At 39.1% G+C, this 119,699-nt stretch overlaps 4 protein-coding genes across 5 annotated transcripts; 2 read left to right on the top strand and 2 right to left on the bottom strand.

The window, feature by feature from the left end:
- Positions 1 to 11,383: 11,383 nt before the first annotated feature.
- LOC139741418 (sialate:O-sulfotransferase 1-like) lies at positions 11,384 to 17,180 on the bottom strand. Its single transcript, XM_071652003.1, has 4 exons — positions 16,871 to 17,180; positions 15,364 to 15,528; positions 13,840 to 14,043; positions 11,384 to 12,520 (listed from the first exon to the last, which is right to left on the bottom strand). The coding sequence occupies exons 1-4, from the start codon at positions 17,112 to 17,114 to the stop codon at positions 12,165 to 12,167; spliced, it is 969 nt and encodes a 322-aa protein (XP_071508104.1). The 5' UTR covers positions 17,115 to 17,180; the 3' UTR covers positions 11,384 to 12,164.
- Positions 17,181 to 25,709: 8,529 nt separating this feature from the next.
- LOC139741417 (GPN-loop GTPase 3-like) lies at positions 25,710 to 36,726 on the top strand. The gene is made up of 9 exons (XM_071652002.1): positions 25,710 to 25,797; positions 27,817 to 27,920; positions 29,462 to 29,570; positions 30,305 to 30,392; positions 31,184 to 31,263; positions 32,166 to 32,300; positions 33,055 to 33,160; positions 33,911 to 34,001; positions 35,722 to 36,726. The coding sequence occupies exons 2-9, from the start codon at positions 27,873 to 27,875 to the stop codon at positions 35,893 to 35,895; spliced, it is 831 nt and encodes a 276-aa protein (XP_071508103.1). The 5' UTR covers positions 25,710 to 25,797; positions 27,817 to 27,872; the 3' UTR covers positions 35,896 to 36,726.
- A 4,754-nt stretch (positions 36,727 to 41,480) lies between these two features.
- On the bottom strand, positions 41,481 to 59,010 carry LOC139741403 (eukaryotic translation initiation factor 4H-like). 2 transcript variants are annotated; one of them, XM_071651988.1, is made up of 8 exons: positions 58,937 to 59,010; positions 53,910 to 54,114; positions 53,089 to 53,137; positions 52,115 to 52,179; positions 51,365 to 51,437; positions 50,567 to 50,629; positions 49,020 to 49,316; positions 41,481 to 44,430 (listed from the first exon to the last, which is right to left on the bottom strand). In XM_071651988.1, exons 1-8 carry the CDS (start codon positions 59,008 to 59,010, stop codon positions 44,264 to 44,266), a joined length of 993 nt encoding a protein of 330 aa, XP_071508089.1. In that variant the 3' UTR covers positions 41,481 to 44,263. The 2 variants fall into 2 exon arrangements, with proteins under 2 accessions (XP_071508089.1, XP_071508090.1); XM_071651989.1 differs by lacking the exon at positions 50,567 to 50,629.
- A 234-nt stretch (positions 59,011 to 59,244) lies between these two features.
- Positions 59,245 to 102,315, top strand: LOC139741396 (myb-binding protein 1A-like protein). Its single transcript, XM_071651978.1, has 33 exons — positions 59,245 to 59,424; positions 64,769 to 64,873; positions 65,533 to 65,616; positions 71,117 to 71,188; positions 71,577 to 71,687; positions 72,359 to 72,481; positions 73,171 to 73,263; positions 73,925 to 74,036; positions 74,778 to 74,956; positions 76,014 to 76,157; positions 76,784 to 76,857; positions 78,181 to 78,235; positions 79,112 to 79,234; positions 80,618 to 80,726; positions 81,791 to 81,891; positions 82,717 to 82,767; positions 84,023 to 84,184; positions 84,804 to 84,870; positions 85,293 to 85,435; positions 86,584 to 86,629; positions 88,116 to 88,219; positions 92,083 to 92,220; positions 92,654 to 92,854; positions 93,423 to 93,539; positions 94,055 to 94,130; positions 95,884 to 95,933; positions 96,329 to 96,561; positions 97,984 to 98,035; positions 98,688 to 98,756; positions 99,375 to 99,425; positions 99,870 to 100,034; positions 101,286 to 101,404; positions 102,147 to 102,315. Exons 1-33 carry the CDS (start codon positions 59,245 to 59,247, stop codon positions 102,229 to 102,231), a joined length of 3,594 nt encoding a protein of 1,197 aa, XP_071508079.1. The 3' UTR covers positions 102,232 to 102,315.
- Positions 102,316 to 119,699: the final 17,384 nt, after the last annotated feature.

Here is a 119,699-nt window from a genome sequence, read left to right as displayed (position 1 = left end):
TATGAAGATACATTTATTTCAAATATAGATCAGGGATCGGGTATGTTTTGCTTGTATATTAATACAATTATGACACTTCACATATATGATACAGCATGAAACAAAGGTCAGTCTCGTCCAAAAATATGAGAAAGTGTAAATCTGAACTCTATGTTGTGAAAGTGTTTGAAATATCGTACCCTCCTATAGCTGGAAAGTCGATTTAATCACTTTTCTGATTATTTCCGACAAGCAAAACTGATATGGTATCTTGGGATACTATACATGCAGTTTTATTATGTCAGATTGATGTCCAGAGGGATATGACAGTCGAGTAATTCTGATTTTTTTTTCTTTTAATATCAGCAGCATTTGCGCAGTTCCTATAGTCGTGCATCCCCGTGTCTTACCATTGTCTAATAACCGCTCGTCTTTTATGAGTAGGGCCTATGATATAGGGATGACGAAAAAGTACCATCATAAAGACATAATTGTCTTCCTTAGAGCATGCATATGCTAGAGAGGAGGTTGTTATGCAATGAAACGGGAATCGGTTTTCTTCCTATCTGTGTAGTGCATGGGCAGAGCAGGGTTTGGCACAATACATAGGCCTATACTTCAAATATTCTTGAATGGTGGCATCGCCAATGAGATCAAAACACTCCATCTCTTGAAACCTCCTTTATGAAATTAGGTCCAAATATGGTGATACCTCCTCAATCCTTGCCACGAGTAATGTAGAGGAGGTTCGCTGCGAAGATCACAAATCGCCTGTTATTTTACACGTCGTGTGGCGGGGCGTGTATATGGTGACGGAATCTAAATCATCAAATCGCTACTAATCTCGTCTGTTTTTAGAAGTACCAAGGAGGTTCGAGAGATGGAGTTACAACTGACTATAATAATTCAATCAGCTGTCAGTTTTCTATTTGATGGACAAAAGAATTCCACAGGTGCATTTATTTTGTGCCTTTGATGTTCGATGCTTGAAGCCGCCATCTTTCTGAGCAATCTGAAGATTCATTTTTAACGCTAACATGATATCGGGTATATGCTGCTCGTTTATATATCAAATGCAATGAAATTTCACATAATGATAAAGCATATAAAACAAAAGTCAAATCCGTTCGAAAATATGTGCAAAAGTGTAAATCTGAGCTGTATTTTGTGAAAGTGTTTGAAAGCCGGTTTTATCACTTTTCTCCTTATTTCCGCCAAATGAAACTAATATGGTATCATCTTCAAGTATAGTTCTTTATAAATTAATATGTCAGATTAGCGTACAGACACGTAACAGTCGAGTAATTTTGATATCTATTTCAGCAATATTTGAGCAATTTCTATTCGCGCACCCCCGTGCCTTTACCATTGTCTACCGCCTATCGTCTGTAAGTAGGGATAGCGAAAAGTAATTACCATCACAAAGACATATCTTCCTTGGAAAGTGGCTGGTGGTTATGCAATGAGACACGGTCTGAGCGGCAGATCCAGTTTGACACATACTTCAAATATTTTTGAGTGGCGGCTTCGAGCATGGGATCAAAGCGAATAAGACTGTTGTGACTCCATTTCTCTAACCTCCTTGGAAGTACTGTAGTTGCAAAGTTGTATGATGTCATAAAGCGTTGGTGCAAACTAACAATAGACTGCTATACGATAAAAAATACCTCTCGAAATTATTTGTCAACATGCTGGGAAACAAGATATTGATTATAATGTATAGTGTTCGAATGTTGATGGCACATTTTGCTCGTGGCGACAGTTGCTCCGGTCTTATTTTCTCCATGGACTTAAGGTTAGAATATTAGGGCGTAACAGGGGTTTAGGTTTAGTTTGATATATGAGGATGGTATAAGGGTTCGGGTTATGTTATGGATAAGTTTTATGTTTGGCTTAGCGTGTAGATATTTTATATGAGCAATAATTGTCGCCGGAGCAGATGGCATGCATGGAACCGTTAAGGCGGAAACCTTTCCAAATCTCTGTTTATAACATTGCCAAATACTGCAAAATTCACAGAAAAACCACACTATTAACAATGAGGAATATGTCACCGGCACATTAAGTAGAACATACCTAAAGTTTTATGTCGGGTATGTGCAAAAATAATGTATCGCTGAGTAATAATCAAATTCTCCCTATTGTATTCCTGTCGTACTATGGTGTAATGGATACGTCACAATACAATAACGCTTATTTTTCATTGTGACGTAGGAGCACTTATAAATTACTAGTATCTGCAACCTTATAAAATCTCTTTGTCTGCACTACTGTGACGTAGACATCTCAACGGCGCATAATTGCCATAATGCGCCTAAACATTGTTACCAACGATACAAAAAATGAATAATGAAGATATAACAAGTCACGGATCACCTAGCTAGATCAACACATAAAAACATATTAACAGTCAATCGAATCTGCAAGACGTACGAGAACAAAACTTTGGCAACTTTGAGAGCATAATTAATTATTGTAATTTATTATAACAATCGGTCATCTTGATTCGACGTTCTTATTTGTTTAGACCCTAAAAAAAACGTTGTACACATCATCAGTAAGCTGCCTGGAATCCATCGGTGTCTCATCATCCTGCACAGATGGTTGTTCTTGAAGATGTCAACTGATGTCTAGTGCATCCTACCTGAACATTACTTTCTTTCATCGCATGTTCGACAGGTGAGCACAACATCCCATCCCTTGCCGCAGTCCCACAAATATTAATGATCTATGAACATCTATTGCTTAGACTTCTCACTGGTTTCAGTCACCTCCCTGGTCAAACTAAGTCCAACGATTACCTCCTCAAATTCCTTTAAGAAATCACTGAGACGAGATGGGTCGCCCCTTTCCTCTATATTTCGACAGTAGCCCAGGTGGAATTACACTGCCGAATCCCATCACTTTGTGAAAATGCTCTCGCCAGTGTATCCTCATTGGATAGCAACTGATAATCACCCTCTTCCGTGGAATTGTGATGCATGTAGGCCTATACTGTGATATTACAAACTCTCACATCACTTAATACTTGTAATAAAGTTCAAGAGCGAGGTAAAATAGACTAAGTTAATGTTACGCGAGAGATTAATGTAATGTAACGTGTTAGATTGTCAAACAATTCGATAGAATGTTCAGACATACACCCAAAGCACAAAATAGATCAGGGGTCTCTTTAAGTTATAATGTCATTATGCGATCTTAATTACAATCCTTTCCTTGCTTTGCATTTGGGATTGTTTTAGTTCTGTCAAGATCTATCCATGGCCACATACACACCCGCTTGCAGGCGAGGCTATCGATCGCGCCGTGTACAATGTTTTTAATACTAGATAATACCTAACAGTATAATTTCAATAATGAAAGTAACATGAATGTAAATCAGATTATTACGTTGGAATTTCGTACCTGTACAAAATTGATTGATTTCAGGTTGATTTCTTTCGTAAACGTGTTGAAACAAGTCTAAATAGTCAGAAATGTATATAAGACCTATACAATTTGAGATTTAAAAAAAAATTGGTACATGCATGCTACATAATACTCAATTACAGTGATTATAATATGAGGAATATTTTGACACGGAAATGAGTGGAATATATGGTAACATACCTTGATGTTTAAAGGAAATGTATTAGTTACAAGTTGAACAATGTGATTACGTTTATACTGCATTGCATTTGAAATCATACTCCGCCATAACATCATTACGTGCTGTACAAGATATGACACATTAAGTGAGAAAACAATGGTACTTTTTGCATTTGGAATATGCGTGTGTGTGTATGTGTATAGAATATGGCTGATACATGTATGATCAAGCGGCAAAACTTCCTATATGCTTTTCATGATTTTTTTTTTCTGTGACTTCACTATTTCGAACATGTTTAGTTTTCGCAATAATTTCACTAGGGGCTCACTGTGCAAATCCATTGATCGTCAACGATGCTCACTTTATTTCTGTGATTCGATATTTAAGTAAAACATTGTTATTCATATTGTCGAATATACTGAAAATTCTGACACTGTTTACGACGGCGTATAATTATTGAAACTATTACAATTTGTTGGTCGAATCAACTCATGTGCGGCTTATTTCCCGGCGTGTTTTTTTTTAGACGGCACAGATTGGGGAAACTAAAAGCTATCGGGGACCCTATCCCTAAACCTAACCCTAATCCTAATCCTAACCCTAACCATCAAACCCTAACCCTAACCCTAACCCTAACCCTAACCCTAACCCCAACCCTAACCCTAACCCTAACCATAACCATAACCAAAAACCCTAACCCAACGTTTTTCCCATAGGTTTAACACGCGCCATGCCCCAATCTGTGCCGTCTTAAAAAAAAACGCTGCCCGCTTGGTATTCATCTCATCTGATAGTTTGATTCCATGCGCGCATCCATACCATGCATAATATCTCTTGCCCCCACTGAGAGATTTTATAGTGTAATCAAAGATCCAGACCTCTTTGTGCCCCCATCATGATGCGCTCGCTACCAAGTACATAACTCGGAGATGATGCGCGTTGCCAAAGGTAACCTGATAACCTTACTACATCGTTGGGAAGACGTCACAATACAACATCTCTTATTTCATATTGTGACGTAGGCGCAATTTTCTGTACTCGTGTACTGTGACGTGGGCGCAGAACTATAATGCCGCGCCTCTGTAGGCCTATGTACATTATGCTGTTACCAACGATACAACAAATAAGTCACTGAAAGATAAACTAGAGACCCAGATCAACTGATAAAAAGAATATGTCGAATCTGCGAGACTTAAGAGAACAACATCTTGACAACTTTGAGACATTATCTATCATTTATCTTGATTCGGCGTTGGTATTTGATCACACAGAGTATCAATTAAAGCCGTTGTACGAATCATCAGTGAATTGCCTCTATGGTAAGTGTGGTGACCCTTCATTATGATCAATTTACAAAGACGAGAGAAATGTTTGAGCATGTGCGTGAGCTCTGTATGTGTGTTCCTCTTCAACCGAGCAGGACCTAAATGACACACAGGTTTTCGTCTCCCTTGACTAGGCTCTGCTCTGGCTTTGATCATGAGGGTACTTGTACCTCCATGCAAAGTACATTGTACTGAACTGTATTTTTGGTACTTTACACTCATGCATAATACACACACTCAAACAAACGCACACACACAATGTCTGTATAATTATCTTGCTCTTTATACAACAGGCAAGGAACTTAAATCTGCCCTCCACACACACACACACACACACAACCCAGTGTCATAGATTGATGTCAAACACTAGCAACAATGACTATTTAAAAAACTGATTCAGCAATCAAAGAACTGCGCAGTTGCACATAAATTGTGTAAAATAGAGTTCTCAGCTTATGCCTTTTATTTCCCATCCCTTGTGACCTAAGTGCATGTTAATTTCACTGATAACATAATTATAAGTGCTGGGGTTTACAAAGCATGTGAATCAGGTACTCTGATTTCATCCTGTTTTAGGTACTACATGCCAAGTCATCACATCAATCAAGTTACAATCGCCACATACAGAGATGTAATACAGGGCAAGTAAAAGCATATTGGTGCCTCCATGACGTTCATATACAGTTGTACATACAATTGTAGCTGCTAGCTGGGACAAGTTTACACGTTCAAAAAATTTAACTCAAACTACATGTATGTTGCATAATATGTCACATTCACTTGAACCAGGGAAAGTACATTCATATCACACAAACTGAATATACACAATGAGGAAAATTATTCCCATTTCTTTCAGGTCAGGACATTAAATCTTCATGGAGCACAGGTTCAGTAGGTGTGTGATTTGATTTGTATGGGTTGACGTTGGCAAAACTGACTGCAGTAATATGATCTTATTTTGTTCATTATGTAGGCAAGAGAATACAGACTCAGTCAACGTCGGGAAAAAAAAATACATAAAAGAATGGAATTCAAAATATCACTTTGACACACTGACTGTATGAATTTTACTGCTTGATCAGAAATGTATTTCAGGTAAAAGTCATGATTATACCTGAAGTAAATCAAATCATGCTTTTTAAATCCAATAATGCATCTAAACACATTTTGCTTGTCCAAGCTGTACATTTTACTCCCCATACTTCATGCCAGCAATTGTAATTCTCACTCACATATTTATAGAGCAAGAAATTACAGGGTGCTCTGAGAATGGTGCTAACTTGTGTACTCCTTAAACAGGAAATGCTGAGAGTATTAAAATGGACAAGCATTTTCCATGTGATTGAGTGACAAAATAAAGAGACACATAATACACAGCTAGTAACAGGGTGAAGTTGAGCCTTTCAGGAAGAAACATAGAGCATCATCATACATGGAGCAAAAATTACTTGACATAGAGTTTGGTGAAAGGGAACAGAAAAAGTTTGCTATTAAAGATGCTGGGAGATATCTTCTACTCTTGCACCTGCTGAATGTTAGCCTTCACTACAGGAAGTTGACCTTCGTACAGTACTTAAACAAAGTGGAAGTAGTTTTGGCAGACCTGCCAATATAACAAATATCAAGTTTTGGCAAGGATGCTTATTGGATAAGAAGAAATGGTACACAACTCTCTTTGCTGCAGTCTTGTAACTAAGTCTTGTGACCCCAGGCTACTGTCCTACAGTCACTTAGAATCAAGTGTGCAGAAGTTTGGTACGAGTTCATAAGTGTACACACTATACAATCGGTTATTTCACTCCTGTTATCGTAACGAGATTGGTAAACTGTAATTCACATAACAGAGTCCATGTGAATATACTGTAGTAGATTTCAAGAGGAATGACCTAGAAAGGTCTCATTTTCATACACTTTGAACATACGGTTTATGCTTGTTAATTTTCTGAAAATAAGCTAAGCACTGCTAAACCATGGTACAACCCTAGCAGATACATTTGGAGTTTGAGTTATTGTACATAGTCATCTGCCAAATTTTCTTAATTTGCTCTGTTAAGTTCTGTGGTCAAGACATCAACTGAAATTTTTGACAAGCAGCTTAAAAAACCATGCATTATCTGCCATTTTACCCTGTTAGTAACATAGGTATTAAATACATGTATAAAGTCAACAGACAAAATATAAAGAATAGCAAAATATGCATAACAATACATGTATATTGCATACACGTCCAAGCAAGGATGTTGTATCTCAAATAACAGAGCATTACAAACAATATGTGCACAAAAATAACACACTTACCAGGTGGAGAGCCTACAGCAATAGTACTTCAAGAACGACGACAGAGTCAATCACAGCTACATGTATAACATAGTACATGTAATTAATCTCTGATACTTATACCGCAACAGACATGAAGTATCAACTCGATGAATGATACTGAATGAAAATGATACTTGTGGGTAATGCAAGGAGAGAGGGAAATATACCCTGCACGAAAACAATTCATATTGCATAAATGCAGGAAATATATAGATTTGAAACCAGAATGAATGAAACCAGATTTGAGTCAGGAAAGTTTAGACATTTTTACTGTAAGTTAGCCTCTAACATGCTGACTGTCTTAGTGACTTTCTTATCATACCTCCACTTGTTTTGTGCTTGAGATTTTGCTAATTCAGACTCTGCCATACAATAGAAAAAATCAGAAGAAACAAAAAATTACAATTTGCCTTTTCTGTGCAGAGTTAAATAGGGTTTCAAAGGAAAGTGATGCCATAATAACACAACAGACTCGCGAGGCAGTTTTTTTTTTTCTCTTCCCATGACAAGACAATGTAAGATGACTTTGAAACATTCAAATTGTCACAGTTTTCATAGCCTTTTTTTTCTAAGGCAGTTGATTTAAATCCATATACTTCTGGGAGAAATCCCTTTCAATCACACCAAAAAGTATGATATACTCTAAATTCAGCCTCTCATACCCTTATGCCATTCTACTAGTAATATTATGTCAGCACGTAAATAGAAGCATAAATATACAGAAATTACTTTGTCAACTCATATGCTGAAAAATGACATCCAACAGTGAACTGACCTTTGGCCTACTGATGACTGTGAATTATTTAATCGTTGCTGTTTCATAAATGAAAGGGCTGTGAGTATTTCTAACCACACTAATCATCTTCCAATTTGATGGGATTGAATGGAATACTAGAATATAGATTACGGTGTATTGCACAAGCTAGGGCTTGATATGGCATGAGTCACAGACAAGTGTATTAGTTGATCCTAGCTGAATATTATCTATTCAAAAACAAAACAAAGAAGAGTGGGATCTTGAAGCACTATGGTGCATGTTCCATAGAGGTGTACACGGAAACTCCTTCAAGAAGCAATACTAGTAATCAGGGGAAATGGTTCATGACTTAAGATATCACTGAACTGAAAATACCAGCACTCTTTTTATCTTACACTGCATTGTACCTCTACAGCAAAAGATGCCTTTCTCCAACACACATTGCCCAAACATGCTATACAGTTCAATCCATAGTCAAATGGATGCATAGTACCCAAAGTTATAGCCCTTAATCATACACAAAATGGGAGTAAATGCCTGCACAGTGACAGGACAAAGAACTATTTCAACAATTCTGTGCTTCTTTCAATATGACAATATACAATATAATTCATTGGTCCCAGCATTTTAAATCTCTGTTCACATGTTTTCTTCCTGTCCTAATCTATGCCAGTATTTGCAATGGGAGAAAATAGGAGAAAGGGCATTCTACCCACACTAAATTTCAATATTCAATCTTATCTGTCATATATAAGAAAACCTGACTTTAAAGGGCTAGATTTGCTCACCTTTAATTTCCTTGGGATATGGAGACATCTGAAATCAAAGATAACAAGTTTATGCATGTAATAATTACTATCATGAATCATGTTAACTTATTTTCCTTTGACACATTTGTAACTGTTGATTTGAAAGCAACATTTTGTATTGCCCTAATTGCTAGTGGGATGACTTCAAAACCTGCTGAAACACACAAAAATACAAAGCAACCTGACCACATTGTCCTACTGAAAGAACAGAAACTCAACTACTGGTAGTTGGAAATATTGGAGTACAAGAAATTATGAATTCTGTAGAAAAAATACTGGTAGCTTTTGCTATTTTGTTTTGCTTTAATATAGTACTATCCAACATCAAATGCCATGGTTAAAAAACATAACAACAACAACAAAACATGTATATACTGTATGACGGGATATCATCATTCAGGGTGATAACACAAAGGAAAAATTCAATTACTGTAAAATATAATATATTCACAGCATGAAATTTTCTCGAAATGAAGCTAATGGCCTTTTTTGCGGCATGAAATTTTCATGAAGTGCCACTGGCATTCAATGCATAGAGTGTAGACAAGAACTTTTGTGTACATTTTAATTTCGCGAATCTTGGCTCTCGCAAAATTCGCGAACTTAAAATGAACATGAACATTCCTCGTTTTACAGTAAGGGCAAGGGCAAGCAATCAAGTGATATCTTAGACACTGCGAAAATATCAAATTTACTTTTTATGGAGGGAGGCTCAATGATAATTTGGGTATATAATAGCAGATGGTGCTCTCATAATCATTCATTTACAAGCCCTTTGATCCATACATACATATTTTTGTGTCAAATAGACAAAACTGACATCAAGGTGTTGAGAAAAAATGCCTCCACACATCCCTAATCTGTTTCAGCCACACACTGTGAAATTTGCCCTAACCACACTGGCATGCACCATAATTTCTATGAAGTCAAGCGTAACTTTGACTACGGCACAAACAGCAACAACAAAAATCTTTATACAGTCTGACCTCTCCCTTCCGCACATGTCGGGACCAGCGCTCATCCGGATAAGGGATTTGGCCAGATATGGGAGACTCAATGTTTCAATGTTCAATACACACAGCTGCCTATCCAATGGTACACTTTACATGCACTGAAACTCTTTCTTTGCCATCAGTGCAAAATTGTACGCAGTTGTTTTGGGTTTTTTAATAACCAAAATGGAATCAATTTGTTGTCAAATATATGCATCTGCTTGAACATTGAGGAATGTATTAAGCAGTCTTGGAAGAAACAGAGTGAGATGACGAAACCAAATTTAAAAATTAAATAATCATGGCTAAGTGAAGTCGACCATTATTTGGAATTGTTTGAAATCCCCCTTTTCCCCATAATCATAACACTGGAAAAAAAAAAAGAAATCCCGCAGAGATCACACCCGGATAATAGACAGATACGGATAAAGGGACGCCGGATAGGAGAGGTGGCACTGTATTGTGAAGAGCTGACTTCTATTTTGGCCTTACCTTGTCAAGGATTTAACCATTTGCCATGCTGCACATAAACACTGAACATAATATTAAACTGTCTGACTTTTGCACAACATAACCAGGGAAGTTCCAGAGAGCAATCAGGAATATACTTGTGTATCACCATGCACTCAATGGGCAAATTCCCAAATAAGGAAGACCTTTATATTCCCTTGTTCAGACATGACAGGATATAACAGTTTTCAGACAGCCTATTGCAGAATCAGCGAGACTTGTAAAGTCTGTAAATTGTATCTTACATTGATTATATTACATTACATCTTACATTAATTGCTGCTTAAATTTTTTGTTACAACCATGTACACATGGTTAATAAGTATCAAACAGCTGTTACCATGCAGAATGTATACTAAAATCACTAGAGCACCTGTTAAGTCATTGTGTAAAATAGCAGTGACATAAATTTCCCTGCCATTAATACCTACCAAGTTTCAATACTACATCTGAGAAACACTTAGAGTTAAGAAAAAAGAAACAAGACAAAACTGACAACCTGATACATGGAGTGCAAACAGAGTGTGATAACTCAAGTAGCCTTGGTGTCTAAGCAGAACAGGAAATGAGGTTTACTTGTACACGGTGATCGATATAAAAAGTACTGATATTAGAAATTAAGTTACTCTAGGAGCAGAATGGTAATGCAGTCTATCTCACAAAATTGATCCCCCACGGAACAAATGCTCAGCTATGTGGGAGCTCCATAAACATTTCAACATAGGTCTAGAATGGAGATGGCAGAAAATCATTTTCTTACATCTCAGTGACTTCAATTCTTGTGAGTTGACTATGTGGATATCATTTATTTGTCATTCCAACTATCAGTTTAACTGAATGGGATTAAGTTGAGCTGTGTTATAACATACACAATTGTCTTACAAATACTGAATCTTTTTCCCACTATTTTTGTACCTCAAAACCATAATTTCCCACATTTTTTGAAACATTTTCGTTTTGAAATGAGAGATGAAATAATGGTTTCTTAAAAAAAAGAAAAACAGAAGAAGAAGAAGAAGAAGAAGAGGAATCTCATAAAATTCCTGGATGTTTTTAGTTTACCAGGATGCACATTCAGTCAGTATCGACAACCAGACCTCAAATTGGAACGTAATATCAAATTTTCGGATTTTACCGCTGAATCGTAAACATACAAACCACAATGAATTTCAATGTGATTACAGAAACTGACTGTGACTCTTCTGTGACCTTGGAACTTTGTGACTCCAAACTTGAACACACCATGCTTGAAGTTTGAAATTGTCTGCTATGGCTTAAGCCTTCAAACATTAATTCACTTGCTGCAAATGGTGTGGCAAGACAAACTTTTTGAAACGGGCTAATCGCACTCCAGCAATGCCCTGTCTACAGTCTAGACAATTTTTGTACGAAGCATGATCAATTTCATCAAATAACTCTCAGATTTTTGCTTGAAACAATACATTTTGTAGTAGCCTCCAACAGGTAACTGTTAGTTTTTACCACATTTCTCAAATTTCAGCATGATCATCGAGCTATGAACATGTACATGAAGTATCGGTAAGAGTGCTGAAGTCATTTTCATGCTCTTAAAAAGCATGAAACAAAAAAAAAGAGAAAATGACACAGACAAATAAACAGAAAACATTAGTACCAATGCCCTTGAAAGAAAAAAAAATAGGGAAAAAGTTCCAGTGGCTTTGAAAATACAATACGTGCCAATATGATGTGCCAGAGAAGTGCATGATCATTAGAACAAGTTTGAGTTGTTGATTTTCAGCATGGGTTGCGGGATGCGCAAGTCTTTTTCCAGAAGTTGATGTCATGCCACGTGGAACCAGGAGATATATCCACTGGAATCTTTAACCCTCATGTCCAATGTCCGTGACCCTTTTTTTTCTTTTGCTATGACTTTACTGGTCTCTTATAATCCTCTGGAAACTCCAACTCCACTAGGCTCTTCAGTGTCGCTGCGGCATTTTGTATTCTTTGGTTGACTGCTACCACCATCTCTGGGGTGAAGGGATCAAAGTCGAGCGAGTTGGAGCGATGGAATTTGCCTTCGGCATTCTCAATCGTGCATCTCAATCGATCGATGTTGACTGGCTTCTTGAAGAACTCCATGAGGCGCGCGAGTTCGATCAACAGGTTGGTCTGGAGGTTCTCGTAGAAGACGACGAGGCGGCGTCCGTTGTTTTTCAAACAGTTCCGCATCATTTTCTCCCAGTGAATGCTTTCCTCCTCCACAAATTCTTCCCACTCTGCACAAGAAGCACAGATATATGAACGTTAATGAAAATTAAGACAAAAGTGCATTCAGTCTTCACAGATTTCAGTCAAAGGCAGCAGTTTAGAGAAACAAATAAGAAATGTGACTACCACATTATATCTAATAGTCAAAGCATCAAATAATGGTTTTCTGTGGCATGTTGTATTGCTGCAATGGTTCATCAAACCAAATTTGACTTGTAAAATATGGCATGTATATTACACACCTTTTATGCCATTCTGGAAAATATACTACTATTGACACAGTCATAACTCTCCTATCATTTGTCCAATTACACTAAGATTTTAACCCATCTGCTAATATACTTGCTAGCACTACTCTCACAGAGAACAAGTTTTTCCTATTACGTAAACTTCACCATCAATATCTGAACAGGATTACTTTTCAATTACATTTCACTTCTCAGACTGAAACTCATCGCAGGATAAAATCACCACATTGATATCTAGTATCAGACTTGGTTATTTTCACATGAAAATAGCTATCATCAAAAAACAACAACAAAAACAACACAAAGTGCTAAGAACAACAAGCAAGCCACTGTGCCCAGAGTGTATGTTTGGTCCACTCTGAAGCATTTGTTGTTGGAACAAAAAGGAACACAAAATTAAATGGGTTGGATCATGGGATTAGATATAGGCACTGTGTGCTATAGAAAGAGAGATTATGTGTGACAACATATCACAAAACCAATCCAAAATCTCAAAGGTTGATTTTCCAGTAGTTTAACAAATAATGTGTTCTTGGTCAAAAAGGGTCTCTAAAGTTTTTCAGTGCAATCTTCAAGAGTAAGCCTTCCAATATATACATCTGCAAGTAATACTTGCTTCAAGCTTTTTGGTAATAACCATGGTTCAACTTTGGTTTCTCCCCATGTGGTGTATGTAAGCATGCATGAACTCCTGCACTTCTACACAAAGCAAAGTAATTACACTTTGACATACCATAATCGCACATTATAATGGGCTACGAAATGATCATGCCCAGTTTAGAGATAATCTAATCACCCCTTTATAGCATAATATATTAAAGTTTTAAATAGTTTATCACTACAGAAAACAAGAATGAGTGAATAAATATACATAGAATATTTACTTCGATAGTCATGTTTTCTAAATAGTAATTTCTCCTTACTCCCTCTTCTTTCAAGGATTTAGGAAAATCCAATCAGGATAAGTATAATATCATTCTCTAACTGAGAATCTCTTCTACCAATATCTGATCAAAACAAAATAAATTCTTGGGCGACTTTGTTGTTGGTTTTGTGATGCAATCAGCCATAAGTCATACCTTTGCTCTTAAAGGTGTCCAGGTCCACTGTGCCAGTGTGTTGGGAAGAATGGTATCTGTGCCATTCGGAGACCATGGCATTGTATGGGTTTCTCACCAGGAACACAACAGCATCAAACTTCTTCAACTCTCTTTTGCTGCAGCGATGCATTTTCACTCCTAAAACTGACCTTTCCATAAAGTCCCTCTCTTCACCATGAAAACCTGGTCATTCATACACAAAAGAAGGCAACCAAGAAATTGCATTAAATAGACCAAGAAACTCTAACATTACATGTGAGAAGTCTTTGATATATATTGTATTTGTGAGACACTAACACATAAATCAATGGAACTTCTTGTCATCCAATTACAGTTGATGTAGCCACAAAGAATCATTCATACCTTTCACACTGTCACGCACAAGAGTCGACGCATAGTTCTCATCATTATCACAATTACAAATTAGAAAGCAAAACACAAAACACAACACACTTATCTGCATTCATCATACAAGAAAATGGGGCATCATATAATTATATGGGTTAATCAAATATAAGTCTGGAGATAGACTAACATGATCAATTGATACTGAACCTTTTGTAACATTTCACAAAAATAACCAGTTTGGGATGCTCTCCCATGGAAGATTGTTTTCATGTTAACATAAATGGTAAATGATAATAAACAAAAGAACAATGATATATTTTTTTTAATATTCCAGCGTGACTTTGGGAAACAGAGCATGAAGTACACTGTATTGGGTAAGAACTGTACATTATGTGCATTACAAATTTACTGTATTATGAGGTGCACAAGCTGTTCTGAGCACATTGTGGGCTTGACGGTACATAATATAACACTGCAAAAATGGTTACAACAGAAAATCTCTGTAGAAATACATTGTACATGCAAGAAACAATGACCTTTGTCAGGAGTGTACAGAAGATCTACAGCCTTGGGTTAGAAATGCTCTTTCAGGAGGGCAACAAGTAACCTTTGACCTGGGACTTTTTGATCTTGACCTCAAGAGTGTTTCAAGATTCTTTGGATGGAACATTCTGTATGCTCCATCTACTGCCACTCATCATCAATAAATACAACGTGCTCCACTTATAGCAAACATAATAACAACAAAGAAAAAATGTTCATGTCCCCAAATTACCATCTATACCATATTATTTGTTAGGCTATAAGAAAGTTTTGATTATATAACAAAAGAATACTTCCAGTCCTGAGGACTTTCTTTTAAGGGGAGTTGCACATTTATAAAACATGGACTACTATTTGGGCACCCATGTCTCTATGGATTGACTACTGTAAAAGCGGATATTTTCGCACGACTAATTTTTCACGTTCAGCTGGTTAAGAAGAGTTTTGCATGGTTTTAATTTTGCGGAATCAAGACAGTAACTACTGGAACATTATGACAAGCAAAAATATTCACATGCTTTTCGCGCAAGCTTCTGGTTGCACGAAATGTGCGAAAATTTCAACACCGTGAAAATTTCCACTTTTACAGTATTATTCAAAGCAAGGACCCACCACCTGACAGCAGCTTCTTGTCAGTATACACACTGCCTGTGTATATGCCGGTGGAGTGTTCTACCAGATGCCGTAACCACGTATTCCCTGACCCAGGGTAGCTTGCCAGTGCCACTAGCTCCTGGCTTCCTTCTTTTGCAAAATCCACCGTCAGACAGGATGCAGCTGAGGGAAAAAAAAGATCCAGAGGGTGCATATTATTGTCTTGATAAAAAATAGGCAGCATTTGGATACTTGGCTACAGTGTGCGATAAAACATGCTATAACAGAGAGGGGCACATTTGTGGAATATTACACCTTGCTGATGTTGATTGTGGTGAGGAAAGAAGAAAAAACCAATGTGGAGTTTAAATCTATGTGACAAATATAGCTAATTGTTCACAGATACAAGTAGTAATGTTCCACTCACTCTGTAGCATGTATTAGATTCCCCAAATTAGACCATGACTTGAGGAGCAAGCATTTATAGAGCTAATCAGTGAAGAGCATTAGATCATTCAGTGGGTACTACAGTGTAGTTACAGGCAAAGTCAGTAAATTTTAAATAACACACTCAAATTTCATGGTACTTTTTCAAATCTCTAACAGATGGCACTCACAGTTGAATTCAAGCAAGTTTGAGACAGACTCATATTACCATTAAAAAAATCCACAGACACTGCAGAATGCTCTTAAAAGACAGGTTCATCTAATATACAGTGCATAAGGATTGAAAAAATACAGCAGTTTTAGTACACATCAGTGAAACTTTGAGGAAGATGAGACAATCTGTTCAAAAAGGTTATGAATTTTTGAAGTTTCAATGCCGTCATCGCTTGATGAAAGGACTACTATGTACAGCTTATGATGTCCAGATCAACCAAGTCTCATGGCTACGGCGTGAGTCTCACTCCCCATCTCACTCTTACCTGCCTAGTTATCATTTTCTCACAACTCCCAGAAAGAAGAAGAAAATATGCCGCACACCACAGGTACACCGTGGATCAATAATAAACATTGGACGAGAAGCCCACTTGCTACACTGAGTAAGGTAAACCTCTTCCTTATTCTTTTTGTTGGCTAGAGGCTACATGGCTGTATCTTATGCTACAGCTAACAGTGATATAATCCAAAGAGGCCTCTAAACTTTCTGGCATCTGCTATAAGTCATGTCAGTCATACATTCTATACTCATTCACCCATATACTATAACAATTTTTTTCCTTTTAATGGGGGAGTTGGGGATGCTCAAAATAATGTCTTGCAGGTCCATCTTGCAAATAAAAGGGAATTATGCAAGAAAAATTGTATTTACATGCAGTATGCATCCACTTCACATCAACCCCTTCAGTTGTTTAACACTAAATGACAGTTTCTCACTCCTAGCCAGTTGACAGACTTGGCATCTATGGATGTCAAATGTGTAGAACAATTTACAGATTTGTTCTTTTCGCTTTTCTCACATAATAATACAGCACTTGACTTGCCTCTTTCACAAGGCAGGGGGAATATTACCCTTACAACTTACATGAATTTGACACTGCTCTTACAGCTTCCTGCTGTGGTGATGTTGGGACTGATTTTCTTGCCAGCTTGTCCTCCAATTCACACTGTTCACAGAATTCCTCCACAACTCCCTTGAGAATGAATCCTGTTAACATCAGAAAGGTCATGACCCACAGAATGGTGACACGAGCCGCATACAGGCGTGACATCAGCCAGAAGGGTAAACTGTTTGAGCCATGCTGAGTGCTTTTCCCAGTCCCAGCCATTGTGAAATGATGCTGGTACAGTTAGTTGACCCTGATCTTCCTTACTAGCTGCTTACTAGTATCACAGGACAGCCGATGCACTAGGATTATTCCTTTTAAAGTACTCAAAGTGCATAGAGTATTATTACGCTAGCATTCCTGGTGTAGAAATCAGGATTACAGATGCAGACATCATCCAAGCATGCCATCTGTATAAGCAGGAATCTGTAAATTATTGACAAAATACAAAACAGACAAGACTAAGTAATGCAATAATTAAGTGTGTAACATAACAAACTTTATGTACAATCAATAATTAAGTGTGTAACATAACAAATTTTATGTACAATCAAGAATAAGCGACTTTAATACTTTAAATGCATCCCATTATTGTTATTGTCATAATCATTATTACCACACAGTAGGGCCTATAGTTACTAAAAAAATATATAAATGGTTCTCTTAAAGGGACTACGCAGTGCATATGCATGTTACGTTGTATTCCTTCAAGTTAGGTTCTTGGTCTCAAGCAGTTTTCACCCCACCTTGCCATGTGTACATGTCCCAGAGATTTCAGAACATCACTTTAAGATACATATTTAAATAGATAAATATCAGCCCAAGCTATACACATGTATTGGAAGGATAAAGAGCAGCAGAGGATACAATACGGATCAATGAAAAGGCTCTGACCACCATTATTCCAGAAAAGTACAAGTAAAGTAAGGACCGGTAATGTAAAGTACATGTAGGTTTCTCTGATCACCACATGCGCCACATACTTTATAATAATTTTCTTCTATTTTTTTCCTCAGATTATTTGAATACATCCACAAAATACAGCCACCTTTCAAACCAAGATTAAGTCATGTACCTGTTATCAGTGACAGCAGCTGTCGATTACTGGTCAAGTACTTCTACTAGAGTAAATACTCCCATTTGCGGCAGGGGCGATATAATTCATAAAACAGCTGGATCTAGAGCTAATAAACATTATGTGTGCTCAGTCCCACCAGAGATCCTACACTCCATAAGATGATCAACTCTACCGATTTTACACGGCCGCTGGTGAAACGGAAGTGGCTGCCGCCTCCTGCTAGCTTTGAGCAGGTATACGTGTAGCTCGAACAAGCGTTAGCCTTTTGCAAAGGCAGCTAGCAATAATTCGTGCACGTGCACAGTCACAGTGACTGCAGCGACCTGCAAGCGGAGCTGAGCGTGCTGTGTGCAAGTCTACTGCTCGCTGTGACCAGGGAGGTGAGACAAAAACTCCCTGAGCACAGTCTTTTGGAAATTGAGATAAACCTGCTGATGGTTTGGTGTAGCTATAGATGCAGTTTAATGCACTGCACCAATTCTTAGGTTTACTCATAATTCTTTACAGAAAATTCCTTCTTTCTTTTCGTAGCCTGTCTTGGTCCTACACAAACATATCAGGAAAGTACAGCTCATACCTCAGTGGCGGATCCAGAGTAGAGGGGGGCGCAAGAGGTGCACAACCCACCCCCCTTATTTATTGTTAAAAACAAAATGAAAAAGAATTTTAAAAAATGAAATGAAACCTGGAAGTGGCACCAGAAATATTAGTTGCACCCCCCCCCCCCTTTACAGAATTCCTGGAACCGCCCCTGTACTACCTGACATGGAAACTGTAATAAAAATCCCAAAATTCCACCAAGCGGCAGCGTTTCACTTTTCAACTGAGAACTGACCATCTTATGGAGTATAACTATAGGATCTTTGGTCCCACTCTTATAAAAACACAAGCAAGCAGGAGTTACAAGTGTGAATATGGGAAGCGACACCTGATTGGGCCTTTTAGTTTTAATCAATGAATGAAACATCCTCTTTCTACTTGTGAGCATCCTCCCTGTTTGACCGAAAGATCGGTCTGTATCTGTCCGTCAGGGAATGTTCCGCGGAGACTGCGTCTGGCTTCAAGGATCCCCTCGGAGGACAGCGTTAATGGCAAAATATAAAAGAGTCCTCCGGACAGACGGATCTTTCTGTCTACCTCCCTGTGTACAACAAGGGCCATGCCTGCCAACAGGGACACAGGGTTGTTTACTCAACGTGCTCAACTTTTAGTTAATTCACAAATGCACCTTCTCCTGCCATGCCCTGGGCCTGAAGCATTAAAAAAAAAAAAAAAAAAATGGCCTTGAAAGTGTTGTGCACGCAAGTAAAATCGGCCGTAAAATCAAGCTGGACGTCCAGTCGTCAGGCTCAGCAATTTTCACCCTGCTGCACATACATGTATCCACATAATACCGTGTCCATACAAATTATTGTGCTCGCTAAGTACATACAGTATTACATGTAATACCAGTTGCAATGCCAAACAGCAGTCGAACCTGGCATCATCACGCATCCATTGGGCATTGACCAGTTCATGATGACTGATACTAAGTACTCGACAAGTGATATCCATTGATTGCTACCGAGGCGGGAGGAACTGTAGTGTATATATGCGTACCGTACACATAACACTACAGACAGGTGCATCTCACCTCGTCATACTCACTCACTCCAGCAGCTCACTCAGCTCAACAAGAGGGAGTCAAGGTCAAGCGCTCTACATTCAAATACTGCCTCAAAAAAATACATTTGTACAGTAGCTAAAGATTCCGAACAAATTTACCGGTTACAGTTCGTGTCTCATCGCGCCCTGCACTTCTTTCAGGCGTGGGTTGACCTTTTCTAGAATTCTTCCGCCAGCTCGCCTGTACCTGAACCTGCCTTCACAACAAGTCAACGCCACACATCTCTTTGAGATGAATGCTTTTTGCGCTTACAGTACAATCTATGTTAGTTCGGTGCACGTACTGCAATGTATGTAGTCTGCTACACGACGCGCGTACGGGTACGCTATTTTACATGGTGCATCAACAATGCATATCGGGTCAGGAAGTTGCGTGTGCTAAATATCACGTACAACGTACTTTTTTATACAGTGTTTCGTTTTGTACTTTGTTTCGTACTGTACACTAGCGAGAATCGAAATCGGAGATTCAATTCAATTCAATGGAACATTTATTTCCAGATCAATTCGTGTAAAAAACAGTAACAATTCAGTAATGATAAACTAGAAGTGACAACTCAAGTAAGCACAGCTTGAAGTGAGTGCACCTTTAACATTTGAAAACGTAGTTGAATCTGATTGAAACATACTAAGTACCGGTAGCTAAAAAGACATTAATATACATTTACAAGACGAAGTACAGATACACAAGAGACTAAAGCTAAGGATGCAGGGGGAAAACAGACAGGAAGAAGGAAAAAGAGAAAGAAAAGAAAAGAGAAGAAAGAAATAATAAGGAGAGGTAAAGAGAACCCAAAAATATATAATACTAAAACAAACCAAGGCAAAATTGTACATACATGTACTTGTATATGCATTTTAGTGAATCAAGAGAAATTTAGCAGCCATCATCACTATAAACTACCTTATATGGATGAATACAACTTTTTCTTGAGTCTTATCTTAAAACAATTTTGAGATGGTGCATTTCTTATGTCTTTAGATAAATTGTTCCATTTCTTAGGGCCCATAAACGAATATTATGTTGGTAAGACAAGGTTCTGGGTCTGGGCAAATGCATTCAATGACGAGGAGCGTGTATTGTAATCAGGGCCGGCGCACTGTTTTCAAAAGTGTGGGGGCCCACTTCCGGGTTTCATGAGCTAACAAGCAAAAAAAAAAAAAAAAAAAAAAAAAAAGGTCCTCAGCTCATTCTCTCCCCTCCCATTTTAGTGCCACTTACGTACTTCCGGGTTGAAAAAAGTGTTGGGGCCCAAAGTGATGACACCTTATGTATTCCTTTGTATGGTGCACAAAAAGTGTGGGGGCCCGAGCCCCCACGGCCCCCACGGCTACGCCCCTGGTAATTATGCACATTCTGATTGATATCAAACAATTAAACAAAATGGTCAGGCATAAGTTTGTTCACACACTGATATACAAAAATACATTGCTGGTAGGTGGTGATATTTTTCAAAGTAAGCAATTTTAATTTTGAGTACAACGGGCCTACTTTAGATTTCGGGTTCGCTCCATGTATGACTCTTACCAGGAACGGCGCAGTGTTTTCAAAAGTGTGGGGGCCCACTTCCGGGTGTCATGAGCTAACAAAGTGATGACACCTTAATATGTATTCCTTTGTATGGTGCACAAAAAGTGTGGGGGCCCGAGCCCCCACGGCCCCCACGGCTGCATCGGCCCTGTCTTACTATGTATTTTGCTTGAAGTCAATTTCTTTAGACTGGACTGAAAAGTACTTCCCCACACCATGTTGCAATAAGACAAATAGGGCAAAACAAGAGTGGAGTATAACATCCGTAATACATAGTAGGTAACATGTAGCTTAGTCTGGATATAATAACAATGTTACAGACAGGGCGCCACGTACACAGGCTCGCTTCATGGTCAAGCAAGCACCACTTGTTTTTCAATTACAGTACTTTTAGTAGGCACCTACAACTCCTAATAAAGGTAGCACGACGGTTCAGTGAGCCATGCGGCGCGTCTCGGATCGTGGCGTCTAGATCTCGGTCATGATTACTATAGTAAAACTGTTTTAGCTTTTCTTTATGCGACATCTGTCACTGGTAATGTCTTCTACTTCTTCTTTGGTATACTCAGGGAGATGGGAAGGTATACTCCAACACCCCTCCCCCATTCCTATCTATCTATTAAAAGTTACCGTATAGTCCTTGGAGTACTCCTAATCAGGGGCGGATCCAGGAATTCCGTAAAAAGGGAGCGCCTTTACAATATTAAAGGGGGCGCACGCACCCCACCCCCAATTTATCTTTCTATTTCTTTTGTGTCTGTGTTCTTTTTTTTTCTTCAAACAATAAGGGGGGGGGGGCGTGCGCCCGGTGCACCCCACCTGGATCAGCCACTGCTAATGCCTCGAGCCAATCTCGGACATAAGGAATAAGAGATATGAAACTTGTCTTGATTACGGAAGTATAGGCCCACAAAATGTACATGGTAAGAAAATTTAATAGGAATAATGTAAGGGCAGGGTATATGGTAAGGCGAGGAAGGATGCGTAAGAACAGTAATCAGCATGCAGTCAGAAACTCAGCATAGATAAACTGGTCGATGTGAATCTAAACGGTAACAACTAGTAAACTGACTTATTGGATGTAGTGTTAACTAATCCACCTAATTATGAAATTATTCGTTTTTGTTTTTACTTTTTACATTCTTTGTGCCATTGGACACTGTGATTGTAGGCCTCCCCCATTATGTGTATAACTGTGTGTTTTGCGCCGTTCTTATATTGTTGTAATAAACTGCTGCCACTCACAGAGGTGGAGGAGGGTGATGCCAACTTGATATCAAATACCTATACAAATACTAACTTTATGTGCAGTGATTATTCAATATCATGGAGCTACAACTCTTATCTCATAGCTCAGTGGTTCATCTATTATGATAGTTTAGAGAGATTGTTTAGCATGTAAATGGATTGGTATATTCAAAGATATAGGCCTAATATGGACGTCCTTGATATGAGTCGGAACGCCTTTGAGCGTATGATTAATAGCATTACAACTCTTCACAAGACTTGGAGTATGATCAACGGTGAAGATCTCTGTCCGATAATTATACAAGTACATGATTATATAGAGGTCAGTATCGTGTTCTCAGAAAGGTCTTCCAATCCCTTGAAAACCCGTTCACTGCACAAACAATGATATAACTGTCAATCCAACTAAGGGAGGTGATGGGAATGTCTCTCCATCAGATCCTTCCTCGCTGGTCCAACCGAGTGTAGAAAAATAATAGCCAATCATGAATGAAACAGATTCTCAACACTGACATAGACACGACAAAAACTTACATTGGCGTTATTGAAACAAACTTTGGGGATAAAGTTCATGCACAACACTATCAGCATTCTACCCTAGCACGTTGACCGACTGCATGTAATAATCAGTAAATTGCAAAACTTATCAGATTGCATGGCACGATTCGATTTGCTTTTAGTTTGAGGAGCCTGTGTATCATCATCAGGGACCAACTTTTAACACGTCTGTGACCAATAAGAGAAAAGGAAAAAGAGAGAAAATCGAACCTCCTGCATGACTGTGTCAGTGAACTTAACTCTTTCTTTTCAGATCTTTTCTTTTTAAATATAACAGGGTTTTTCCATAATTTTCACGACAGAATAAATCATACACGCTGACTGTTATCTGTTCACCCAATGAAATTATTGAAGCAGGGAGGTGGAAAGTGTCTCTTTCCACCTCCCTGCTTGGAGGGTGGCAGCAGTATAGGTTACCGATAAGCGGCATAGAAGCGGAGTTCCCTATTAAATCCAGGGGCGGATCCAGGAATTCCGTTAAGAGGGGGCACCTTTACAAAATTAAAAGGGGGCGAACGCACCCCTCCCCTCATTTTTTTCTTTTTATTTATTTTGTTTTAACAAAAAATAAAGGGGTGGTGGATATCCGGTGCGGTCCCCACCCCCACTCCGGATCCTCCACTGAGAGTATAAGAGCTCTGTGATTATTATGAAGTGCATTATTTCTACTAGTTTCAGGGTGTCCCTTTTGTGCAGAGTATAGTCAAAAATCATTACGGCCGAAAGGTTTCACGAGGAGTTGGCTTTATTGATATCCCTGATGAAAAAAAAAGAGAAATAAATTTAAGTTTGTGCACTTTCACACTTTTTTACTCGATAAACAGGTAAACCGAAAACTGGAATTACAGTGTTGTCAACCGAACCAAACCGAGTGTTGATGCACTCGAAATAGATACGAAAAAGATACATATTTAACGATGATCATCTTTAAAAGACGCCAATTTAAACATTTCGATCATCTTCAAAAACAACGACAACAACAACAACAACAACAACAACAACAACAACAACAACAACAACAAGTGAATAACGAATCGCCGATATTAGTGGTGACAGAAACCTGGTGCCCATAGTGTTATGCTGGTTGATTCTAACGTGTATGGACTCTCACGTGAACAACAGTATCCATCTCATTGGATTCAGTTCTCTTTTTTTTTCTTCTTCTTCTTTATTGTCGGCTTCTTAGATTAACATCCCTCAATTGGTCATTCATTCCCGGAGATTAGTGAAATTGTCCAGTGGTCGTGTTTGTTACAAGAATTTAGCCAGAGTGTATGAGCCGCCACGCGGTCTTCGATGGTGTCTCATTGTCTCATGGTGCGGAATTTCGCCGATTGTCAGAGGATTTAATCCTGTGTTCATCCCTTATTGAAGGATCTACCCGTTCCTCGAGGACAAAACCTGAGGCTTTCCACCTATAGAGACCGCCTGCATATAAACTATACTTCCGTGCATCATCAATGTGAATAATGAAGAAAGTCGTTCAACCATTTTCTATGACTGAAGTCATCATAATCATAGGGATAAGTAAATGCAATGACGTAAAGAATGTCATATTACATAAGAAAGACCCCAGAAATCATGTGTAAATATACTATTCAATACAAGAAACTGGAAATGAAGCATTAACTTTATAGCTAAACAATGTTGTGCAGCATGACAGTGTCCAATAACCCTATCATGTGTTTCATCAAAATGAACCCCACGGAGTGTCCCCGGCCTGCCCCCTTTTTAGGAAAAAAAAAAGTAATTCATAATAGGCCTATAAGCTTCACTGATGCTAATGATTATTTTGTATACCTAGAATATATAAGTTACATTTTGCAACTGAATGGGAGAACATATTTTTACTTCTGTATACTAGTCACAAATAAAAGAAACCAAGTGAAAACATAACACCATTCATGGTAGTAGACATAATAATGATCGCATCATTCATCTCTGTAATTCGACGAAAAGACACAACACAGACATCTTACCCCTCTCCCCACTCAAGTGATCATTACTTTTAATTGTACTGCATGCGCGTTCCAGCCCGGTTTCTCGGGAAAAGAGCATGTTTCAGGGGCTCATTTTGGGAGAAAAATCGTTGGAAAGTGAGTTATTTTTCAGTGCATTTGTCTGACAAATCTCTGATTAAACTGGGGTATATAGTTTTCAAATCGTATCCCCAACAATCCTGAAGGGAGTAGGGTCTGTAAAGAAGTATATAGTTTTCAAATCGTATCCCCAACAATCCTGAAGTATAGGGTCCCGAATGAGGTTAGTTTCAAACCCCGAAAAAAAGATCAGAATTAGGGGTACAGTATTGCGACTTCTTGACGAATTTTTCCCTATTTCGCTGCAAAGCATACCGAGCTGGCCTTCTTTTCTCTGTACACTTCACCGGGGTTGGCAATCTTTCTTGGGGGTATGTCTAGCGAGCAATTCCCTTCCGAAAACCTGTGCAGGGGGAGGGGGGGGGGGGATAATTTTGATTGCTCCCCTTTGAAAAGCCCGTGGCAGGGGATCAAAATTGTACCCAATTTCCATCATTAAAGTTGGTATCTTTTGTTTCATTTTGTTTTGTTTTGGGGTTTGTTTGTTTGTTTGTTTTTTTTTTGTTATTGCACTCACAGAACTTGTCACGACGAGTGACAAAAAAAAACTGCAGTCAAAAAAAGATCAAAAAAATAAAAAAATAGCGCCCTCATACGCTACTTCTCTGTACTGTGACTACTACTACTACTACTACTCTCTAGTACTAGAACTTCGAATATTATCGTCGCCAAACTTCAAGAAAAGGGAATCTACATTGGTTATATCAAGATTATTCTTTTGATAAGGTAAACTCAAGTATTTGTAACTATCTATTAAAGCAACTGAAATTATCTATGTTCCCTTAGTTCCTAATAAGATCGACAACGTATTGTCTGTGAGTCACAGTTCGGGGCAATGTGTTTAGAGTAGTCCCATATATGTAATCTGACGTGGGTAATTTTATGAATTCCCATCAATTGCATCCATGACCATGTGTAGTGTAGGTAGGCCTACTGTAAACATGGTAAAAGTGGTTTCTTTCGCGTAGGCCTACAGATACTTTCCGCGGTTTCCATCGGTGCCGACTTTTTCGTGTGTGTTTAAATTCGCGGTTGGCAAAAACTGTTTTATTTTGCACATGAAAACCCAAACTATTATCCAATTATTCTTTTATTGATTTATTAAATAGAAAATGGAAATTAAAGATAGAATTAAAGGCAGGCTTAATACCTGAGACTGGTGAGAGTGAAATCCTGTCGATTCTCTTGGAAGTTGTACCTACATTGCGCGGTATCGCTGTGTGTGTGTTGACCATCAATACATTCAATGTCTATGCGCGGAATCTTCGTGTGTGCATGTGATGTGCGCAATAGCGTTATAACAAGCGGCGAGTTCAAAACATTTTCGCGTGATGTTAAACTTAAATTCGCGGTTCAACCTCAAAGTGCGAAAAGTGTGAAAATAAAACCACCGCGAAGAAACCACTTTTACAGTATGTGGCATGGCATGTCAACACACTACGTCATTATCATCAACATACTCACACTCAATCATGTCAATTAAGCTTGAAAGGAAACCAAAATCTAAAGTCTCAATGAGAAATGTGGATTGAGTCAAAGCAGCAACATCATTACTATAATAGAGCACATCAGTGAAAGTTTGAGGAAAATCAGACGATCAATACAAAACTAAAGTTAGGAATTTTAAAAGTTTTGATGTTGGAACCTCTGAATGATGAGGAGACTAACGTTAGAATCCCTACTTTTTGAGTTTATGACATCATGAACTCATCCATGTGTAGACAGCAGTATAAAGAAAATGCAAAGAAAATTCAATGTGCTTTTACTTTTCTACTAGCGTAAAGAAAGAGCACTTCACTATCGACCGCTTTTAGAAAGCGGGGTGGGGGAATAATTACGATCCTTGACGTAGAATTATCTATGTCACTATCAAGTTGATGGAATGTGTAACTTTTATGAAAAATCAATTTTTGTGGAATTCTCTGTAATATTTTCTGTATATTGTTGTTCACACATGACATCATGAAGTCTAGTAGTCTCCTTATCCAGTCATTACAACAGCAAAACTTTACAGATTAATGACTTTTGCACCGATTGTCTGATTTTCCTCTAAACTTTTACCTATGTGTCTACTAATGCAATGTTGCTGCTTTCACTCAATCCACATTGCTCTTTGAGTTTTGGTTTCCTTTTGAATTAGCTATAGTGTGTCTATTCTGACATTTGTGTCTCTGTGGGACTTCATGACTGTGATCTGAGCCTACATCTATGAGTCATGACTGTATGTAAGCATGACTATGAGACTGCATGCTGCAATTATTGATACTTCATAACTTTACTTGCTTTAGCCTGCAATTTGGGGTTCTAGGCCAGCTATTTTAGTTCCAAAAGTTTGAAGTTTAACTTGATTATTTAGACTCACAAAGACTGTTTACTTTTTTGTTGACAGCATTGAGTTTAAACTAAATAATAAACTTACATTTCAATGATGAGACATATTTACAGGTAAATTTTATTGAAGACAGCTGAAGAAAGTGATAACTGAATCAATATCAATTTAGGGAAAAGTGAGTACCGGTGGAACGTCTAAATAACCATCGGCAGTAAACTACCAGTAGCTGTATTTACATTGTAGAGAATACAAGCAATGGAATACAATGAAAGTAGTACTTCCAGTGTATTCTCATTGTAGAGTTTTTAATTTTCACCAAATTCTAAGCAAAATGGAGGCTATATTGTACATGTTTTCTTATGTGGTTCACATCTAAAAGCTTTTCAAACATCATTTCACACATCTCGGACCAGACTATCAAGGCCCCTCTGAATACAGAGACAGGTGTGATCAAGAGTGTGGAATCAGGATGCCTCGGTATGCTCAGATAGTCATGGGACCTGCAGGGAGTGGCAAGGTGAGTTATCTGCAGTGCATACATGCCGCTGTAATATTAAAAGTTGGAAAACAATGATACTAAAAAGCCTTTAGTTTAATCTAAAATTAGTGGTCGATTTGGGAAGAAGTGACATCACAGAATAGTGCCAATTCAGTGACCTATTTGACAGAGGTAACGATGGGCGAAGTCAGACGTCTATTACGTGTAATAAATTGTCCAAATTGCAAGTACCGATACTAGGGAGTGATGGATTAGCTTCAATGTGTCAGAGCATTGTGACTCATATTTACCAGTGGTACCCGATCTCACTTGAAATTACAGCATATAATGAGCATCAAATGATCCCCCCCTATTGGTTCTGGATGTTTTATTATAATACAGTCAAACCTGTCTATAGAAGCCACCCAAGGGATACGGAAAAAGTGGCGGTTATAGACAGGTGGCCGCTATAGACAGGTAGTCCAACTTTGTGTGCATTGCCTACATGTACATGTATCATCGTTGTATACATATACATGTACGTCATGTATGTGTGTACGTATGCACGTGTGTATCATGCATAGAATAATGCTGGTGTTTATGAAATTTTTGCACAGTACATGTAGCATGTGAACAGTCATGAAGAAAGCTTAACACTAGTGCATTATTGTGACTGAATAAGTGATGAATGCAACGGTGGCGATCACTGAACGTTGCCCAGAAATGACTGGCACGGCTAAAAAGCAGAAAAACATGCTGAATTATCGGCTCGGCTACGGCTCCATCAGGTTTTTGGCTGCTATAAACAGGTCAAAATCTACCGCGGGAAACAAAATTTGTGGCTGCTGGCCGCGTTAGACAGGTGGCCGCTACACACAGGAACTTTAACATGGCTTTTCTCTCGGGGGGATTTTTCAGTGGCCGCTATAGAGAGATGACCGCTAAGGCAGGTTTGACTGTACTGTATAATTACATAAGTAGGGCCTTTTGATAGTGAATATTGTGAACGGTTGAAAGTGATAAGTACAGGCCTATGTGTTTCTAGCAGCCTATCCACACTAAAGCTGACCGTTAGAAATATGGTTCTTGTATTTGTAGCCCTGACATGAGAAGTTGAAATAATTGGGCACTTTGTAAAATCAGGTACCCAACATGTGACCTCAGTCCCTTTCCACTTTGGTTGACTTCCATGAGGACATTATACTTATAAAACTGTTTTCTGTATGGCTTTTTCCCACAAATCCCATACAGGAGTCTGCAATCAGTGTTAGCATCAATTCTTATGGAACCCCATGATGCACCTAAAGAAAAGACAGTACTTGATGTGGACAAATGTATACAAAGAGGGCCCTATCTCATATAAAGTTGCTATATTAGCTGAACTCTTGCTGCAATGGCAAGTGTCATGGTAATAGCATGAACCCTGCTTCCTGATTGGCTGTTGCTATGAGAAGTTGCTATTCTAGTAAGAGGTGCTATTACAACACTTTACAACACAATGAAATGAGATCCAGATTGCCACTGGTAATGAAAGACAGAAATTAACCATATGCTTTCTTGCGTTTTTTGTTCCCATTTAGTCCACTTACTGCAGCAATGTCCAGAAACATTGTGAGACCATCGGGAGACAGGCCCATGTTGTGAACTTGGATCCGGCAGCAGAATTCTTTGACTATCAGCCAGTTGCTGGTAATTCTAGTTCAAATCTTTATCTGGACACAAGATCATTTTCTATGACTTACTTATCTCTGTTAATCCTTTAAATCTGTGCCACAGACTTTAGACAGTGTACACAATGCCATGGGGTTTTCAGTGCCAGTCAACACTTAAAACACACAGTGTTAATACAATAGTGAGGTGATGTGCAGATTGAGTTTTAGATATTTGTGAGCTATTTTTGTTCATCTTGGAATGGAGTGTTTGAGTGATGCATAAATGCTCTAATTCAGGCAGTTTTAGTGCAATTTTAAGTAAATCACATTTCATTTCAAATAGCGTTGCTCACTGCTTTCTCATATTGTGAAATTCACAATCATCACTGGTTATGTATATGGCTAATGCTGATCAATCAGAAGAAGCCGGCAAAATTAAGCCTCCATGTCCAAATAAGTATGATTTATTTGATACAGTAAATTTTCACGATTTCAGACTTTGCAATGTATAAAGAATCCATTTTTATTGTTGTGGCTTTTAGAATCTGCATTTTGATTGGCCAGAAAATCTTCTTGTTTTTAAAGGCCTCTGGATGAAAGATCAATGAAAATCATTTTTTTTTTTTTACATGTTATATTAATGTACCCCCCCCCCCCCCCCCACCACCACCACCACCACCCCCACACCTCTTCCCCACACACTGTAATGGATGTGAAGTATTATTGCTGTCCGTGCTACAACCCCTGAAGCTGGTTTTGCATTATTTTTAGATATCCGGGAATTGATTGAAGTTGGTGATGTCATGGAGGATGAGAGTCTAAGGCTGGGACCCAATGGGGGACTCATATTTTGCATGGAGTAAGTGTTCAAAAATCTCACCATCATTGCTTGCATTGCAGAGGCCAATATATATTCAACTTGATTTCATGAGTGTAGGACAGTAGGAGTTAATTGAGAAAATTGTCATACAGGAAATGGAGTTGCAAAATGTTTGATAATGGTGGTGAGTAATGATAGAAACAACTAGAGAAGCACTTTGCGAGTGCAGACCTCCACTGAGCAGCTCGTTTTCACCACTGATCTTGTTCTTCCATAGAGATCAGTGATTTCCATCCATACGTGTGCTTACTAAAAATCGCCTGATTTCCCAGTATCAAAACCTTTTGCAACGTTATCAACTTCCAGCTGTGCATTGTACCTCGCTGTAGCTGAAACTAGAGCATATAAGTGCATGTATGCAAACCTCAAGTTCATTGACCCTACCTGCCAAAATATCAAAAATCCTTCGTAACATCCCTTAAAATTCCCTGAACACTAACAAAATTTAAACATCTGTTCCTTGTGCCATTCTCAACCTTTTCTGTAAGTTTCATCTAAATTCGTTGACAACTTTTTGAGTTATTTTGCACTCAGATAAAAAAACCAACCAACAAACAAACCAATGCTGATGAAACATAACCTCCTCCCTTGGCAGGAGTACTAATGTTGATCATAATGGCATGAAATATGCCCTGTCTTAATGAGTGAGTTGACATAAATGTGTACCGGTATGTTGTAATTCTGCTCGACATGATGATTTGTCAATGAAAAATCAATCGCACTGGTTGCTGTGTGTATTTTGACATGGTGCTCATTTTACTCTCTTGTAGATACTTTGCCCAAAACTTTGACTGGCTGCAGGAACAACTCGGAGAAGTTGATGGCGATTACATTATCATTGACTGCCCAGGTAAAGAGATTGATTTCTCTTTCCAGCTTCTACTTTCTTTTGAAGCTACATCTGTTTGTATGTATGTGTGTGGTTTTTTTTTCTGTTTTTTTTTTAAAGTCAATATTCAGTTTTGGGATATGACAGAGATTACAGATCTGTAGAAACCAATAAACTGTATTGTACTTCAAGTTCAAGTTCAAGTTGATTTATTTCACTTCCAACAAACAAATAATAAGAAATACAAAGAAATGTTCATATACACAGACGTCATGAAATCAGTACCACAATGCGATGAACAGAATAACATTGTAAAAGAGATACAGGTAAATTATCAACAGAGATACAAATAACTGTTACGTCACTGTGGTAAATGCATAAACAATACTGCTGGAAATGGAGGGGACTGCTAAAAAGCAGAGCTTGTATAATGCAGTCCCCTCATAGAGAAAAAAAATATAATTGAAAAAAAAAACAACAACAACAACAACAATTTCCCTAAGTGGTAGCAAAAAAAAAAAAGTTGTATCAATAACATTGTATTTTACAAGATGATGTTACTTCTAAAATTTTCAAGATTATCTTTTGGCTTCTAAACCATAGACATGCGTACATTAGCACTGACTGAATCTTTCCATTAGAAGTAAGGTAAGATATGAACAACAATAGCAAAAAATGCAGAGCAAGAAAGATGCAAGTTTTTCTTGGCATTTCCTCCATGCAATCTGATTCTAGAATACTGAAAGTTTGATCACAGGAATGAATTATTTCAAGTGTTCTTTCATCACTTTTAACTTTCTGTGTGCCACTTTTATCTCCTGTCCTTAGATATATGCATGAAATTTGTACACTTTTAACTTGTTGGCACAGAAAGGGTTGAAAAAAAGGAGATGTACTCATGTATTTCTCATTGAACCTTTCAGGTCAGATCGAGCTCTACACTCACATTCCAGTCATGAGGCAGCTGGTTGACACTCTTCGCTCCTGGGACTTCCGCATCTGTGGTGTCTTCCTCATTGATGCCCAGTTTATGGTGGACACCGCCAAGTTCTTTTCAGGTCAGTGTTGCAATCAATTAATTGTGAATAACCTGTGTGATAATATTTGCTTGTTTCATCACACCTTCCAGTGAAGATATGCTTAGTTTTTAACCCTGCAAGGCAGCCAAGCTAGCTATTAAAGTCATTGGCATGTCTAGTTTTCAATGAACAGGTCTATGGTTTAAACTACTGTGACGTTATAGTGTATGCCATCAAGCACTTACTTGTGTTTGTAGGCAAAAGTGCATTGTCCCCGAGATAGGGCAAAGTATGGAAGTCCTACATGTGGGAGAGTCACAACCAGTCCTGTGTGTGATTAAAGTCCCTCTGTACTTCTTGCAAAGAGCAGAGTAAGGTAAAAACTCAGGGAAGTGGACACTTTCATGCAATTTCAGGCAAGTTTTTGAAAAATACTGACCCCTGTGTGTGGTTTATCCAAGATGACTCAGTATTCCACATCAACCTTGTACAACTGTATTATAGAAGAAGAAACAATAGTTCACTTGGCCAGCTGCAAGGCTGCAAGATGCCCCATTGGCCCTTATATATCTTTCGAGTGTGAAATGAGATGAAACTTGTGTATTTGTGTATTTGTGTGTGAGCTAGACGAACCTTCTGCAAACTAGAGCTACTTTTCATTCTCCGGGAAATTTCATACTGTACAAGTTATTGCTCATTTATTTGGTACTCCTTTTCTTTCCTTGTTTGTTCAAAACTCATATAAGCAGTGTGCCATACCAATAATAATATGGACTGTTCCATTTGTATGTAGGGATGCTGTCTGCTCTTTCCACCATGGTCAATCTGGAGATTCCTCACATCAACATCATGAGCAAGATGGACCTCCTCAATGCTGCATCCAAAAAGAATATAGAAAGGTATTCTATTTGTTTATTCCCATCCCTTGTCCCTTGAATGCATTTAAGATAACGACAAGAAGTCTGATTTTTGTGATGAATTCCTTTAACATCACAGGTATGAACAGATGCAGACATACACAATGATGTGTTTGTATCTGATAGTTTTTGTGATGAATTCCTTTCACAACACAGGCAAGGGCAAATACAAAGATACAAAATGATTCCAAGCTACGTTCGGCAAAAAAAAAAAAAAAAAAAAAAAAACAGAAAAGAAAAAAACTACACGAATGGCGAAATGAGTGAAGAAACAGTCGAGAGCACATTTGCATGTTATTTCCATCAAGGAGAATACAACTATATTCCACTTACATCCAGAATTACTCCTTAGAGGTATGTAGATGGTAGTCTACACTAGGTTTTGACGTATCATGCACCTTTACTGAACAAGATGTGAAGGTATTGGTATGTCCTTTGCCAGAATTAGAGCTACATTGTGTTCTGTGTGTGTGAATCCCCTATTAGATGAACCCTGAGTCAGATAACATAATCTGCAATGTGCTCAGAAGTAATTTCAAAGTTGTGTCGAAGTGACAAACTAGCATTGGTCTTTTTTGTCATGAACATATTTGGCCTTTGTCAGATTGACTCCATTAGTATTACTCAGTTTACTCCCATTTACCTAGATTTTGCACTTGCATGCAATGAAGTCATACTCTTTCAGTTGCCTTGGCAACCTTTTGTCTCATTTTATTTTTAATTGTTACATAGGTTTCTAGATCCTGACCCCAAGGAGCTAGTGATGGAAGAGGAGCACATGTCAGAAAAATTCCAGAAACTCAACATGTCCATTGCAAACTTGGTATGTAATTAACTGCTGTTTGTCAGTCTTTTTGGCAAGTGAGGGATGATACATAAAATCTGTTTTGATGTTTGTTAGGAAAGAGATTACTTTATTTTAATGTAGTTGTTTGAAAAGTAGTTAGAGTATAGTTGTGGGATTCTTGTGATGCATAATCTCCATTACATTTGTAAGTTTAAAGTAGAATAATGTGTATGTCAGATAATTTGGAAGCCTGTGAAGTGATTGAAAGATTTAAAAATTTCTTGTCAATTTTTATGAGTGTTCTGACCGGAAAGGGGGCAGCTTGTACAATTTGTGCAGATGAGCAAAGATGAGGTTACGTAGCTTCCATTCTTTGAAGCGAAGCATAGGCCATTTGCATGAATACTTTGTCTTCATGTTGCTGTGGTGCATCAACTTAACGCATTGCCATCATGACTCTTTGTCTTGACACCTTGACACACAAATTGACATCATGTATTTACATTATGTCCTGGCACCATGCCCTACAGGCAAAGTCCAGACCAGATGAAAGTTAGTCTGATAAGAAAAAACATCATTTTATGAGCGAAGCAGTGAAAATTTGATCAAAATCGATGAAAATTAAGAAAGTTTTTTAATTGGAGTCAAAAGGGGCCTGAGCTTACGATCCTAGCAGAATCTTCGTCAGAGGCAAAATGACAAACAAGCAGGGAAAGCAATCACATATAAGGACTTCACACAAGAACAGACAGGTACAGGCTGGGTACACAGAACAAAGAAAACAAAGGAGAGGGTGGGAGTTCGTGGGCAAGGAGCCCAACAGGTAAAGAGAGGGGGATTAGAGCAGGAGGGTGGACAGACAAAGGGCAGAGGAGAGTGGACAGACAAAAGGCAGAGGAGGGTCAGTGGTGATCAAGAGGATCAAGGGGGCAACCAATGTAGGAAAAGGATGAATAGGGAGGCAACATCAAAGAAGATAAGGAACACCAGAGGGATAAAGAAAGGGAAAGAGTGAAAAAGCCAACAGCAAGGGGAAGGGGGGGGGGGGGGGGGGGGGCTGAGCAAACAGTGAACCCTGAAAGGAGTACCAGGAGGAGGCAGCAAAAGGAAGTAATCAAATAAATCAAAGTATATATACACACAGTAATGATAATGATAATTGAAGTAACAATAATGAAAAAGATATTGATAAAAGAAATGAAATAAAATACATATGAAAAAACTGGGGGAAAGAAGATTGTATACAATGTACACTGTGTGTGGATAGGCAGGCAGGCAGGGCATAGTAAGCACAATAAGTATAAACCAACAAAACCAAGTGCGTGTATGTTTAGGTAGAAAAGGGCTGTATAAAAGAGACTCGGACTAGAGGAAGGGATTAATTGGGAATAAACAGGTCTGCAGATGGAAAAAGCGCAAAGAAAGAACAAAATGAAATTCAAAAGTTTTTTAATTGTGACATTTTGCTAATATGCATATGCAATTTGAATCAAATTTTCACTGTTGTACTTATAGATTTACTTTTTATTTTGGGGCTAATTTTTATCTGGTCTTGATTTCCCCTTTAACACATTTTCTTTACACTGTGTTTTGACACCTAGACATATATTTGACACTACATCTTGACACCGTTCAATAACACCTTGTCTTAAAAACCGTGGCTTACATTCGACGCTGACACTGCATTTTGACACTGTACTCTGACACACTGCCTTATAACCACATCTGAACACTATGTCCAATGATTTCCACCCAGATCGATGACTACAGCCTGGTAAGATTCATGCCGTTGGATCCGTCAGAGGAAGACTCAATGAGCGACATCCTCTTCAGCATCGACAGCAACCTCCAGTTCGACGAGGACCAGGATGTCAGGATACCAAGGGATGAGGAGGGTGATGATGAGGATGGAGACGGAGGTGACTGGTGAAACTTGAGGGACAGAACTCGAGAACTTACCTAGACTGTCAGGTCCTAGGTCCCAAGTCAGGTCCCAAGTGTCTGCACTCAAGCGTGCGCCTGTGTCAGCTGGACTGGTAGATCTAGACCTGGTTTTGAAAAGGCTCTGAATGTTGATGGCTTCACACTCTATCATAGCTCTGGCTTTTGAAGGAGATGGTCTGCGAGATACGGGGGATCTTGTAGTCACCAGTTTGCTGTAGTCCCATGGACTCTGTGCATATTGATGGTGCACCATCGTGACTATGTCAGAACAAGAGTCGCTGCGTAAAGAAAGATGTTGAGGTGGCCTACGCAGCCTATCACAGGTGATCAGTCTGCGAGATTCTGCCAATAAGTTTGCCACTGTGGCCTGCAGCCACAGTTCATGAGTGATGTAATAAGGGAAGATGGAGTTTCAGTGTCACAAAATCATGTATTTTTCAATTTGTCCCAACTTTTATAGCTGCAGCTAAACAGTTGTTGTCACCGGCTTCAGAGATACAGTGACTTTTTTTTTTTTACTCCTTATAAAACAGGGACAAGAAATGATACTTAAGTGAAATGCATTCTAAACATTTCATGCTAAGTTAATGGGCAGGTTTCTGTATTTTCTGCAATTATGCCTGCGACAGAAAGGGACAGGGTAGATAAAGTGGAAACTGGAAAATAAACATTACCAAGAAAGTAACAAAATACATCTATCTACCGATGCACCTAAAGTTAGGTACCCCAACTGGACAGATGATCATGCTACTACCAAATGAGAGTACCGATAACAGTCTATGTAATTCATTTTATTTCATAATCCATTATATTCTGATCATGCCACAGTCACTTTCAACAAAGATTGACCGCCTTATTTTATTAAAGTCATTTAATCAATAACTGCGTAAGTTATATGTTGAATTGTTCTCAACCAAAATCTTTGAAAGTGATAATTGTAAATCGTGAATGTCTCATATCCAATCTGAAATAACCTGCAAATATATAGGACTTTTGGATGCGTGCATTGATGTTGTAGATATCACGTGAGGCGCTATTTTGAAGCTCTAGTATGATATTCACACATCACATTGTCTGACCTGTTCTCTGCTTACAGTGAGAAAAGGTCCATCCTGATTTGCTGGTTTCCCAGCTCTAGCTCTAAAATGTTTGTGAAGTCTTGGCAGCCTCCTACTACTGTATGTTCACTCAGCTTGTTAATCTCATCGACTGGAGTTAAAAAGTTCCTTTTTTTTAATTCCTCTTAAGTAAAGCTGTCCAAGTATAAATTGGATGTCAAATACATCTGCTACCATGAACATGATTCTATTCACTCAAGCAAATTGTGTAAATTCTTGTGCAGGATTGGATATCTTATGCTGTGTCAAGTCTCTGATGTTTAAAAATAAAACTTGGTTCTAAGAAGGGCTCAAAATTTATCTTCCACCATTTTGAATCTGCTTGCCATATACCGGGTACTGTATCGAAATCAAAAGGGTCTACCAAGAAACTTTTGTGGCTGACATGATCTGCCAGAATATAAGTCGTTTTGGAGGATTTTGAAATCATAAGTGTGAAACAGTTTTGATCGCATGCACACAACTCTTAATTTCTTGGAGGGGCCTCCCTCTTCAGTAGATGGTACCATTAGATATGTTACACGATGATCAATCTTTCTCGAGCAGTACTGCTTCCCAACAAGCTGCATGTGATTCACTCATGTGGAAATCAATGCATACTGCTTCGGGATGAAAAATTATGTAGCAACCACGATCAGAGGTGCTCTGAGATTGCTAAACACTGTCCGTTTACCCAGCTGATATTCTGTTATCACAGTGTTACTGTAAAATGAGGAATGTTTGCGTTAATTTTAATTTTGTAAATTTCGCTAGAACCAAGATTCGCGAAATTAAAATGCATGTGAAAGTTCTTGTCTAAACTATATGCAGTGAATGTTAGAGGCAACTCGTGAAAATTTCATGCCGCAAAAAAGGCCGTTGGCTCCGGTTCGCAAAAATTTCATACCGCGAAAATAAATATCGTGTTTGACAGTATTTCACTCATAATATGCCTGTATGTGTTCAGTTTAGAGCATAAATTGACAGTTTCTGCAGCCATACGAAAACTATGTTTCACCCTTAACGTGGATGAATGAGTATGTTACGCACAAGTCTCTTATCAGCAAGAGTGTGTACATATTCTGTACACTGTATAAGCAATGATTCGATTGTGTGTCTTTGTTGTGTGAAAGACATCCCTGTTCACTTATACAGTGGATCTTTGACATCGATTAAATGATCCAAGTATGTGAATTGTGCTCTCCAGAAATAAGTCCTTTATGGTTGGAAATTGATCAGTGTATACTTCAGGAGTGGCAAACACACACATAGATATAGACACACACACACACACACACAACACAGACACAAGCATGAACACCAGATATTGCTGATTAGCTAGTGTATAACAATACACTCCACTGTGTTTAAATTTGAATTTGTTGAATAGAGTAAAATCAAACATAATGTGGGGCAAGTTTCATCATAATTGGACCTTAAGGAAGTTAAAGGGATTTTAAATTTCAGAAGTTATGAAACAGTAGTATTGGTGGTACACGTAACTATGTAGGCTAATCTGATGGGGTGAAATTTTCTTCTTGAGTCTCCTAATGACCTGCATTTCACAGATTCCTTTTGAAATGAAATGAAAACAAAAATAGCAAAGTACAGTACTGTAGTGTTGAAATCATATGGCAATGATATACATTTTTTTCCAACAGGGAATGGTAATTGCTATATCATCTACCACAAACATGATTTTTACAGGTACAGTGTATATTTCTGAATACAAACCAATACCAAGAGACACAAGGTGACATAATCCCATCTCATTCACACATTTGGTTTCTACCAGTATCACCCTCATGTGGAAAATGTTGAAATTCCAGAATCCCACTGCTTTCCTACCTTATGTCTCGTTTCAATTAAACCTTTTCTGTTGTGTTTGATTTCCCTACTTTTATCCACGTTTACTGGGAATGAATGTCATTTCATCTCCAACGTTGTTCCATTAGATGTGTTCTTACCAGCGTCTAATAAAGATTGTGTGATACAACCTTTCAAGCACAGGTCAGAAAGAGGATGCATGCTGTGATTTAACCCTAAAAAGACTGGGCTATTTTGGTAGCTCGAAAGACTGGGGGGGCCTAAAGGGCCCCCCTTAAGATCTCGGCCGTGGATCGCGCGATCGCCGTGGAAATTTGCACAATGGTAGTGTGCGATGTAATCTACAAGATCGTATATTTAAATTTTCCAAAATAGTCTTCTTTTAGTTTATTTTGATTAATTATGCTAATTTATGCGAGAAATCAGACTCTTTGATATAACTCAGTAAACAAGAGACCCGCGGGTCTAGCGCTCACCTGAGTATCGCAAGTTCACCTTTCACGCAGTCACTAATCTAAATTATTCACAGCTCTACCAAAATTTGACGAGGCATTCTCAAGTGGAAGATGAAAATGTACAATAAGGGCCCAATTTTTCAAGATTCCTTAATTTGGGGGAATTGGGGCCCCCTGGGGCCCTCTGGGTGGGGCATGGTGCCCAGTTTGATAAATTGAGATCCTGACCACCTAGGGATGCTACCTGCCAAGTTTGACAAAAATCCATCATGAGGTTTTCAGGAAGAAGATGAAAATGTACAATTCAGGCCCCCATTTGGACCCTTCCAACCACCTCCCCCCCCCCCCCCTACCCCCAAGAGGGGCACCCCTGGATCTCCTATGAACAAACTTGAAACTACAGTCATTAATGTACTCACTCATAGTACTATCTCAGCTCTATAACTTCTGATTCTAGAGAAGATTTTTAAAGATTCCTTCATTTGGGGGGTTTGGGCCCCCTGGGGGCCCCCTGGGCGGGGCATGGTGCCCATTTTAACAAATTGAGATCCTAACCCCCTAGGGATGCTACCTGCCAAGTTTGGTGAAAATGGGTCATGGGGTTCTCAAGAAGAAGATAAAAATGTACAATTTAGGCCCCATTAGGACCCCTCCTCACCCCCCCCCCCCCCCCCCCCCCCGGGTCCCAAGGGGGGCACCCCTGGTTCTGCCATGAACAAACTTGAAACTACAGTCATCAATGTGCTAACTCATAGTATTAACCTAGCTCTATCACTTCTGGTTCTAGAGAAGAAGATTTTTGCGGATTCCTTAATTTTGGGGGGTTTGGGCCCCCTGGGGGCCCCCTGGGTGGGTCATGGTGCCCATTTTAACAAATGGAGTTCCTAACCCCCTAGGGATGCTACCTGCCAAGTTTGGTGAAAATGGGTCATGGAGTTCTCAAGAAGAAGATGAAAATGTACAATTTAGGCCCCATTAGAACCCTTCCCCACCCCCCTCCCCTGGGTCCCAAGGGGGGCACCCCTGATTCTGCCATGAACAAACTTGAAACTACAGTCATCAATGTACTAACTCATAGTATTAACTTAGCTCTATCACTTCTGGTTCTAGAGAAGAAGATTTTTACAGATTCCTTAATTTTGGGGGGTTTGGGCCCCCTGGGGGCCCCCTGGGTGGGGCATGGTGCCCATTTTAACAAATTGAGTTCCTAACCCCCTAGGGATGCTACCTGCCAAGTTTGATGAAAATCGGTCAAGGGGTTTTCAAGAAGAAGATGAAAATGTAAAAAGTTTACGCACGACGCACGACGGACGACGGACGACGCACGACGGACGCCGGACGAAGGGCGATCGCAATAGCTCACTTGAGCCTTTGGCTCAGGTGAGCTAATAAAGCTCCAAAAGTGCTCATTTTTGGTCTAATTATTCTTTGTGGCATTCTTAGCAAATGTACTTGAAAAAAAAATCGGTATCAAAATTAATTTCTTATTTATTTTATTGTTTTATGAATTTCTTATGTATTTCTTTGTTTTTTCGACCTTTTGTTTTTGCTGCTTTTTTTAACCAAATTTGTGGCAGACACTTTTGGAAGCATAATACTCCTAAAACAAATTAATTTTAGCCATTGAGAGTAAAAATAAGCATCTTTATATGAACCATGTGAAAAAACTAAATTTGCATTGACTTTGTACACAAAATCACATTTTTTGAGCCATTTTCGGCCTCACGTGCATGTACAAAAAGTTATGTAACTTCAGAACCGTACCCCCGGGCGTCACAAATTTGGTGTCAAAATGTGCGGGAAACTCGAAAGAAAAAAGTCATAGAGCATCGCGGCGAGAGCATTGCGTGTTGCAGAGTAATCGCGCGAAATGTCGAGGGGGGGCCTTTTAGGCCCCCCCCCCCAGTCTTTTTAGGGTTAAAGTACAGTGCACTCCCGTTATAACGAACACGGTTATAACGAAGTAAAAATTTGGGCTGCAATGTCATCCACTCTATGTATTTCTATTGTTTATTTGTTTGGTTATAACGAAATTCCGATATAACGAAAGAAAACTGCCGGTCCCGAGGACTTCGTTATAGCGGGAGTCCACTGTACATGTATTATAATTTTGTTCATCATGTGATTGTCCCAACAGACACAGACACATACACACACAGACTGACAAAGATACATAATGCTGTGGGTGACGAGTCGTTTCTTTTATTTTACATTCCTATAATAATACAATACTCGTGGGCAAAGGATATTATGCATGCTCCTTCGTGTCGTGGCGTGTGCTGCCCTCAAATAATAGCATCATATCATGCTTGTTAACATGTCCACCGTTCAAGGTGGAACTTGTCTTGCATGATATATATCTATGATACAAATGGAAAAACAGACCATGCTACACTTGGCGTCAAGTTACAGAGTACCTGTTCTATGTACACGCTGCTGTAGGCACCCTGTAATTTGGCAACACTCACTGAACTGTGTTTTGACTTTTTTTCTTTAAATATTAAAAAAAAGCATTCACAAAAGTCCATGTACATACTTCACAGCCTTTTGAAGACTGCAAAGTTTCTGCAACGATTCTTCACAGTTTCAGAATTCCAATATGGGCCTTCCCTCCCTGGCACAACACGCCAACTAGTTAATGATTTAACACAAGCATTCCGACGTCTATCCTACTTGCACACAAATATGATCTTGCCCACCCGAGCTTCAGAACTCCTACTGTTGTATGAAACACGGCAAAGTCTGTCACAAGTAACAGGAACCGACACTCGACGAGGGACACGAGGAAGGTGCCGCCTGTCCGAACTGGCATCCAACTCAAGAAACAAGAAACCTGTCCCTCACTGTTTCTTTTCGTATAAACATCACTTCATGAAAGTTTTTAGAAACGAGACAACCAATCAAACAATGTTAATGCACAGTCCTCTGTATTGGACGTATGTCTTGCATGCATTTACTACCAAGTACTTCCCACTACCCAGCAAGTCTGATAAACAGCAAACATATCATTCTGACATGAACTAGACCATTCACCAAAGCAGCACATGCTGCTCCAGGAAGCATATTTTGGAATAATGATGTCAAATTCAATCTATTTTTTTTTTTTTTTTACTTTTTTTCTTCTTCTACAGAATTAGTCACCAATACCAAAAATGCTTTCTGCTTCAATAATCTATACAGAAATGGAAATATGTAATATATTTCCACATTTCTTTATAAGCAGATACACAAATATCAATACAATTGCAATATACATACATGCACCAATATATAAGTGGAAATGCATGTACATTTACTGTCTTACCTACTGAAGAGAAAAAACAAAACAAAACCTGAATAGCTATAAACCTGCCAAGTTATATGGCATTACCTATGATTAAATGCAGTTAGACCAAAATTACTAGCAATCTAGGATCTCCTGATGTGTAAAAAAAACCAACCAAGATATTCCTAGCTTGAAATGCGCAAAAGAAGAAGCATAATTACAGAGCAGCATACATACTGGACATCAATGCACTCAATTTATATATTTACAAGACATAAATCCACCATTTTTCAGAAGGAAAACATTACTTTTGTTACCTCGAAATCTTTCGCCCACACGATGGCGAGAAATCGAAGTGCCTAGATTGAGTAACCTTGGCTCTTCTCACTCAATGTATTCACCCACAGGCTCCTAAAGCAAGCTGAGCAACATTCAGCTAACGTAAGAAGAGCCTCGAACAGGAGTTGATGTCAATGTACTTAATTTCATTTGGCAAAATGAAAAAAAAAGACAAAAGATTACACACTGATATAAACTTGACTCGACTGTTGAGTCACCTTCAAAGTTCAGCGAGCTTCCATCACGATTTGTATGACAATTTCCAAATTGTGGGCAATGAAAATGGAGTGACCGCTATCAATATCATTCCCTACGTCTATTAAACATCCCGGCTTGAGAAGCATGGAATGCCTTAAATTTTAGAAGATTTCTAGATTTCTCGTATCTTGTGCGCAAACCACCAAAAACAGTACATCACAGGTAACTTTTGCCAGTCGTGTATTGTTACAGGAGGATAATAGAAGATCAAACTCGTAACAAAGCATGGCACAGTGAAATACAAAAGTGACTTCCAACACTAGCATGCTAACTTTACTTTAGAGATGCATGCTGATGCTATGCTGCTTCTATCATTGTAACACACTGTAGATGTAAACTATACTTTCTAGATGGAGTATAATCAATAAGAGTTCAAGTGCTACCCACGGCTCTGAAGTCATCTGCACCACAGAATGTAATTTAGGCTTGTACGATGGTCTTGCTGCATTTCCCCACCCTGCACTAACCACACCAAATATCATTCATAGAAAAATATCTCTTAATACCTTCAACAACATCCTCCATTCATAAAATCAAGAATCTCTAATTATTTCTAATGATCCGTCTCGTGCCTACTCTCCATGAGTTACAATTCATGAACTGGAAAAGCCCTCAAATCTGTAAGAAATGCTCTCATAATGATGAATGATATCTTAGCAAGGAAGATAGATAAAGATTTCTAAAGGGTACAATCATTTCAACATTTCTTTTAGAACAAATATTTACACATTGTTTCATTTTGCTATCTTCATCGCAAGTAAATGCATTTTTTTTTTCTTTCATAAGCACCTCATATGAAGTTGACTTCATTTTCATCCTTGACCCCTCTTCCCTCAATAACAGTTCGAGATTAATGTTGCTTGTTTAAATGCAAGAATCACCAACTATTAAACTTGTCCTTACACACACAATACAGTTTGGGGATATTTCTCTGCTGAGCCACTAGTGCCCAATGACTGATGTGATGCCTGATGCCTTCTGCACAGTGTCTAATATCCCGTGGTGTGATGCCTGGGTTACTTGAACTCCACAGATAATCAACCCCATTGGGAGAACTACAACGCAAAACAAACTGTACACTTTTGCATTGAAAACAACAATTGGTGCTTACAGCTATGATGATGATGATGACGCTTCATGCTTCATGTCTGAGAGCTTCTCTTCTCTAGGCTTGCCAGTGCCAAAAATGGCGGACCTTTTGCTGGAATCCACCTCCTGACCTACGGGATCCTTTACAGTGCGGGGGGCCAGCTTGAGCTTTGGTCTTTGGGCTACATCCTCTGTAAGAAGAAATAAAAGGATGTGGTTAATACATACAATAGTTTGATTAAGATTGTATAACAGTATACACAATGGTTTGCCCCTGAACTACAGCTGCCTACGAAAATATCTGAACAGCGCACAGGCACCAAAGCTTGCAGTGTGTGTATGCACGTGTGAGCATAATAGGTGTGGAGTGCGATATGTGAAAATGTGTGTTGCCTGGTTTATATCGACCCTTTACAAACCTACTTTGTGCAATCCATTCAAAATTAATTCATCTAAATGCATCAAGCAACATGGAGGTGAAATCTATTGCTTTCTCTGGTGAGTAGAGATGTACTTTTTAGTGATATCAATTAGGCATCAGCTTTACGGCCAAGCATACAAAGCCATCAGCTGATAGTAGCCTTCACCATTCTCATTTTGTCGTTTGAGTGCACGTGCCTCTGTGATCTGCTCTAGATAACTTTCCAGACGAGACTGTGATGTTCAAGGTGTCTTCTCTCGAGCTTTCAAGTCTCAGCCATATCTCAGGTGAAGTTTTAGCCACAGCTACCACGATTATGGCCAAGTCACAAAACATGATTTCCATCAAGATGAAAGAGGAAGTCACAGGGATACACGATGAGCATGGGAAGAGCTTTGATCAATCACGGAAAAGCTTGGAATCCACATTGAGAGATGTGGGAAAACCAAAAATCCATGACATCATTGCAAGGAAGAGGGAGTGGATTAACAGTGAGAACAAGAGCAATGTTCTGCTTGACGAGAAAGAAGACCCCACAGATGGGGTATGAGGAGCTCAACTGCATGCCATACTGTACGAGCTGAAATTTACGCGTACAGATCATTTTGCGAATTGCTACATGGAGGACATTTTCATGTGTTGTTAATTTCGCGGTTGCGAGGGTCTAACTGAACTTGGCTATCCGCGCGTTGTTATTTTCGCGTGTTGTTATTTTCGTGGTTCAAAGGCGATTCGCGAAATTCGCGAAAATAAAACCACCGCGAAAATTTCAGGTCGTACAGTATGAAGGGTATAGGGATGCAATGACATGAATGATTCCCATATCACACCCTGCTCTTCAAATGAAAGCTCTTAACTTCACCAAACAGTTGGCGCTGTACAAATCTAAGGCATCAAAGTAGATGGTTAAAGGCTTTCCATAAGAAAACACTGCCTTATCTACGGGCAGGTGAATGAAGAGAAAGGTGGTGAGGTCACCAAAACAGTAGACGAATGGTTCCAAGAACTACCTGGCGTTTGTCCTGGCTAAGACCTGTGACACATCTTTAACCCTAATCAGGCTGGGCTTTTTTGGCTATGCTATATCTGGGGGGGGGGGGGGGGGGGGGGGGGCGGATTCCGCCCCCCCTTCAGATCTCGCCTATGGAACGCGTGATCGCGCCGAAAATCGGCACACGCGACGCCCGCGACATATACTATCAAAATGTATGGTTGCTTTCTCCGAAAAATTTTTCTTATATTTCATATTAATTAATTATTGTAATTTATGCATAAAATCAGTTTGGGGCTCTAAATCACTTATTAATGCTTTAATCAAGCTAATTTCTTTTAAAAAATGTTTCTTGTATCATTCTCCTGAGAAATAGGATAAAAAAAAATCTGTATCGAAATTAATTTCTTATGTATTTGATTGTTTTTTGAATTTCTTATGTATTTCTTTGTTTTTCGACCTTTTGTTTTTGTTTGTTTTTTGGCCAAAATCTGTCACAGACATTTTTCGAAGCTTTATTATGCTAAAATGAATTAATTTCGTCCATTCTAAGTCAAGATATGAATTTTTATGTGAATTAATTGAAAAAACACAATTTGCATTGGATTTGTACACAAAATCACATTTTGGAGCAATTTTGGGGTTGACAAATTTTTTTCGAACGGGCGTCGCGTCAAAACGGTATGCGCGGGCGCAACAATTTTGGTCTCAAAAGTTGCGCGATACTTGAAAGAAAAAAGTCATGAAACATAGCGGCGGGAGCTTATCGCGCTGCGAAGATATTGCGCAAAACGTCGAGGGGGGGCGGAATCGCCCCCCCAGCCTGATTAGGGTTAACTCAGATGAGACATGTTTCCATGTCTGTCCAACTCAATCTTCATATCAACGGGGAGGACCGATCTGGCAGAAAGCCCTCAATAGATCACATCACTGTGACACTTAACACCAATACTTTTTTTTTTTTTTGGGGGGGGGGGGGAGGTGGGGAGAAAACGCCACTACCATGGGGGAGAGCATCAAGCGAAGATGCTTTGTACCACTAGACAAACAAGAGACCTGGGGGTCTCGCGCTCACCTGAGTATCGTAAGTTCACCTTCCATGCATTCTTGCAGACTCTTACCTGAGAACATTGGAAACTTGTGGTGGGGGCAGCTTTGAGAATAGGGGCATGGTGTCCATTCACATATTCCATCACACTGGTAAAAATACCTGCCAAGCACACTGTACTTTATAGAATGTTGGATTATGCAGCCTGGGAAAAAAGACTTAAAGCCCTATCACTTTTGATTAGAACTAGAGAAAAATATTATTTAATATTCATTAATTTATGAGGTTTGGACCCCTGGGGCCCCCAAGGAAAGCATGGTGCCCATTCAAACACTTTGAGATTATCCCAATGGGAATGCAACTTGACAAGTTTGGTGAAAATCCATTATGTTGTTTTCAGCAAGAAGACAAAAATTTAGGCCTGCATTTGGACACCCCCCATCCCATCCTGCTTCCTTGGGTCCAAAGGGGGGGGGGGGGGCACCCCTGATTCTCCCATGAACAAACTTGAAACAACAGTCATCAATACACTGACTCACTGTATTAACTTAGCTCAATCACTTCCAGTTCTAGAGAAAATCTGTAAAGATTCCTTACAAGAGGGGGGTGGGTGGGACCCCTGGGGCCCCCAGGAGGGGCATGGTGCCCATTTGATGGAATTGAGATTCTATCCCCCTAGGGATGCTGCCTGCCAAGTTTGGTGAAAATTGGTGATAGGGTTTTCGAGAAAAAGATGAAAATTTACAATTTCGGTCCAAATTTAGGCCCCCTGGTGTCCCCCAGGTGGGGCATGGTGCCCATTCGATGGGAATGAGATTCTTTCCCCCTAGGGATGCTACCTGCCAACTTTGGTGAAAATTTATAATGGCATTTCCACGAAAGAGATGAAAATGTACAATTTGGGCCCAATTAGGACCCCTCCCCACCCCCCTCCCCTGGGTCTCAAGGGGGGCACCCATGATTCTGCCATGAACAAACTTGAAACTACAGTCATCTATGTACTAATTCATAATATCAACTCAGCTCTATCACTTCTGGTTCTAGAGAAGAAGATTTTTTAAGATTCCTTAATTTTGGGAGGTTTGGGCCCCTCTGGGGGCCCCCCAGGTGGAGTATGGTGCCCACTTGAACAAATTGAGATCCTATCCCCCTAGGGATGCTACCTGCCAAGTCTGGTGAAAATCGGTCATGGGGTTCTCAAGAAGAAGATGAAAATGTAAAAGTTTACGCACGACGGACGACGCACGATGGACGACGCACGCCGGACGAAGGGCGATCGCAATAGCTCACTTGAGCCTTCGGCTCAGGTGAGCTACAAAGGACATGCATACATGTCAATTACAATGCAAATACCGAAGCATGCTCAATGAGCAATGTCTTTGATGCGCAAGTGGATACGAGATTGGAATCATCATGCTGAACATGTCTCCATCCTCACATCCAGCTGAGGAACACTGAAGGAGAATGAAACCCAAGTATTTATGTGAATTGAGGGATTGCAGCAATATTACTAGAACATATCGGTGAAAGTTTGAGGAATATCGGAAAATCTGTTATAAATTTATGTATTTCTTTAAATGGTGGTGCTGCCATCGCTAGATGAGAAAACTACAATATTCTGTGACATCATGAATGGAAAACGATATAAAAAATATTCAACATATTTTCACTTTTCTAAAATGATGGAAGAGCACTGGAGCTGCCTCTTTCAGAAAACATTACCCTGGACATGTACAAGATGAACATTATATCTGTAACAAGTCAAAGGAACATGTAATTTTCATTTTTTTATAAATGAAATATTGTAGAATTTTTTTTATATTTTCTTTTCTTCATATTTTTAGTTTTCTTTATATTAATAGTTTTCCGTACATGATGTCATGAAACCGTAGTAGTCTTCTCATCCAGCAATAGCTGCTTGAAAAATTCATAACTTTTGAATGGACTGTTTGATTCTCCTCAAACTTCGCTGTTGTGTTCTTCTTATATTGCTGCATTCACTCAATCCACGCATGTAGTATGGTTTTTTCGCCTTTAAGATATTCTTACGAGTGGTAAATCGCAAACTGAAGAGAGCGATAAAAGAAGTCAGTATAAGACAATATCCTGCACCTTGCACATGCACTGTGTACGCCAAGTTGCATTCATGTGTTGGGATGGAAAGTAAATATTTGTTTACGTGCTGTTAATTTCCATGAGTGGCACCTGACTTGCAAAATTTGCGAAAACAAAATATTAATGACACAATCCTATGCCATATACAGCATTTGCACGGGATGGCAATCATAACATATGGAAAAAGTTTGACTGCTGCACAAACCTGCTGTGGGTTCCCTAAATTCCTCCCTTTGCCTGGGTGGACGGTTGAAGTCGCCATCACGTCTTCCTCTTCCGCCTCCGTAACCTCTGTCACGCCCGCCATCAAAGCCACCACGCCCGCCATCAAAGCCACCACGCCCCCCGTCGTAGCCGCCTCCTCCCCCACCGTATCCCCTGTCTCGCCTTCCTCCGCCTCCTCCATAGCCACCATAGCCTCCTCTCCTGTCATCCCAGCCGCCACCACCACCACCACTGTTCTCGAAGCCCCCGCCTCCACCACCTCTGTAACCACCGCGTTCTGGGAGGATGTATAAAAGACAAATCAGAGAATTCACACAGAATCCAACTTCTGCATTTCTTGATATTACCACTTTGAAATTTGATGTGTCTACGACAGACCTTACAAAATTTGGCAGATACCGTACACTTATGTATTTGTACGTTCTCTTCTTTACTGTCACTGTCATGCTTATTACTGTCATCATACAGCACACCTTAATACCCTTGGCTTGGTCTCTCATCTGTGCTATTCATGAAGACATGTAAAACCTTGAACATGCTCATTTATGAAGAAATTGTAGCAAATGCTCGTTTCGTTATACAGTATTACATCGAAACAATATATTACTTTCATTACTATCTGAAAATGGAAAACTTGTCTCCAAAATCTCTTCAGAGACACAAATGCTTGTATGCCATCATTACAGTTGTATGTCTTTTAATGGCAAATGATGCTGATATGATGCAACAAATAATTTTGCTACATACAACTTTCGCATACCAGTACAATACACAAATAAAAACTCAAGAAAGGCAAGACCATGTACAACAATAATATCAACAACTTTTCATGTTATACAACAACTAATTAGAATGTACTATCCAATTGGTCGATTGCCCATCACATGACATTTAGTTAAAAGTTCCATCGCACGCTGTGGCTGTCAGCTGTGCAATTTTGTTTGAGCAAAAATGGATAGCGCATGGCTGATGTCAGGCCATTTCCACTGACTCCTGTGTTAAACTCACGATTGACCCCCAAGTTTTTGTTCCATAGCACGGCTCTGATGTCACAATAAACAAACATTTGCCGTGCGCTCAACATTTACAAGCGCGCTTACAAGTGCCTATTTTTGTCACTCATTTTTGTAAACAACTTAAACTGATCGGCTTCGCGTACGTACGTACACGGTGACTGTGACTGTGCGGCTACTCATTCATCTTTCATGGAAAATGGTTGCCATTTCTGTGCTAAATTCAAGAATCTGTGCGGACCACATCTGTTGACGTTTGAGGTGTAGTATAAAACAAAGAGTGTATGGTCTTTACTCCTGCAAAAGATGAGGCGCACTACTGAACTCGGCTTTGCCTCGTTGAATAGCGCGCCTCTATCTTTCACCTCGTGTGAAATCTTGTACCATCGCACTCGTGACCATTCACTATTTGTTATACTATCTCTTGTCTTCCATACAACCTGTCCTGGCTTTTCATGCAAGGTTAAGTATTTGCTTGTTGCTAGGGACTCTAAAAGCATGCTAGTCATCTCACCTCCATCACGATTCCCACCATAACCACCTCTGCTGCCGCCTCCCCTGCCTCCGCCTGAGTAGCCTAAATGACACATGAGATGTATTTAGATTGATTCACAGATTTAAACAGATGTCAGTTTGAGCTGGGCTAATGTGAACCAGAGTATCCACAATTAAAATTTTCATTTGGCAATGCTGTAATACTGATAAAGCCCCTAATCCCCTCCCCAATTCCCAATACCTAAGAAAATGCCTTTGAAGGAGTGTGGGCTTGGCATTACGCACAGTGCAACGTCTTTGTCCATCCCCCCAACTCCACAGTGGATAAGTGCAAGAGCAGTAAGTCTAGTGCATTGACATCTGCTTCTACAGGCCATCAAACGGTGCGGCCAACAGAAATGAACTTTGATATTTGTTCTAATGTTACATAGTTCTATTTGGTTTGCTTTCAGTATGTCTACTCCTTTTCGTGGTACTGACTGGATGCATATCAAAATAAGCTTGATGCTACAACCACATTTGCTAATTTCCCATCTGCAATAAGAAAGCCATCTATCGTACAAACACTTCAATAAATTTGCTCGCTGTAAAAGTGGACATTTTCGCTGTGTGGAAATCCTTGCGCATTCCGCGCAATGAGAAACTGGCGCAAAACTAGCGCAAAAATAAAGCAAACAAATCTCTTGCTTGTCAGATTCAATATTTCAAATTTCGATTCCGCCGAATTAAAAACATGCGAAAATCATCTTACCCAGTGAAGCCAAAAATGTCCACTTTTACAGTATACTAGTATTTTGTGAAGGTACATGACACTTACCTCCTCTTTGACCATCTCTCCTGTTCTTTCTGCCTTCGGCTATATCTACTCGGAGTTTGCGGCCATCATAGAGCTGCAAGGATGACCAACAGACATGTTTGCTATTATCACCTGCAGCACTTGTGTCTATCACATAATGGCCATCATGAATTCTTACATGTGCCCTCATCACACACACACACACACACAAATAAATCAGTGGCATAAATTCTGAATTGACACATTTTTCACATAAGATGAGATCATGGACTTAAACCTTGGTGTTAACTGACATACTACATTCTTACTTGTCTCAGAATTTCCAAGTATCACAGCTGCAATCAGAATATCATAATTGACATTCATGTCAATTTCCTCACATGACACATTTTCTTTCTGGTTTTTTCATTGCCCAAATCTTTTCATACCATATCCTATTTTGCTCAAGTTCAAAGATTTGTTGCTTTTTTCATTTTAATTATTTCAAACAACCTGCTATCTGATGAAATGTGGTTATGAAAGACTAAATGCTGGAACTACAGAAAACAATTTTGGGAATAAATTTCAATCATTTGATAATTTCATAAAGATCATCCAAACATGCATAACCTTTTCTGATTCATCAGTATATTGCATATATAACTGCACACACAACTTCCTTACACACTTTGACTGAACACTGCAGTTGGCAAGAATTTTTGCACTGTAGACCATTAAGACATAAAAATATACTGATATACGTGATGGACAGTAACTTGTAAGCATACTTACAGCTCCATCAAGTTCAAGGGCCTCTTTTAATGTATCACCATCCTCGAATTCAACATAGCAGAAACCTGTCAAAACAGACAATTCAAACAGTAGGAAAATTCAAACAGTGAGAAAAATCTGCAAAAGACTTAATAAAAACAGAGAGATGAAAATGCTATGTGCACACTTGTTACATTCATGTAAACACGTTGATGGAGGAAGTCTGAGCATGATTCTATTAGAATCCAAAGAATTAATCATGATGTCAGGATATGTGGACTGCCACACTTCCATCAATGCATATGCACACAGTCACCTGTGTAACAGACAGCATACAGTGTGTAACACACTTATCAAGTGTTTTATAGTTTTCTTGATACACACAATGAAGTACTCAAGCGAGTGAGAGCCATACTGTATCTAAATGGTATCATTTCATCATTCTTTGGGCAAACCTCTTACTGTCATTAATTCACCTGAATGAAATAAATACAACAAATGTATTTGTTGTATACGAGTGTAGTATATTTGTCGTACGTAGTATATTTGTTGTATACGTAATATATTTGAGTATATATGAGCGTAGTATATTTGTTGTACACGTAGCATATTTGTTGTACATGAGCATAGAGATATCTTCATATCAAAATGAAGTTCAACACCTGTAGAGCACACCACCAAACTGGGAGATCTATTTTAACCTTAAGTTTCACATGGAGTCAACTCTTCCAATATGAAGCAGCAGTACATGGACATTTTTGTAAATTTGTGCATGAAACTGCCAGACAGAGCCACCACCATCGACGGTACAAATAGTGACTGTGGCTATTAAAGCAGAAAACAAATCCTCAAAGTGTGAATCATATTGTATACAAGAAGAAAGTTGCTCATATTCCTAACAGATTATATGTTCCAGATATGTGTTGTTCACAAAATTTCAATCTATCAAGCAGCTGAAATTTGGTTTTAACCGTAATAAACATCTGTGAGCTTACCTTTAAACTTTCCGGTGTCTTTGTCATGTACAAGGCGAATATTACGAATCTGTCGAGATGAAAAATATCCTGACATTACACAGTAGTTCATTTACACAAGGACAAACAAGCACAGCATTTTGATGAGTAATTTTTTTTTCTTTCATTATCTTTTTGCATCAAACAAGACTGTCAGATCTCTCTCTCTCTCTCTCTAGACTTTCCTCCTGAAAATGGAGAGCAATGGGGCAGTCGAAGTAGCCATCCTACCGTGCCCATGTGATGATGGCATCTCTTGACTAAATTTCATTTGCTGTGCAAAAACAAAAAGACTATAAACACGCTCATTGGATAGTTTTGCTTTATTGTGTTTTTTTTTTTCTTGCACAAAGAACTTAACTCTTCTGCTTTCTCAGATGAGTACAAACACCTGAAGGTAGACACCTCAAAAGTAAAACTGAAGAAAAAAAGTAGTTTTATTTTGTCTATTTTTTAGATCTATTTTTTACTTGCAAAAAGAACTCAACTCCTCTGCTTTGTCAGATGAGTACAAACATCTGAAGGTGCTGGTAGATGCCTCAAAAGTAAAACTGAAGGGGAAAAAAATTGTTGTATTTGGAGGAAAAGAAAACCAAGACTATATCTACACTGTGTGAGTGATGTCATAATTATGACTATAAGAAGCAGGATACACCACAAACATCAATGTTTCATTCTCTAGGCAACCCCCTTACACTGACACACTTGCTATATGATGTCTCACATGTTCAGAAATTCGAGGAAAAATCATATTGGCGTAATGACACACACTTACAATACAATTGAATACTGAATACACTTACACTCAGATTTTCAAATATGTGGTCGAGGTCCCCTTGAACCGAGTCATCTGGAAGATTTCCTACGTAGGCGGTGTAGGGGGGTGCTGTGGGGAAGTTTGCTCCTGATCGTCCACCACCTCTGTCTCCTCCGACTCCCCCTCCACCTCCTCCACTACCATATCGACCACCATCATTGTAACGGCCACCACCTCCTCCTCCGCCTCCACTGTATCGATGGGGAAGAAGGAACAGGGAATAGATAAAGAGACAGAGGAACAGAGAGATAGATAAAAAAAAAAATGGGAGAGAGAGAGACAGACAGACAGATATGAGTACAACGTATAATGTAAGCTACTTTGTTTCCTAAGCATGCACCAGCTTATGTATCCAGCAAATTTCTTTTCATTTTGTCCCAAAATCCTTTCAAGAAATATGTGGATTGCAGTTTTCTTTGTATTCTACAACTGGGCATCTACTGTACTAATACTGTAAACAAAGACATTTTGGTGGTACATTAATTTTTGTGCATTTTGCTCTACTTTGGGCTAGCGGAATTCTAAACTTCACGCTAGCTGGTAGCAGTGTAGCCTTTTGATCAGGCACTCTTGCTGCGCGACATCGTGAGGTGCCCGATCGCTCTCTGCTGGTGGGCGCATTTCAGCTTCCTTAGCATTCATCACTTTTTGGCCCATTGATCCTCAAAGTTGTGTGATTTCTATAACATTAGAAGTGTCATGTCCGTTACATTTTTTACTATAAGTTTTCATAGCCAAGAGGAAATTAGTGTAAAGTTGCTGAAAATTCATTTTCTATGTTAGGATTGAATCCCCTTGCATGTGTGGAAACCAATTTTCTATACCACTTCTAGTTTTCGTGTAAATGGTGTAACAGACATGACACCTCATATCAGTCAAGTGGCAGAAACAACATTGTGGCCCAGTGAAACAGGGTGGTGATTAGTTTCAATTGCTTGAGGATAGTAGGACATTTCTATACTTGAGTAAATACATTGTAATTAAGTCTGCACATTACTCAATAAAACAAAAACAAGCAGACTTTGCTTTCTGCCACTGGAAGACTGTTGATTTTAGATGATTTTGCTACCCTGTTACGCTGGTTTGATTCATTCCCACCTCTTGTAATCCTAACTGACAAACAGCAGCTGTCATTCCAAAGAGTATAATTTAGACAATGTACTCCTAAAGGCAAGACAATGGAGTTTTCACTGTTGGCCTTCCCTTTAATACTTAACATTAGCACTTTCTACATTATATGATTAAGAACATTGTAGACCACATTAATACATATCCACCATGGAGTCAACACAACAGCCAGGAACACCTGCACGAATGGATCCTTGTGCATCCAATGAGCATGATCACTGATGATACGGCAACAAAGTATCCACATGTCACCAGCATCAATGTCTTCAATGATGGTGTTGCCTCACAATTTAAAAAGAAGAAAAAAAAAGTTTGTACTGTATCCATACATGTACCTCTCTCATCTCTATGACTCTATAAATCCACACTTCAGTGGCATATTAATAAGATATCACATGCCAAGAACGTGGAGGATGGAATTGTTGGCTATATTAAAGGGGATGGCTTGTAACTGATCAGTGGGAATCAGTGGGAATGCTGGGGGATGATTGTTACAATCCTTGTGGGATTCATTTAAGAGTACATTATATATCTATTGTTGTGTGAAAATTATTTGCTTCAGAATGGTCTCATATTCAAGTAATGTGCAATTTAATGTTTCCAGGTTAACGTGCCTGTACAGTGACGGGCATTAACTGCACATTACTTGAATATGAGACCGTTCTGAAGCAAATAATTTTCACACAATACATCAATGTACTCTTAAATGAATCCCACAAGAATTGGAACAATCATCCCCCAGCATCCCCACTGATTCCCAATGATCAGTTACGAGCCATCCCCTTTAAGCGTGTTGAAAGTACATGTAGCTCTATGGTCAGGGAAAGTCGGTCTGAATGCTGCCTATCCATTTCATCAATACATCTAAACTAGATGTACTTCTACGCCAAGGGATATACCAGTATATATGACACTGTCACAGCACACAGCATCGTACAAAAACAGGGATACCAAGTTAAAAAAAAATTATGAGTGAGATTTTCATGACTCGGCATCTCGGCATGCTAATGTGCGCACGAGCGAGGGTGTGGGAGGGGTTTTTCCTCCCTGTGGCCTCCCACGGTAGGAGCTTTTTCAATTTTTAGCTCTTAATGATGCGATCAGGTGCATACTTACAATGTAAGTGACTATTTTTTACTTATTTTGAAAGACAAAAGGGAAATATACCTTCATTTGCAACTATCACTTTAATCTTTTGAGCTATGCTCATTATTATATAGGCCCAAGTTGCAGACTTCGCCCGATGTGTGAGAAAAATGGGTGCCATGCGTGAGATCGTGAGATGGCCCCTAAATGCTTGAGTCTCACGCAGAATGCGTGAGACTTGGTAGCTCTGCAAAAAGCACAATTTCAAGATGCTATGAGAAGATGTTTATCCACTGAAAGGTACACTGTATAATCAGTTGCAACCAGCTAGTAGGGAGAGCATCCAGTATTTTAAAAAGTCCTGCTCCCAAGCTGGTGAGAATATGTAACCAGTAGTGCAGTACACCACTCTGGCAAGCCTCAAGAAGTGCTTAAGCAAGCAATAGTAAGTTGATCTACAACTTGTACGAGTTGAATTTGCCATGAAGAAAACATGAAATACTTTGTTGCCCAGGTGACCACTTTACATGGAAATGGATTATATGTTGTGAAAATTCCCAGAAAACAAAGGGCTTGATCATTCACTTCTAGCCAAGAAAAGAAAACATTTGTTGAAATGATAAGGTACTAGTACTAGTAGAGGAAGTTTTTACAATAGTCTATCCGAGATTGGATAACAGAGGATGATTCTACTCCAAGGATGACATTAATGCTAAACGAAAAAAAAAAAAATTGCAGAAATGAAATAAACATACCATATTTCTTTCTGATGATAACACTAATTTGAAAATGATACCAGACAGTTTTGTGGTCCCATTTCATCGCATAAAAGTTGATGCAATCTTGAGTGCATTTTAATGATGTTGAATTCAAACTTTTTATTTCATACAGACGTGGTTTGTTCAGTTTTCTTTGCCTATCCGCAGAGATGGAGACATGGTCTTCTGTGTTGTACATGTATGCCATTGTGGTACTCTGGGCATTGTATTCCATGTGCTTTAGAGTAGCTGATAGATCACTGAAACCTGCAAAATGACTTTTTGATGTTTTGTTCAAGAACACAATGTAGTAGCAGTGTGCAGTTATTTTAATCTTTTTATTTTGAAACAACAAAGTGAAAATATGGTTCACTTTACAAGGGTGTCATGTCCGTTACACTAGTGTATAAAACTACATGTAAGCATCAAATATTAGGCCACAAAGAAAAAAATCACCATAGTATAAGATAGTTATATGTCCTGTTTCGCTATGGTGGGTGGTAGTAGCTGGAAATTTCTCACTAAATGTAACTAACTGGTGCAGGAGCAAATTTGTTATGTATTTGTTTGCTTTGTAAATATATAGAAAGATCAACCCCCCTAACATGATAAAAATATAAGAAATATTACATGATTGCAGTTATGATGTGTGTCCCTATGTTCTAACCTTTAATACTATGTCAACAATTAAATATCTGCTATACCTTGCAATAAAAAAATTCTGTTAGCTTATAAAGAGTGGACAAAACTGTCATGTCCATTTAATATACACTCAAAGTGTCATGTCCGTTATGCAATATTTTAAACTATTAAAAGAGAATGAGCTGTAAAACTACTATAAAATAGGACTTTATGAGTAAAGCGTGACCTAAAGGTTTCATCAAGACCAAAACCAGCTGCATCTTATCCAAAAATTTACAGGAATTTTCATAATGGTAGGTAGATCAAAATGCCTTGTCCATTTGTAATAGTGTCACGTCCGTTTACGCTCGCAAAAACTGCAATTTCTCGACAACCACTTCATTAATTTCCATGAAATTTTCTGTGTATGTTTATACATATACTCAAATGTGTCTGATAAACTCAATTAAAATCTTTTGGAGACTGTCAATTTCACTGTGTGATGGTTTGAATTACAAGAAAATTGTCTGAATGTCATGTCCGTTACGCTGGAATTGACCATCAGTGAATAGTACGCATGGGTGGAAATCACCCGATTTCCCAATATAAAAGCCTTTTGTTCAACTTCCAGCTGCACGGCGCACCTTACCCTAGCGTAGCAGAAACTAGAGGAAAACTAGTATGAAAACAAGTTCATTGACCCTCTCTACCAAAATATAAAAAATCGTTCATAAAATCCATTAAAAATTTCAGGATCACTACAAAAATTTAATCGTTTGTTCCTTCTGTCATTCGCGACCTTCCTGTAGGTTTCATTCAAATCCGTTCACAACTTTTTGACTTGACCACTGAGATATTTTTGCACATGGACAAACATTATGCTATAATGTCAATGAGTATTATCACATTCAAAGTTCAATTCATCATTCATGAATCATGCGATATCTTGGATGGGTGACATCGCACATGAGCGTGTGGCACTCCATGAGTAGTCTACACATTCTTCATTGGCATGCCGTCTTGATTCTGGCTAGTGGGATATACATTTAGACTGTAATCTGTAACAATTATAAGACGACTAACAGTTAGGCCTAAATAAGCAGTCAACTCAGCACTACAGCAGTGTGTGCACTTCTCTCACCACACTCATCAGACAGCAGAGTCTCACTTCATATCACCACACTTCGTATGCAGCTAGTCTACTCCATGACCATGGCATGGCATGGGCGATTCGGATGGATGGGATGGGAGGATGGGAAGCGCACACATTTACCAACACACACATGATCTCGACGAACGGCATACTGCACATATTACAATAAATATCTCTCGGAAACACATTCCTAATAACAAATTAGCGGTGCATAGGACACCGGGAGTATATCAACAAGCATTTAGGGCACATCTTTAGATATTTTACCCTGAATATCCACCACCGCCGCCTGCCGAATAACCTCGATTGTATCGATCATCGTCGTCAGTAAAGTGCGACATTTTGGAGAAATGTTACAGAGGACTTGCCGGTTTGAAGAATGATGTTGTTGTAAGAGGTAAATGTAGAATTTGAATGATGACCAAAGGATACTACCTACATAAATCAACAAAAATATATTTTTTAATCTAGATATAATTCTAATGAAATGCCATTCAGAAAATATTTATATCATTCTTACGACCCTCTCCAAAAATATCACATATTAGCTGTACATCATTTGCATGTGGAGAAGAATGGCAGCTGATCTGCAAGACCACGTGGGGAAAGGCTCAGAAAATGCGACGAAAGTGCCAATGGACAAACAGTTTCTTGACACATTTTGGAAATTGGCTGTGCCATCTGACAAGGAACGGATTTCTGGAGCAAGAACTCTGCTTGAAATATTGATCTCTAAACAAAATGAATCAAGCGAGGTGAGCATCGGGTACCGAGTATGATGCATGATCGTAAGGTGCGCGTGGCGCCGGGTGGTGTCGCAATTCGCGTACACAGACACACGATGGATGGGAACTCGACAGTCGGGCTAGCTCGCCATCCATTTTGTCCATCCCCGCGGCCGCCTCGCTCGCGCGCCTACCACTTACAGCACCGCACTAACCCGCATGGCTGCAGGGCGCCGCCACCTCGTGCGTGGACGATCACAATGTATAACGTTACATCTAACGTTTCATGGTTGTTTGGTTGAGGATTTAGTTTGTGATTGAGATGTGATGCCTTGTAAAAAAAAAAAAAGAATTAAAAAAGGTGCCTTGTGTTTATCACTTCCAACAATATGGTTCTGTAGCTAAGGGGAAAAAAAATCATTGTGTGTGTATGTGTGTGCACTCCGTTCCCAGAGTGTGTGTTACTGTAGTGTTAGTTGCGAAGCGAAGGAAGTGACGTGCAGGTGCCAGGCAGTGAGTGCCCAATTAACATGAAGTGGGCCCTATAATAAGGTGCATGTTTAAACAAAAATAGATGAATAAAAAAAGAAAATCTTCCTGTCTGATGCTAGGAATAGGATTGGGTTTAACATGTTAGATTACTGTGACCAGCCCCATACGCATAGCGTATGGGGCTACGGACTGTAGCATTCAGGATCATGACAGGGTAGTATCGCGGACAAATATCAACTTAAAATCGAATAATTTCTTCAATTTGAAGACTTGCCACTACCAGTGAAGTTGAAGTATTGACAACAGGGTTCGTGCAACGGTTCTGTCAATATAGTCCCTTTCTGTTCATGTGACTTGGTCATCGCCCATCGTCGTAAGAAGAGCTAGAGCTCGCCAGCACTGAGCCAGCGCGCGGCATCCGCATACGTGGAATGGCAGTCGCATATCACTCATAACATCCATAGCGACTCCCGCGGCAGTAACCACAAAGCTCTTCGCGGGCTCCGATAGGGCAGCCAATTTCACTGAAACCAGGCATTGCAAGGTCCATGTCATGTACTGTTCTTACCACATGCGCTTACATGAGGTTGATAAATCTTTCTTTCCAAAAATCAGAAAACATTTCAATTTTGAAAAAAGTAAAGTTTTGATACTGCCGTATATTGCGCAATGTGGATTAAGTACAAAGTACACCAAAGGTCACGACAAATAAGTGCGAAATTTTGACTTGGCGTGCTGAACAGACCATCATCCTCAGGCTACTAGTGGAAGCTAGCAGACGCAAACCCACGTACAGGAAGGCAAAAGTAGTTCTGGGAGGCATTTCATGAAGCGTTTTGGCCGGATATTTTTCTGACAAACTGTTACAAGCTACTGAAATCCTTGCATCTGATTGGCTGAGAGCAAACTTGTCCGACAACTTTGTCGGACAAAATGCTTCATGAACTGCCCTCCAGGTGTGTGATTCGAACACGTTGTTTGCCATACGGCCGTATTACCTTTGAAAAGAATGATATCAATGCACCCCTGTCATGACTGATAGAGCTAGCGATCGGCGCGAATAGGCTCAGAAGTTGTATATTTCGTGCGTAGAAAACGATGTATGTGCGCGATAGAGCCATGTAGTGCTGAATGACGAACGCTAATTTAATGAAATGCTTCAACCAATCAATGGAGCCGTTAACTTATAAAGCAAGCCACCTATGTATGATTTGACCATACAGTAACACCGTCCAAAATCGTCTGCTGGTACTGGCGACATTAGGATGTAAAAGTAAAACCTTTGCTTTTGCGTGTGGTCAAATTTTGGCACGGGAGATCGAACCTTGTCCTTGGTACGAGTTTTTTGGGGGGAGAGATTTCCATGTACATCCATGTACAAGTGTATGCAAGGTCCTTGGGAAGAATGATTGCTTTCTGTGTTGCATTGTTCAGTTCTTGACCTGGGGAGCTGATGGAGTGATACCTATCAGTGTGATTAGTGAACTGTCCTTGATGGTTTTGTCACAGGAGTTAGATGTATCGGTTTGTCGGGTCGAAATCTACAACCTTGTTGGGGATTTTGTCGAACAGGGCAAGTCTCAAGTGCTCTCTTCAGATATTTTAAGACCATCCCAGTTGTTTGATCATTTCTCCAACTCTTGATGTGCTATGGTCAGTATGGCAGTGATGAAGACTAAATCATTTAATTGTAGAAAAGAGAGAGGCGTGGGCCGAGGACTGAACCCCGTGGTGGGACACCCGAATGGACTTCTTCCTCTGTAGACTGAGATCCTTGAAGAACAAAACTCTACTTTCACCTGCTGTGGAAGTTGGCTATCCATCTGCTGCTCCACCCTCGTATTCTGTAGTGGGGTAGGGTAGTTTCTGCAGGAGCCTCTATGGCCGGAATTCACAAAGTTGGTACAATATTTGTCCATGGCTTAAACCATGGACAAAGACCATAGTTTTTGTATGGGGCGCCAAGTGTCGCATGGCCTATTTCGTTGACAAAATGCCCATTTCGTTGACGAAATGTTAACATTTCATTTGGTGAAACATTACGTTTGGCCATGCCACGCTTGGTGCCCCATATGTTTGTCCATGGTTTAAACCATGGACAAAGATTGTACCACCTTCGTGAATTCGGGCCCAAGTGTCCATCTTTGTCAAAAGCTTTCCTGAAGTCTATGATGAGGACATCAGTTTGTCTTTTCTCTTCCATGTTGTTTGTGCGGTCGCTGATGAAGCGCAGCCAGCTGGAGCTGACATGATCTTTTCTGCGTGAATCCGTGTTGGAGAGAATAGAGCACCTAGAGGATGTTATTACCTCCGCCAAGGGAGGAGGTTATGTTTTCATTACCATTGGTTTGTTTGTTTGTTTGTTAGTTTGTCCGTGTGCAAAATAACTCAAAAAGTTGGGCACAGATTTGGATGAAACTTGCAGGAAAGGTTGAGAATAAAACAAGGAACAGATGATTAAATTTTGGTAGTGATCCCGAAATTTTTATGGATTTTATGAAGGATTTTTGATATTTTGGCAGATAGGGTCAATGAACTTGGGAGTTCAAGCTGTGCATTTTTGAGGTTTTCATTCGCGCACTAAAGTGTGTGCTCTAATTTCTGCTAGGGCGAGGCGTGCCACGCAGCTGAGGGTTTATGACGTAACAAAGGCTTCTATATTGGGAAATCGGGCGATTTTTCTGCATGCACAGGTGATATGGGTGGAAATCACTGATCTCTATGAAAGAGCAAGATCATCTGTGGAAAGTAAGCCCTGCTGTAAAACGAGGAATGTTCGCACGCATTTTAATTTTTCGCGAATTTCGCGAGCGGCAACATTCGCGAAATTAAAAAGCACTTGAAAGTTCTTACCTACACAATATGTAATGGATGCCAGTGGCAAGCCGCGAAAATTTCATGCTGCGAGAAAGGCCATCGGCTCCAATTCGCGAAATTTTCATGCCGCAAATTTATATATCATGTTTTACAGTAGCTGCTTGGTGGAGGTCTGCGCTCTCAGAGTGCTTTTCTAGTTGCGAATATTCCCATGAGACATTATGCTGCTTGATATAATGAGTTCCATCATCTTGCCTGTTACACATGTGAGGGATATGGGGTGATAGTTTCGTGGATCTGTCTTGTCCTCTTTCTTGTAGATGGGCACAACGTTTGTATTTTTCCAGTCATCAGGTGCCTTACCTGTCTCATAAGATCGTCTGAATAGCATGCATAAGATGTGAACTATGGATGGTGTTTGCCATCATCTGTATGATTCGTGGTGTAATGCTGTCAGGGCCTGGAGCTTTGTGAGCTCTCAGGTTCTTAAACATCTTTTCTACCCCAGCTATGGTTATTTCAATGTCAGGCATGTCTTCTTCATAGGGAGAACAATCTGGTAGCATGTTGGGAGGAAGAGTGAGTTTGCTTTGAGCGAAGGCTGCAAAGTATTCATGTAATATCAATATTGATGATTTCCGACAACCGATCTTGGTTCAAATTCACATGTGTAATTCTGGAAATAATTAAGTATTTCCTGTGATTTTGGTGCAATTTGGTTCAGTGGAATTAGAGATATTGCATAGATATGAAGGTGTATTAGCGCCATATTGGGTAAGATCAACCTAAATTGAGGGTATGTACAATTTGTAATGAGTTTCCAACTTTATGCAAAAGTTTGAATTCATTGACATCACACAGAAGTACCGGTACAATTTTGTACATTTGTTTTAATCCAAGATTAGCATGAAGGTTTAGGCCCTACCATTTATCAGCAATAGAAACTGAATTGACTAGTTCTGCTGTGTCTAGAGTGGACTCTTTTTAATTTTGGAAATTTCATGAAAAGTGGATAATGAACTAGATTATTAATATCTATTTCATATTAATTATTATGAAAGATAACGATGAGGATGAATTTTAAATTTCATGGCAAAGCAATGTTTCTAATTCTATCTAAAAAAAAAATTACCTCTGAAATCACTATCATATTACACAGCTTTGTGCCACAAACGCCATGTTACAGTGAGGAGCATTAAATTTACATACATGCATAAAGCCCTAGGCCCTTATCGTGGTTGTTGCCATGGCCCTTGCATATGAAAGCTATGCCTATAAATATTTGCTGCATTAAAAACAAAACAAAACAAAAATTGTATGGGGTGTTTTCAAGGCATTGTCCATACCCGAAGACTTTGAGCTAGCGAGACACACCATTAGATTCAGCACATCTGAAACTAATTGCTAGCCACACACTGCTGGTTCATGTACCCAAGCAGATGCCAAAATATGGGGTTCAGTATGATGCTAATGATGTGTACATCAATTGTTGGATTCATGTACTGGTCAGCATTCTAACAAAGATCTGGAAACTAACTTCTTTTACATGATACCAACTCTGTTACGATTCATTTATGTTTGTGGTAGTTGGAAAATTGAATTCAAACACAAATTGCAGAATGCTATTTTTTCATTGCACAACTATGATTCTCAGTTACTAAAGTTGATTGCTCTCAAATTGGCTCTCAAGTCCTGACTTGTGAAACATGCTTGCTAATATTTGTGCTGGTGGTGTATGCGTCAAATGTGCAGAGTGTTTGCCTGAGATACCAGTGAGTCTTTCAGAAAATACATGTATAAAATTGTGGTTAAATAACAAGGAAAAATCTGTGTACCCGGTAATGTCTGTGTGCATTTTAATTTTGCGAGATCCGAGTTTTGCGAAATTAAAATGCACACTAAAGATCTTTTCTACGCTATATGCATTGAATGTTAGAGGCAACTTGTGAAAATTTCATGCTGCGAATAAGGCCGTCGGCTCCCATTCGCGAAAATTTAGTGCCGCAAAAATATTGTGTTTTACAGTATTTTGAGTCTCAACACAAGTCTTTGTTTATTTCACCAGAAACGCTATTGTTCTGAGGTCTCGTACAGCCTGAAAAGATTAATACGTGGTCTGGCCTCGTCAAGGAAGGGAGCTCGACAAGGATATGCTGTGGCACTCACTGAGGTACGGTGTATGGAAGTAGGCATCCCTAATGTGTTCTATTTTCTTTCATGCATGAATCAAATGTGTGTGTTGGTTCCTCTAAATGCCATGGTAACAAACAAACTTCCCCTAACTTAGTGCAAACAGGTTCCATGACATTTGCTCCTGTAACAATTGCTACCATGAAATATCTGCAAGCTAAGCCAAACATAACCCTAACCGTAATCCCAAGCCTCACATCAGAGTAAACCTAAAACCCAATCACAACCCTAACCCTAAGTCCTTGGAGAAAGTAAGACCGGAGCAATTGTCGCAGAAGCAAATGTCATGTCACCCTGCAAACATGCATTACTTACTACATAATGACTTTGTCTGCATTGTACAGGTTTTTTGATGAGATGAAATTCTCTGTGACAAGTTTAGAACCAAAGTACACAGTGTATGTATGAGCTTACCTGTAGGAATGAATCATGACTTCTCACAGACATTTAACAACAGTCAGCTTTACCTTGGTTGATTCATCATTTTACAGTATAGCCATTTGATTTTCATTAGTGCTGGAAAAAGGTTTATACTATTTCTTATTCAGATGTCTCGCAGTATACTTATTGGATATAATACACACAAATTGCTGTTCATGAGTATCTAGATTCAACTAATATTTGCTTTCTACATTGCAGCTTCTCTCTAAGGTGAAGGATGTAGATCTGTCCGATGTCTTCAAACTTGTTCAACAGGAGCTGCAAATATCAGGGAAAAAGAGTGTAAGTCAGTGATCATGATGCTACATGCAAGTGTGTGCCTTCTGCAATGTCGTCACCTCTTGAAGTATTGTTCATGAGATTTTTGTGTGATTATTGTATTGTGCAAAAACAGCATGGTTACTTCCGCTGCAGGACTGGCGAATGTGACAAAAACAAAATCATAACAGCAATACCCCTACAATGTACCTACTCTGAGATCAAAGATATAGAATAATGTAGCATATCATAACCATTTCATATAAAGATATTGAGCTCATGAAGTCTTCAAAACAAACACATCACTGCCACTGCCATTAGCACTGCACATGCTTCAGCAAGCGATGTTTTGTTTACACCACTAGTAATCTTCCAAGTTGGGTACTATACACGTTGGCCTTCTCATAGACATACGCACTGAATTCAAGAAGCCTATTCTCATTTCTCTTGCCCTCTTCAGGGGCCGTGTAACATTTTTTTTTTGGGGGGGGGGGCAACAGGATGGGGTTCAAGGTTAAAATATACCCTGCTTTTTATATTTCACCTGATTGTGGAAAATTGAAATTGTGGAAAATTGACCAACTCCTCGTTGTGCAAGAGTTTGTGAGTATTCACGAACTACCGGTACCTTGCATGAATGGGTTTGATTTTGGCTGTTTGCAGATCAATCACACTAGCATTCTCCTCAGCAGTGTGCTCTTCTTCTTCTTCGACCAGCACTGAAACTTTTTATGCAAACCATCCTTGGAATTCATTCCAAATGAGTTGCTTGTATTTTCCATTCATGGTAGCATCTAGTGGCTGGAACTCATCCGTGCTATGTAGAGGAATGAAGACACAAGTTGCACCAAGAGCTTCAACAGCCTTTGCTGACTTCTTTCGTGTAATGAGCAGCAAAAATATTGAAAATAAGAGGGTGCAAAGTTGTTCAAAGTTCTTGTTGAGCGCAGTGCACATACAGAGATATGAACTTCTTGGTTTAGCGAATTGTGATGTCGGGTGGTGCTCCAGTGCAAAGGATAATGCCAAACATCCCACTAGTCCAGGATGTCAACATTCGGATGACACCTGTTGTTTATACTCTGGTTGATGTATGGTAGGGGGCGACATTTCGCCTCTAAGGGTACATGCAAGCACAGCTGTGTATTGGCGCTCCCCCCCCCCCCCCCCCCCCCCCCCCCCCCTTTTCATTCATGTCCAGCTTCTGCATGGTTTCGCCTCCACCCCTGTTTGGTCCCATTTTATGATGAGTTCATCTTGGATGTCAAGCTTTCTTTACGTTCAATCTGCCAGTGAAACTTGCCGCCGAGTGCTCCCAGATCACCTGGTTGGTGCTCGGCAACCTTGTTGACCTTCCTTTTCATGAAGTTCATTCGCTGGAGGATTGATTGATTGATTGATTGACTTTATTTCATCACGAATAAAAGCCTTCTTTCAGCTGTTAGCTGGTTTTCAGCAAGGCCGTGAACATTAATACAAAGCATGTGTTTGCTAACAGATTTACGATGAATAAAATATATTAAGAAATTTGTAACATGAAAAATATATACAATGAACAGAAATCAAAATGAGAACTGAAGAAAAGGATAACATACAGAAATAAACAGAGATTTGAAAGATGGGCAAGTTACAATGGAAATGGATTAAAAGGTTTCAAAATGGTGGACGAGCGTTTAACGAGACACGGGGGTGGTCAAATGAAATGACTGACTTGTCTGTGAGAAAATATTTGAATATATACAAAAATTAGCACTGGAGTGAACAGGCCCAAGACTTTTCAAGGGTTGTCGGACCACCAATATCCTTCAACGGTGGAGTCTCACACTTCTTGAGAAGACCTTTTGTGGCCACAATGACAATTGATGCAGAAATCAGACCTGCACCATCTCTCAAGGCCGTCACAAATTTCCTCACTCACTTATCGCCCTCTTTGCCAAAAAGTAAGGGCAATTCTCTACACTTTTGTGGCAGGCTGGTGATGGAGACAGCTCCCACATCTGCCGCCTGATTAATTTCTAAGGAGATGTGCCCTTGTCATTCCTTTGACAGTGCTTTCATGTACAGGTCTATTTTATTCCTCACTACATGTATATCTCCTAGCAGGGGGCATCGATTCCCATTTCAGCTGCAAACCTGATCTTTGTGTGCAGATCTTTATACCCCCGCCAAACGAAGTTTGAAGGGGGTATATAGGAATCAGCGGACGGTCGGGCGGTCGGTCCATTGCAAATCTTGCATAGCGAACTACTTCCTCAGTTTTCAACCGATTCCCATAAAACTTGGCACAGATGTGTGCCTTGGGTTGTAGATGTGATCGCAGGTCAGACCAAAGGTCTGCTCCGGGCCGGTACGTCACTGACCGGTCTGGCGTTCCCACTGCGGACATCAAAACTCTGTACCGCTATCTGGACAACCTGACATTGTGGTTGTTTTTGACGACGTGCAGATACAGTTTTGTCACAAAAAGTAATATATGCATCTGGGACAAATCATACTTTGATACTAATAAGCTTTTTTTTATACCCCCGCCAAACGAAGTTTGAAGGGGGTATATAGGAATCAGCGGACGGTCGGGCGGTCGGTCGGGCGGTCGGGCGGTCGGTCGGGCGGTCGGGCGGTCGGTCCGTTGCAAATCTTGCGTCGCGAACTACTTCCTCAGTTTTCAACCGATTCCCATAAAACTTGGCACAGATGTGTGCCTTGGGTTGTAGATGTGCAAGACGTATTTTCTGACAGTACCCAAAAGTATGTTGCCATGGTAACGGCATATTATGGGCAAAAACAGGTACAAATCTTGCGTCGCGAACTCCTCCCACAGTTTTTGATCAATTTTTATGAAATTAGGTACAGATGTTCATCTGAATATGTTAATGTGCAAGACACATATTTCCGCAGTGGCAAAAAGTGCGTTGCCATGGTAACGGCATGTTATTGGTAAAATATAGGGCAAAATGCTTCATGGCAAAACTGCTTCATCAGTGTTCTTCCAATTCTCATGGAATTCATATTGAATGTTTGTCTTAGGATATAGGTCAGCATGACACATTTCTTGACAGTCACAAAAAGTATGTTGCCGTGGTAACAGCTCACATATTATGAGCCAAAATGATGGAAAATTTTGTGTTGCAAACTACTTCCTCAGTTTTTGCCCAATTTCCATGAAACTTGGTACAGATGTGTGCCTTTGGTTGTAGATGTACAAGACGCATTTTTCGACAGTACCCGAAAGTACGTTGCCATGGTAATGGCATATTAATGGCAGAAGATCAAGGAAAGATCTTGCAGATTTAACTACTTCCTCAGTTTTTTGACCAAAGCTTATGAAATGTTGTTTTGACCAAAGCTTATGAAATGTTGTTTGGCGGGGGTATAACCAGTCGCTGTAGCGACATTTCTAGTTTGGCTAAACGTCATACTTCCCTTCCTTTTTCCCCGTGTTTGCTGGAGAGCTATGGTCCGAGACCATGGTCACCCAGCAGTTGGCCCAGATGTAAGGCCTCTGTGATGCTACCATTTGCATTCTGCACTGATGCTGGCTCAATTCCAGGAACACTAGATGGCTTTGGGAGCCCATTGTGTCTTCCTCTCCTTTCAAAAGGGGCATGAAATATGTAAACAGTATACAATAAACAATAAACAATAAACCAGAATCAATAAACAAAGAAAGATAAACAAGAACTAAACACAAAACACTAAAGAATAAATCTTGCTAATAACACTAAAATTCTTTTGATAAAAATTTTATGTAAACTTGAGTGCAGCCTAACCCTGCTTTATGTAAACATGTGGGGTGATACCTGTGCACATAATTCAAGCGCCCATTCAGCATGCCTGCTAACATAGCAAGCAAAAAAAAAAAAAAAAAAAGTTTGTGCGCTGTCATTGTTAGGCTACTTTCATGTCACAAGTAATGTGCCAAAATTTCCTCTTTTACAGTAATAGTGATAATGAGATCATGTTTTGAGCATGGAAAATATGTGTATATATTCTGTGCTGCAAGAACTTGATGCCTTTTTTGCTGTTATGTTCTAAACTATATAAATAGAAAATTGACATTAAATAGATATTAAATCTATAATATGGGTCAATAACACACAACAACATCATCAATTATCAAAGTTCTCAAATCAAGCACTTCCATGTGATGAGCCAGAAATGTCTGAAGATGCCAAATGATCTCAAGCTACGAGGCTGTATGGTTTATCAAACACTGTTTACAAAGGTCCTGCCCCCGTGCTCAATTTATCCAAATAGGTCATGAGAAATGAAAGAATTTGTTTGTTTTTCTTTTTTTCAGAAATCTTTTTGCTGAATTGATTTTGTTGTCCCCGCCGGACGAGTTCGAGCAGGGGACTATGAAACGGGCTCCGTACGTGTGTGTGTCTGTGTGTCCGTGTGTCCGTGTGTCCGTCTGTCCGTCTGTCCGTGCGTCCGTGTGTGATCAAAATGTTCAAAATGCTACTCCTTCGCCATTTCTAACCGGATTTTGATTCTGTTTGCTTTATATGATAGCACTACATGGGAGCTTTGAAACTACTATACAGAATTTCAGTTGTGACCTTTGACCTTGACCTTTGACCTATATTGTACATTTTGCTTCAAAATGCTCCTCCTTCGCCATTTCTAACCCGATTTTGATTCCGTTTGCTTTATATGATGGCACTAGGTGAGGGCTTCAAAACTTCTACACAGAATTTTGACCTTTGACTTCTTTGACCTTTGACCTTGATTTTTGACCTATATTGTACATTGCCTACAAAATGCTACTCCTTCGCCATTTCTAACCCGATTTCGATTCCGTTTGCTTTATGTGATGGCACTAGGTGAGGGCTTCAAAACTTGTACACAGAATTTTGACCTTTGACTTCTTTGACCTTTGACCTTGATTTTTGACCTATATTTTACATTTTGCTACAAGATGCTACTCCTTCGCCATTTGTTACCCGATTTCAATTCCGTTTGCTTTAAGTGATGGCACTAAGTGAGGGCTTCAAAATTTCTACACAGAATTTTGACCTTTGACTTCTTTGACCTTTGACCTTGATTTTTGACCTGTATTGTACATTTTGCTACCAAATGCTACTCCTTCGCCATTTCTAACCCGATTTCGATTCCGTTTGCTTTATGTGATGGCACTAGGTGAGGGCTTCAAAACTTCTACACAGAATTTTGACCTTTGACTTCTTTGACCTTTGACCTTAATTTTTTTTACCTATATTGTACATTGGCTACAAAATGCTACTCCTTCGCCATTTCTAACCCGATTTCGATTCCGTTTGCTTTATGTGATGGCACTAGGTGAGGGCTTCAAAACTTCTACATAGAATTTTGACCCTTGACTTCTTTCACCTTTGACCTTGATCTTTTTACCTATATTGTACATTTTGCTACTAAATGCTACTTCCTGCGGGGACATATTTTACGCACCGCGTAATTTCTACTTTTCCTTGTTTGGTTTGTTTTGCTGCATTGAGCTGGAAAATGTTGATGATTTTTATTCTCTGTGCATATTAATTCATAACAGGAAGAGAAGGAGTATGCCTTTGGACAGGTCTTTGCTTATCTTGCCGTCATTCAGTCTGGGAGACTCGGCCAAGTGAGTACTGGTACTATTTCATTAGACAAACATTGTGAGGGGCTTTGTGGCTGTTCCATGGCTGATGTCAGTGATTGACCTAGGGGGAAAATGTGATCTTGTGTGGTGCTTTATCCTCTATGTGCTTACAATGAAAGAATAAAAAAAAACCAAACACACTTTCAAAGCTTTGTCAGAACCTGCTTAAGTAGCATATGTTTGCTGCAGTAATTAATACATTCTTACAAGTATGCATCTGTGCATTCTTTACTTTGATCAATCTGTGTGAATGTACACTTTGTATTTTTGTAGCTACAAGCGTGTATTCGTGCGTATTTGTAAAGAATACTAGTATGCATATAGATAGTGACATTGATACTGATGTTCCCGTCCTTGGTGTATTCCTCAGGACAATGGCCCCAGCTCAGTCCATGTTCTCCAACAGCTGCAGGTCCTTGCCAAGCAGAAGTCCTACTTGCAGCTCATCTCATTACAAGGGGTCATTGACCTCATAAAAAGGGTGAGTCAGGGATTTCCTATCTTATCAACCCATGCTCATAGTTCATGCTATTGCTGCAATGATGGATATATCCCTATGGATGTTGCTCGTGTCAAACTGACGAATAGGAAATGTATTAAATGTTTGTTGTTAGTGTGGTACTGTGCACAGTTTGATCTCATTGAACACCACTCCTAACTCTACCTCGTTGAAAACAGAAAGCAAGTGCCATTTTCATCTGGTCTGTCATCCAAGTACAAGCATGAAATAGATGATGTTGAGAGAAATATGCTGTATGTAGCACAGAAAATGGAAATTTGGAAGAGCTTAGAGAAAGGAAAAAAAAAGAGAGAGGAAGACTTGTACTGAAGTAAGTTGGTGATGTGTAGTGTAGTGATGTCATCCACATCATAAATCTAATATAGTTTTTCGTAAATATATATAATTTTATGGTATTTTAGAAATGTAATATAGTTTTTCGTAAATATATATGATTTTATGGTATTTTAGAATTGTAATGTTAGAATCATTTGAAATATGTTGATTTCATATAATCATGCAGTACTGTGTTTATGATTGTATCTAATTTTGTTGGACGTGAAAAATAATGAGAGAGTGAATTAAAATTATACACTACATACAATCTTATGTGACAACCCTGTAATGCTTCACTCTCTTCCATCCTGATGCAGTCCTCTGAGGAGCTGTTTTCTAACCACATCTGGCCGGTGATCAAGTCAGATCTCAAGCTGGGATGGGAGGACATCTCAGCCAACACTCTGGCTCTTCTCCTTGTCTGCAGAGAGAAGTTCCCGGTGAGCAAAGGAGAAGGAAATGACTTTCCCCTTAAAAAATAGAGGCGCAATTTTTTGAGTGCTGATGTCAAGAGCCCTATGTACATACAAGGCTAATTAGTGACAATATTGTTTGTGTTTGTCTTTGGAGAATAAGTAGAGAATAACAAAGGCATTTTTTTTTTCTTCAAATTGACTCATGCTGGTTATATGTAGAAGTGAAAATATGATTTATTTTGTCTGACGATGTTGCATTGGAAATTAAGAGTGCTTGAGGTTATTTTTACGTTCCAAAAATTGAACATGAACATTTTGGACATTTGTTGTGTTTTTTTTTTCTTTAATATTTTACAATCTCATTACTCAGTACAGTACGGTACACTTCATTTTGCTTGTTTACAATTTAAATCTATGGCAACTGTATATTATTCTTAAACAGCATCATGAAATACAGACTGTCGAAATGTTTTCAAAATTGATTTGCTACCCTTAAAATGATTATCCTGTTTTCAAATCATTTTGTATTGTGTTTATCAAGTCAACAAACCTTTCCTTTTCATGTCTTTTTTTCTACTTGCCTATGTATCAATTTACTATGTTACATCGTGGGTATTCTTATGATTTTCTGCTACATGAGCAGTTAGTAAATAGTGACAGCACTATTACTGTTGTAAACAAGACAGTCTTCAATGTCTTTCTTGCTCTACCAGAATGTTGTGAAGGCAAAGTTTCTACAGAACCATTACGGCCACGCTGATGTGGTGCACCCCAGCAATTTTCCGCACATTGTCAGGATCCTCTCGGTAAGTAGACATACTGAGACCAAGTTTTCAGTGGAGCACATGGTTGTTAGTAATGCTGGAGGTTTTATTTTTAAAAGAAGAATTATGATCATAGTGTCATGGTCTGCAGGTATATGAGTAAGTAGGGGCATCAGCTGTGAAGGTGCATGTTAGGATGTGGGCGGGTGCCACAAACCCACTTACCTACTGGCACTTGCCCAGGGAAATTAGAACTCATATTTGGGGAAGTAAGCTGTGTGGTCATTTGCTCGATATAAGTCTGAGAGCACTCGCCAGAATGCCCATTTGGGCAAAAGAGCAGGAAATGTTTTGTAATACCTTGGGGTGAAGACTCACAAAATCACAACAGAGTCCACCATAAGAAGTAAAGTCATAAAGTATTTTTTTTATTTTCATGAGACAGATTACTTCATTTGTATGTGCTCATGCTTTGTTTAGTACAACCTGTGGTTCTCAATTTTACACTATGGTGCTATTAATTGGAGAGTTGCACATCTTCTGTGCATGCTGCAGCAGATTAATTTGATGCAAAATGTATGTTGCTGTACAATCACCTTGGGCTATTACAAGAAGCACACAAAGAATCCATATTTTGTTGAGAGAAAAAAGCCAGATTCTTGATCTTGTAAAGTCCATTAATTATTTTCTTGGTTGCCTGTAGAAATCAACCACAGTGAGTCACCCCAGCATCCACCCAGTATGTGATATGCTGCTCACTCAAGTCTTCCAAGATGCCAGCAGGGTATCCCAGTTCTGGAAGGTGGTGGTAGATGGTAAGTCAGCCAGGAATATGTCAACAAGCTAACAAAGAAATGTCCTGTGAGAGTACATCATTATTCAGTACAAGTTATCTCGTTGAGGATGGACTGATTTTGCTATAACATGTATTTCCCGTAGACACCTACCTGAGTATTCTCAGAACTCGTCGTCAACAGGTTGATATGACTTGTCACAATCACATTCCTGTGAAGTTTGAAAGGTGAATTCTTGTTGGCTTGTTGTATTATTGGATAATAATGTAAGTTGGAGCTAGGTGTGTAATCCTTTTATTTGCATAACTTACTAATTTTTATTTCACACATACCTAAGAAAAAAAAAATTAAAAGAAAAGTTTGAAAAAAGAAAAAGTGCGGAATAATTCATTGGGTTTTGTGAGAGCCTTATTTCAGCTCTCCTCACTTTGGCAGGAGGACATCAAGTTTTTGAAATGAGGGCAAAATTTTCAGCTGCAATATCAGAATAAATGTGAACATCCAGTATCAGAGAAAACCATGAAAACTGGTGTAGCAAACTGTAGAATTAAATGGAAGGTATATCTTGGAATTACTGATGTATTGTGGAACACCTTTTAATGTGCAAGCCTTGTACATGTGATAAAGTATTGTGTTTAGTTGTCATGACATGACACGACTGATATATGAAGCCTGTCGTTTTCAGTTTGTAGTACAGTTTGACTGGTATAGATATGACATTGAAAATGCTTAGGTTTACACATTGTGGACTTTCATGTTCAGATGGGTTGTGCACAGCCAAGCATGAGTCAAAGTTCCTGGCATTTACTCTACTCGAGCGTGCCTTACCGAGATGCGAGACCAAACAACTGAGGGCGCTCTTCAGTGAGAAGCTCGTGCGAAGTATGATCAACAATCTCGCCAACAAGCAGGCAATCCTTCATTCGGCTGCAGTCAAACTGGTAATCATTTCAAATGCTGATTCTTACTAAAACAACTGAAAAGTTATGTCTCTATGGAAACTTGGCTGCTGATATTTGATTGAAAATGCACATAGATACAATCTGCAAGCCCTTTCCTCAAAACTTGATTTCACCTTGATTTAGTGTTTGTTTTGAAGAGCATGAATTCTCACCTTCAAGTATAGATACCTTACAAACCAAGATCTGCAAGAGCTGCTCATTGATGTGATTATTCAATGTGCATGTAGAAGAGTATTATATTATGAGGATGGCAATTCATCATTAGTGTACACGACAGGCTAGAAGGAAAGAAACCCACAGGAAAGGTGTGCTTCAAGTCTGTAATCCAAATTTTGTAATGAAGGGAAAAAGTATCTTCTGTCGTCAGAAATTAAAGGGTGTGTATAGTTCTGGTCGAGGTGAGGATTTAGCTTTTAACGTTTTGCGATATATTCAGAAACCACTCTATGAGATGTCAAAGAGCTTGGAATTCTAAAGGGTATCAATAGTTTATTTGATGAAAATCGGTTTTGAAATGGCTGAGATATCCAAAAACAAGGTGAAACAAAGAGATCCTAATAAAGTTGTGGCCTGTCGCCTTTTATTATTATCACTTTTTTGGATATCTCAGCCATTTCAAAACCAATTTTCATCAAATATACGTTGAATCTTTCTTAAAATTACATGCTCTTTCAAATTTCATAAGAGGTTTCTCATTATCTCACTTAGAAATGTTCAAAACATGAATCCCTTACCTCAACCAGTACTGTACAGTCCCTTTAATTTTAGCAATTGATATGAATTCTGTCTTTGTTTTGGGGTATTTTTTTTTTTGAAGTATGAAGCCTTCTGCAAGTTCAAGTCATTTGAGTTTTGGTCCACAAAATCCCACTGCTCTTCAGTATGGGGTATTTATTCAGGCCATGATGATTCAGAACAAAGTATTGATGGTTTTCCCCCAGTTATCAGAGCCTGTTGGGGGTGATTAATCCACTCAAATTAGATATAAAAAAATTCAGAAAATTGTAACAGCATTGTCTATATTTCTCTCCCCCAGAGCGAGAATTTGGCCCTGGCAGTGAAGGGCATCCAGGATTCCCATGTCCAGTTTGGTGTGGCCAAATGCCTGCTGTCCAGCCCAGGACACATCAAGTTTGATGACATCACAAAGTCCAAGACTGTACATGCCATTGTGAGCAATGTGAGTAGTGATTCATGACCTCAAACCAGCAGCAATGAGCAGAGATGATTACTGCTACTTTTCATGTAGTATTTAGTACTGTTTTGCCAAAAATATGACCGGTTTCATGGGAAATACTGTTTTTCCAAATTATGTTACTACCTATGTCTATTGCAGGAAAGGTAAATGTACTGTTTCTCCACCAAAAATATGCCTTTCAGCTTGCAGAATACTGTAATGCTACTTACAAGGTTGCCATCCCTGAGTGAGGGATGGAGTTTTTGTGCAAGCTTGGAAGTACAGGCATCAAGTTGGTTGTGTAGCTGCCCCTGAGACAGTTCATGCCTTATAAATGCACATGCCCATTATATGTTATTTCTTCTGAGGTCATCTGCAGTCTCATTTATGTCTTTGTTCCAAGACAGTAGCTTCATCATCAGCATTGTTATCAGAGATTTTTTTCCCAGTCTAGATACCTCTTAGATTGTGAATGTTCTTACTACCCATGTAATTTTTCAAAAGTTGGTTGTGTTGAAATCTCAAGTTGTTGCATGAGCTAATTAATGGCAGTATCTTACATGTACAAACATATTCATTAACTAAGGAGTATTTTTTCCAATGACCGATTTTTTTTTTTTCCCATGCAGTTCAATTTGGGTGCCTTGAAGCTGTTCCTGAAATGGCTGAAGAAGTTATTCTACAGTGGCACAGCAAGCATCAGGTTTGTTCTGTACACATTAGCAACAACAGTATTCAGTAACAGCAATTGCAACAAGTACCTTTCAGTGGTAACTCCATAATGATATGATTTTTGCCTTATTTAAAGACACTTTTATGTGTTTGACAGTCATGTTTTTTGCTTGTACCAGGAGGAATAAAGCTGCATTGCAAGTGATGTAATCAGCAATACTTTAGCATTGTGGACTCAAAGCAGCACTTGCCATAGCATGTAAAGGTCATAACTGTGTTCCCCACCAACGGCCCGGACTACAGTATTTAGTCTGTTGTCAGGGTATTTCAGTATTGGGGATAGAGCAACTCCATTACTCTTTAAAACCCAGCTGATTTTGATGCCCCAAGTCATGCTGGATCCTGTCAGAGTAAACAGTACACTGTAGGTACGTCATATTGAGGAGTGATCATGTAATATGTGTCCTCTAGGTACATGCTCTAAGTTCAAATGATCTGCTGCCATTGCTCTTCATTCATTGTCAATTATGGGTCCACTGGTTTCCATCTTTTGTCCTTGGGGGCGGGGGGGGGCATTTCATGAAGAGTTTTGTCAGATATTTTTTTCTGACAAACTGTTATAAGCTACTGAAATCATTGCATCTGATTGGCTGAGAACAAATTTGTCCAACAAAACGCTTCATGTAATGAAGTGGGGGCACTGTGGCATAGTGGATAAGACTCCCAACTCCCGATCGGAGGGCCCGAGTTCGAATCCCGCCCAGTGCTTACCTCCTTGGACAAGATGTTTTACCCGCTGTGTCCCTCTTGACCCAGGTGTATGAATGAGTACCTGGCAACGCTAGGGTAATTATAATAGCAGGGCCCTCTGGTAGAGCAGTGGCAACACTGAAGAGGCTACCCTGGGTAAATAAGACCTTATTATTATAATGCCTCCCCTGAACTGCACCGATGGATTTGAAACAAAACCTGGCGGGTATTGTAGAGACTTGTCAAGCGATCTTTCATAAAAATCTGAAATCAGGCAACTGCTTGTGATGACAGCCTCTTGTATTTTTCAATTTCCAAGAGAGTAAGAACCTCACTACATGGACATATTGATGTTATCTGTAAGGCATGTAGTTATATTGGAGTATTATTTAATTATGTTGTATAAAGTATTGTGATTTTATTCAGTTGCGTATTCAGCGTATGTCATGTTATTGAAGCATCATATTATGTTTGTGTTTGAAAAATGTTGAAATAAAACAATGAACAAACCAGTGGTCGTTGTGGCAGTGCCTTAGAGATGAACTTTTCATATTCATGTGTCCACTCTCCATGCTTCTACCTCGTCTCCATCTTCTACCATCAGTCACAGGATGCAGGAGCCCAACCTAAATGATGACAGAGCCTGGGTTTGCATGCAGGTGAGTTAAAATTTCGAAACAGCTCCACAGAGATTGATCGCAGGTCAGACCAAAGGTCTGCTCCAGGCCGGTATGTCAATGACCGGTCTGGCGTTCCCACTGCGGACATCAAACAATCTTGTCAGCAACTGCAGCAGGTGTCAGATGTAGTGTGGCATTCTGCTATGAATGAGAGATGACAGAATTATTTTATCTACCTACATTGAGGCAGATGTTTGTGAAAGTCATGAACAACAATGACATACAAAGTTGCAGTAATAAAGGGCTTGTGATAAGGGAGGCATTGCAAACCCGTAGGAAGATACAATCAACCTGCCATTCATGGATCTGGCAAAAGTCCAATACTTATTCACATGAAAAGTTCATGTAAAGGCTCAAACGTATTGAAAGTTGATGTATGACATGGCACACGAAGTTGAAAAGTTGTCCAGCAGTTGTGGCTTACATGAGGTTGAATGAATGAATTCAAGATACCACCACTTTTGAGGAGTTTTTTCCTTCAGTCTGTTTTCCCCACATGAGCTGCAGAGTTGTAACTAAATAAAATGAAGTATCATTTTGAGATTTATGGCGTGCTTGGAATGTCATTCACGTTTGCTTTTATGCATAAATCAGTGATGTGTTCATGTTTCAAGAACTGAAGTCTGTCATGAATGATTTAGGTTAGGAGCTGATTTCCATGAATTACCAGGTGATAACAATATGATTTCTTTTGTGCTTCATAAGGGACTTGTAGATTTTTTTTTAAACTTTAAATTGTGATAATATTTGCTTAGATGAGGTGGTATTTGTTATTTTCCACCATGATTATGAGAATGCATTGTGTAATTACACTGATCATGCCTGTTATCTGGTTTAATCCTATGTCTGAGACAGATCCTGACCCTCATCAGAAATCCCAGCCTCCCTAGGGAGGACTCCTGGCTGCTGGATGCCAGCCGCTTTCTCTTCCTCCACGCCTTCTTCAATGTGGACCACCCGGAACCAGCCATTCCAGAGGTACAAATTCTTTTGCTGAATTTTTTGCCAGAGGATGGCCACCTCGACAATGTGTTATAAAGTCGTGCAATTTTTTATGCCTCCGCAACGAAGTGGCCGGAGGCATTATGTTTTCGGGTCGTCCGTCCGTCCGTCCGTCCGTCCGTCCATCCCGTTTTGTTTTTGTCGATATCTCGAGAACCATGTGGTGGTTTTACATCAAACTTGGTATGAGGGTATATCCTTGGGGGATGATACTTCGTGTGGATTTTAAAGTCACAGGGTTAAAGGTCAAAGGTCAGGTTATTTTGTGGAAAAAAAATTGAAATTTCATGTTTTTCTCCATATCTCACCAATGGTTCAAGGTATCTTCATGGAACTTAGTATATATGCTTGTACCGATGAGCAGTGATTATCTAGGGAAGTTGGGGGTCATGGGTCAAAGGTCAGGGGGGGGTCAAAGTTCAAGGTCAACTCCTCAAAATATCAGTACTTTCCTTAAAATGCAATATGCCTGAAGGTTTTTTTTTAAAAACTTGATGTATGGCATGTATTACCCAATATATATTTTTGGGGAAGTTTCTTGCCAAAAGGTCAAAGGTCAAAAGGTCAAAGGTCAAGTGAAAGTGCTAAATTGCACTTTTTCCTCCATATCTCGAAAGTAACTCAAGGTATCATCATGAAACTTACATATTTATGCATGTTCAACCTAACAGTGATTCTCTTTGGAACTGTGAGGTCAAAGGTCAAAGGCCAGGTTTAGATAATGCTATTTTCCCATTTGATACTGAAATTATACTTTTTCTCAATACCTTGAAAATCACTCAATGCATAAACTTAAAAAAGGGTCAAAAGTCAAGTAAAAGTCATCAGTTCCCCAAATACCTGCACTCTGACATTTTAGTCATTCATCCAATTGAACCTAGTTCTAGGAAAGTGAACATTCAGCACATTTGTGTCAAACCTGTCATTTTAATATTTTGCCAATTGTGTGAAACTGTCATCACACATTGTCAAGACATTGTACTAAAGACCTATTAGGAGAACCATGCATTATGGCGGAGGCATATCAGTAGCCGTAGCGATATATCTAGTTTGTTTTGTTTTGCTGTCAATTCTTACTCGGAAATGATGATACAAATGAGAGACCAATATTGCTTGTAGGGTAAGTGCCAGATAACTCACCAATGTTTAAATGTGTTGTAACATTGTTTTATATGTGTGAATGCTTTATCAATTTGCCTTTGCCGCCCCTGAGTCTATACAGAGTTCTTGTAGCTTTCATGATTCTTCTCATGTATAAATTGACTACAAAATGGTCTCTGCCTCTTAGACATTTAGAACAGGGACAGATTTCAACCCAAGCCTGTCATCAAACTCCCCTCCCTCCCTCTCTTCCCCCAGTGTTCTCAGGTCCTGGACCAGCCCATCAGTGAGGAGCTGAGGAAGTCGATAGCAAACCAGTTTTATGGTGCCCTGGGTGTCCTCAGCACAGTGTCTCCCGCAGTGCAAAGCGATGCAGGTATGTGGGATGGTGGCAAATTACTTGGGACACTGAAGTACAGTGGAATCCCATTATAGCGAAGTCCTTGCGACCGTATTTTTCTTTGTTATATCAAAATTTCGTCATAACTGAACAAATGAAAAAAAAACAAAAACAAAACAGAGCGGATAGTGCGGGGGCCTTGAATTTTACGTTGTCATAACCGGGATTTGTTATAGCCGTGTTCATTATATCTGTGTTCGTTATAACACGAGTGCACTGTATAGTGGATAAGACTCTTGACTTTCACTCATATATGTAGGTCCTAAGAATGAATCTAGTCAAGAGCTTATGTCCTTGAATAAGATGTTTTTACTCACTTTGTCCCTCCTGACACAGGTGTATACCAGGATTCCTGGCAACACTAGGCTAATAATAATGGCAGGGCCCTCTGGCAGAACAGTGGTAACATTGAAGAGGCTGTCCTAGATAAAGAAAAATGTGTTGTTATTATTACTCAGTAGATAAATATTTGAAGGGGAAATGGAAACATTCAGCTGTCTGCCTCAGTGCCAAGTGATACAGAAATTGAAAAAGTCCAAACAAAATGGAAGACTGACACCTTTTTTGTACAAAGCCCATGAGAGGGATAACTTGCTCTGCAGGAACAAGGATGTTTTTGGGGTTTTTTTTCTTTTTAGAGAGTAAAAAGAAAGTAGCTCTGAAGGTGAATTAAATTGTGGAATATTGTTTTAGTTCTTCGTGTTCCTGTAAGATATTCAGAGGCCTCTATCCATGGCGGGTTAAGGTCTGCTCAGAACTGTAGCAGATATCTGCCTTGCAAGGTTTGGTATCATTCCACAGATATCAAATGATGGTGTAAGCTTACAAATACTCTTCTGCACCCAACATGTGTTTGTAGTTTGACTACTGTATATTCTTTTATTACACAACTTGAACTATTTTGTAAGATGTGTAGCTCTTGTATTATCCTTCAATTGAATTAGACCTCATTTGATGTTACAAGAGAGTGGTTTCAGAGATGATGATTTGTAGAATGACTCGACTATCAAGCATCTACATCTCTTTTGCAGAAACCTCGGGAGAGACTCGCTCAGCTAGTCCTGATTCGAGACACATGGGAACAACCAAGGAAGGGGAGCTGTGGGTCTCACTTCTCGGACATTATGCCCAGGTGCTGAAATATTTTTGTCTGGTGTTTTTGAGCAAAGAGTCTTTTGTGACTTATGTTGCCTTTGGTGACTAGCTACAACTAGTGGCAAAGTGCTGCTCATGACAGTGATTCCCAGTAGAACGCATTATTTTCAATGACTCTGCAGTAAAATGACAATTTTTTACAATCAGTCATAGTCACTTCAAACAGTTTTTTTTTTCATGATATTGTAACCTTCATGGTAGTTGTATTTTGTTTACTTTCACAGGATATATATGAACGACAGTAAGTATACTTCATCAAAGTTAGAGTTATTCAAAGTGAAGTCGGAGAGAGGAGGATTATAGATTGATCGCAGGTCAGACCAAAGGTCTGCTCCGGGCTGGTACGTCACTGACCGGTCTGGCGTTCCCACTGCGGACATTAAAACTCTGTACCGCTATCTGGACAACCTGACCTTGTGGTTGTTTTTGACGACGTGCAGATACAATTTTGTCGCAAAGTAATATGCATCTCGAACAAATCATACTTTGATATTAATAAGCTTTTTTGTGTTTTATGTTTGACATCAGTGTATAGACCAAAGATTTTTCATCAAATGGGAAATGAGGGAATAGGTATTTGAGTGTATGGAATTATAACATAACTGCAATTGCTAGAAAAGTTATACATTGTATATCAAAAAGAGTAATCTTGTTTCAGGGTTATGGGCATAGGGGTAAATTCAAATACATGATCCCATGGAATAATGTGTATTGAAATCATGTGGTAGTGGGACTTTGCTTGGTTAACGCATTGCAGTTGGTTGATGCTTTATGTTGACATTTCTGTGCTTTTATTTTCCAGGATCTGCTGTCGAGTTCCAGTGTAACTTGCTGTGTGCAGTTCCCAGAGAAGGTGAGATAGACCACTGTGAAAGAAGGAAAAGAAAAATTCATGAGGTCCTTTTGACTGCTGACACGTGATCATTTCCAGTGATTGTTTAAATTCATGGCAATTATTGTACATTTCTTATATTGACTCTGTTACTGTAGCAGTTGTAAAGTTTGAATCTCTTTCTTCTTCTTCTTTTTTTTTTGAGGGGGGGGTTGTTTGTAGTGAATTTAATATGAATGATGGTTGTAGATATTAACATTAAAATACTTCATATAAAATGTGTGATGTTATCCAGTTGCTATTTTTCAATCCGCTAAATCAGGCAAGAGATGCTTGGGCTGCCATGATGAAATCGTTGAAGGCAATACAGTGGCAAACTGCTGTGATTAGTAGTGGATGCATGGTTTTTAATGACTTTGCAGTGAAATTATATATTTTTTTACTGTCGGTCATAATCTCTTCAAAAAAGTACCTTTTTTTTCATAATATTGTAACCTTCATGGTAGTTGTAATTTTGATAACATTCTCAGGACATGTGTGAATGACAGTAAGCATACTTCATCAAAGTTAAAGTAAGTCAAAGTGAAATTGGAGAGAGAAGGCTTATAGATTGATCGCAGGTCAGACCAAAGGTCTGCTCCGGGCTGGTACGTCACTGACCGGTCTGGCGTTCCCACTGCGTACATCAAAACTCTGTACCGCTATCTGGACAACCTGACCTTGTGGATGTTTTTGACGACGTGCAGATACAGTTTTGTCACAAAAAGTAATATATGCATCTCAGACAAATCATACTTTGATACTAATAAGCTTTTTTGTGTTTTATGTTTGACATCAGTATGATAGACCAAAGATTTTTCATCAAATGGGGAATAAGGGAGTACGTATTTCAATTTGTGGAATTATAACATATTGCAGTTGCTAGAAAAGTTATGTATTATAAAGAGTAATCTTGTGTTAGTTTTATGAGCTTTGGGGTAAATTCAAATACATGATCCCTTGGAAAAATGTGTAAAGTATTGAAACCATTTGACTGCTGACATGTGATCATTTCCGGTGATTGTTCAAATTCATGACAATTATTGTACATTTCTTATATTGACTCTGTTGCTGTAGCAGTTGGAAAGTGAATCTCTTTTTCTTGGGGGGGGGGGAGGGTGTTTAGAGTGAATTTTATGTTCAATGTGAATGCTGGTTGTAGATATTAACATTAAGAATACTTCATATAAAATGATGTGATGTTATCCAGTTGCTGTTTTTCAATCCGCTGAATCAGGCAAAAGATGCTTGGGCTGCCATGATGAAATCGGTGAAGACAATACAGCAGAAATCCACAAAGTCTGGTGCCTTGTCGTCTGGTCTGGCATTCCAACTTCTTTTCTTGCACGTGGGACTGCAGATGTTCTCAGAACCCAAACAGTCAGCTGATATTCTTCAAGTAAGCATTACTTGTGGTAAATACGAGATGTTACAGCATGAGAAATCTCATTTGTGATGAAAATGAAGATGATATCTGAAAGCTCTTAATAGTGGTCAAGGTACATATTCTTGGAAAATCATGCTTGTTTATTGTGGCTGTAGCACTGACTTACCTTACAATGTTGTTTATGTTGTGCATACATTTTTTTATTCTCTTAATTTATTTGAAATTGATATATTCACAGTAGCTGTTATCAGATATGTTTTATTTGTTTTGTTTTGTTTTGTTTTTGTTTTTTTTACAAGCCTGGATGATATTTTATGCAAAACAGTCAGCTTCCTTGTTGCTTTACCTCGGTTATCATCAAATGCATTAATGGAAATGCTGATGGTTAGTTCTGTAGGTAATGGCCATAACTTTTATTTGCATAGACATGAGATGTCAAGATGACGACATGTCAAAGACAACTCGAAAAATCAAGAAAGCTATTTCCTTTTTATTAAAGGCATTCAATTAGGATGTTCTTGTAGACATTCTTTTATGTAGTAATTTACACCCTATGGTGATATACACACAAAAGAAGCAAGATACCATCTTGATGTTTAAATTCATGGCTCACTGGGCGTTTCTTTGACAGGATCTGCAGACTTGTTACGAACGAGCGCAACAGAGACGGCGATCAGTGAAAAAGGCTAAAGAGGAAGGTAAGAATGTGAAGAATGCTGTAAAACCAGAAACATTCGCAACATGAAACTTTCGTGAATTCGAGCCAATGGCCTTTTTCGTAGCTCGAAATTTTCGCGAATTGCTACTAGTATTCAATGTGTTATATCAACAAGAATATACTGCTGTAAAAGTGGAAATTTTCGCGGTGTTAAAATTTTCGCGCATTTCGCGCAACCAGAAACTAGCACGAAAATAAAGGCACACGAATATATTTGCTTGCCATATGTTCTCGTGCGTGATGTCTTGATTCCACGGAATTAACAACACGCGAAACTCTTCTTACCTGGCCAAGCGCGAAAAATTAGTCGCGCAAAAATATCCACTTTTACAGTATTTCTGTTGAAGTGAACCTGAGCATCGTTTCGTTGATGTTAATGTTTTGTGTTTGTGATGCCCACAGAGCCGGACTGGGTGGAGGTGATTGCCGAAATCCTGCTTAGTCTACTTTCCAAACCCTCTCACCTCCTGCGCACTGTGGTGGACCTTGCCTTCAGGATGATGTGTCCTGGCATGACCTCCCCCGCCCTGCAGCTCCTCCTCGATGTGAGTAAAGTCCTGTGGCAGAATTTGACCTTTCACCTTTGCCATCCCCTAACGTCACTGTGTTCGGCAAAATTACTATAGCAAAAATAGTAGTAGTTTTTGATAATGATGTAGTCTTCTTTGCCAACTGTTTCTTCAACGTTTCTGTCACACTCCAAGGGGGCCCCATTTTGTTAATTGTATTACCAAACTGTTCTCAAGGACACTATTATACACCAGATTCAAGATAGAGTGGGTAAGACATCTTGTCAAAGTATGTGTGCATAAAACAGGATTAATGCTTAAGATATCCTAAAGCACAGTTTAAGAAAGAGTGACGTGTGTCAGTTCATCTTTGTACTATTTAAAAGGTCAAGGACATTATGAAGTTTGTCTGTCACAATTTCTGTGAGTTTGTGGTTTCATGATTGGGGATGTCATTCCCAAAATTAATCAGTGTTTTACTGTTGTGTGTTTGTGTGTGTGTTCCCCACCAACGGCCATGTCTACAGCTATCAATCTGTCGTCATGGTATTACCATAGTTGGGGATAGATTAACTCCATCACTCTTTAAAACCCAGGAGCGCTGCAACGTTTCCCAGGCTCCCTGGATCCTGTCAGAGTGAACACTGACCTTTTACCTCATTACATGTCTGAGATTTGCAATGCCTGTCTGTGCCCTTTGTGAAAAGAAGCAGCCCTTGTTTGTCATGGGGCATATTGAAGAAAAAAAAAAGTACGTTGGAGCATGAGATGGGGTCTCATTATGTAATACACTTCGCTTATTCTCTTATATTCTGGTCTCCATAAACACTTATATTGTTGAAATATTTTTCAAGATCTTTAACATCCCTCAAGTATAATTTTAATGAAATAAAGACATCAGAGGTGGATTACCAATGTATCAAACTGATTAAATTGCAATAAGCTCTTTAGGGTCTTGATTAACTTCCTTATAATCTTATGGCTAAGGAGTACCATAAAATTAGTATAATATCAAAAGTTCTGTGGAATGAATGAGCAGATGATTCAAATGCTTTCATTGGAGATGGCACTGTTTGAATCATCCCATAGAATTCATGGTTTTCATCTTTAGCATCAGAAGAGATTGTATATGAGATGTAACACTTTGCTCATAGCTCTTTCTGATCTATTTCACGACCATCCAGGTACTAGATCCTGCCAAGAGCAATGTTCAAGTGGGACAGGAATCTGGTGAGTATTTTGGAATAATTGCATTGTCAGTGGTCTTAGATATGAGTGGTCATCAGTGTCAAAACAGAAGGCATTAACTCCACAGATCGCATGACACTACAGCCCTTTTGGTTCTCAACTAACGAAGATCTGTTCTGTTGCCATCCAGTCCAGTAGGCCTAAAGGAGGCTCTCAATTCATATGTGACCCGCTACAACAAAAGGATCCTACAGTTGCTGACGGGTGAGCCGAGAAAATCGAGTTTGAAGTCAGATCATCAAAATCGGTCAAAAAGTTTGGATTTCTGTTTTTGCGATAATTTTGTAGTCTAATGTATCTTCTATCATCTGCCGAAATCTCGAAGCTAAATGATCAAAGGAAAGGCAAGAAAATCGCGTTTTTCTGAGCCATGATTTTCTGACTTTCAACGGAACAGAAACGTGTCCGAAGATTTGGATTTAGCGCTGCAGCTAGACTCGGCCCCTAGCAACGAGGGAGTGATCTCATTGGTCAGTGCGTGGCATCCTTGTTACTGACTGCTGGTGCTAAGCTCGAATGAACATCGCGGAGGTTGCTAGGAGCGTACCTTCTATTGTCAAACAGTGTAAACTGTCTTGATTCCCCTTGATTATGATAGCGTTGGAAGGAAAACTTTGAAGGCGGTTTTCTCGAAACGCTGATTTCCTAAACCACTCGACATGTGCTAATAAAATCATCGATATCTCCGCAACCAAGTACTTTTATAAGTCATGTTATGTATGACATTAAAGTGGAAGAGTAAGGGAATAATGTCATGTCGTTTTCAGAAAATTGTCCTCCCCCGACTTTCAGATCCTTTTGTTGCAGCGGGTCACATATCTATTTACGCACTATTTGAGCTGACAGCAAGGCATCAAGTGGACATTTCTAGCATTGATGACATGAAATTACAAGTTTCTGACCTCTGTTATATTTTCACTTAATTCTTGTCATAAACTTGATTATGAAAAAGAGTTGCTTAGCATCACAAGAACATTGTACACAAGCAATTTTTTCCTCTGGAAGAGAGATGAAGTAATGTAGAGGTCACCAATAGTATTGAACTTTATGGTCACATAACTCTTGTTAACAGCTCTCTTTTTTTCTGTTTATTCAAAGCTGCATAATGTGATTGTGCTGATACAGTGGACTCCAGTTATAATGAAGTCTTCGGGACCGGCAATTTTCTTTCATATATCAGAATTTTGTCAGAATTGAACAAATAAACAATTTAAAACATAGAACAGATAATGTTGTGGCCTGAATTTTAACTTTGTTGTACCTGAAATTTCGTTGTTCGTTGTAACGGGAGTGCCCTGTACGTATAATATCCCCCAGAAGGAGCAGTTTCATATTCTCAGACTATACCCTATTGCCTATACCACTTTACCCCCATACTACATCGGCCCTCTCTAGTAGCTTTAAAGGACTATAGATTGCACTAAAATCAGGTAATGTGTTCTTCTGATATGAATACTCTTCTGTTCAGACAATGAAGATGATGATGAAGGTGAGGATGATGAGGAGGACGATGGGGAGGAGCCCTTCACTAAGGTCAAGACCAAGAACTCACTGACAAACGGACACAAACAGGTACATACCCTTCCAGTACGCTCCCATGCTTTAACAATTTGTATGAAATTATTGCTCTTTGCTGGCTTCCACACAAACAATGTGTGGTAATTTTAAAGTCACATATGGACTTAAATTGTGAAATTAGAATTAAAGTTAAACTGTAATTCCTCATAATTTTTCTAGTGCTTTTCAAAGAGACATAAGCAAACAGAATGAAGGCTGCTAGGATTCTCTGTGTAAAAAATGTAAAAGTTCATGTGATGCAAAAGTATCACACATCCCTCGAGCTACAGTAGCATCCAGAGTGCTAATCATTCAGTCTTACACACATTTCTTGTGTATCTCCTACTTACTTAGAATATGGAAGCACTATGCGAGATAAATTATAAACGAGACATGAAAACTCGTCACATTGAGGACGAGTTAGGTGATACGCTTGTGGTCATCAGATGACAGTCATCTGTGATCGACAAAGAAAAGAATGTGATATAGGCACCTTGAAGTTATATTGAGCGTACATGCGAAACCGTTTCTGTAACCACTCGGCCACGGGTCATCCACGGAAATGGTAAGACAAAAAAAACAAAACAATGTATAGATATAACAGGGGGAAAGTCAATGCCCACTCAACCAACGTGGCCGTGTGAACATCTATTGCATTGCTAGACGGAAAAGCGGCCTTGTAACGACTGAGGTCACTATGCCATTTCTGGCAATTTGGGAAAAATACGTCCCGCAGACATAAAACCTATAATCGGCTGGTTTTTATACCTTGCCTTTAATCACAATTTTCAGTGTAATGACGTCATCAAATTACAAAACAATGACATCGTCTTGAAAGACAATTGTTCAAAGTACAACACCTCAGTCGTCGTCATTACATACTATGATCGGTTTGACAAAGTCAACCTGCAAAATTGTGCTGCAGTCGAAGCAATGTGGTCTCCAACACACAAAAAAGAGGGATATGGCGTGTGTGTGTGTGTCTGTGTGTGTGTATAGGTGCGTTTATATACGTACGTGATTTCTACATGGACGAATATGTAATACAAAATTGAAGAAAAAAAAGTAAAATAGCTAAGTATTTTGTTTCGTGATCTTGTGGGGTTCCAACCCGCAACCTTACGTCTCTGAGACGTCGCCTTTAGCCACTCGGCCATACGTCTCGACGAGAAAATATGGGGAACGTAAACTTATGTATGTGAAAGATACATGAGGAATCGTTTTGTCCACATTCCATTCTCATTTTCAGTTTTAAACTGCAAAATTGTCAATCTGATGAGGAGATTTCAAAGAATAAAATGCATGATTACTGCAGCTTATTGTCTCAGCTACAACATACTAAAGTTTCAGAGGAAATGAAGAAAAATCAGCTGAGATAGAGGTGCTTAAACGTTGTCAAGTCAATGCATGGTTTTAAAAAAAAATCACCTCCCATAGACATAACACGTAAACTTGTCCGATTTTGTGTCTTTACTTTTATCACAATTTAAAGTATGATGACGTCATCAAACTAGAAAACATCGATATGGATTTGAAAGACAGTTGTTTAATATATTAATCGTACGTTGTCAGTTTGCTATTGACATGACGATCAATCACACGAATATGACTCAGCTATTAATACCTGTATGAAATTATTATAGGCATGGTTATCAAATTCCCTTAAAATTTCCTTATTATTGCTTTATTTTTACACACATTTAAGCTATCTCTTTAAACTCGTCACAGTTTAATGAGAATCATAAACATCATACATTAGTACCATATTCAGTTCCATAGCTGATCGCGTTTGCTAATTAATTAAGATTTATTGTCTAGAATGTGCCATATGGCCAACCTGTATACACACGTGGACACACAAACACAATGCTAAATGTATGTATCAAACCTCTGTAACACAACTTTGAACTAACTGTAGAAAGTATCGCTGCACTTATCATACATACTTTTTATCATTATCTGAAACTCCACAAAAACCACTAATTGACAAATAATCATCAATACAGAAGACTGACTTAAAGGAACAATTCAAATACCTTTTTTTACAATGTATAGCTTCTTACATGTATAAAATCAGCACAAAGTAACCACGACTACATTGTGTTACTGAATTGATATGAACAAATTTCATTTTGTAACAATATACCATGATCAGCTTGAAAAGCCCAGCCTGCAATATTTTGCAGCAGTCGAAGCAATGCAGTCTCCAACGATAAACAAAGGGATACTGTGTGAGTGTGTGCGTATAGGTGTGTTTACATGCGAACGTGACTTCTACATGGACGAAGGTGTAGTACTCCATTGAAGAAAAAAAGTTAAAAAAAAAATTATTATTTTCTTTCGTGCTCTTGTGAGGTTCGAACCCGTACGTGTGCAACCTCACGTTTCTGTGACGACACCTCTAACCACTCGGCCATACGTCTCGACGAGAAAATTAGAGGAACGTAAACTTATGTACGTGAAAGATGAATCAGGAATCGTTTCGTCCGCATTCCATTCTCATTTTCAGTTTTAAATTGCAAAATTGTCAACCTGATGAGGAGATTTCAAAGAATAAAATGCATGATTACTGCAGCTTATTGTCACAGCTACAACATACTTAATTTTCAGAGGAAATGAAGCAAAATCATCTGAGATAAAGGTGCTTAAACGTTGTCAAGTCAATGTATGGTTTTTAAAAAAATCACCTCCCATAGACATAACACGTAAATTTGTCCGATTTTGCGTCTTTACCTTTAATCACAATTTAAAGTATGATGACGTCATCAAATTTCAAAACCATGACATGGACTTGAAAGGCAAATGTTCAAAGTAAAACATATCTGAATTTGGGGTGATATTAAGCTTAAACAATAGAGATACGAGTAAATGAATGTCAGAAAGAGTACCTCAAAAAAATTAATTCCACTTTTTTGATTTCAGATGATGATATGATGACGTCATGAGTTTTCTTGGCAATATTGGTACTTGAAACGTTATTTCCAATTCATATGCTTTTGTAATATGCAATAGAAATATAGGGTCAATGGACGATTTAAAGAGCTATGGCGACATAAACAAAAACATGTTTTTTCACTATATTTGCAGAAAGACGCGCGCGCGGAATTTCAACTTTGACGCCAGTGCATTCCTTTGTTATAGGTCAAAATCGATCGGAAATCAATGGATATTGTTACTCAAAGTATCAGAAATCCAAATCAGTCAAAAAAATTGCATTTTCATGTTAGTTACGCCCTCTGCGCGCGAAATTGCGCGGACGGACGCGCACGCGAGAAAATGTTTGAAACGCTTAAAATTGTCTGAAACTTCGAGATTTCCCATTGGGAAGTCGTTTTGAGCCTTTTAAAATTTTGACGCGCGCAAACGCGCGCGTAATGATGACCTGGGTAACTAGCGTTAAAATGTAAGATAGAGCGTGACCTGAACTTTGCGTCCACCGAAAATGATACAGAAATGATATCTAGTTATGAAGTTATGATCGATCATGTGACAAGGTCCGAAAATCACAAAATGGCGCCTAGATGACGTCATAGATATGTTACTGTCATGAAAACCTTATTGTGGCTAGATATTGTTGTGAGACATGTTGACTGAAAATGTCATGTTATTCCGTAATGTCATTGTTGAGATATTGACGACACAAAATGTGGCAGAAAGAAAGAAGAATAAAAAAAAAGAGAAATTTTGGCAATCACAATAGGTGATACGCTGATAGCGTATCACCTAACAAGAAAGAACAAATAGTTTGTGTAGAGAATGAAGAGGCTTGCATACAGTAGTTTGACAAAGCAGAGATAAATTACTCAATTTAATATCACCCAAGAGCTCTGGCCCTTATGTGTGTAAACTTTTAAATGTGTTCTCTCATGTTTGTGTAGCATGATGGCGAATCTGATGAATCCGAGGAAGATGATGATGACGATGACGATGAGGAGGACGATGAGGACCACGATCCTGCCATGAAGGAGAAGATTAAGGCGGCTTTGGGCGACGCTGCCGCAGAGTCTGGGTCCGAGGTAAGCTGGCGTCAATGCAGTCAAGACATCCGAGCAAAAACATTGAATTTAGTCCATGCAAGTGATTGATAGGTTTCCTGATTTACTGGTATGGTGTCTTTGCCGGTTGGTACAAAAAGGTGCTCATGATTGGGTACTACAGAATCCTACTAAAGTTTTATCACTAAATTGCCACATCTTGAGACGTTCACTATTTAACAGCTGATGTTGTGTGTCTACTTATCGACTCTAGTTACAGGTGAGGTGTTTGGGGTACTGACAGTCAAAATGTGAATTAAGTAGAAACAAAATTGATATTTGTGAGAGTTGTGTCCTCTTTGAATCATAATGTACCTGTGCGATTTTTTCAGTGCATTGTCTAGTGGAGAAATGGCACTTCAATTGCAGTGCAGTTTAATACAGTATTCCGCCCCCCCCCCCATGTAATTCAAAGGATAGTGGAACAGACTTCGAACTGGACGACGATGCCATGATGAAGACGGACAGCGCTCTCAGCCAAGCCTTCAAGGCGATGTCTGCGAGATCGAGGAAGAACAAGAAGGAGGCATCGACGATGATGCTCCACTTCAAACTCCGAGTCCTGGACCTTCTCGATATCTTCATCAAGCGGCAACAGTCAAACCCTCTCGTTCTGGTAAGGTTGCTCGGTTTGGTCTGAGAAGCTAACAAGTTTAGAGATGCAAAATGCTGAGTTTTGTTGTTGTAATGAACATCAAAGTGAGAGCTCTCCATCTAGTTTTTCTTTGCTTTTTCTCTTGACTCTCATTCTTATTTCAATCATAAATATAGAGTAAGTTTAGAGAAAGAAACAATTTATTCAGCGTATTGCTTGTGAGGATAGTATCAAAATGAATGAGGTGATGAAAAACTGTGCAGCCACCACAGGATGCCGCAGACCCACCTAGCACTTGCTTCGGGCAACTAAAACTCACTGTGAGGCAAATGAGCTGAAAGGATGCTTGCCTGTGCAAATGATGGTACCTGTGTTCAAATTGATTTTTGGCAAGTAGGAGAAATATCCTTTATAATGCTCTGCATCAATGACCAGAAAATTGACAAACTTTCACAATGTCCAGCTTCTGTCGGTGGCTTCATGCAAAGAGAATTGCCTGATGATGCTACGCAGATGATGCTGCACAGGTGGGTGAGGGTTTGATCTAACAACCCCTTTCCCTCTCTCTCTCTCTCTCTGTACACCCCAGGATCTTGTGGTGCCGTTGCTCAAGGTGGTAGACTCTTCGGCTGGTCACAAGGACAACCAGTTGTTGGCGGAGAAGGCCCTCAACATCTACCGCAACAAGTTGTGCCGCATCAAGAAGGTTTGTAGCATCACTGTAGGATGAGTCTACTCAGAGCTTTGCTGATGCAGCTAGATTTTGCAGTGACTTTTGGGACATGGGTGATATCAATAATTCATTCTTTCAGAGTACAACACTATTACTGTACTTGTGTACTTTTCATTGTACGAAAGATTGTATTTCTAGCTACTTTTCATGTTGTCAAAGATGAATTTTTAATGATTTTGTATGTTAGAGGGAGATTATTAGGGTGGTCATTTTGCAACTCAAGGAATAATGAAATTGTTCCCATAAGTTTGTCTGAAATCAAGTACTTCATTAAGATGACCAATAATTGACTGTCATTTAACCTGCTTCTTTTAATCCATTTCTAAGGCTTCAAATGATTTTGCCAATTTGTCACCTTGTTCAAGATAGGTCTAACCTTGAAGTGATTAGTTGTGTCAAATCATAGCAAAAGCAGATACATGTAATCTTCGATTTGCTATGAAACAGACTGATTAATGTTTTTTTTTTATTTTTCACTTTTTCTGCAGTACCCCCACAATCTGTCTGACCGCAAAGACGCAATTCATGAAACCATCAAAGAGCTTTTGCAAATCGCTCAGAAAGGTGAGTTTTGCCTTAGTAACAGAAACTTCTGAAACCGATGTGCTCCTTCTATCATTTTCTGAATGCATACCATGCTTGGTGCATTTCTTTACAGATGCATACCTGCCAACTGTTCAGTTTTAATTTGATTATTAAGATTTTTCACTGAAAGAAAGTGCATTAATTTCAGTGTGTTCTAATTTTTAGAAATATCTGTCAGTAGTAAAGTACAGTCCAACCTGTCTATAGCGGCCACCCGAGGGAGACGGGAAAAGTGTCCGTTTATAGACAGGTAGCCGTTGTAGACAGGTAATCCAACTTTGTGTGCATTGCTTACATGTACATGTATCATTGTTATATCCTTACATGTACATGTATGCCTGTATGTATGCACACAGCGTGTGTTTCATGCATTTAACCATGCCGGTATATATGAAATTGTTGCACAGTAGTATGTGTATTGTTGTGAAGAAAGCTTAATACTAGTGCTTTATTATGACTGAATGAGGGATGAATGCAGTGATCACTGAATTTTGCCCGCACGGCTACAAAGCAGAAAAACACGCTGAATTATCTGCTCGGCTGCTTCATTGGGTTTTTGGCCGCTATAGACAGGTTAAGATCTACCGCGGGAAACAAAATTTGTGGCCGCTGGCCGCGTTAAACAGGTGACCGCTATACACAGGGTCTTTAAAAGGGCTTTTCTCTCGGGGGGGGATTTTTCAGTGGCCGCTATAGACAGGTGGTCGCTAAGGCAGGTTTGACTGTATATGAAATGTATGAAAGTTCAGATTTTTAAATAATTTTTCTTTGTTGAGATTTTTTAAGTCTCAGGGTTGGCAGGTATGCAGATGTGCAATTACTGAAGAAAAAGTACTTTGCTTACTTGGGGAACAAGGATGGTGGTTGGCAGTGGCCATTCTGTGATGACCATGATATTCTATTTGTCTAACAACTGGGGAATGGTAAATTCGCTTGATAAAGTAATGGTACATTCATAGAGGGGAAAGTTGACTTTCAGTTAAATCTGCATTGAAAACTGTTTCATTGTTTTTGATTGGGTAGAGTGTCAGTAATGAACAGGTATAAAGCGAGAGGGAATGTTCTTACAGCGAATTTCTTTGTCAGGATTGAACATTCATAGTATTTCAAATCAAATAAGATGTATTTAAAGGACAAGTTCACCCTCATAAACATAAGGATTGAGAGAATGTAGCAATATCAGTAGAACACATCATTGAAAGTTTGAGGAAAATCGGACAATCCGTTCAAAAGTTATGAATTTTTGAAGTTTTTGTGCAGTAACCGCTGGATGAGAAGACTACTGCAGTGTATGAATAACTTAGATGTCACATGCGTACAACAATATAAGGAAAATATAAAGGGATTTTCACAAAATTTCATCTTTTGAAAAAAGTACACATTCCCTTGACTCGTTACCGACATATGTTATGGGTAATATTATTCCCCCTGCCCTTAGAAAGAGGCAAGTCAAGTGCTCTTTTATTATGCGAAAAAAGTGAAAATATGTTGAATTTTCTTTACATTTTCTTTATAATGTTGTACGCATATGACTCATAAGCTATAGTAGTCTCCTCATCCAGCTGTGCCAACACAAACATTTTAAAAATTCATAACTTTTGCATCGATTGTCCAATTTTCCTCAAACTTTCACTGATGTGTTCTACTAATATTGCTGCATTCTCTCAATCCTTATGTTTATGAAGGTGAACTTGTCCTTTAAGCAATCATTCTGTTTTTATTTCCATCCCAGCTCACTCCGTCACAATCGTCTCCCTGGTTTCCAGTGGCTGCCTCTTCTTGGTGAGTCTAGTCAGCTGACAGTTTCAAAACTCTTCTCAAGTTGCCAAGATTCAAGGTTAACAATTAAAGATTCTTGTTTCACTGGAGTTGGTATAAGGGCAACTAAAAAAAAATTGTCTAAGAAATGCACAACATGTTTGAATTTATTGAGAAACTGTGACTTGAAGATCCTGTAGGATGAGGTTGGAAAATCAAGACCAGAGATATGTTAAACTCAGTTCTGACTCACATCAATATTTGATTAATGCAATGTGACAATTGATGATTTCTTGTCTATTTTACGCTGTCAAAAGATCACTTCTTTGATATTACAGAATATCCAGAAATTGAGTGTGTAAGGTGTACAGCCACGTCATGTTTGTTTATTTTTGTTTGTTTGTTGTTGTTTTTTTCAGATGAGAGTACTGCGGGGTAATGAGGTCAACACCGACCCTTCACCTCTGAAGACTAGAGGTCAGAGGTTAAAGGAGGGGAAGAAGAAGAAGGGCAGTAAGAAGGAGGAGAAAGAGGAGGAGGAGGGGGAGAAAGAGGAGAGTCCAGGCAGTGAAGAGCCAACGATGGGACTGATTGATGTGGGGAGAATCACAGGTCTTTACTCAGAGGCATTGGAGGACTTCACCATGCATAGGTTGGTAAAGCTTTGACATCAATCAGCTCAGCAAAAGTACTGGGATAGCAAGACTCGCTGTCATTCATTTATCTGTGTAGTACGATGTGTCGGGTTGATAACCATGTGCAATTTACTCCATATAAATCACCTCAGGGGAACCACACAGGCAGGGATTCCCCAAAGTAGATTAAATGTGACCCGCTACAACAAAAGGATCCTAAAGTCGCTGACGGGCGAGCCAAGCATGGCCCAGAAAAATGCTATTTTCAGGCCTTTCCTTTGATCATTTAGCTTCGAAATTTCGGCAGATGATAGAAGATACATTAGACTACAAAATTATGTTAAAAACAGAAATCCTAACGTTGTGACAGATTTTGGTGATCTGACTTCAAACTCGATTTTCTCGGCTTACCCGTCAGCGACTTTAGGATCCTTTTGTTGTAGCGGGTCACAAATATAGTCCCTGGATTATAGAAATTTCTAGTGCATAAATGCATGTGACACGTTGCATACGCTAACAGATAATCTGACAGTGGACAAGCTGATGCCAGCATATGCAGGATGCCTATTTAGCACTTTTTCACTACATGATAAAATGTAAATCGTGAATTTGATGTAGAGTGCATTTATGAATTTGTTCCTAAGGGTCTAAATCATTTGCTTCTGTGCAGTGCATTAGAGGTGAACAGAAGAGATAATTGCACAAACACAACACTCACCTAGTGTTCCTGCAATCCTGAAAGAAAGAGTCAGTGCATTGTTTTTATGTTAACCCACTGAGGACGGGCTGATTTTGCTACAACACGCATTTCCCATAGACCCTTGCCCGAGTGTATTCGGGACTCGTCCTCGACGGGTTAAATGGAGAAAAACCTGTTTCCTGCCCATGTCCATTTCCAGTATTCTGCCATCGCAGGTCAGACCAAAGGTCTGCTCCGGGCCGGTATGTCAATGACCGGTCTGGCGTTCCCACTGCGGACATCAAACCTCTCTGTACAGCTACTGTGTTGACCTGACCATGTGGTCTACACTGATAACGTACAGAGACATGTCACTGCCATGTTACCAAACATTCAGCAAGGAACATGTAGCTCTTTTATTTCCATTGTGAATGATTAGCCGACAGCAACTTAGGAAGAAGGAAGATCAATAAGATGGAGACATTTTTTAAAATTTTATTTGTAGCATCCTGGCTTCACTGAAGAGTTGTAATTTATGAAAATATTTTTACTGTCTGTACTCTGGAACTAACGAGGTGCAGCACCAGTTATGTAGTTATTTGAAATCACAAAAAATATGTCATTCATTTGGTTGTGTCATCTTTTATTCAGTCTTGCACCTCTTTTCCCCACACAATTCTATCATCTCAGTTCATGTTCATGCCCTGATTTCTCAGGTAGTAACTACTTGTATCTTTATCCTATTTTCTTCATATTACAGGGCTACATGTCTACACCCCAATCTCTTCACAGACTTGATCGACAGATTTCCAGTAAGTATTTGTGTATGAGATAGTTGCTTGTCACTATTTGCAAGTAACAGAAATATGAAATAGTGATAGAGGAGTGTGATAGAGAGACTAAGGTTTTGGTCAGTAGAAATCACTATGGGTTATTATGAAGAACTAGAAGCTAACTATGAAGTAATCTATGGTGAGACATGTGTAAAAGCTATTATTTTTCAATGGCAAGGGGTAATTTTTTGTGAATCACTGTTGGACCGCAAATTTATTCATTTATTCAGTCGCCAGAAACAAGTTAAGCCATTTCCTTTGTTGAGCACATGAATTTGATTGCAATTGTGATTAGCGAGTGTAGGCTTACATGAATGTGAAGATGTGTGTGCTGCCCTCGTAGTTTTCTGGTATCTCAGTTACATGTCTGCTGTTTCATTTGAGTCAGGCACTTGTTTTCCCTGTATCTCCATCAGATACAGATATGTTAGTCCTACTTACTTTATTCCTGTTTGATATTTCTGTCCAGTGTCTTGTGCGTCTCCTATGATTGCCTATCTATCTGTCTGTCTGTCTGTCTGTCTGTCTGTATGTCTGTCACTCGCTATCTCTCCCTCAGTCTGTCTCTGTGTTTGCATTATTATTGTTACAATTTCTGTGTTTTTCTTCCACCTTTTTTATCATTCTGCAGGCCTTGTCATGGCACCTTTCAGATGCACTCACAACATCTGTCCAGAATGGAGTTCAGCTGTATAGGAGGGTGAGGACAGAATGCACATCAGTTGCACCTTCATAAAGCAGCTGACTTCCCTGCCTCCCAGTAGATTCTTGTACACTTCCATTTAATATCACTGAGACAGTGGGAACCTGTAAAGTCCTTCCCCCCCCCCCCCCAAAAAAAAAAAAAAAAAAAAGGAAAGAAGAAACAAATTGTGTTTTTACAACTGATGTTTCGGAAAGAAAAGAAGTGTTATCTATCAGTTATGGTGTAAAGGGCAGGTACCTTTTGTCTGTGATGTAATTCTAGCGTACACCATAAGATATACAGAATGTGGCAGCATTTAGTTGGGAAAAAATGAAATTGTAATGGCAGCGCATGGAGACTCAGAGCCATTTTGGGATGAGATCTAAATGCTCAGACACCTTGACAGGAGACAACACATTATTAAATGTCTTTCTTACTCTTGGATATTTTGTCTCCTTTTTTCATACACATGGAAACAAAGGATATCTTATTTGTCAGTACATCAAATAGACACTTCAGTGTTATTGTTCTCTGTGAAATAATTATTTTTGTATTTCTGGTGTGGTTATATTTATCTCTGTCTCAACCTTTCTGAATTCAATCATGCTTTTTTTTTCTTCTTAATTCCTGCAGACACAGGCATGCCGGATGCTGTCCCTCTTACTGAGCAAGAGACCCTATGCTGTGAGTATTTTAATCTTACAAGCCTTCATGAGTTTTATTTCTGTTCCATCACAAATTTTTATGCCATGTTAAGATCAATTCTTCTGTAGTTGCAGACTGTATGCATCTCACTCTCGAATTGAGCATCCATAAGCATCCTCTGTATCTTAAATATCATCATGCTGGTTAGACACACTAGTGGAGGTAGATAGAATTCCCAGAGAAATGCTGGGATTTGCCAGAGAAGAGGAGTCTTATTAACATGAGAGAATGATAAGTTTTAATTTATGTCTGTGAAGGGCAATTTATCAGTCAATTGCAATTAAAAAAAACTAGACTCAAGAGTCATTAATTTGACTGAGAGTTGTGAGTTCACAGTCTTGCAAGATGTCTCGTGCCAGTGGCATTCCCCTTGCCAATACGTAGAGGTGACTCTGTGTGTATTTTTTCATCTCTGATTTCCAGGGCAACCTTGCTACCTGGCCAAAGGTCAGTGAGCACATCCTGTCTGTCTTGACCCTCATCCTGCAAGGCATGCTGGGAGAAGGGTCAGAGTTCAAGGCAAAGTCTGTGGTTCAACTCTTGCACACTGTACAACAATGTGCCTCACTTGGACACCACATCTCAAAGGTAATGATGGTGGTGAATGAATAACTATTTTCCTGTACATCTTCACAGGTGTTTACAGTGAAAGCTAGCGTAAATGTTTGTGTATACAATGTACAATTCAGGACATTAATAAATGTTGTAAAGAAAATGACTCTATTCCCTGTCTCTTGACAATGGTGTAAAATGTGAAAAGTCGTGTATTTCAGGATATTGCCAAACATGGTAAATGTAAAGAAAATGTGTAGAAATGGTTTACATGTACAATTTTCAGGGCATTGGTAAACATTGTAAAAAAAAAATGCAGAAAATATTACACATAAAATTCTGTCTTGCAGTGAGTTAATGATGCACTTGTTTGTTGGTTTATATTCTATGTGATTAACTCCTTAGAGCACATTTACAGTAGCTTGTAAAATTAGGTGGTCATCTGGTCAGGTATTGTGTTGATTGACTGGAGCTTGGACATTGCTCCATCACCTCGCAGGTCAGACCAAAGGTCTGCTCCGGGCCAGTATGTCAATGACCGGTCTGGCGTTCCCACTGCGGACATCAAACCTCTCTGTACAGCTACTGTGTTGACCTGACCATGTGGTCTGCACTGATAACGTACAGAGACATGTCACTGCCGTGTAACCAAATATGAATACCCTGCACTGATAAATCATCAAATGACACCTGTGCAGAGTAGTAAGGGCAAACAGAAGAGAGAAAAAAAAAGAAGCCTTTTTGCAGGATATGACAGTTGAAATTATGTTATTGTAGTTATTGGATTTAGCTATGTTGGGCAAAGATTGTTTTTGTCGTTCAGCTTCTCCTTATTGTTGTGTAGCAAGAGTGGTAGAAGTGGTGGTGGTGATGGTAGTAGTAGTAGTAGTAGCAGTAGCAGCTTTATCGCAAATAAGGTCACAATGAACAGACCAGAAAGTTTGCAGTTAAAATCCTCTCAAATGTGGTAAAGGGGAACCTCGTTATAACCTAAGGACCTAAAAACTGACTATTACCGTGTTATATCAGGTTTATTTCTGAATCAGTGTACAAAAACCAAGAAATATTTCCAGCTGGGAATTGTGCAGTTACCTTGTGTTGTTTTTTTTTTTAATCTGATGGCTGTATAAATAGGCTCCACCACACAAGATTCAGTGGAAGTGTTTCTAAGTGAATGCTCTTCTCTCCTGTTTTGGAGAATGTATTCTGATACCAGAGAGCATTGCAAAAGAGATTTTCACTGGAAACATAAGATGTATCCATGTACATGATCTCAAATCCATCCAGACATCAGATTTCACGAGCATCTCGGCCGTCTTGGAGACCCTCAAGGAGAGACAAGAGGTGAAGAGGTCAGGAGAACTCCGGTCAGCCCTGGCCGCAGCAGTATCGGCCATCTCCAACAGGTTAGTGGTCAGCTGTCGGAGTAGGTGCTTGTCACATCTCACTATAGCACTACTTTAAGATGTGCACTGTATTATCACCCTATTTTTTCCCTGCTTACCTGTGATGAGCTGGGTGCTGTTCGTGATTTATTGCAGATACAGTGATTTTTTTTTTTAGCTCACCTGAGCCAAAGACACATGTTTGTAGGGCCCCGGGAGACTTCTTGTTTATTTTATGCCCCGTATCCTTCAGTGACATTGACAGGCGGTGTGCACCAATATTGAATATGTCCTGAACCTCAGAGGACGAAGATCCCTGTTATTGTTGTTCTAGTTTGGCTTTTACGGTTCTTCACCAAGTGTTTTCATATCTCAAACCAAATTTGATCGATTCTGAAGGACTTAGGAAGTTTATCTGATGTAGAGAGCCAGGCGTTTTAAACTTTTGATTCTCCTACCTGTTTCTTTGTTCATCAGACAGCAACAGAGCCTCTGAAAATTCAATTCTGCCACATTGAGATATTCAAGTAATATGTATGCAAGATGAACCATCCACTGCTATTTGAGACAATTAAAAAAAATATGGAGATCATCTTGCTTTGCATTTCCTATTTGATCATTAATGTTCAAACAGGAGTTATTTTGATGATGCAGTCGAATATAATCTGAGTAGCAACTATTGACAATTCTGTTAGAATTCATTTTCTAACACCACCTCATGAGTTAATTGTTTCATATCCAATTTTCGTTCCATCACACGCAGTTCTGAGACCACAAGGAAGGGGAAGAAGAGGAGGAAAAAGTCCAGGAAGAGGCGACGAAGCCTCTCTACCTCATCACAATCATAGATCAAAGACTAGCTCCTTGATGCAAGATAGCAGTAGTAATAATAACTCTATATTCCAAATATTTTAGCCTTAATTTTATTGCAAGATCAGAGACAAAGATATTTATAGGTGTCTTATTGATATCTTAGTGAAAGTTAAAGTCTACATGATGGATTGCAACTTTTTTATGTCATCAGTAAAATGAGTGAAATGTGTCAGTGAAAATGTGAATGATATTGGCTAATAAAAAGTAAGGGTGGATTTTATATTCATTACTCTTCCAACATTGCATATTCTTGGTACCTCAATAAAGCTGTTATTAGTCATATATATATATATATATATATAATGCAGCTCATAATCCTATAACTCCCTTTTGTCACCTCTTCCAATAATTTTTCTCAAAGGACACATGTGTACCAAAGATAAAAAGATGGCAATCATTTCTGGAAACAGAAGAAATGAATACCTTCACACAAACACTTGATAATGCATTGTTAGACATTGGGTGCATTCGAGCCCTCTTCTAAAACGTACTGTACCGTAGCGTAGCGTACCGTACCCACGCCAGAGGAGCACTCAAACGCTCCTAAAGTGTACCATACTATAATGTGCCAAAAGTGGACCACTTCCCGATAAGCTCCAAAAGCGTACCAGAAGAATTTGTATAACACACACACATACATCGTAATACAAAGAGTTTATTCCTGTGTGTGGGACATCTACAAGTAGCATAAGCACACCAGTCGAATGACCCTGTTGCTACAAAATGTTTGACCCCCACCCCCTAACAATAACTCATGAGGTAAGCCTTCTCCAGAGAGCACTTGAACTCTCCAAATCTGGTACATTATGATACATTACACATTAGGGATTAGTTTGCTTTGGTTCGCTTTTGAACGCTCGAACGAGGCCATATACAGTGTAGAGCAAGTGAAGAATATGCCATTGGTTATAACAAAATTCTTGTTACAATGAAGTAAAAATTCAGCATGCAACATTATCCACTCTATTAACAGGGGTGGATCCAGGAATTCTGTAAAGGGGGGGCGTAACTAATATTTCTGGTGCCACTTCCAGGTTTCATTTCATTTTTTTCTTTTTATTTCTTTTGTTTTTAACGATAAATAAAGGGGGGGCGTGCGCCTCTTGCGCCCCCCTCTGGATCTGCCACTGTATTAATTTTTATTATGCCTCCGCCAACGAAGTGGCCGGAGGCATTATGTTTTCGGGTCGTCCGTCCGTCCGTACGTCCGTCCCGTTTTGTTTTTGTCGGCATCTCAAGAACCTTGAGGTGGTTTTGCATCAAACTTGGTATGAGGGTATATCCAGGGGGGGATAATACTTTGTTTGGATTTTAGGGTTACGGGGTCAAAGGTCACTGGTTATTTTGTGAAAAAAAGGTTGAAATTTCATGTTTTTCTCCATATCTCGCAAATGGTTCAAGGTATCTTCATGGAACTTAGTATATATGCATGTACCTGTCATTTTAATATTTTGCCAATTGTGTGAAACTGTCATTACACATTGTCAAGACATTGTACTATAGACCTATTAGGAGAACCATGCATTGTGGCGGAGGCATACACCAGTCACCGTAGCGACATTTCTAGTTGTTTATGTGTTCGGTTATAATGAAATTTCTATATAACGAAAGAAAACCGCCAGTCCCAAAGACTTCGTTATAACAGGAGTCCACTGTAAATCTATGATAGCTACATGGAGATCCCTGTCTTGCACTAATTTTCAAAATTCAGGAGTAGAAATTCAATAGCTCCTACATGTACCAGTAATCCCATGTCACTCAAATTCTATTAAAGCTGTCACTTTTGCCTTGCCATCCGTTTAAATTCTTCCTCTCTGATGGGTCAACTAATGAAGGAGACATCCTTTTAGGAGAGATATTGATAAGCTATATCCATAGAGGAGTGTACATGTACTCAACTCTGTATTCCTTTTATGTGTCATTGCACAAACTCAACTATGATGAGTTTATAAATTTATGGAGATTTGTGAAATTTTATCTAGTGGAATCTTTTTATATAGAGGTCAGCTATAATGGAACCATCTCCAAACAGGTTGATTTTGCAGGTCCAAACTCTTCATATTTCCCAGTTATTCTTACCTTGATATAGTGAGAAACCTTATAAAACAATGTACACTGTAATTGATTTTTAGGTCCTTGTTATTGTTAGGAGGGTCCCCTGTAACTCCTTGTCTCTGTTTTTGTGTGTCATTCAATAAACTGGATCATTCTTATAACACCGAGTAATTTATCAATTCTCACAATCAGTGGTTTGTCCAACTCCTGATGATGATGTTGGTGATGTTTGATGTGGATCGAGTGAATGCAGCGATATCAGTAGAACACAGGAAAAGTTTGAGGAAAATCGGACAATCTGTTCAAAGGTTATGAATGTTAAGTTTCAGTGTCACCATCGCTGGAAAACGAGACTAAAATAATTTGTGACGTCACTGCAGGACAATGATATAAAGAAAATATAGAGAGAATTCCGAATATGATTTTTATAATGAATAGTACATATTCTTTTGACTCTTTACTGACACAGGTTATGGGTTATATTGTTCCCCCAGCTTTCTAAAGAGTTAAGTCGAGTGCTCTTTTGTTTTGCTGGAAATATGAAAAAAAAAATTGAATTATGTTTATAATTTTTGTTGTCCTGCAGATGCCACAAACTGTTGTCTTCTCATTCGGTGTTGGTGGCAATGAAACTTCAAAAATTCACAACTTTTCAATGGATTTCATGGTCCAATTTTCCTCAAACTTTTCACCGATGTATTCCAGTAGTATTGCCGCATTCACCAAATCCACATTTATGCAATGTAGTTGGATGAACTTGTCCTCCAAGATGTTTGCTGCCAGCTTCTTTCCAGCTGAAAATGTTCAGGCTTGGTTTTAGGTTTCCAGGTGCTAAAAACTCCTCGACTCGGTACAAGTTGCCCCAATGCTGATTGGAAGTGGTTGTTTCATGCGTTGAATCATGAGAATTGCTCGTATGTATGCTCACCTGAGATTGGACTTGATAGCCATTCATTTGTATTGTGTAGTCCATCTTTGCACTGAATAATTTCATTATGCCTTCTTTTTTTTTTCTCCAAATGGCCTGTAGTGAAAGTGGGTATTTGTGCTAAGTTTGTGCGCTCAGTTGGGTAAGATTTGTGATTTAAGATGGATGTGTTGTGTTGCATTTTCTGTCATAAGCAAAGACATACATGTACAAACAAACTAAAGATATATACAGTATATGTATATATATATATATATATATATATATATATATATATATATATATATATATACACACACACTATGCATGTATTACACCAACAGAGGGATGACCCTACATAGCGCCGTTATTGTAACAGCGCTCTCTTACAGAGGGGTCCCTTAGATGAGAAATGCAAATACATAATCATTGTAGAATCAAAACATTAAGAAAGTAATACATGTATAACGAGCAAAATATTTTGCATCCTTTTATGCTCGTGCTGGTCCTTGTTGGCATAAATTTCCACTTTCACAGTAAGATTGTTGTTTTTATGCACTTGCTTCCTCCTGGCTTTAATGAAAACACGTGTACATCAAAACGGGACGGTCACCTGACTGATATTTGCACAAAATTGATGCGAAGGTTATGCCTCAAATACACTAGCAATCTGCAAGTCGGATTTTTTTCCCCTTGTAATCTTACCCTGCAGGCACGAGTTCCTGACATCACGTGAAATCAAAGCAACGCCCAGTACACACACACACCAGCACACACACGCAGACAATCGCACACAACTAAACGACAAAATCAGCTCTTCTTTAGTTCTTGATGTTACCGAGGCGGAAATCTTTTCTTTTGTGGATTAGTGAACATGGTGAAACTGAAAGGAACATTAGATGACCTGGTAGTGGAATTGAAAATACTGAATACCACAAAGATCTATTAAAAAGCCAACACACGCACACACACAAATTCTGTTCAGTACTGTCCTGGATTTTCTCGACGGTTGTCTATGTGCTATCTTGCAGTAAGATGTACGTGGTGCTTTGTGGTGCGTACTCCCGAGCTTTAGTTTCATCCATAGAGTCATTGTGTGTGGAATGACATGCCAAGTGTTCGTTGCCTCATTATTTATAACGGGCGTGGAATAGCCGACGATCACTTTCAAGCATTTCAACAGGGCCGACCAGTGGAGGGGGTGGGAGGGGGGGGGGGGGGGCAGTTTATATTTCTGGTGCCACTTCCTAAAACTTCCGCCGGTACCCCTTCCCCCTCCGGTTGCGCCAGCCCCGCTCATCCGTAGGCATCTGTCTTGTCTTGCGTACTGGTATATGAAAGAATTCGTGTTTGTCATTCGCACTAAGAGACCTATCGATTGCCAAAAGCAGGCAAGGAGAAAGAAAGGCGAATAAAATGGTGACAGATGCACCAAATGACGGAGGGAAGTTTCAACTTCTCGCGGAGTTCATAATAATAGCACCACCTTTGTAACCCAAAATAAATCCTACATGCCGAGAAATAAACACTTACTATTGCACCTCTACTTCGAGGGCTCAACTCCTGGATCAAGAACGACTTGCGTTTTTCTTTATAATCTATGAACCTTGCTTATCTAATGTTAATTTCAAGTGAAAAATTGTAATTTGTTGGTCTGTTGGCATGTTGGCTGCAAAGGAGTTTGTGGTTGGTGAGGAGAGGTATACTGACAGATAGAAATTGCAGTGACATTTTTAATACGACCGAAATTAAAAACGGGAGTATACGTTAGCAAAACATTCAACTCCACTGCCCCGTGGACAAAGATAGCTTGCCTTTCTAACGCTAGTGTCACACACACACACACACACACACACACACCCTGACATACACACACACACGCACGTGCACGCATATATATATATATATATATGATATATATATATATATTACATATATATATATGTATATATGTGCATACATGTACATATTATACATACATACATACATGATTATGAAGAGTTATCGCAAAACGAGCTAACTTACTTCATTCTTGTTAAGTTTAAATATTTGTGATAAAGCTGCTCAAAACAAAGAAAGTAGTAAGAAAATGCAGGATATTTATGATAATAATTTCTAGAATATTCCTTGTGTTACAAGTGAGGTATTACTGGAAAGGTTGCTTATCTGATGATGGACTTGATACTTTGAAATGTTTGAAAATGGCGCCTAGCCCATTTTGCAATAAAACTCTTCATATACATTTGCGCGTAGGCCTATTTTTTTTTTTTTGTCTATTACATGTATTATCATTTTTTACACCACAGTTCCTTCCTTTCGCAAAAAGTGACATTGCGACTGCACTATAAGACTTCTTGTTGGGCGCTCTCGCCAACTTGCTCGTGCAGCCGCTATTTGGGACTTCCAGCGAAAAGACGGAACTGCCGCGTAAAAAGCTTTATATACACGCGCTATACTATATTTGCTCTGCAGCAATTTCCTTTAAAGCAGATTTACTTGAAGACCTCACCAAGTTTTGTGAAAAGATGAATGACGTTCCTTTTCAGTTTTCTCCCTTTGTCACAATGTGGGGAGGAAAGACATTGAGATCTCAGAAGGGATTTTCCCATAGAATGCACTCGTCGATCATTGGTACATTATACTGTACAGTTTTTCAAGAAGATATTTTGATGAAGGGACTTTCCCCAACTCACCAGTGATTGGTACAAACTTTCATCTGCAGTCTGCCAAAATGAAGAAGGGGGGGGGGTGAGGGGGACGGGACGGGGACTAATAGTTCTGTTAGCACTGAGGCGTCCCCTCTTCGAGCACGGTGGGATGTCGCAAGTTTACATTATATAATGTGCGTGTATGTTGTGTGAACGAATATATGTTGACTGTTGGTGGGCTTGGTACTGCTGAGGAAAACAGGTAATAATGGATAGAATTGCATAATGTTTGTCCGAATGATAGATGTATTGTATTTGCAGTTAAGTTATGTATTGCGTTGACAGAAGGGTGTTTTTCATGATCGTTATCTGTTAAGTTCTAACTTCCTCTGATATGCAGCATTCTTTTATATGAAAGTAAACGTCATTTCATAAAATCCCCTAATAAAGACAGTAGTCAGAGGGAATCACTCAATACACACAACTGTTATACAGAAATAGAAATTGACAATGGCCCTTTGAATGTCCTTTAATTATCACCTTACACTTGACGGTCTGTGCTGTTAACTGCATATGGGCCTTTAATATCCAAAATTAATCTCCCTGAGTGATGTAGAGGGATTGTCCCATTACAGTGACAAAATCGCAAAGTCAATTATAATGGCAGCATTAATTTTGTATACATTGCCTCCCAGATCCCATTATAGGGCCTATGACAAGATGGTGTAGAAGCAGCAGATTTGTTATGTGACTATCTTATTGGTTGTGTCGACCTTGACGAGAGAGCTAGCGTGAGTGGGATGTTTGAAGCAATCTCCTTTCCGAACATGCCCTTTCTGGCTGTGTGGATCCTTGTATTTTGTATGGTACGAGATTCCCCTCGGAAAGGATTTCCGTGGCTGTTAGTGAAAGCGAAGCCAACCTGAAGTTACTACTAATAAATTGATTTCCCTTCACGCATGCACGCACTGCTGCCGCTATATCCTTGCGTTAATGCAACGATGAGCCCGCCAAACCTGTCACTTATCGCTGAAACCAAGGTTAATATTCCTTCACCGTTCCCCTCAACGCCCCCCCCCCCCCCCCGCATGGTGCCATTGGATTTTAAGGCTTACCAATCGTAGAGGCGCATTAAAATTTAATATTTCCACGGCATATGCATGTCACGTTTCACTGAACAGGGGGCACATGGACTGCTAGACTTGACTCGACGGGGTGAAACCAATTAATTTTCACTTTCATGATAATTATAATACTTACAATTGCTGATGATGATTCTCATTGTTTTGAGGATGTTGGGTTGGAATGGCGGCTCACTCGACGCGAGCATTTTCACAATGTAGCGATGAGCCAGAATACGATATGAAGTAATAATATGATGATTGCCTTCGTTTGTTTGTTTTATGTGAACGAATCTTATTACGTCATCACGCAAAGCAGAATTTAAGCTGATCTCCAAGCTTCCAAAATGAACCCTGAAAATGTGTATTCAAAGTGGACCACCCCCATACATGTATAAATTTAACACAGTCAGTACAGATACCGACAAACCTATACTCACGAAAAGGGAAATTTGTTATCAGGAGTCAACGTACAGCTGTATATAGTAACTTGCGAGTTGCAGTGAATGTGACTAAAAGCTTACACCTGTAAATGCACATCACATCGTTGCTCGATATAAAATGAAAACATGTAGAGGGATTTGATAACATCGGATAAAAGAATGTCTTTATTCTGCTGTTTCAGAACAGACTCACCAGATGAAATCAACGAAACTTCCAATTTTCAAGGACCTCTTCATATACTCATGTATATAGATTCCGCTCTTATGGGACTTACTCGTGTTATGGGCAAATACGTTTTCAAGAAATTTTCTTTTTGAGACAACTTTGCAAATTCGAATTTCATTAATTATCAGCAGTCATAATGAAATTGGCTATACTATAGAATGCGAAAAATTGCCGAGAGATTGTCGCTTCTTCTGCAGCCTAATGCTATCCAAATAAAGAGATGGTATGGTTTTGATTGTGATGGGGATTCAGATTTTAACTTTTGGCGAGATAATTAGAGATCACTATGGTATTCTAAGAGGAACATTCAAAGTTTATTTGATGAAGATCGGTTTTGAAATGGCTGAGCAAAAAAGAATGTGAAACAATGTGATCGTAATAAAAGGTGGGTCCGAATATTAGTTAGGACCTCTTCGCTTTTGGACATCTCCGCCTTTCAAAACCAATTTTCGTCAAAATAACTGTCTTTGAATTTCTGTCAGAATTGTATGCTTTTTCATCATATCTCATACGAGGTTTCTCATCATCTCACACAAAAGTCGGAAACGTGAAGCCCCACCTCAACCAAAACTATACCATCCCTTTAAGAGTATTCCGTCGTGGCAAAGCATTATCGTACATTCCTCTCTGAGATTATTCACATTATAATCTTAATGCAAGATGATAATATTGCCCAGATAGATATGAAAGTGGATGTCAACAGTATAGGCATAGTGAGACTTTGCGTAACATGCATTGTCTCCCGTCACGGTAATCACATCCATTTATTGCATGTATTCATTGTAGTGATGATTGTCGCGTTGTACATTATATTTCAGTCTAAGTGTAATAATTATCCGTGCACATTAGTAAGAAGTTATCTAAATCATATTGTCAATCGTTAATAGCAACTAATTTCTTATGCTACTTTAAAGTACCGATACTTAGTGTGCCGGGCCCTTGTGTGTATATATATATATATATATATATATATATATATATATATATATATATATCTTTATATATTTTTTTTTATTTTTTATTTTCTTTTACCCAGTGTATTTTTCCATAATGTTAACAGTAAAACAGAATTTTCTCCTACACAGGATGAGTGCCAATCTCCAGTTCATCTTAAATAAGCAAAACTATACTTAAAAAAAAGAGATTTAACTATAGAGCATCGCCCAGAAGAGCCCACAAGAACTAACTTCACTTCCTAAAAAATCAAAGCTGATTAAAGCACAGAAGCTGAACTTTCAGTGAGAAGTAGAAAGCTCGAATAATGTAATCTAATTTCATTATCAATTGCTATAATCATGATAATACTCTCAGTGTGCCAGCTTCCATGACTAATTCTCGTGCAACCGGGACACAATAGGCACAACATTACAAATTCAACGTAACAATGGGAGCACAGTACTTCAACTATAGTCATTTACTGAGTGCTTGTCAAAGTTGGGTAATGTTATGATACCAAACACGACCTTCAGACAGCATTCATTGGCAGAAAGGACTCAACTTCGTCAGCCTTTTATCTTATGGACAAAAATAATACATATGACGTCATAACACAATTATTTTGTGTATTGACTACCCCACAGCTTATAGGAATATTCAGTACTCGCGCGATATCTTTTTAGCATTGTTCAGCCATGTCTTGGGTTGATGCCGTGGCTACATCGGTGTCATATTCAAGACAAAAGCTCCATGATGCAAATCATGTTGTTGTTTCTTTCGGTTTCACTGTGTGACACCAGCCCCCAAATTAGTCTCGCAGCCGATCACACGATCAATTCAAGCATGCACGCGTGCAGGGCTTATTTATTTTTTTCTATCAAATGTGATTAGCAATCACAAAAATTAAAAGAGTAAGCTCATTAATCTAACTGGTAACTGGCTGTTACACAAGACCGACCGAACTGTAACATAATGGAAGTAAGTATTGTCTGGGCCAAAGCTGTTTTAATTTGCTTGGTTAATGAAGTGGTAAGGCATTCCTCTACCGTATACAGTCCTACTAACGGCATTTTGGCGGAGAACGTTCCGTTGATACAGGAGCAATTTAGATCCTATAATACGTATGCGACTTTTAAGCATAAAGAAGAAAAAAAAAGATGTTCTGCACATGTATTGCCCGAGGCAGCTATATTCCATGCATTGTCTAACCCGGGAGGAGGTGCGTCATAGTCATTAGTGTCGGAGATTGAAAGTTTCCTATTCATTGCTTTAAACAAAAAACAAAAACAAAAAACAAAAGGAAAAAGGACGACGTTCTGTTTCAACGTTATGACGTTAAATATAATGAGTTCTATCATGTGGTAAGTATAATCCTTGAAGATAGTAATGATATCAAATACGGATTGTGAGAGACGGAAGAAGTAGATGAGTGAAAAGTTGAGAAGAAAAGTGGTATTCAGAATATTTGTCGCCACTGTTACTCATGATAATATCGTGAGCTCTCTGAACCTGATGGGAAGGGCGCACAAAATGGTTAATGATTTCATTATGTCTGCTTAGTTCCATATCTATTTTCTGTTTGTTTTGTTTTTATTTTAAATCTGACAAGATGGCTGGATAGCCCATATTCAGCTGCACAAGCTGGTCTTCCATGGGGTCCAGTGAGTACTGGGGACCATTTCACCGGTTTATGTGACTCTCTCACGCACGGGACCTCGATTTTACATCCTGTCAGAGGGGTATAGTGTTTTGCCTCTGTACCAGAGGGGACGGCATGATAACACACAACATTGCCAGGTATAAGGAGTCACTTAGATGAAATGAATCCGCGCCCGAATTCGACAGCCGTTCGATTAAAAGGCAAACACATACCGACTGAGACATCTCACCTCGCCATCTTATGTCTGTCTATCTATCTATCTATCTATCTATCTATCTATCTATCTATCTATCTATCTATCTATCTATCTATCTATCTATCCATATATCTATCTATATATCTGTTTATCTATCTAACATGAGTATCTATCTATCCATCCATCTATCAATCTATCCATCTATCAATCTATCTATCCATCTATCTATCTATCTATCTATATATCTATCCATCCGTCTATCTATCTATCTATCTATCCAAATCTCTATCTATGTTTATGCAAATACATATAGGTTGGAGGAGGGGTAGGCAAACGTGTTCAAGAGGGACAGTATAATAGTTATCACGTCAAGAAATCATGTTAATCAGTATAGAGTCGGAGAATTGTTTTCCCTTTAGGGCCTAAGTGTTTCGATAGTTGAAAGAATAGTGATGTCAGGTGTATTATTACACTGTTCGACTCAACAACAAAAAAGCAAAAAAACAAACAAACAAAATAAAGGAAGAATGTATGAAAGCAAAAAGAAAAAAATGAGGAATGTTGTAATACTCATATACCGGGTACATGACTTAGATGTTTTCACACGACACGACCAGGTATCGACAACACTGATGCGGGCTGATATTCGAGCATAGCATCGCACCTTCCCACTAACATCATCTTGTTCCTAAGGAGATCAGAGGCTGGTCTTCCCGGAGCAGTGTCATCAGGAGGCGCCTCGCCACACATCAATAATGCAGCGAACAAGACAGTGTGTTCCGCGCCGTTGCCATATTAAAATGAAAATGGTTTGAGTGCTTTGCAAGGCTGCTGACGGCGACAAGGCTATACGTTTATCTCAAAGAGCTTTTCTAATTAGCAGAGCTTTCAGCAGTCTGCTATTATCGCGTGCTACGTGCACTTCAGGACTTTGCTAAAAGCACATGCTTTTCTCTCTCTCTCTCTCTCTCTCTCTCTCGATGAACTGAAGCATCGCAGTAACGGCATGTTGAGATTGTGATACAATGCGACTTGATGTGAAAAATCAAGTTTGGTATCTAGTCTATATACGATACATCACTTGCCTCATGCTAAAAATGAAACTGCTTATACTACTCTCGGAAAAGCGTGGATGCGACACTGGAAAGCGTCACGTTATCACTGAATCCACCCCTTTTAAGGGGCACGCAGCTTATCAACTGTTTATCAATCTATTTATTTTATTCATGTTTTCTTTAAAAAAGTACAGGGTGATAGGCACATTCAGTTTGCTACCTGCTTACTCGAGTCACTTGAACGTAACTATCTGACTGTTGCCATTTTAAGTAAATATGCTCTCTAAATGACAATGAATTATAATGCCAACTGGTGTTAGTAATCAAAAGGCTCATGGAATCCTGGTATCCTGAATTTAGACCAATTTTTATTTAGTTCTTTTTTGACATAACAATCAACAGCATATGAAATCATGAACCACAATCATAATATAGCCTTACATATATATATATGAAAAAAAAAATCACAGTGAACTATATCGTAAAGAGACCAAGTATAGGTGTGAAGTCTAGGCTAAAAGAGTAGATATGCTATCCAGCAACCGCAGATTGGCAACAAATAACTAAATGATTGCATGGATACGTGTATGTAAAGATAATCCTCAATTTCTTACAGAGTGCTCAAATAATCATTTATTAATGTACAAAAACGACGAAAATACACAAAATAAAACAAGACTGTGTTTGTGACAAGAGTGTACATTTACTTCCCCGCCCCTTCCCCATCAGTTATTTAGTAGCACTTCACTCGATGGCGTCATTTTCTCGATGTTTTATACAATCCTTCACGGTTCAATCACATATGCCCCTGCGACAATTGCTCCTACGAAATATCTGCATGCTAAGCCAAACATAGATTATACCCACGCATTAACTCTAACCCTAATCGTAAACCTCACATCAAAGTTAAGCTGTCTACCCTATTAACAACCCTAACACTAACTCCTATAGTCCTTGGAGAAAATAAGACCGGAACAATTGTCGTAGGTGCAAATGCCGTGTCACTGTCCTTCGGTTACATCACTTTTGAGCTTTCAAACAACAGCTGAACAACTGTTTCTATGATGAAACAATACTCACACGCAGTCTATGCAAGCAGTGTCTGCATGGTCTCTGAACAATTTTTTTACAGACAAAATAATGCTGCTTATGATGAAAACAAGAATCTTATCGACTATAAAGCACAATGATTACATGCAAGCATTTAAAACTTCACATAGGAGTACTAACTGCCCGGAAAAGCTCACACTCTTAATTCTTGAACTGCTATTTTCTTACAACATAAAAGTGTTTCCACGTCAAGCAGTTTGCCTTCATCAGTTACTTACAGATGTCAGATTACGAAAAACAAGTACACTATTCAATGAATAGAATCAAACAACAGTCATGAAAGCAGACGGTAAAAGTCTTGCCCCCTAATTATAAACCAACATTCCAAGTGCATTAAAATGTTAACGCAGTCTTGTTGTAAAAGAGAATTAAATATGTCATGCCGATAATGACAATAAGAACTGGCAAAATAAGTGAGGTAAGGTGAAGATTGTTCCTATATGATTGTGTAGTATCCCAAAATGGTTGCAGAAGAATGTGAAAAGGCACGAAGCATCACACAAGAATGATTTAACAAGGCACAAAGTTAGATTACGTCATAATCGCCAAAATGCAGGGGATGAGACTCTGTCAGAGAATTTTCTCGTCAGATGATTCCTTCTTTTTTTCCTTCATATTCTGCCTTCGACAGAAGACGGCATATAATCATTACATACTGACAAGATTTCGTTTTCTGAACTTTGCAGTGCAGATTGCACTGGATTAGTGTTTAGGCCCTATTAATTGCGACGGGTCCTTTATGATATTGTTTATAAAGACCAACAAAGAGAATAATGATAATGCATAAATCTACATCTTCTGTATAACGATAGGTGAACACACTTGACCGTAAATCGTCAGTTTTTGTTCCTTTCCATATCATTGATGTAACCATTAAAAAAATAATGTTGTGTCATTGACCACGATAAGTATACAGAATTGATGGAATTGTCCTTTGTACAACTTTAGATATTCAAATGTTTCACTGTAATTACATATTTCGTTGGAGATGAAATAAATAACTTGAACTTGAACCTGAAATTGAACGCGAACTTACACTTAATTCTACTGTGAACCTAACCTTCATTTTCATTTGTTTCGATGTCTCTTTTTTTGTGATTTCCCATAACTTCTATCTTGAAACCTTCTCGACTAATCTAAAGACTCTTGTTGTCTGTTGATCAGAGTCTACGTACATGTGTGTGTGTGTGCGCGTGCCTGTGTGTGTATTACTTGACACCAATCAGAAGTGCAGAGAAAAATTTAGGCAGCTTTTTATTGGAATGCGGTTCAATGAAAGACCAAGCGTGATTTCAGACATTGATGCTACCAAAACTATATATGTACCTGGAACACAAAGGCAGCCGAGGTTTACCACGATCAACAATCTTTATATTCCGCGGATACGTGTCGTGTCGAGTGATTTCCGAATCATTTCTTGAACAGCGGACGGTAGTTGCATTTCTTCATGGTTCCGATGTCGACGAACTTGGATGGGATGGGCTCGAAGGTTGGCGTAAGGTCGTCATCACCGGTTACATTGCCTTCAACAGTATTGCAAGATTACAAGAACAGCGAATTCACTTTAAAGGTTCCAATATGTGTCATACATTGTATACCGCCATTTTCTAGTATTTATAGCGGATTAATTTTAGTAGTTTTTGCACCCCTTACTGCATGCTGGTGCTATCTGTACTTAATCTTCGTTTCATTCGTTTACATAGTTTGTATTGCATCTTAGGTTTTGCTGCACCAACAAGTGGTTGAATTGAGTGAAATATATGGGGGGGGGGGGAGAAAAATGTGCTGATTTTTTTTTTTTTTTTTTTGGTGTGTGTGTGTGTGTGAGTGTGTGTGTGCCATAAAAACGAAGGAATTGTACAGTAGAATGCCTAATAAAGAGGTAATTATTTCGAACATTAATAATTGAACATGGCCTGCACACTTCATGCAGACATTCAGTATAGGTATAGGCTGTAATAGTGTATGTATTAAACTGCACTCTGAATATTAACCTGTTTTAGCGGGGGAAAAAAGTGCGGTTAATACACCGTTATCTTTATGGTATCTAGTGCTTACCATGTCGACAAGAGAAGAGCATGTCGTGGTACTTGACATAGCAGATGGAGAGGCCCATGGGGATTAGACCACGCCCTGTTCCAAGGGACTCGCAAAACGTGCTCATGCCTTTCTCCCGGAGACAGTCTGTAAGTGAGACAGGACATGGGATCGGGAAAATTGGAAAACAGGACTTGCAGGAAGAAAGGCTGAAAGAGCGAGACTAGTCTGCTTGTTTCATGATTATTATGTAGGTCCTAATCAAACTCTGTCGTCGAATATGAGGCTTCAGTCAAACGCCCTTCCATCTAAAACAAAAGATATACCTTTAAGTCTATTGAACGACTAGTTCGGTCACAAAATGATCGAGTAAGATGTGAACCTTTAGAATTCATGTGCTGGAAATTGTGGTACAATAATATTATTGTGGTATCAGAATTCTTTCTGTGAAACTTTAATTTCTTCTTTCAAAGAACGAGATGAATTCCTGTCATTAACGTCAGTGCAGTGATGCCATCGAATTTCCTGGCGGGGTTCTCCAAGCATGACGGACTGTGATATCTCTCTTGAAAAAGAAAAAGGAAAAGACTATACTCGATGACTACGAAAGATGTCGATGCCAAATTTGCCTTCTTGAATATGGGTAGAGGATGTCTCGGGTTTTTTTCTTTTTTATCATTGTCATACACGCACATACACACACATACACACACACACACAAGTGCACAGTGCATGAAATTTTAATTTGATACGCTATTGTTCTAGAAATGAGCACGCCACAATGATATGAATGCCTATTGGGGTGCTGAAAATGTTTTTGAAATCGTAAAATGTTGCTGCAATTGCACCAGGCCTTCCGTATAACGTACTTAATAATTTTAGCACAAGGAGTGATGAGTGCTCTAGGCCTATGTGTGTGTTTCAGATAATTGCAATGGTAGTGTACGTGCATGTGCATGATGTGCGGAGTATATTTTTGATAATTAAAGTGCTGGTACATTAAAGAAAAAAGAAATGTATAGAAACTTACCCGTCACGTCAAAAGGTGTGTCCTTGATAAGGTCGCAGTCTCCCAAGTACCGCAAGACTACAAGAGATTGGGGGAAATATAACGGCACTCCGCATTCTCTGCTAATACTGCATGCAATACTATTTGATTTGATTTGATAATGGTTTATTGAAATAAACATGCAAAGTGTTTGTTTTAATATATAGATACAATAATGTAATATGCATGTAGTCCTGAATACTACAAACTTCAGATATTCTGAATAATAAGGTGCTCTATAATAGTTACTACTTTTAACATATTGCTTTGACTACTACTACTACTATACTACTACTACTATTGCTTCTTCTTCTACTACCATGCACTAATACTTACTGCTAGGCTACTACTGCTACTACTTCTACTATACCTCCTTACTATTACCACTTCTGCTACTATACTCTTATAACAAACCACTACTTTTACTAGTACAAGAGTAGGCCTACTACGACTTACACATTTGCTACTATATACAACTCTAATCTACGTACCTGTTTGCTACAATTCCTATGAGCGTATTATCTATATTCCTTCCTTTTGCAGTACTATTATTAGTACTATACCACTGCGACTATAATTCTTATTATGACGACATAGTTGATAAGAATGACCTTCTATTACATCATCTAATATTAAAGGACATGTTCACCTTCATGTACATGTGGATTGAGTGAATGCAACAATATTAGTAGAACACATCAGTGAAAGTTTGAGGAAGATCCGACAATCCGTTCAAAAGTTATGAATTTTTTAAGTATCTGCGCAGTTACTGCTGGATGAGAAGACTACTACAGTGTGTGATGTCACATGCGTACAACGATATAATGAAAATAAAAAGAGAATATCACAAAATGTTACTTTTTGAAGAAAGTGCACATTTCTTGGACTTGTTACTGATGTATGTTAAGGATAATATTATTCCCCTTGCCTTCTGAAAGAGAGAAGTCGAGTGTTCTTTTGTTATGCGAGAAAAGTGAAAATAAGGTGAATTGTCTTTATACTTTCATTATACCGTTGTACTCATGTGTCATCACAAGCTATAGTAGTCTGCTCATCCAGCCATGACTGAGCAGAAACTTTAAAAATTCATAACTTTTGAACGGATTGTTGGATTTTCCTCAAACTCTCACTGATGTGTTCTACTAATATTGCTGCATTCACTCAACCCACATGTCTATGAAGGTGAACTTGTCCTTTAAGTGCGACAACTTCTAATGGAAAATTGAGTCCCTTACGTTGTAGGTCAGATGTAACTTTTGTAATACTCTAGGCTTATTATGACAGGCTACTATAATTACTTCTGCTACCACTACTTTGCCGCTATTCTTCTGTAACAATCTTTCTACTTCTCTTTCCTACGTCAAATCTTCGTTATTATTATTGTTGGTGGTGGTGTTATTACCACAATCAGTTCAGATGTTACACGAAAAGAAATTGGGACATTCGCTACACCATGTTGCTGGATGTCATGCATGGGGATGAATGTCGTTAGACCTATACTGTGTTGGCAATCAAGTAAAACGATCTAGATACTCACAACGGCTCGGTTGAGGTGTGTGACCCTGTAAATGCAACGAGCTTCCTATCACCCCTGTTCATTGGTAGGATAAGAGAAACATCTTAGCTTAATAATAATTACCGATTCTTTTTTATGTGTGAAACGCGTGTGTTAAAATCTTATAAACAAATCTTTTCATTTCAATCTCCGCTTAACGCACCAGGGGCTATGGAACCCCTCCCCCCCCAAAAAAAAAATAAATTATTATTCTTATTCTTATTCTTACTATGTGTGTGTGTGGGGGGATGATGCCATTGGTTGGTTGGGTCAAGGGTCAATGCTATTCCCCCCCCCCCCCAATAATGGAGAGTTATGATTGTGTGTGTGTGTGTGTGTGTGTGTGTGTGTGTGTGTGTGTGTGTAAGCTCTTTCCCCATCTTTTATAAAGCCAAACGTATGTGTGTGTGTGTGTGTGCGTGGGAAGGGGGGGGGGGGGATGAAGT

Source organism: Diadema antillarum, unplaced genomic scaffold (assembly GCF_040938485.1).
Source record: "Diadema antillarum isolate AM-2024a unplaced genomic scaffold, OU_Dant_1.0 seq00000927_RagTag, whole genome shotgun sequence".
In the NCBI taxonomy this organism is placed as follows: Eukaryota; Metazoa; Echinodermata; class Echinoidea; order Diadematoida; family Diadematidae; genus Diadema; species Diadema antillarum.
This window is presented reverse-complemented; position numbering and strand designations above follow the sequence as displayed.

What these genes read in the sequence shown, in the direction of transcription:
- LOC139741396 (XM_071651978.1), top strand. Translation starts at nt 59,245, where the DNA reads ATGGCAGCTGATCTGCAAGACCACGTGGGGAAAGGCTCAGAAAATGCG. An exon ending in TCATTGACCTCATAAAAAGG is followed by an intron (nt 71,688 to 72,358) that starts GTGAGTCAGGGA and finishes ATCCTGATGCAG; the next exon opens with TCCTCTGAGGAGCTGTTTTC. An exon ending in TGAGCAAGAGACCCTATGCT is followed by an intron (nt 99,426 to 99,869) that starts GTGAGTATTTTA and finishes TCTGATTTCCAG; the next exon opens with GGCAACCTTGCTACCTGGCC.
- LOC139741403 (XM_071651988.1), bottom strand. Translation starts at nt 59,010, where the DNA reads ATGTCGCACTTTACTGACGACGATGATCGATACAATCGAGGTTATTCG. An exon ending in ACATATTTGAAAATCTGAGT is followed by an intron (nt 53,138 to 53,909) that starts GTAAGTGTATTC and finishes TCATCTCGACAG; the next exon opens with ATTCGTAATATTCGCCTTGT. An exon ending in AGACACCGGAAAGTTTAAAG is followed by an intron (nt 52,180 to 53,088) that starts GTAAGCTCACAG and finishes CTGTTTTGACAG; the next exon opens with GTTTCTGCTATGTTGAATTC.
- LOC139741417 (XM_071652002.1), top strand. Translation starts at nt 27,873, where the DNA reads ATGCCTCGGTATGCTCAGATAGTCATGGGACCTGCAGGGAGTGGCAAG. An exon ending in TGACTATCAGCCAGTTGCTG is followed by an intron (nt 29,571 to 30,304) that starts GTAATTCTAGTT and finishes CATTATTTTTAG; the next exon opens with ATATCCGGGAATTGATTGAA. An exon ending in ACATGTCCATTGCAAACTTG is followed by an intron (nt 34,002 to 35,721) that starts GTATGTAATTAA and finishes ATTTCCACCCAG; the next exon opens with ATCGATGACTACAGCCTGGT.
- LOC139741418 (XM_071652003.1), bottom strand. Translation starts at nt 17,114, where the DNA reads ATGGCTGGGACTGGGAAAAGCACTCAGCATGGCTCAAACAGTTTACCC. An exon ending in CAAGAAGCTGCTGTCAGGTG is followed by an intron (nt 14,044 to 15,363) that starts GTGGGTCCTTGC and finishes ATGAATGACCAG; the next exon opens with GTTTTCATGGTGAAGAGAGG. An exon ending in GGACACCTTTAAGAGCAAAG is followed by an intron (nt 12,521 to 13,839) that starts GTATGACTTATG and finishes CTTCTTGTGCAG; the next exon opens with AGTGGGAAGAATTTGTGGAG.